Source organism: Platichthys flesus, chromosome 6 (assembly GCF_949316205.1).
Source record: "Platichthys flesus chromosome 6, fPlaFle2.1, whole genome shotgun sequence".
In the NCBI taxonomy this organism is placed as follows: Eukaryota; Metazoa; Chordata; class Actinopteri; order Pleuronectiformes; family Pleuronectidae; genus Platichthys; species Platichthys flesus.
In genome coordinates, this window is record NC_084950.1 from 17,741,862 (window position 1) to 17,876,331 (window position 134,470).

Here is a 134,470-nt window from a genome sequence, read left to right on the forward strand (position 1 = left end):
GGTTGAGTGAATTGATAGATAAAAAAGTAAACACAAATTAAAGCCAAGTAAGGTCATGAACCTGTAAAAGGAAAGTAAAATGTGAAACTGCTATTACGTGAGACACGTGTCATTGTTAATCTTTTTTATTCGGTCTTAAAAGCAAAGTAACAGGAATAACAGCAGTAAAGCAGAAACGATAGTAAAAAACATTATTTATGTTGCCCTTTTCAAAACAAAGTTCTTCACAGGTCAAAATGATAAAAAGCAATACAAGGCAGATTAGATGTCAAGCAATCGTTAATCAAAAGATGCACGATGAGAGAAGTAAAGTAGAACAATATGAAATTGTTATAGGGGTTATGAAGCCATTGTATCAAATTGTTGTTATAAGGTGTCTTTAGAAAATATACTTGTTAAAGCCCATATATACAAACATATGTTTAAGAGTGATTCATCCAGTCTGATCTCCTCGGGGAGTTTGCTCTATAACGTTGGCGCCCTAACAAAAAAAACAACCCCAGAGCCAATAATAAAGGTTACTATCAGTGTCTTGAAGTCAATTCTGAAGTTTAACAGGATGTGATTTTAAAATTGGGATAATGTTCTCACTCTGTTTGTTTCGGTGATGAGTGTTGCCACGGCATGTTGGGGAAGTTCATCAGTTCAAAGTATGAGCCATTTATAAAAAAACATATTTCAAGTTTATTTAAGCAGCCTGCTCACACAGTCAAAAGAAGAAGTAGAAAATAGAACCAAAATAGTACATTAGAATAATAAAAGGTTATAACGCTTTATAGGCCAATTATATGCTGTGCCATATGAGTGATAGAAGCAAACAGTACAAATCATACTAACAAATCTGCACGCTGAAGCATGACTGTTTAATTAGAAAACGTCTAATCATGTGTCTAACAAGTCGTCTGGGCCAATTAATCGGAGTCAAATCTGGGTCTTTATGGCAACTGACAGACAGTCTGGTCGAGGTGGCCACTGGCGCTGCTCTCTATGCCAGGAAATGTGTCACAAGCAGCTGGCCACTGTACGTTGTTGAGCTGCGCTACCATATGGAGTGTTAAAGCCGAATCAGAAAAACCCTCCTGCCAGCGTGGCATGTGAAAAGCTCCCGATTACTCCTTCAAGGCGCAGAACATTTCGTCTGACACTGAACAACCCGTGTGCAATTCAGGAACAATAGGTCAGGGGCATAAGGCTTAGATTTGAGGTTCTTTGGAAAACAAGGAGGGAGGCTTCAACATGCCAGCAGAAAGATTGATCAGCTGTCTTCTGACATGAAAGTTAAGAATCCATGCTAAAGTTTGGACATATAGAGCCCACAGTCTCTCTTTCCTTTAGAGTATTATTCAACAGAGAACTTTCCCTTTTTATGGCATCAGTGGTAATTGCGTTTCATTACTATCAATAAAGTCAAACCTTTAAGTAAAACACTTTTACTTGATAACACTTCAATTAATATTTACATTTGATCTAGTCTAGTGCCATGTGCTTCCTGTCTTATGTGGCATTGATAGATTGTTTGTGTCTCCTTATCTGATTTTGATTTGAACGTTTGGTTTTACTTTGGTTTTTATTCAATTTATTTATGAATTATGTGTCCAGAAAGCCGCGTGAAATAAAAATAAAATAAAATATATTCTATAGTCTTCATTTGTCCATTACAATTTTATTTTATTTTTTAAGCACTTTGTTTTGAGATGTGCCGATCCAATAAAGTTATGATTATATTGTGGATAACACCTACACAGACACAAAACTTGTAAACTAAAGATCAAATGCTTACAACAGTACACTTGACTGTAAAAACCAATGTAACCTTATCTCTGTGCCGTAGATCTCTACCCTCTTATGTGCACATTCAAATCTAAGTATATTATAGAATATGCAGATGGAGATCTCTGTTAGAGACGATAGTGTGATAAAAGCTTATCATGTGCTATTGTGCTGGTCTACTGAAGTGGCTTTGTCTGGGTCTGAGTAGCACCATGAGTGTGTGTGTGTGTGTGTGTGTGTGTGTGTGTGTGTGTGTGTGTAGCCCAGACAGGAAGACATGCCCAACTCGACAGCGGCACTTAGACTGGCTCCTAATTAGAGCAGGTAGACGGAGGGGTGGAGATGTTTTGGGGGGAACGATGTTGTTGGGGTTTAAGGGCCGTTTGAAGGATGAATAGCGAGGCTTTGCTGTGGGTCTAATAAGATCACACCCTCATGCAAAGAAACACGGATTGATAATCTCAACACAAGTTTTGATATAGTCCCGCGGATCGAGGGTGCAACCAAGTGTCTGGGAATTTCCTATTTTTCTCTCGCCTGCAGTTTGTATCTTCCCTCGACAGAGCAGGACTCGTCTACATGTCTCTTGGGTTGAAGAAACCAGATCCTATTATTTAGTCAAGCACAGAGAAAAAGTGGCTTATGAGAGCAGAGGACCTTCAGAGTAGTGATTGATGTTAGTTAACCCTGTCAAAAGCAGGGTTATGGATCAGTGCAAACCGGCACATAAATCACTTCCAAATGCTCTGACCTACCGCTGTTAGATCCCACTGATACACTCTTTGCTCTTTCTGCCATCTCTGTGAATGTCTAGAGTATCACTGTATTCCACCATTACAGCTCTTGTATTAGTAAAACTGCAGGAGTTGGTTACCTCTGCTCGGTCATGTCGCTATCTTCATCTGTTATTGAGCTGAATTATGCAAAAACGACGGGATGGATTTCATTGAGACTTGGTGGAAGGATGTGGTACGGGGTCACGAAAGAACATTTCGTGCAGATCTGGATCAGTGGGCAGATCCAGGAATCCCCCCCCCTCCCCCCACTTTCTTTAACAGTGCCAGAGACTGCGTTTCTCAACATTTTTGTGGATTTCTTACAAAAAAAGTTGGCAATTTAAAGGGACATGTTTCTATGAGTATGTGTAATTTGGTGCAGATCCAAATGAAAATCTGGATTGGTGAATTTGAATGTGGTTTCATGAGGGGAACAGTGGATATGTCATTTTAGCCAGAGGTTCTTTGTCTATTTATCTCTTTGAATGTATTAATATCCTCTAATCACACATTCCATTCTACTATTAAATCCTGAAATGTAGCAAAGTATTGACATGTCAAACCTCCACTTTGCCACAAACTGGATTTGAATATTTCATTTAGGGAGGAAATACAGAAATTACAATAAAGCTTTAATATTACACTAATAAGAAAACATATTCATGTTTTGTATCTTACATAGTTTTTATAACTTACATGAACTTAAGTCCATCAATTCTGTATTCTGTATAGTTCTATACAAAACATTGAGAGTTTTCATAGAAAAAGAGCAGAATGATTTCCTTATAAATGTTCAAATGAATAAACATCAAAAGGAGAATGCAAATAGAAGCATTTTAGATTTAGGAGTACAACTTTGTAAAAAGTATTGTTAACACAAACTACTGACGTGTAACACAACTAGGGTAGCACTCAAAAGAGCACATAGCTTCGCTGAGGCCCAATAGTCCTCTTAAATTCAATCAACCCTCATCATATATCAGTCCCACAAACATTTCTTGATCTGCCCCCTGATCCGGATCCGCACCCTAATTGCTTTGGATATCCGTCCAAGCCAGTACCAAGAATTCTGTATAGTTCTATACAAAACATTGAGAGTTTTTCATGAGGTGGCTTCATGTCTTAAAGGAGGAGCCGCCCCCCCCCCCCCCCAATGTGCATTCATCCTCTGTCGAAAAAACACAGTCCTCCTCGGCAGGACACAATAGACTATGGAAAAATGGACATAATCTATTCTGAGGTACCTTGTCAAGAATTCCCTCATGACAGCTAACGTCTTTTTCATACGCTTTGCAAATGTTTCCACTGAAGACATAACATGTCGCCTCACAGTTTGAAACCCTCGAATACTGAAGCCACAAGAAAAGAAAATGTGGGACTTTATCCTTGTTTTGGAGGAGGAGAATTTGAGTTGCTTGTATGGCCTGTTGTCTGTCTCATCCTATGGCATGGTGTGTGTGTGTGTGTGTGTGTGTGTGGGGGGGGGGGGGACGTTGATGACGTGAAGCAAAACAGTTTGTAAAAATCTGCAGAAGGCTCATTTGAATGGAGTGCTAAGCTGTTAAAAATAATAAGCTTTATACCACCCACCCACCTCCTGTTATCGAGAGTCCTGCCTGCTAAAGTTACACACACACGCTCGCACACACACACACACACACACACACACGCACACACACACAAACACACAAACACACACAAACACAATACTGACCACAGCTCACAGTTGTAGCCGCACTGGCCTTTGCATCATTCATTCTGACTATTCTGACGTGGGGCAGCATTTTCCAGCACTGCTTAATGGTCGCAAGTTTTACAATGGGAAAGTATTTTCTGCAATGAAAACACACCCACTGGTCAAAATGTGTGCATTTCCTTAATGTCAGTCAGGAGGCTTTTATGACTATTATGCTTTGTTCACTGTGAGAACCAAAGTTGGAGCAGTGGTTGGGTAAGTGCATTCACATGCTTCTCTGAAGGTGCCATTTAAGTTGTGAAGTCGTATTTAAACAGCAACCTGACACATATTTCCAATATTTGCATAATAATGAAGAGCGGTTTGTTGACGTTAGAAGCCACCCGCCAATAAACCAAACTAAGAAGAAGAAGAAGAAGAAAGGTCCTTGTGTGACAGGCATATGAATAATTTTAAACAGATGCATGTTAATAATAAATTGACCTATTTGGACCCTGTTCGAATAGCGGCCATTTTTCTCTGATGTCACACTCAGGGTGGGAAGCTCTGTTCTGAACAAAGTAATGTGTCAGTGCTGTGATCCAGGTTTATAAGTCACATAAACACAGCGACTGTGACTAATTGTTTTGGTTTCATAGGCCGATCAGCAACTGAAAGGACAATGGTTGGTTAAAATCTGCTGGGACCTGTGAAAATAGCTTGAAGGGTTAATGAGATATTTGATCTCTCATGAGCTACAATTAGACGGCGGCTCTGTTAGTTGCAAAGTGGCCTTAAGTGCGTGTGAGAGATGGACATACAGTGCATTGCTGTCAAGTTGACATTAGAAGCTACCATTTAGAGCTTATTGTAAATGATGTTTATTGGCTTATAAATAACTAGAACCTGCCTGTTTGGAATGGGCTGTTTGCTTGACCTGTTATGGGAATAATGGAATTTGCTAATGGGAAGGAATTATTCCGAATTATTCCTTGTCATCAGGGCGTCTTCATCCAACCGTTCTACAATAGACTGTCCCTCTTCATTCTTGTTGTGCTGGACATTGGATGCAGAGCTGTTTATAAACTGTCTTTGATGCAGAGTGAAGTTTATCCTACCTGGTTTATCGGCAACAAAGATCTTATTGTGTGTTTTACATTAAATTTAACTGACTTTACCCCAAAAAAATGTTGCTACCAAACAGTTGAGATGATGTTCACACGACAGTCAAGACACGATTGTTTTCCGATTATTCTGACATGCACAATAACAAATAGAACATTCCAAGCTCAGCAATGTCAAACAATGCCTCGCTGTTTTGTGTTCAATCTTAACAAAGATGCTTGAGCAGATATGAAAATCCTCTGGTGATTTGTGAGAACGTTCCGGTCTCCGGTCGCCTTAATGTGCGATTCATGCCAGAGTCTCCTGTTCACAGATCCAACAATGCGAGTCCATTTTTCATCAGACAACATGTGTGTATGGGGTAAGTTGTGCACCCCAGGGGTCCCACACCAACCCCTTACCCCCTTCATACCTCCTCCAGTCGGATCATGCCCGTCCCTGACAGCATACCACCCCAGTCATGTGCAGTGAATAGGTGGTCAGCTTTGGACCAAGGCGCGCACACACACACACACACACACACACACACACACACACACACCAAACGGCACACGCAGCTGTTACAAAATGGACACTCTAGACATGTAACTCAATACCTAAAAATGACCTCATTCAGTCTCAGCCAGTTAAAGTCAAAGCTGACAGTATTTCCTTCAAAAGCGTTGGCAGCCAGGCGCCCAGTACAGTCCGTAACGCCTGTGAGGCAAAGTGCCAACAGCATCTAATCCCCCCCCCCCCCCCCCCCCAAAAAAAGCCTCCTGATAGCCCTGTTGGCAGCGGAGATAACTGTGTAATCGTGTGTGGTTTTCATGGATTTTGAAGCAGACATGCTGCATCAAAAGATGAAACTGATACTGTTCAAGGCCAACTGTTCCACCAGAGGATTTGTGTGAGTGTGAGAGTGTGTGAGTGAGGGGTGGGAGTTATGTGAGTATGTGTGAGGAACCGTATACAAGGATTTGAGCTCGCTTAAACAACCACCTCCTGCTGCAGCGGCTCTCGGTGTGAAAAATCATTTCAAGGACTGCTGAACTGGGAAACTGGATGTTTGTGTCCATGCACATAACCAACACTGTGGGAAAATACAGGAGAGGAGCTGGAGCAGAGTCTGGATCGCAGACCTTGAGAGTGTGGAGGAAATCCACTATTTTATATGTTTTACTAACACACCACCTCAGTCAGGCCATCACCATGCACACACACTTTCTATAGTTGTGACAACACTCATTGACATAGTGTATGCCTTAGCCCCGTACCCTAACCTTACTATCGTAACTAAGGCTAAACCTAACCACTTACCCTAACCCCCAAATATCTTCACAACAATGGTATTCAATCAAAATTGTCTCAAAACTATAGAAAGACAAGGACGCACACATGCACACATACACACACCCGCACACACGCACACGCACACACACCCACACACACACCCCCACACACACACACTCTCTCGCTTCTACTCTGTTGTGACAAGGGACAGAACCTCCAAAATACTGCAAAGGCAGGGCATGTATGACACCGTGTTAATGTAGGGTTAGGGTTAGGGTTTACTGTAGGAATTACTGATGGAACTAAACTCACACGATAATTGATATGCATCCGTGTGTTCACTTTGACTCAGTGTTAACCTGCAGTAATGTAAAGAAACTCTACCGCTGAAGCAAGCAGTGGTTTTTCTAATGTTTTGTCGCCATCTACTGGTCAACAGTATTAGTGCTTTATGTTTTATTTACAGTGCGGTTCATCAGCTCATTTCCTTTGAAAGTGTCAATATAGTGTTGAATCGTACATTTCCTGCTGGTTCTCTTCTACAATCTTTGTGTGTGCTGTGAAAGAAACCTGAAGATGTTGGACTCAACACAGACACTCAGGAGGGATTGCTGAAACTTCTATGGTCCAGGGAGAAAAGAGGTGCTGATGTCATTATCGGTTCTTTCAGGTTTTTCCTGTTCATTGTGTTCAGGAATCTGTAGCATATTGTGAATAAGTTTGCTCGTCTTCTTAAGGACATTTCACATTGTCTCACAGGTTGTCACTGTCTCCGTTTTTAAAGCTATGCCTTATGTTCTTCTTTGTTCAGTATGTAACAGTATTATTGGGTGAGTATGCTTTCACCTTTTTCCACCAACCTCTCCTCTCTCCCCCATTTATCTCATCCCAAACGGTTGAGACAGAGAGTTGCCAAGTGTTTGCTTGTTTTGTGTCGAAGCTGTTGTGTTTCTCTGTAATATTCTAAGGTCTCGGCCTTACTATGCAAAGTGCTTTAAAATAAAAAAAATGTGATGTAATTTGTCGTAAAACTAATATAATCCGATTGAATTGAAATAGCCATAACTCACCAGCATTTCATATTGCTGATGTTTGTACGTTTCTTTTCACTAAGGCTTGTGTGTAGCCACAGCATCTGTCAACAGGGACAGTAGATGTAAAGACTTATTTGGTACACTAGGGGTCACTGTTTGCTCAGTTTAAAAAAATAGAATTTTATTGGGTCACTGTGGATGCTGTTTTGCCTTTTGGTCTAAATTTAAGTCAGTTTTGTTGAAATGTTATTAAAAGTGCTAAATATTGTATTGCAGATAGAGATATTGCTACGAAAACTGAGGGAAACTGGGATTTGATTGGATCCCGTTAAAACACTTCCTTAACTTAACCTTTTGTTGATATTTTACCTAGAAGTGAGATTAATCAAAGGTTGTATATGTGTTGTCTCAGTCAGCATGAATCAGTTATACCAGTCCCTGGATACTAACTCTTCAGAGCAGGTTGCAGCTGCAGATTACACTGAGACGTCTGTGCGGTTACCTCACGGCAGACTGCTCCATGGTGAACGTTGATCATTAATGTCTTTTTATGGGGATCCTCGTGCGTGTTTGTGTTTTTCTCTTCAGTCATTAAAGATGTCTGGTTTATGCTCACAGCGACCAGAGCAGGGAAGAGTTTTCCTAACTTGTCCATAGCCCGGAGAGCCTGAAAGGACCTGAGCACAGCCTGATTTCACTGGATAACTGCTTTGGAGGGGAGTTGTTGTCGTGCTTCAGGTCTCTTCCAAATCCTGAGATTAGATTTTGGGAGCCGAGGCAGACTTCTGGCAAGAAATCAAAGCAACTCTTGAGGGACCGCTGTATCTGTTTTCATTTAATGTTCAAAGCTATCTCAGTGCAATGAAGCCTGGTGAAGTGGCCAGTATATGGACAGTTTGCCTTTTGCTGGAGTACCTGCCCCTTTATTACAGCGTCATTCTGGTGACACAATTCCTTGAAAATGGTACTTTCCAAGTTTTTGAAGCATACGTGGAAATTAGCTCAGCCCTAAATTCGACATTACAATTTGATGACATCACCTCAGCTGTTTCCAGATGCTGAGAAAACGTTTACTTCAGTGAGAATTGGATTTAAAGGTATCACTCTGTTTATGTGTCTCTTAAGTAGAACTGACCTCAAGAGAGTCATTTGAGTCCTTTCAATAATATTAAATTGGCCTCTGTACACTAACATATATCGTTTATACAGAGTTTAACACGGACACATTTTGAACAGATTTTTTTTTTACATCAACTCATTTAGGAATAAAGATGATTCAATCTTGTAGTTTTTGGTAATAGCGATTTTTTGTGAAACAATCATATCAGAGACAATTATTATTATTCCAAGTGGATAATTATTTGATTTATTATATATGTTTACAGGGGATCTTTAATATTGCATAAATGTTTATGTTAGAAATATAAAACTTCAGTCACAGCCCTGTGGATCCTGACATGCTAGCATCAAATTTGAAAACATTTCCCGGAAGACGTTGCTGAGACAAGGCAAAAATGTGTTATGTGACATCAAAGCGACCTTTGACCACAAAAATCTTTATCAGTTCATCCTTGAGTTCATCTAAACTTGTTGTTCCTTCAACTTATTTTGAAGATGTCGTGTTCACAAGAATGACAGACGGACAACTTGAAAACGATACGCCTCTGGCTAATGTCTGTCCACCGACATTAGCATAAATAAATCCAACAGTAAATCAGCTGAAAGCATGTTTTATTAATACTTATGTCTGGACAGTGTTAGTACACGTAGTAGCATGGTATACAGTATTGGTACGATTAGTAACCATAGCACCAGAATCAATCATTCATTTCTTTTATACAGGCTACATACATACTGTAGGTACATATGATTCTTAAAAACATCTTTGGATAAAGCATGGCAAACAAGCACACTATCTCTCTATTCAGTACAATGACCATTCAATACTTAGCACACTGTTTACAATTCAAGTATGAATATTAAAAATACACATATATCATAAGTTACAAATCTTAATGGTTATTACAAAAAACAAACAGGATTACATTTCTACAAAATTCATGGCACATAGTGCGTCAAGTATTCTTTAAATTTCTGATACAGACCTCATAGAACAATTGACCATCAAAGAAATGAATGATAGCCAAAGGTTTTCTAGCTGCTCACTGACGTATTTATCATTTATCAGCCATTCTTTAAATCAAAATAAGCTGCATTGTCTGAGAAGAAGAAAAATGAATCTGCATCTATCTCCTAACTTTGGTTAAAGCTGAACATCGGAGTAGCAGGGTGTTAGGTTGTTTGTGGTGGTGGTCACGGTGAAAGTCGTTTATGATGTGTCTGACATGCTAGTGTTTTCTCCAGCTCCATTAACAAGAGGGGCATGGCGTACATTTATAAGCTGATGCGACATACAGAATGAACTGAAGCTCTGCCACAGCACATCTGATTCCCCAAAGCCAGTGTTTTCCTTCTCAAGTTGTCTCAGAGGTAATTCCAGTAGTTCAAAAGCACCATTCAAAAGATCCTCATTTAAGGTTAGTGGTTATACACTACAAACTGCAGGCTAACTCTCTCTTAGCGAAGCAGACAATGGCTTCTCTGTTGGTAGTAGTCGTTGTACATTAACACAGAACGCATCTAGGATACAGTCAATACAGAATAAATATGGTCAGACATAAATATATTACAACACATATCTCCTAGACAATGGATGTGTGTGAGAGGTAGGGGTTGCAGGGACCCACAGGCCCAGTGGAGAGTGTGTCGTGAGCCATCACACTTGAGACTGTGTCGCGGCGTAACAGATGAGAACTTGTATGAGTAATGCCATCGAAGAGTAACACTAATAAAACTTACAAAATCTAAAAAAACGCACTGGTGTTGATCGGTCAGTGAACAATTGTCAGTGATTCTCTGAAATGACCAGTGTAAGGCAAGTAACTGAAAATGAGGAATTGGTTAAAGTTACTTCTCTCCAAAGTAACTGAGTTACCTTTCCAATAACTGCATTCAAAAAGTAATTAGCAACTAGGGAAAGTAACGTTCACTTACTTTAATAATGTCTACTTCACTGGAGGAAAGGGTACTGCTCCAATGTGGAACAATACAAGTGTCAAATTGGATCTATCACTGTGGACTTCATCGTAATACTGTTGTACAAGTTGGAAATGAACTGTTTCTCAGATATTGACCAGGTGCTTCAGGAGATTGATGGACAAGGGCCTCACACCAGCACATAGGATATCCGCCCCAAAAGATCAGGACACTAGTGAGCAGGGTTCAGTTCACGTGATAACACCCGACATTGAAATGCGTTCTGAATGTGTCTCCTGTGACCCCTTGTTATCAGATCTCCGTTCCCTGCTCTAAATGCAAATAATCACGTGTATACGTAATTTTTGTTCACGAAGAGGTCATTAACAAACCAACGTGTGGTCACAGAGAAGTGTAAACTAACACATTTGATCCATTGGGAAACTGTAGCAGGTCAGAGGATACCAGCAGAGAAGATGGTGCCTCCTATGTTGCCCACGACACATTTGTGTTCACACAGTGAAAAGACTGTGGCATAATGGGTCTCAGACCACCTCCCTATGTGGTTTGAGTGAACAGATCTCAGGACACATTTCGGTTTGTTAAAACCTGTACTTAGCGCTAACTACTTGTGATCTGATCAGTCAGGACGGATTTTAATACCGAGTCCGAACAGGCCTCATAACTCACTAGTATAATTGTATCCTTGTCCTCTAGGACAAAATAAAAAAATATACTTATTTGCGACACAGTTAATCAGGTGAGGTCTGTAACTGACCCAGTCTGCAGCCTTTCATCTCATGTTAGGAATTAGTTACACAACTTGTTTCTGTCCAAAGTAGTGGTGTTACAGAAACACTACTCCCAACTCTGCAAATGACAGGCTACAAATACACTAAAAGTAAATCCTAGTCTTAAATGTGATTTTTTCCTAAAGGCTCTTGGTGATCTGCTACAGTTTGACCCCTGACACGAAGCAGATTATGAATAATTTCACTAGTTACTTGCTACAGAACTGTATGTAGAAGTCCTGCACCCTAAAGGAAGAGTTTACAGTTTTGTAAATACACTGAATACGGTGGTCAGTTGCTAAGGTGCTTTGTGTGCTGAGCTAAGCTAACTGGCAACTTATTTCATATTTACAGAAGAGACATGAGAGGGTTGTTGAACTTGATATCTAAATAAATACCAAAATTGTTGAAATATGCCTTTAAGGCCAAGACGTGAGTTGGCTAAGCTTTTAGCATTTAGTATAGTCGGGAAAAAAAGATTTTGTACGATTGTAAGTTTTGTAAAGCAAAGCCATCAAAGCCAGCCCTCCCATCCTATCCTCAATGTAGCACTTCTTCATCACTGCAGGACTTCAGTTGTTATGAAACACATACGATGTGATATTTTATGCTGTATCGTTGATTGCATTTGTAAGATTCGAAAGGTACATATTTGTTCTAGGTATTTCATAATGAAATCCTGGAATTTTAAGCATAAATGTTCTTTTGTTGTTGTTTTCTTTTTTCACAATACACTTCACTCGAGTACCAGAGACAGATGTTGTTGTTTTTTTGTCAAGATTTGAATTTGTTCCTTGAAGAGAGAGGAGACGTCTGTAAATCCTTTCCCAATGTTTTGAAGCTCTATATCCCTTTGTATGATGCTAAAAAAATTCACAACGGTGTCAGAAAAAGAAAACACTTGAGGTTTCAAAGCACAGATGTGTTGGATCGCCGCTGCTGGCTCCTCCTCAGAGTTAGCAGTTTGGATGAAGGACCCGGCAGTGGCCCTCTGGAGCACGGCACGGCAAGTAGTGTGTTGTATGGTTTAGCTGCCATATGGGAACTGGCGATGTTTCTACAGGATGATTAGTGTTGCATGCACCTCCACCAGACTCGTTCATGTCTATTCCATGTTCCTGGGCCACTGTCTTTAGGGAAAGATTTAGGGGTTTGGTCTCTGCATGGCCCTCATTAGACTTCAAGGAGTAGGCCATTGTGAGCCTGGGGAATGCACTTCCCACAGAATCCACCACAGCGGCCGTAGATTCTTGTCCCGTCCTACGTACAGAGACAAATGAGAGGGGAAGGGTTGGGCAAAGGGCAGCCTGTTACGCAGAGAATGAGAGCTTCATAAATGTCACTGGGGATTCCTCTTCAATGAATCAGCGAGAGATACGACATGACATTTCAGATGACATTTCACAACCACTCCAAGACACGACATGAAGGATAATTATACTGACAACTTTACATTCAGGCCAAAATCCATGACTCAAGAGTCACAGAGTGTGTCGGCCATACGACACAGACAGTTTATGAGTCTACTGTTAGATTCTTACCTCAGATCTATGGACTTTGACGGACACGTAGTTGCCCTGAGATGTCCACTTGGTGGCCTCAGACACTTTCAGGCCGGTGCCGATCAGATTGATGCTGAACTGACCCTGTGAACACACAGCACATCGAGCCTACTTAACCAGGAGAGTTAAGTGTTTAACACACAAACAGTAAATACAGATACATTCTGCTAACGAGCACTCTTAAATAGTCCAAGAGAGTAACACTAAGTAATACTTGAAACAGTGGAGTAAATATTTGTATTAGTATTAAAAGCTAGGGTTGGTAATCCTTGGAAAGTTAGCAAGAGCAGGCTACCCTTTTAAAATATGTTTCGTTGGAAGTACTTCATTTCTTCAAGTGCATTTTCCAAGTAGCTCCAGGGAAATATAGCAGCAAGAAAGGATTTTCTCTAACTCTCAGGCCACTTTAATACAAAGACACATTTATGACACCATGTACTGTGTTTCACTCACCTGTGGACACTTGGCTGCACTGTAACAATCTCCTGCTGTAGCAAAGGGCACAGGTCGGCCGAGAAGAGTCTGAGAAAACTGGAGGTCCGTGACTGGTGAACAGAGCAGACGCAGATCCAGAGTCACATTGAGGTAAACACAGAGTGGAGACAGCTGCTCAGAAGTAAACAACCACTGCACAGATAGCCACAGAGCATCAGCAACTGCACTTTATGTAATTAAACATCCCTGCAGGGTTGATGTCACTTTGCCAGATGTTTGAAAAAAAGGTTTTCCACTAAAAGATTCTTGCAACGAAGTTCTAGCTTGAATCTGAATAAAGCAATAAGAAATAAATCTAAATTAGATTAAATACTTTGTCAAGTTAAAAGTTGCCATGCTGTGGCAGTACTGTTGTTAACAACCTGATTATTTTGTGCAATACAATTTTGATGATAGATTTATTATCCATGGAAGACATTTGAATCTAAGCATTTTACAGGGAGTTGTAAGAATTCAGCAACAACGATAACACCCATACAGTATACATTCTGTTTGTGAGTAGATCAATTATACCCTATTTGTTTATAATAACAGAAACTTAATATAACTCACCAAAGAACACAATAACACAATAAACACAACATAAAAATCACATCAAACAATTCCAGACCAGACTGAAACATCACACAAGCACAACCTTACCAACAGGTGGAACAACCCTGATTAGTTCATCAAGGAATAAATAAATAATGTTTTGATTAAATAAAAGTTTCATTCCAGGGCTCAGCCTCAATGACCTTTCCCCATCTCTCCCGGTCATTTTAAGTCAATCATTTGTCTTTGCCTCAAGACAAAGTAAAATTTTATTAAAACAACAATGAGTAAATATTCAAAGAATCCACATCCTTGGCTTAAAAAATGTACCTTTTCAAAACAAGACTAAACTGTCTATTTTTGATACAACGCCCGAAACCACAGAAATTAAATAAGGGTTTGAACCTGATTTCATTGCACTGCACTTTCCTTAACCCTCCGCTCATAAACAAAATGAAAGTTCCATTGTCTTATCTTATCTTATCTAGGGCTAAATCAAAACCTATGCCTTCCATTTTGAATTCAGTGAGTGGATCTGGATCCCGTCTGCACGAGTCTTTTGTTTTATCATTTTCCGTTTACCCTGCGGTGTCGCACACGACGACGAGGACCTCATCCTAACCTCCTGTCAGTGTGCTTGCATAAAACGATGATAAAGTTCACGAGATGCGCAAGGCCCACTGCAGCAGAGCCTCCTCATAATGATCCCTTCATCTTGAACCCATTACCCCCTCCCCCCTCCCCCCCCAGCTCTCTTCAAGCCGCCTGAAGGCCAAATGAGTACCATGCAGAGGGAGGGAGGGTGGGAACATGTGCTGTCAGGGCCCAGACAAGAGGATGGAGGGATGAATCTGTAAGTTATAATCCAACTTCCCTTATAACACACACACACACGCACACACACACACACTGTATGCTGTATACTAATCCACATACTCTAAGCAAAGGCATATGTGGACACAACAGGGAAGGTGGATCTGACTGTTATAATGAGCGGAGGAATCTGTGGAATATGGCCTGGAGACGCATGTGTGTCTAAATGTTAAATGGTTTTGTATTTATATAGCGCTTTGCTAGTCTTGATGAACACTCTTTACAGTACAGTTTTACATTCACCCATTCACACACACATTCATACAGTGCATCTATTCGCAGCACTTTGTTATTCTATGGGGGGGGGGGGGTCATTCAGGGTTCAGCATCTTGCCCAAGGACACTTGCGCATGCAGATGGAACAGACTGGGGTTCGAACTGCCGACCTTCAGGTTAGAGGACGACCGCTCCAGCCCTCAGCCACAGCCGCCTGTGTGTGATTGCTTGTTTGATTTGAATGCGACTACATGCACTGGTGTGTGCCTGCTTCTTGGACCTTCACATCTCGTTGCGTGTCCTCGAGCAAAGACATGCGAGGCGGCATCACGTAGCGTTGGTGCTCGAGAGCATGCGCGTATGTCTCCATGTGCATGCGTGCATTCCACTATTCCCATGCTCACGTGTTTGCACAGAGTGGCCCGGAGTCAAGTCCTCGCCCGGTGACGCGAACACGGAGCGCTGAAAGGTCATTGTTTGACTTTCGGCGGAGAGAGCGTGTGGAGAGCGCAGACGTTTTGAGGGAGGTCTTATTAGCAGCAGGAGGGGTATGAGGGTTAAAACAACAGCGATGTGTGGTCTCATTACAGCAGACAGTGTAAAGCAATCACACAGTAATTACGCACTCATTATCCTCAGGGAGCTCAGGTCCAGACGGACTTTGTGGAAAAGCGTGTATCCCGCTGCTGAGTAGTCGTTCCTGCAGTCGCAGTCCTGTCTCCGGCTGCCGTTGTACGGGCATTCGAAAGGGTTCAGCAGCCTGTGCATATAAGATAATGAGTTTGAGGGTTGATTCAACACAAACACAGCAATCTCAACACAAATGGTGTCTTTTCATGGTGTGGCAGCAAAACAATCCTGACTTACACGCTACCTGATCCTCATACAAAGACCCACTCAGTCCCATCAGTCATCAGCACATTATAATCACCTGTGACCGTAAACCTCGGAGAAGTTGTCCGTCTGACCGCTCCGCAAGGTCACGTACTCTTTGGGGAACTCAGTCTGCATCTCAGCACAGTAAATCTAAGGGCAGACACGTTCAGACATGATGTGAGAGCCTGCGGGAGAGCTGCCAGGTTGAGTCATGGTGGGTGCAGGCGCAGTTGTGACAGAACAGACGCACCTGTAGGATCCGGGACCTGACTTTGAGATAGTACTCGCCATCTATCCTCAGACCCTGTCTCATCTGGACCTCCAGACAGGACGCCAACATCTGGCCTGGGAGGAGCCAAATGAAGGGAAGAAGGAGAGTGAGGAAACAGGAGACATTGCCTTTAAAGACTAGCACAACTTTTCAAAGTTATCTGAGCACTCATTGACAACGGAGTATTAGGGCCATGCAGAGGAATACAGAATTGGGAGATCTCAAGAATAATGTTGTAATATTACGAGGAAAAATACATTATATTATCAGAATAAAGAAAAAAAGAATTCCGCTCCTTCTGGATCTAGAATCTTGAATCATTCTCCTAGTTTTTTGAGAAACTGCAAAGATCCTTTCAATAAAACACAGATGTTACCTGACAGTCGACCACTACCAAACATTTTCTCCAACTTTTGGCCCTTTCCTTAAAAAATGCAAACGTATTAATGGAAATTTTGAGACTTTTTCTCGTTAAATTACGAGATTACAACCCTGTCATACTCATTAGCTACTTCTGCACATAAGATCTTAAACCATTTCCCGAGTGCCAGAGAGATAAACAAAAAAAGTAATAAACACCACTAACAGAACAATTTGTCTTCTTAAATACGAGCGCTTGTTAATGTCCCATTATTTGTGCGGCCTCCTCTGTGGTCCAACAGTGCTGTAGAGCTCCCATCACGCTGATTAGCTGATTAGCATTAATACTTGACTGCAGAACTGGCTGTCATCCGAGCATATCATTTTAATTTTGCTAGTGCCTGACTTGGCAGAAGCCAAGTAGGGAATGAACAGCCCAGTGCGCCAGTACTGAAACATCTGAAATGTGGGGGAGCGAACCTGCAAGCTTTGGCCCGCTGCCGAGTTTGACAGCGCCTGCAAGTCCACAATGTAGGCAGCTCCCGACACACTGCCCTGCGGCGCGCTGACAAACTCTCCATATCACAACTTTGTAGAAAATGAATGATTGTCTATTTATTGCTCCAGTAAGTAATCACTCCGAGAGGTTTTCAGCGAGGGCCGCCATTCGGCTCAATGTGATAAACAAAGCAGAAGGTCGAGTCTCATAAACACAATCAGATACAGGGTTGGTGGCAATATACAGCACAGTCCAGGAGATGAGAGGAAGAGGAAGAGGAAGAGGAAGAGGAAGAGGAAGAGGAAGACTCACACTCTCTGTCTTGACATGCAGCTTGAGACTCAGGTCTCTCTGATGGACGGCAGTGTTTGGAAGGTTGGCCCTTAGAGTTCACACACTCCACCCTGCGCTCCATCACTCCTGCACCACAAGTCTGCGAGCACTGGTACACACACACACACACACACACACACACACACACACACACACACACACACACACACACACACACGCAAAATTATTTCCCAAACACCGTAACAAAACAATTAACAAATAAGCTGCAACCAAATCTGCAAATGTGATTCATCAGCAGAACTGAAAAAACGCAAAGGTCATCGAAAGGTTTTGTGGAAACAGCGATTGGCTGGAGGAGAAGGCCTCTCACTGCTGAACAAGGTTTTTGTGTTTCACCTTGCTCCACGGGCCAACTTTCCAGTAGGTCGTGTGCGGGCAGTCTCTGAGGAGGCACGGCCGGCTTCCAGGAGGATGAGGCTCGGGGCAGTAGGTGCTGCTGGCAGCGGACGACTGGGCAGCAGTGTACGGGTGAGCAGCCTGGGACGAGGGAACCACGGAGCAGGAGACAATACGCTGCTGGTAGCCAAGACCACAGCTGGCAGAGCACTGAGACACACACAAACAGCAACAGTTACTGGCATGAGTAAATGTTTGTACGAAGAAGTAATATCAAACACAAAAGTGCATGTCTTCATCTGGGCCTCTGTGGCACTAATGCACTAATAAAGTGAATCCATCATCTTCCTCCTTTTTTTTTTTTACACCTATATTTATTGAACATTTTTGACTATATATGTATATACAGTATAAATCTGCTTGTGAAAGTTTTCCCAATGTTTCTGTTGGTCAGGTCTCTTTAAATGTATTGAGATTTATATTCTATTCTATTTCTCAGTTAATAAATAAAAATTGAATTGAATACAAGGGGATTTATCAGGCAAAAATGACATAATCCTTATTGCCCTAGTAAAAACATGTGTCTCCAAGACGTTTACATATTTGTTCAGTTTTTTTAGCTGATATCGTTTGTTTTTTCCTTTAGATTATCTGAAGAGTTAAAAATCACCTACGTTGGAGGATACATTTTGACAAAATGGGTCCACCTTGTTTGAGCATTTGTGGTTTTTGTTTCATATAATTTTTGAATTTGAACTGTTGGATTATCAAAACTCTCATGACTATTGAGAGAGACTATTCGACTTTTTCCCAGATGAAAGAACAAAGCTCATGGTTCATCTCCTCCTTTGTTCCTACCTGGGACCACTCCCCTGTCATCCACATGTAGTTGCAGGGAGCTCTCGTGCACTGTTGGTGTAACGCAGGCCGGGACGGCGGCTCACAGTAATCGTCCTGGACGGGTGTCATCCCTGGGCCCATGCACCCCACCTTCCTCCCCTGCATACCCTCTCCGCAGGTTGCGTTGCACTGCAAGAAAAGAAGGAGGGAAGAACTGAGTAGTAGTGGAGAGGAGCTGGCAGAGGGGGGGCAGTGTTGTACTTCCAGCAGCAGCAGCAGCAGCATCATTGACCTCTCAGACTCCAGCTTGTCTGTGTGGTTCTCCAGATGGTCACAGATGAACAGCCCTTATTGTATAAAGCCTCTCACAAGTAGACACATTTAGTGGTTGTGAGACAGTGGTGCCATTAGCTCACAATCTCAAATGTGTTCTGGTTGGAAATGTCCCCATAAAAGATAAAAGTTCCGCTGGCTGGCCTTGGGCCTGGTGATAGTTTATAGGAGTATTTAAAAGCAAGGATATGGAGCACAATCTGAAAATGTACTCATGTAAAACAAAATAATCTGATGTGTGTGGATGTTAATGACATTTTATTTGCACCTCTTGAGGAAGAGAGACGATCTCAGGGCCGAGCTGTGAATGGAAGGAGTCTGCGAGTTCTCGAGGCAACGCAGACAAGAATCTGAAGAGAGCAAACATTCCTGCAGCAGGAGGACACAGCGCTGCGTCCCTACAAGGTGCCCCTCTTCTCAAGCCTCACGTTTGAGGACAAAGCACCGGGACATTAAAGATAGATGAGCCAAGGAAAAAAACAACAGACTGCTGGCGTGACACAGAGCGGCGAGATTCAGCAGAACCCAAGGGATGATGCCCATCGCTACCTCGAGGTTTGATACAGGAAGATATAGTGACTGATGGTTATCACTTAAGCCCTCACGACTGACGCAAGGCAGCGAGGGTATATACAGGTCGTCTGTTTAATGGTGCAGAGAGAGACGGAGGTAGACAGAGAGAGAGAGAGGGAGAGAGAGAGAGAGAGAGAGAGCTGAGAAGAGACCTCAGCCAATAAAAACCTTAATGAGATGGTTAAACATCTCTACATCTGTCTCACCCTGGGAACGAGGACGAGGGGGAGTTACACGTAGAAAGAGAAGAGGAGAGGAGGTAAAGAGTCTCTTACTTACTTCTTCCCATCCACCGGGGACCCAAGAGTAATGGGTGCATTCTGCGGTTTGGCACGGTTGGGTAACAGCAGGACGCTCGTGAGCGTCGCAGAGATCCTCCCTGACCCGGCCGGTGCCCTTGAGCCGGCAGTAAATGTCTCGCCTCTGAACTCCGACTCCACAGGTGACAGAGCACTGGTAAAAAACACACATCGATGTGAGAGAAAGGCTGGCCTACATGGAAAATCTGTTTGTGACATGTTTGTTCTTGTGTTTCTCATTCTCGAACAGCTGCACGGAAATAATGTAATATAATCATATTTTCCAGGCATTCAAACCTCATTTCTCTCACGGACTGGATGTTACACGTGAAGTTCAATTTACTTGTCAGGAGTTGAATTACTCAGCTTTTTGAGTGCGGTGTGTTTTCTGTGTCTCTGGAGGACGCTTTGCAAAGTCTGATCAAATAACTCTGATTATAATGATCTCACTGGGGTAATACTGGCTAAGGCTTGGGGTATTTTTTTGTAGAAAGTTCGCAGCACAACCTCATGGGTGCCATTGAAAAAACAAGTGGAAAACCTATCTCCGTGGCTAACAATGGTACTGGTAACTTAAAATATAGTGAATTCCAACATTTCTCGACATATGACTTCTCTAATCTCTAAGAACGAAAACTTTGATGGCGTGTTTGTTAGGTGAGCAACTTTAATTGCAATTCATGGGTGGAATCTTAAGGGAGACATATTCTGCTCATATTCTTTATATTGCTTGATAGGTTGACATGCTCTTACGCTCAGAAGAGACATCACTTTCCCCAAACTGTCCATTGCTGCAGCTCCTCTTTCAGCCTCTGTCTGAAACACTTTGTTTTAGCTGTTTTTTCCCGATAAAGCCCTGTCTGCTCTGATTGACTAGCTAGCCCTCTCTGTTGTGATTGGTTAACTGCTTCCAGCATGTGTTGGAAATGTCTGCCTCTGCTCTCGCCTCACCTGGCTTTGTTGGGGGGCAAATGTGCAAATGTGGGGCGTGTGACATCCCAATGATGTGGAGGTATCAGGAGATGTGTTTGCTGTGGGGGGGAGAGGAGCTCCCTTTACCAACGACTGGTCTTTTACATGCAGAAAAAAAAGGATTACACACGAGGAAAGAAAAAAAAAGAAAAACCACAATATATCTCCTTTATTATGCTTATAATACCCAGTTATCCTAATACATGTAGGGGGGTAATTGCAGTTGTATCTGCAGGTAGTGTAGCAACAGAAGTGGTTTATCTGTTGCTAATACAACCAACTTGTTGACATAGGCTCATGGTCTTACCAGACCAAGTAAGCAGCAAAACTGGCCTGAGGGCATTGAATTGATTTGACCACTTATGTTGAGTGAGGTTGTTATTTGCGAGAGGAAGATTGAGATAATTCCTCTTTCAATGATTTAACATGTTTGGTCTGCTGCGTCAGAGTGGCTGCTTTGAAGCTCCAGCCCCATGTCCTCCATTAACCCAGTTTGTCGCTTCCTTGTGAGCGGTATCAGTTGGGTCACACAGAGGTCTATCTCACCCATCTCTTTGATGTGCTTTGAGAAACATACCTGCATACTGAGGAAGCACTCTGTAAGGCTTGAGCTGATTCCATCCCCCCCCCCGACCTCAAAGAACCATGCCAAGCTTCAGCAAATTCACACAGTCAGAAAATCTGCCCATTATAACACCGGGTATCAAATTCCCCCGAAAACTTCCAGATGTATTTGTGTTGTGCGTTTCCCGCTGCTGCAGTTGTGACCGTGTTATCATTGCAGAGCGTGAGGTTAGATGTGAAGGGTCAAGTCCGTGAGGTTGGAAAGAGAACAAACAGCACAACAGGAAATCTGACCTTCAAATCAAAAGCTGTGTTTTTAAAACTCTTACACAGCCTGAAAATAGAACCTGCTCTTGAAGTGACTCGCAGCTCTCTTATCGCAGATGGTGGGGACGCCATGAAACCGTGGAATCGCTGAGTGAGCAGCTCCAGACGTAAAAAGGGTAATCTCACCCAAAATACAAAACATATTTTCTCACTTATCTTATCTTGTGGGTATTGAGCCGTGCAGTTAATTTGAGTTCTTGCCCATGCTGAGATTTCTGCTGCTGCGTTTCTAAGAAGCGTGGGCATATAAAACCCAAACTCAAGCAATATAAACAACTTTGACGGCTTTGGCCCAAAAGTAGAAAATAAAATGTTGTGTAATTCAGATGAAACAACCTTTTAACTGGAATTTAGCATGAGAAAAAGTGGAGAACAGTTCTGGAAAACCAGTAAAATGCTCAAAGCCTATACACTCCTAGGCTTCACTGACTTGCTGCCTATTACACCCCCAGTCAGAGGTGACTGAGAGGACTGGGTAGCTGTGGAATAACTCAAACAGTGGGGCTGAGGTTTCAAAGTTGTCACATGCATGGATATTAAGATATAAAACATGTCTTTATGCTCTAGTTGAGGATTTCATGGTTGCTGGTGGTATGCGGAGGTGGATGATTGCTTCCAGACCGCGGCGGGGGAGAGAGTGAGAGGGGAGGAGGAGGACACCCTCAAAGAGCGGGGAGTGGCAGGGAGTCCTGTGGAGGGAGGTGGATGAAGGTCTGTGTGGATCTTTTGGGATTTTACACTTAAATTCAAAAGAAGAAGAAAGAATTTGTTACTGGAGAAATATCCTTCAGCGGTGGTTTCATAGCGTCAGAGAAGATGTTGACACTTCCCCCATCAATCAACAGATGTCATATTTCTTTAACACAGTGCTCCTCGAGGTACTGAGATAAATGTGGTTTTGAACATTGCCCCCCCCCCCCCCCTCTGTGAGCTCAGCGGGCCTCCCAGCCCAAACCGTGTGGCGGCTGCACACGGAGCCTCTTGGTCGCAGATACCGTGACTGTGAGGTCGGCTCCAAGATGCCTGTGACCTCAACCCCCCCCCCCCCCCCTCCCCAGGGTGACTCCTCTACGCATGGCTTTTACTTTTCCAGTGTCTGGTTGCACTAGTGTACGGTGGTACAGAAAAACCCTGCGGCTCGCAGCGCTTTCATCTGCAAGGGAGGCCGAGCTCCACCGCATCAGCTGCACCTCTGGATGTTCATATTTACTGTGTTTCATTGCGACGGCTTTTTGTGTATTTGAGCTGCAAACACATCCTTAAAAAGATTGAGTGGATGAAATGTGATTTGCATGAACATGCTTTTTTTGCTCTCGGATTGCCTTTGGCCCGCTTCCAAAGGAAAAAAACGAGTTCAACATTTTGTTTGAACATTTGAATGATATATAAATGTCCTGAGCACTACATAAACAGATTTGCACATCCAGCCTGCGGTGTTTAGTGCACACTTAGGGGAAAGGAGAGATCACGTTTGAACAAGAATAAACTGAGTGGTGATTGAACAGGTGCTCTGTGTGTACATGTCCTACATCTGCAGCCTCTGGGAAGCCGTCCGTCGTGTTTGTGCTTGTGTCTCAGCTGCTTGCAGCAGTCGCTGTTATCACAAGTCCCCGAGAGGCTATTTTGCGAGGCAGAAGAGAGCAGACATACCTCCCTCCACTTATTGGCTTTCCAACTGGGGCATCCCCGTGCCCGACAGGCCTTCTGTGTTCGCGGGCGAGGCAGATGGCCGCAGTGCTCCTCCTCTGTTTTGGTCTGGTTCTGGAGAACGCAGGCTATCTCTCGCGTCTTGGTCCCGCGACCGCAAGTCACTGAACACTGGGGAGGGAATAGGAGAGAGAGAGAGGGGGGAAGATGGATGTTGGAGGGGGAAAAAGGGGGAAATATGGGCAGATTAGCAAAGTCCTGTTGAAGTTCAAAACATTATATCTTTACCAATCATGCTCATGATTGCAAAAGTAAAACGCTTTAAAACAAAACTGTAGGGTCATGCTGCATTGAATATTGGGCTTATGTTTTTCCAATTCAGAACTTAAACATTCTAGTCACAAGTCACAAACAAGTCACAATACTTTTTTTATAAAAATGAATGTGGTTTGTTGGGTGTACAATTGTATTTGTATAGATTAAGTATAGTGTGTTGAGACAGAACACTTTATCCAAAAAGACACTTTAATAACCTCCATATTCATTTTTGAATATTTGTGTGCAGAGCCTTTTACCAACAGTCTATGGTGCAGAGTGAAGTTAGAAAAAGTGTGGTTTACATATAAGTTTGAATGATTTACTGAACAGTTTTTCAGGTCTGTTAAGCATCGACACGATCTTCACACCCAAGTTCAAAGCTTTTTCAAAATGAATGCTCTGTAATTTAGCTCGATATATAAAGCATTAAAGCAAGAAATTGAATGTTGTGCTGTGACTTCGAAGGCAATTGCAAATTTAACAATTATGCTGCCATGACGGAGACTAGCCCCCACTACACCCATGAATGTCTGTGTCAGTTCGATATGTTGAAATAAAAGTAATCTGATAATCCAAATGATCTGGCAGGACACATGTTATTGGTTGCAGGCTGCCAGTTGCTTGTAGTGTATCAGAGGACGTAGAAGAAGAGACACGTTCAATTCGGCCTGCAGGCTCGAGGCACCCTGCCCCTCCCCCACTGACTGCCACAGAGCTCCGGTCACTTGTTTATCCAATTTTTATTTATATTGAACGTTTTATGGGTCAATCTCAGAAAAGTACATAAGCTAGGTACTTCAAGCATATCCAGACATCACATACCCTCTAGTTCTTTTTGTTTTACATTTTGAAACACAACACCGACAAACAGCCCTAATGGACAAGAATAATTCCCTCAGCACCGCACACTCAGGATTTCAACACAACTCAACACAAGAAACCCAGCAGCTTCCTTGATTCATTTCATGGCCAACTGAACTCACTGCATACAGATCTCAGCTCGACAAACCCAAATAGATCTCACTGAAAACCTTTTTGTCAAACACACGCACGCCGATGGAATGCAGCCAACTATTTAACCTGTAAACAGAGGAATTACTTTTAGAGCTGCAGCGAGCGGCAGAGGGCCGGGGCAGGAGAGAGAAGCCGCAGAGCCAAACGTGGATGCATGGCGAGACAATCATCTGGTACCAATAAGGAACCTAGAAATTCTGCAGGACAGCTAGAGAGAGACGGCAACGAAGAAGAAGAAGAAGAAGAAGAAGAAGAAGAAGAAGAAGAAGAAGACGAAGAAGAAGAAGAAGAAGAAGAAGAAGAAGAAGAAGAAGAAGAAGAAGAAGAAGAAGAAGAAGAAGAAGAAGAAAAACCCTTAATGAATAAAAACCAGACACCCTGATGAAAGAGAGGCTTTTGCCTGTGATGGCAGATGAAGAATATTCTAGAGTCCACGGTCCCCATGAGGCCAGACAGCAATTAGGGTGCCCGCTATTTCTGCTTGACGAGTGAGCGCCCCTATACAAAGCCACTCCAAAAATGGGGTGCTGCAATCAAATACACAAGATGAGAAGAGTTACATTTTGTCTTATTTTCCAGTCCAGATAATACACATAATATTGCATTGTCCTCTAATTATGATCTCAGAATGTTGCGTAACACCAAACACGCTTTTTTTTTTTTTCTTCCTGTGTGCTCATGGCACCGATCATACTACAGGCGATGATGGGGAATCGGAAAAAATGATCTAGATTCACGAATGTGTCTCGCGGAATTGTGTCTTTTCTTTCCTCACTTTTCAGGAGCTCAAAGACTTTTAGTCCCGTTGCCGTGAAAAGAAAAAAAGAAGTCTACCGATCAAGATTGGAGTACCCATTTGAACCCCTTCAAACAAAGCCACCTCCTGGTCCTGTTCTGTGGTGCGGGCAGTGGTTTGACACTGCACACACATGCATCACACACATTGTAATTACACAGGCATTTTAAACACCGGGCTGGCTCAGCTGACACAGAGCATCAAAGCCGAGGGCCGGACCTGAGCGACTGGTCCCGAGCGTGGCAGATTCACAAACCCGCTGCACACCCCCTCAAAAATGATAACAGAACTCCCTCTACCTCAGACAAAGGCAGAGACAGGCAAACATGTTGGAGGGGGTGGTGGTGGTGGTGATGGAGAGGGGGGTTGGCCCCTCCTTACTGCTGTAAAAAGCATGAGGAGGAGAAAAAAAAGAGAGAGCGAGAGAGAGAAAGAAAAAAAAGGAGAGGAAGAAAGGAAATCGCAGCCATACGGGCTACGCTCCCCCGGCTGAACTGTATCTGCGTTTGGGACGGCACGAGAGAGAGAGAGAGAGAGAGAGAGAGAGAGAGATAGACGCGTCTTTACGGCGACGCGCTCCTCCCTCCACCCTCCACCCTGCACCCTCATCTGTCAGCCATTAGTTAATCAGGGCTTCCAAAGACGAGAGCACGGAGAGCTGGCACGACGCGTGGGACCAGAGGACAGCTTCACCTCTGAGAGCAAGAGGAGGGCAAGGACTCAGGGACCTCTCTTTCACTGAGCCACAGCTGGGCTGCTTCACTCAGCAGCACCCACTCAGGTAGGACTCCTCCACTTATCACAAGTCTCAGCTGCTCCCAGCCTGACACGGTGCTATCTGCCTGCTTCGCTCCCTGCTACTTAGAGAAACAGTTGTGCTGCATTGTTATAGCATGAGGAGCTTTCACTGATAATATTGACATCAAATGTACTTGTTGCTTCTATGTGTGTTATGTTGGATTTAAACATCCTCTTGTCTTTCTGTGATATAAGTGATCTGAATGTTAGTTTAAAAATCCTTCGGGGGCACAAAAAAAAAGACGCCTGAGAAGACCAGCACATAAAACCACAAGCTCACATGATAAATGAAACACTCCTGGAAAGATTTGCCCTCCCACGTTGTCCCAGCCATTCATTTCACATGATTAAGTGGCCTAAATCTACTATAATCCGCTGAGGTTCATCTACACATGATTTCTACGAGTTGCAATGACTCTGTCTCATTGAATTTGGGCATAAAAGTTGAAAACACGCCAGATAAAACAACTTTTGTGAAATCTTGAGATTTGAAATAATATGTTAGCAACAGGCAGATCATAGTAGGGACAACATTCTTGAACCGATTGGGTTTCACAGCTCTGGAACAAATCACATAATTGAGTGTTAAACCAGACACATACTCATGGATTTTCTGGCAAAGTATAAAACCCCATTATTGCCTGAACAGACGTCTGATTTAGTGTAGTATATGGCAGTATATTATAGTAGGCGATATTAAGTATGTAATAACCCAGCATGATTTCTAACAGACATATTTCTTCTATTAAACTGACATCAGAGACTCTTTTTTCAGCACCTTTGTCTTTGTCTGCCAGGCGGCAACCTCAACATGACCCCGCCCACTGCTCCACTGCGAACAGGTAAGCCAATAGGACACATGGAAGCTGTTAGACGTCCCAGAGAGAGACTCCGACATGTGGCAGTCAAACAGTTAATGCTGAATACGGCACCAGTGTGAACGTGCTCCGTGATCAACTCCACTCATCGCTGAGACCTTAAGAAACACAGGTGGGCGATAAAACCTGACGTCGGTGTTTGGGATAAAAAAAGTTTTATGTTGTGGATTGAAAATCACAAAGGAACTGATTAGACATCATAATGTGAACGATGAAAAATGCAGACTTATGTCAAAATCCGTCCCAAAAAGACTATAACTTACTTACTAACTATATAACTGACTGGTTTCAGCTTGTTTGTTTTTTAAGCCACTATAATGATGTACAACAATAATGAATCTGTTTATAGGACTACAGCCAAGTTGTTTTGTGTCTAAATTAAATTTTCTTGATTGTCTCAAAAAAGGCCATTTACTCCATATATATGAGTTTTTGTTATGTATGTTCTTCTTAACATGTGAGAGCCAAGGTCGAATTCCAATCACATTGCAGCACGCTCACGATGCAAGAGGATGGGTAATACCAAGCATATGGTAACCGGAGTTGCATAGACTCTTCAAAAGAGCTCGGCGCTGACCTGGAGCAAGAACAAACTTGCAGAGCGTCGACTGTGTGAAGGGAGTGTAGAATTATACCCTAGGCAACATGTTGTCAAGGTTGTGAGCTGCGGTATCGTCACACAAAAGCTGCTCTGTATGGACAACCTTGTCCTGGGAAACGACGATAAGTGTGGTAAAATGATAAGTATCAAGTGATTGAAGGGAAGTGAATGTGCTTGAAGAGAATGTCATGTCTCTTGTTGCCGCTTCGCCAGCCCCACTGTGTTCTCTGGTTGCACTGATTAAACTTGAATCAGCAGAGACGTGGGGAGACGAGAGGGAGGAAGATAGAGTCATGGAACATTCAGACTACTTTTCCATTCAGGGTTTTTTATTTTGTAAGAAGTCAAAACAACACATGTTGTCAGCATGAGGACAGCTGGTCAGAGCGGCGTCATGGGGCAGAGGAATGTCAAAAGTCATAGATCTTTTTATCCATCAGGCCGCAGCAGCCCCCCAGACTTTTTGAAACCAAGCACACGGCCAGCGTGAAATCCTTGCATTGATATATGCCACTCATCTCGTGCAATTCTGCCCAATAACATCTCAGCATTTTGAGAAAATATCAAAGGATGAATTCATCAATAATGAGGATACGCCAGTGCAATATATTCAAATGGAAAACAGGCTTGTTTTGTTTTAAGAGTAATGTTACAACATCGAGTGATGAATTTCAGATGGGAGACATGATTTTGCCACATAATTCATCTCAAGATGCAGTTGATTAGATGAGAAATAATGGAAATAATTTCCTTCCTGTCTCTGCCAATGCAGCTCCTGACAGCACATCTTCCGATCGGCGGAAGCTATACAGCATGTTCTGCACTCCATGCCAAGTATATATGACTTTGCCACGTCCGAAGAGTTAAATACACACTCGCTTGAGTAGGCATATACAGTTTCTTCAACACAGTTTCCTTTTTAAAGTCAACACCACTCAGAAAGGATACACCGAGCCGCCATAAGTCAAAACGGTATGACAAAACAGGCAAGTTTTTCCGTTTGTATAAACATTCCACTGAGATCTTTTTCCATTACCATGTTATACTAAAACATCCGGCAGTGGTCATGTGAGTACTACGGTGCAGATGGACAAAAAAATGAGGCTTGAGCGCCTTTCAGTTAGTAGAAGAAAAACAAATTCTAATCCCTGACGACAGAAGTTGAAAAATACAAACAGCAGAGCAGCCGTAATGTTATAAAGCGGTGACCTTTGACACAACACATCCCCGTCTAACTCCCTCTTCCTGCTATATGTTGCACAGCTGCTTTTCTAATCTGTCATAGCAACCAGTTTACCACAGCTTGCAAGCAGGGAAGTATGGAAAAGCTCAGAGAAGTGGAAGGTCCTGACCTTGCACTCATGTTTACCCCAAAAAGTTTTAACCTATGTTTACCTAAATTTGCATTACTTTTTAAACCATACCACCCCAATCCGTTTATCTGCAACTGGGACTAGTTTATAGGTGGTGGCGCATCTTGGCAAAGGAAATGTGCCACAATTGGAAAAACACACCCTTAAATACATTGTATGAATGAGAATTCAAATAAAGAAGTGTTTTTTGTAATATTTATAAACAGGTTGTATTTCCAGCTCCTTAGATTCGACATATGGAGGATCTTGTTGCTGATCCCCGTTCACCGTTTTACGTAAATTCCAAACGCCAAAGAGAAAAACATGGCAGGTAACCAGAGACAGAGTTTGAAGAGCCAATGCAAAAGTCAGTTATGGGTAATACAGTTCCTCCCTTTCATTTGAACAAGTTTAACAGTTCTCTTTGACAACGTTTTTTGTGTAATAAAAAACAAGGCAGATTAATTGAAAGTGAAAAGAATTTTTTTTCACTTTTTTTTTATCTCCAGTGCACAAGAACGCTGAATGGATATTTCCTTTGATTGTTCCTTGTTTGGTATGAGGAAGGCTGGTGCCCAGTGGCCCAGATAGCACAGTTATGAAGGAGAAGAAACAGACCTGACAGGTAGCTTACTGAAGTGTTGCATGTGAAGTGTACAACTAAGACAAACAGTTCAATCCGAGTACAGATAAATCGTTTACTCTGCAACACCCCAGAGATTGCTCCAAGACTTTTGGACCACTGTACATTGGAGTTGGGTGGAAGAGTCATTTCCTCCCTGTTCCTTCATATCGGCCAAATCAGCCAATCGATCATCATCTTTCTCATATTTCTGAAAAATACTCTTTGGAAGAGTTGTTGAATCTCCCATTTTCTATTTCACTCCATCAGCCTGATAAGCCTGAATAAGACCAGGCTCCAGTAAAGTATGATATGGTTCAGTAGAGTGTCTCCTGGAGGCCCAAGACCACTTCATAATAACCAACAAGTTGAGGATAAGCAGACGCTGTCCACCTGAGTCAAAGTGAGGCCGTGCACCCTATCGTCCGATGGGGTTGGGGTAGACCATCCTAAATGCTTCCAGACTTTCACGCCCTGTCTCCTCTCATTTCATCTCACTGCATCTCTCCCCGCTCAGATCGCCCACAAAACAGCATCTACCCTCACAAGAAGGAATCCTCCCTTCAAGTTTCCATTATCCAGAACAAATGCATTATGAGTACTTGTTTCTATAGTTTGCTTCTACAGGAACAACATCCATATGATCATTTAAATGCTCTCAAAGATACAACGAATACAATGTCTATGCGAGAGAATCTTTTTAACAGTGTGCAATGTGTTCTCCCTTCATGCTATAAATCTGTTTGGCTTGCAACACAGGGTCATCCCCGATGGGAAAGCCATGCTGTCATCCAAATATTTTGAATTTTCAGATAACATCTCACAGCATCTGTTTGTTTTTGCCTGCAAAAGTCTTAGTGCTTTGCCAAAATCCCTGGGCCATATTGCTTGGCTTCTAACCAACATCAATCATCCATTGTGTGTATATCTCTGGACTCAGATTTAAGTTTAAGCCAAGACATGATCCATACTAAGGAGGACCAGGGAGGGTGGAGGGGCTGGCCCTCCCAGCCACCACTTCAATTGCTCAAACTCAACTGGCATATGGGCAGGATGAGGAAAACGCAAGCTGAATGATGTCAGGACCAGGTGACCCCGGGGGTGACAGGTTTGGAGAATGTTCTACCCTCAGGCCAAAGTCAAGTATGTCAATGTTGCGCATGTGGATTTCATCTGAAGCAGCATGATTAGTCCACAGACGCTCAACTGCGATCCCCCTCCATGGGAAAGCCTCTCCTGACAGGAAACCGAGTGTTTTTGTTCGCAACAAACAGGCATAAATTACTAAAACGGTGCCTTGGCTGCCAATTCATCACACAGAGCCGTATTGTTGTTCCTGCACACATTTGAGATCGACATAGCTTTAAGGGTAATTACCATTACTTAATGATATTTACATTCTGGAGGGTTTATGTTAAACTGTGTCTGCTATTCTAATTGTGTGCAATAAATGTGATAATTGTTTTGTGTCTTTTCTTTTTTACAAATGACAAAATGTGTTTCAATGACCTGTACATACAGCAAAATAACAAATTATCCAGGACGAAAGGAAGGCAACTAATTTGAGAAATCCTGGGCTGTGGTCAATAAAGTGAAGCAACGATTGAAATGCTAAATTTGTAAAACTGTGTAAATGTAAGTGAAATACAAAATAAAATATGACTCAACGTGTTCACATGTATCATCAAGATGGATGCAAACCATCATTAATAAAGCCATTTCATATTTAGGTTTAAGAAATGTTTCATTTCATGTAAGAGTTGGCGTGACTAGGAATGTATGTAGGTATGTGTTGTGTTGACATAAAAAGGATTAATGAGCTACTTCTGTAAACTGATGTGACTGATATTGGTGCAAAAATTATGAAAAATAATTAGCACAAAATAAGATATTGGGGATTCTACCAAGAGAAGAGGCCATTACACGAGGTAAGACACCAACTGAAGCCATGGCAAGTACAAAAGAGCAACAGCTCCTACAAAAAACTGACATTTCCATAGGAGTATGTGTCATAATTTTATGAAATGACTGGAAATATAAAAATAATATTAGACTTTTTCTATAATATATGAACCATCTTGCATGGAGGTAAATTTAGAATTGATGTTTGCCAGTAGATGTTAAATACAATATAGTAAATTGGATAAACTCTATTTCATTGCATTTGGTGTATGAGAGGTTACCGATGGTCACATTTCGTAATATTGTCTATTTTAGGTTTGCCTATGTTCTAATTTAAGAATATTTGAGTATACTTCTTTTTAACTCGTCTTTTTTGTAAGAAAATTTACACTGAAGTATATCCTCTTCTAATATTGTAATACAACAGAATATTATCGTAGAATATGAATGAATATCTATATTCAGGCAGGGCTTTTATATAAACACTGGCAGAGCTTTGCTTTACGATCTCCTCAACTTAACAACCATGCCAGCATGAATTAATACCAATGATTGTTGTAGTAAAAGTGATACTCTGGGTCTTCAGTCTTCTGCCAAATTCATTACAGAGCGCTTCATTATAACAATGGTAAACAGATGTGCCACCCAGTGCCAAAGTTTGATTTGGCCTGTCTATGTTTTCTCCAGGGAGATTGCAAACAAAAAATGTTGAAACACATAAAAGGGAAAAGACCTGCAGTGTTTTTACACTACATTAAACCAAAGTATGTTAAGTACTACAGATGCAACAGAAACAGGTTTAAGTGCAGCCCTCAGAGGTTGAGCTGTTGTGAAGATTACTGAACAAGACGGCCAAACGGAGTGAAGTCAAATGAGGGTCAAATACCAAAATACCACATAATGACCCATGAGTCAAGTCTCTGACGAGTTGTTTACAGTAAATCGCCTACACACCATACACGGCATAAGTATACTGTACACAAATTGCATGCTCATATTGAACTAGTGTAGTGGTGTACTAGTAAACTAAGATAACTGCTGTACCTCGACAAGAACTGCTTCTCTAACAAGGCAATACACTTTATATTTCAACCGTCATTGCATGTTTGTATATTCTGTCGTCTCATCACAATCTTGTTCTCTACTGAAACATTACGTTTTCATAATCTTGAACATAAAATTTGCTCTCTCTTAGCACTCACAGTTACTACAGTGCTGTATTTAGTTTTTCAGCAAAATATTGCATTGACAAACAACACAAATTTCAGTTACGTTTCTTTAATATTCTTTACAGGGGGGGAAAAAGGCTAATTCAACATATTATGTATTTTATCATGAGAATGAAATAAATAGCAAAAAGAACAATAACAAACAGGAATATGCTAAATAAAGTAGCGTTGCCCTCTCGAGTTTGGCAACTTTGCACCACATGCTGAGCAAAAAAAAAGAAGAGTGGGAGTGAAACTGTCATGGCTGAGGAGTCTTGGTTGTGGATCCTGGTTGCGAACGGCACAGTGAGAGAAGCAAAGAGTGCAGACGTCCTCGCTGAAGAGGACGCCAACAAAAACACAGACTCACGTGCAACACTTCACCTGAAATATTTGTCATGATAACTTTATGTTGCGTCACGTTTAAACTGTTGGTAAATTGTTGGCAGGAGCCTGAATCTGCTGAGCTGCACAGGACACTGTAGCACTTGGCCTGACTCAACGTCCAACACACTGCACTGTGGGTGCTGCACTGAATGAGAGCTGCTTAGCTCCAAGGCCCAGTTCACACCTGGTATTAAAATGGGTCCTGAACGTGTCTCCTGTGACCACTTGTGATCGGGTCTCACTTCCGTGCACTTTATGCAAATCATCACGTACGTTGTGTGTTTTTTGTGCAGGTCGAATTCGGTCGGAGTTTACAGATGTGTCCGATTTCCATGTGTTTGTGTCGGCACAAGCGCGAACGGGCTGAAAGAGTTTATATTGTGGTAGAGGCTACAAATGTATTGTCACTGAGAAGCGTAAAAAACAAGTGTGATTCAGGACGTCCGCTGAGCAGGCGGTCCTTTAAATGTGGCGCAGGATGCATTTGCATTCACGCGGCCAACGAATCGGTCCCAGACCACCTTCAACCTCCACATGTGGTTGGGCCGATCGCATTTCATGCCACAATCAGGTCTCACTTGGTTCACAGCTGCACTTAGCGCTGACTACTTGTGATCCAATCCCTCAGGACAGATGTTGATACCAGGTCTGAACAGGGTGTGAACTGGGAGTAATCACAGCAGGAGCGTGAAGCCAGTAAAGGTCAGCAAAGAAAAAAAAAGAAGAAGGATATGCAGCAGGTGTTTATTCCTCTTTCAGGCTGTAATAAGACAATAAGAGCAACTTCTTTTCAACATGTAGAGTTATATAGAGCTAAAATCTGCTCTTCACATTTAGTACTGGCTGATTAACGTTACAGTAGCGGATTTTGCAATGACTGATTTTAGCATAATGCATTATTTTCTAAGTGTGAATGGGGAACAAAGCTGAACATGGGTTATGGAAATGTATGTGACTTGTTTAGACATTTCTGTTAATTCCATATAACTAAGCAACGACTGCTTCCCAGGTGCCAGGTCACATGACTGCAAGAGACCAAAGGATCCATCCAGAACAGTTCAGGTGCCATTTGTGTATCATGACATATAATTCAGGTAAAGTGGTTTCATCAGTCCAAACTGGAAGAACAACATTGGAGCTGAAACAACTAATAATCTCTTTGTAAACAAATAAATAAGTTTCATCTGAAAAAAAAAAATCCTTCAGAAATACAAAAAAAAAAGAAAAGCACTGGCCAAAGGAATAAAGAGACACAGCAACAAATGACTATAACTTTATAAAGAGGAGGTATCTGTGTGCTTATGTTTGTGTTATGGACACTGATCGAAGGTGAGTAGGAACGGCTCAACGATTTTCACTGCACTGACGCTTCCATGTGCAATAAGCTGCACTGCTGCTGCTGCCTGATAGTCTTGAGTTCTTTCTCAGCCTGAAGATATGATGACCCTCCGTCTTCACAATACCAGTAACGCACCATTATTTAATGTAAACTATTACAGTGCCTTATCACAATGACAGTGTGGCTTCCATTCGCAGACAGGATGTTGGGATCCACTGGTTCAGTCGACACATTAAGATGCTTCTTTGTATGTAAAGTAAAAAAGCAGGTGAATTAAAATATCTTTGCATGGAAACTACAGTGTAGATTATCAACAATTATGCCTGTTTTATTGTGACCATAAACCAGACGATATATACTTTACTCAGTTAATGTTTAATGAAATTTATGTCCTATAATGTTTAACTTTTAGATATTTTAAGGCACTAGCTACTGATTTCATTTTGGATAAAGTTTAATCTGAATCTTTTATTGCATAGTTTACTTGGTTACTGTGACAGTGTAGATGTTTTAACATAATTTATACATATCAAATATGTGAAACTGTATTAGGTAAAAATAAAAACATTGTAAAAAATACGCATGAAACATGATCTGAAAATATTTTCCTCTGTACAAACTGTATTATTTCATAAAGTCACGAGAGGTCTGACCAACAGCACCAGCAAAGAAAAAATTAAATATAATATTCAGTACGGCTACGTGAAAAACAAAATCATACTGTACAAAGATACATATACAAATTACACTGACAGTCATCTGTTGCTGTTCAATAAAGGTCATTATATATACTCTTATACACAAATATACACTTGTGTACTTCAGATTCATGGTGAAGACAGCAATAACAACAAAGAACATTTACTTCAAGCCTCATAAATGAAATAAATATTTTCCAGAGTTATGCCTCTACGAATATATGGCAATTTTTAGACAGCACCGTCCACATCTATAGGATTTCATTTGGAGCCTTGGCTCAAATGGGTTCCATGTGTTTTTCATGATCCCCTGAGTGGAGCAGCATTGTGTTTTTGTGTATTTTTTCCTTTTATTTATTTTTTTCTTGATTCTAATCAGCACCACGCCCCTGCAGGGCCCCTCTGGGTGGGCTGGAGCGAGTGAGCCAATGGTAGCGCTCGATACCCATGTCTCACTCCAGAGTCACCTACAGTTTTAGGCAAAGAAATCACACTCGCCACGCAGGCCGTTTTCAGCACACACAATGTCTACTCACAGTGACGCACACTTTGGTGGGGAGGACAAGTGGCAAAGGTGAACGAGTTAGCACTATCATACCGGCTTCCATGGTCGGCGGTGCCAGGAGGCGGAGCCTGGGCAGGGCTGCAGGTTGCATTGCTCCATGTCAGTCGGCTTGTCCAGGATGTCACAGTTGTAGTTGTTGAGGCGCTGACCATTGGGCCTTTGACACACCACCAGACGAGTCCTCCTTCCTCCACCGCAAGTCTGGGTGCACTGAGGTTAGAAAATAAAATCATTCTTAATAATCTGAAATCATTATATTATATAATAATGATTCTTATAAATTACCCTGGCTTGGCATTTCCTGACTATTTTAGCATAGACTTTATAAGACTAATGTCCCTTGACCTAACTAACCTGACAAACACACTGACTTTTAGTTTGAAATGAATCAATGCTGCTACGTTTACGCTTGTCATCCACAACACTCCATAATTGTAGTGCATAAAGAGTGCCTACATTGAAAAGCTGCTTTTCCCGTTCAGTTCGGAAGCATTGGGGTTGCGTTGTAGTCTGAACAAGCAGAAATTAAACCATTTGGAGATGATGATGCAGTCACTTGCATTCACATCCTGATTGGTTCCTATCACCAAACACTCAATTGCCCGTGGTGAGGGTTTCTAACCTTTGCTAGTTTTTTTAATTTACTTTAAAGTTCCAGCATGCACAAGATAACGATAAAAAGCTGTGTCTGGGCTCTAAACGTGACCTCACCTCTCCCCAGACACCGTAGTTCCACAGAGGGCAGGGCCCGGAGTCACAGCTCTTGGACTCGGCAGGTTTTACTCTCTCGTCACAGTAGCTGTTGCTGCGTCCATCAGCGTCCTGACAGACAACCACTCGTCTGTGGAAGCCTCCTGCACACGTACTGGAACACTGCAGAGCACACACATGTGTGTCAATGAGGGCTACGACACATGAACACACAAAGAAGCCTGAAAAATAGAAAACCACTGGGAAACACCTGGGTACACCTAATATAGTATATGACCGAAGTCGCCACACGACCAAAGTTCCCTACAAGCTCCAGAAAGCATTACTATATGTTTGTTAGAACTAACATAGACATTATACAAGCTGACATGCTGAGTTGACCTCACTAAGACGACCTCCAGCTGCACAGTTCAAAACTGTTTTCCTAAGGAGGAAAAACATCAGCCAATGAGGGATGTCTGAGTCGCTGAAGGACACAGCCTTGAGCGGAGCAGTGGGCGCACACTGCATCCAATTAAAATGACTAATCTCCACTGTCAATAGGAGTGAGTACATTCAGAGCTCTGTATGTGTGAGGGAGGACAGCACGGAGTGAGCTGCAGCTTCCACTCAGCTTCATTATGTGAGAATGTGAGAACGAACAGTGTGCCGAGATGAACGCCTCTTCTGGGGGGATTTTAGAAAACAGAAGAATTTTTCTTCTCATGGCTTTCGGAGAAAAGGAAACACACACAAAACATCGATCATCCTCTGAAATCCTTAGTGTGATCGCTAGAGTTTCACAGAAATAAACACATCTGTTGATGGAGCAATGGCCATCTCATTAAGTGATTTATTAGGTATCAAATTAAAAACAGCAAAATTAGGGGCAAAACATTGTGATTTTACCCAGAACTGAGAAGTTTTTCCAATTATTGATGAGTGGGGAGCAGATTCCTCATTTGGGTTTTACTTTGATGTAACTGGACAGCTACTAATTCTAAATCTCTGTATTTATGTGGCTCTCGAGAAGTGTTCATCTTTGTAGCTTCACACTTGGCAGGTGTTTGTTCGGGGTCCAAGGAAGTACAGTGTGGAATTTGGTGCGATTAAGGTCACGTGATTCGCTCAATATCACAATCACACAATCCAACCATTACTTCCGGATTCCTGTTAAATGCTGTTCAGGTCTCTTTTGCACCTCAACCCCTGAAGGACGGACATAGCTCTTGTGTTAATGTTAATGTTGGCCTGGGTACACTGGGGGAATTTCATGGCAAAATGGACTCCAAAATAAAACTTCATGCATTAGACACAACTTCATCTGCACCGATCTTGGCATAAACCAACCAAGCTACCACACACGGGTAAACACAGCAAAGATGAACTTGAGCCCGATGAAAATAGCATCCTGCCTGCATCAGAGCCAACACGACTCAAAGCCAAGAGCATGAAAAGCCTGAATGGCTCTGATCCGTTTGGGTTGGTTCATGCCCAATCGATTCCAGCCGAAGAATTAAGGTCGTACCTTCAAGGGATGATTCTTTGGATACATATTGCTAAAGCATATTAAACTGATGTCTATACTTGCACTGACAAAATATGTATCCACATTACATACACTCTTCAGTGTATGTATTGCAGTTTGTCCCTTTGGTGCTGTTTGTAAAGTCCTTCACCATGTACTGTATGGCCCTCTGCCATGGGAACTGAAAACATCCGCTGCCTCACCCTCCCAGTGGTCACAAGGTTGTGTTTACTCACAGACAAACACAGGATTTCATAGACTTATGTTATATATACTATATACCAAACATCAAATAATCCCGTTCATCATTGGCTTTTTTCAGATATAAAAGTTAATCAGGCTCTAAGAGAAGATCTGGTTTCCAGAAAATTCTCCCACAACACAAAATACTACACACTGCTTTTTATCCAAAGATCATTGCTGAACAAACATACTGCGCCCCAGGGTCCAGTCCTCCACTGGTTGTCTGTGGAGGGCACGTTCCAGCTGCTGTGCCCTGGATGGCGTCCTGGGTCCTGTGGATATCCGTAGGGCTGGTTGTTGATGCGCTGGCGGTGGCTGGTAGAGGAGCAGGGCGCTGCGGTACACTCCTGTTCTGTCGCGGGCTTCTCATCCGGGTCACAGAAGGACTGGTCCACTGGCTGGTGGTAGTTAGAGCAGACCACCTGTCTGGTGGTTTGTCCCGCGCCACATGTAACTGAACACTGTTGGGGGGGGAGATACACAGACGTGAGGGAGGGGGACAGGACATATCACAAGCTTCGAAGAGTTTACACAATGAAATCTAATTTATTATTGAAACAGAATGAATGTGTTCCTGTGATTCTGAAAGTTCACTTAGAGAAATAAACAAAGTAGAAATCTGATTTAGGTTATAGTCTTGACTACCCAGTCTGCATTGCTGTAAGAACCATGTAGTAAAGTAATGCTATGTGCTGCATCGGCATAGTGGTGAGTAGATAATGAGTGCATTTTCATTAATCTGTGAACTATCCCTTTAAGCGACAAAATGAGTTGATTCTCTACTTTCTAAATGTCAGAATCCTGGTTCCTCATCTTTGAGATCACATTCCTGAATGACCCTGTCTGATCCTTTACCCTGCGACTTCTTCTCCAAAGATTTCTCAAAATCTATGTCTCAAATAAATTGTGTGTGGGCAAGTTTCCAGGTTCTAAATCAGCCTTAAGCCCAGGGAGTGTTGTTTTCATCTAGTGTTTCATGATGTGAAGCCTTGTTATGTGAAGCCCCATGAGTCTGTAACTGTGGATACAACAGGAGTAGAAATCAACTTAATAAGACATGAATTTGATGAATTTAAGACTTTGTCCCCTCAGAGAAATTTAATCTGGGCTTTTATATTATTTTCGTTTCACATGAAGATGTGATTAAAAAGATCAGAACAGAATCACTGTAAATCATCCCTGGCTCCTTCACTGCCAGTTAGACGACACCACCTCTGGTCGTTTGGTGACAACATGCAGAGTTTGTCTCTCCCTGTGTGTTGACGCACACAAATCAAGACTAAACTGTCCAAGATCACAGCAGTACTCAAAGTGCGTTATTGCCCCGGGGCGATTTTAACGTTTCAGAATGAACTGACTGATCACTGCCAGTCACTGTAGTGGAAAACAGCTGTATTGATTAGACATAGTGTTAACTCACTGGAGACCACTCCCCGGCACGCCATTGGCCACAGGGGCTGAAGCAGGCGGAGGTCTCGGGGGGGCGTGGCAGGTGGGCGCAGTGTGATTCGCCGGCCACTCCTCCCTGGGCATCTCTGCAGCTGACATAGCGCTCTCGCTTCCCCTTGCCACAAGACACGGAGCACTGCAGGACATGCATATACAGGCAGAGATGACATGAGTGTTTGTCCTGCGGAATTTCAGTTTTTTAAAATTTAAATTAAATTTTTTAAAGTGCCGTGTGAAGTGTGTGATACTCTTCCTGACTTACCAGGAGGTGCCATGCTGTTTAGATAAGGAACCAAAGAGCTGAGTGGTTTGAAGTGATATGTAAGCTGTGTTATACAAGTTTTATAGCACTTTTAGGCAGCCCCAAATGTCAATGAGGGCGTTGAATATGTACAGTATACTTCATGTTTCTATAGGTTTACAGTATATGATATATTTATATATTAAAAGATAAATCAGCTTTTATAATCTTAATTATGTAATAAGTTTCAAGGTTAATGCTTTTAAACCTTCTTGACTTTTGAAACTTTTCAGCCAGCGCTTACAATAAATAATCATAGTGTTTGTGCATTAGACCTTCAGCTTCAGGTTTGTTTGTCTGATAGGACTAACAAATATTCCTTCTCTACTATCCCTGGTGTCCTGAGATGACTCTCTGATCCCCTTTCACCTGCTCGTAGTCAAGCTACACCGTGTCATCTCAACACGACATCATAGCAAACATTTCTGAAGGGATGAATACCTAATGCAATCAAATGGCTCCAGCTCAAACAGGCCCGGTAATATCCTTCTCATATCAATGACACTTTAAAGACAATGGCAGTTCCGCTGCTCGGGGGAATGTATGCATGTGTATATGTTCATGTGGTGTGTGTATTTTGTGCGTGTGAGTGTGTGTGTGTAAGACCACACTGCTGGCCTCTTTGACATGTGAGCTCACAACGACTTTCAGATTGACAGACGGGGTTCAATCTACGAAACCGTAGACTTGTGTTTAGATGAAATCTGGTTTTCATTTGCAACGAGTAACAATGCAGAAGTATCAGGGAGACAGAGGGGCCTCTCAGCCCAGACAGTGGAGTCTGTGTGTGTGTGTGGGGGGGTGCGTGTGGGTGGGTGTGTAACAGCAGGGGGTTAAAGAGACAATGCCAAAGAGGATCATGAATACAGTATTTAACATCTGAAGGAATGTAGGGATATACAATAAATTGTTGAATATGTCAACCATATATTTGTAAACATACAACCAGGATCATTATATGAGTGTGGTTTCTATTTCTATTAAAAACACACACACGCACAAACACAAACACACAAACAGCGCTATCAAAATTCTCACATTTCATTCTTTGTCAAGACAGAGGTCTTAGACAAAGAATGAAAACTTAATGAGAGATAAGTTTCCCTCTAGGGCTCAACAGATCATATACCCTCGAGCTACACACACACAGAAAGATGAACGCAATGGTACAATATGTTAACAAATTTCATTGTACATATATATAATTCTCTGGACTGCAGAGGGTAAACCTACGGACTGTAATTTGCTAAGAAAATCCTGTGTGTGTTTCCTTACCGCAGTCCAGGAGCCGTATCTCCACTGAGTCAGGAGCTGAGCTGTGTTGTCAGGTCGAGGTGTGCTTTGTGCCGAAGAGGTCCAAGGACATCCTGGCATCTCACAGTCCTACAAACACAAACATGCAAACACAGTATAATGAGCTTTAAGTCCTGTGTGAACTATTCACCAATAGACTGAAGCAGTGGAAGAAACTGTGCCACAAAAACATGGGTGTTATTTTATCCTATCTTTATTCCAAAGCGCGTCCAGCAGGACTTGTTGATTTCAAGTTCAGATTTTGTAATGCCCACAAATGTGCCTAACATCTGTCAATATGGTTGGTGACCTCAATTCCAGCAGCCAAACGAATCACTTATCTGGAGTCTGAAAGGTCATCAGTTCAACACTGTCTGCCTTCAGTGCCCATCAGTGTCTCAAAACCCTTCAGCAACACACTTAAACCACTCAGGCAAAGTGCACTGCAGCCGTATGGTCTTTGTCCTCCCTGACACGAACTTGGACTTTGGGTCAAAGTGAAGCAGAGCAGGTAAACATATAAAGAGGCTGCTGATGATGCTAAGCAGGTCACCACCTTTGCTTCATTGAAGTTTGATTTAGGGGTGTTGTCACAGAGCAGATGACGGATAAGAGCCATCCCGCAATTAAACGTCAACAACTGGAATAACCTTAGGCTGTTTCTCCGAAACAAAGATTTGAGTGATCCTTGCTGAATCATGCTTGATTGTAGAAGTGCGATGCCAGGTTCAAGTCATGCTTACAATGAATGGGAGGTGAGAGACAATGAGATGGCTCTGCTTGACATCCTCATCATCTAAACCGCATCATTTCCTGCAGCTGTCTGGCCCACCAAACTCTCACTAGAGGGTTTCAAGCTCAAATCTCACAGAAACTAGAAGATATACTTTCACTAAGGCTAACGCCCTATCCAAGCCCTATTACATGTGAAAGAAAAAGATAAATTAATTCCTGGATCTGCCAGTTAATCAAGATCCATGCCAAAGTGTAATTATTTCTTCCTTTGGTCTTGCAACACTCCTCTAATAAGTTTCATGGAAATCGGTTCGGTAATTTTTGAGTAATGCTGCTGACAAACAGACTAACAAACAGCACTGAAACATAACCTCCTTGGAAGAGGGAATAATTTAACAAGTGAGGTTCAAAGCTGTACCAGCCAATATCTTTTTACATTAAAAAGGCATCAAACATGTTATATGAAAGCGGATACTCATAGTGAGGAGCCCACTGAGAATTAGTGCGTGACTTTATAGTTCCCCTAAGATCCATGAAACATTTGAGCTTTTCATTATTTTGGGTTTCTGGCCGACAACTTCACCGTTCATTCTTGCAGCTCTAATTATTCCAATAGGTAGGTAGCTGCTGTCACCGCGTTGGTCTCTTCCATCAGTGTGAATAAAGCTAGGTGTGTCAAGTGTGAGGTTGCATGGAGGTGATTGGTTCCCCAGCTGAAGACCTGCAGTAATTGGCTCATATCAAGATGATGCAGTTAGTTTAAAGAGAGAAGACGGCTCCACGCAGCACGGGAGGCAAAACCTCTGTTTCGTCCAGTCTTCGTGTGCTGATGGTAACTAAATCTTTAGAGTCATTAGACATGGGCTTCCTCTTGAGTTAAACATGTGTTTATTATATCAAGGAGGGTAAGTTAAGGTCCGTTGCGTTTGTTATTTTTGCCCTAATGGCACAGCCAGCTCCGTCTTTCTCTTTTTCTATATTATATCGTACATAAACACGACAATCATCAGCTAAGAATCTGACTTCCGAGCTTGCCTGGACCTTGAGCAGCATGAGGCTCCTGCATGTTGTGTCTCAGCCAGCCCTAAATAGGACATGACGCTCAAAGCAAAGGTTCTCATAAACACAGTTAGCAACCAGCCAGTGATCATATTGGAGTATTTATCACTGCTCTGGGATTCCCTCAGCAGTTGGTCGAGATCGAACACAGAACTTAAAGAAGTGTGTGGGGGGGGGGGGGGGGGGGGGGTATTGGACTTAAAGCCAATATATTAACATGTATTTTGAGTCACAACTACAAATAAATGCCAACATTGCTTTGTTGCTCCTGAGTATGAAACCGGAAACCCTCAGTCCCTTGACTGATCACTGATCTGTAGCTGGTCTGTACAGTTGAAGGAGTCACAATAATAATCAGCATATTTTCAAGTTGGTCCTGTTATTTGTAAAATGCAGTTCACTTTAAACCAATGTTCTCCATATCTCAGAAACATATCCATCTCATATATAAGAATAGTTGGCCATTTCTAAAAACAACATTGATGAGGCACCTTATCAATGCACAACTCTTGACCTTAGATAATCCCCTCTGTATTTAAGGCAGTTTTGTTTTGTCAACTTAAAAGAAACTGCTTATGCTTTCATGAACGATGTCATTGTTCCATGATTTGTAGGATTTCTTGTCTTTTCCTTATTTCCTTTTTTTATTTATAGATTTACACTGTCTTCTGATAGTGTCTAGTTTAAGTAAGACGCTTTTGTCTCACTTACCTGACTGTCTCTGGGCCTCGCCGCAGCGTTGCACTCTCTGTCATCCACTGTGTTGCCGTAGTTCCCCGACACACACCTCACCGCCCTCATCTGGTAGCCATGGCCACAGGTCACCGCACACTGAAAGGCAAAATCACACAAATACATTCACACACACACACATGAAACACAAAGAGAGAGGCCCAGTCAAGCGCAAGATATCTCAAACTCTATCTAAGTATGTCAAGGTTGATATCTTAGACGGGGCCTCTGTCAAGGTCCAGCTCAGCAGAGCCTGAGTAAGACGCCGACATGCACACACACACACATGCACGCACAAATACGTTCACACACACACCCATACTCTCAACTCGACCCTTAACCTAGTTCTTAACTCACATATGAGTTGATCTAAGCACGTTTAGTTACAACACGAGAGCAGAGGAAGCGCCACAGGATAGGTTTATTTGAGCAGCAAATTATAATTACACAGGCATTAACCAGCCGATTCATCCCAGCTCTGTAAATACTACTATCTGACTTCATACAAACACGTGTGGGAGGGCATTAGATCTACGTGTGTAAAGTATGAACAGCCCGGGACACCTTTACACACATGGTTCATTCAAGTTCGTGCTCTATCTTAACAGTGCTTCATCTATTAATAAACAGCTGAAAACCTATGTGCTGTTGAAAGTATGAGAAGTGTGTGTGTGTGTGTGTGTGTGTGTGTGTTTGTGTGTGTGTGGGTGTGTGGTTGTGTGTGTGGTTGTGTGTGTGTGTGTGGGGGGGGGGGGTTGTGTGTGTGTGTGTGTGCACACTGTGGATCAGGTTTAGTATGACAGGATATGAGGGCAAAGTGAAAGCACCGTGGAGGAAATGGCAGCTGGAGTCAGGGCACACTCCTCTGTAACCCGCTGCTGTATCAGGTTCCACGCACAGACACACACTTGAAATATACGATGTCTCTCCTACACATCGCATTCTCTCTAGGAGCCAACACACACTCACACACACACCCACACCCATCCACACACACACTCAATGTAAAAGATACGAGTCAAACAGTCCAAGACAGCCAGCCACACATGAAACCCATTTCCTTGGTCAAACACAGCACCAAGTCACCTTGCGTCTATGTCTTATCTGTGTGTGTGTCTGCGTGTTTGTGCATGTGTGTGTTTGTGTGTGTGTGCGTGTCTGCAGGACTCACCGCTCCCCAGACGCCGACCTGCCAGGACGCACACTCGGGCAGCTCGCAGCTCCCCACAGCTTGCGGCTTGGTGGACGGGTCACAGAAGTGCTCGCTCAGCTTCTCGTCCCCGGCGCCTGTGGTGCAGGACACTTGCCTGTGTCTCATCCCTTTCCCACAGGTCACCAGGCACTGGGAGAGGGAGGAGGGTGTGGGGGTGATGGTGGGAGAAGGAGAGAGAAAAATAAATTATAGCTGCGAAAGTAAAAAATGGCTTCCATGCTCACATTTAAAACCAGAAAAACCCAATCTAACAAAGAGAGCTAACGGGAGACCCTCATATGTGTATATCCATGTAAACATATGTAGGATACACTTGTCACTATGGATGTAATACTGTAGCTGTTTTTCTGATTCGTTTTTTGTCTTGTCTCTCTTTTTCTCACTTCAAGCATGCAACGTCGCTGAGCTGACCTGTCCTCTTGTCCAACATTTGGACCATTGACCTTGAGTAAACATTTGATTCTCCATTCTCATAATATGATAAAGTGACCAGGCCCACCTCGCTCCACTCGCTGACGCTCCACTTCGGACAGGGCTGCTCGCTGCACGTCTCAGTTACCACCCTCTGGTATTCATTGCACTCGCGGTCTATCAGCCGTCTGCCCAGGTTGTTCATGCAGTAAGACTCTCTGCTCCGGCTCCCACGTCCACATGTCTTGGAGCACTGTTCAAAAGAATAAATCAGCCTTTCTTTGCCCATGCAGTCATGTGTTTTCATCTATTCCTTATAGAACCCCAGAAAATGATATTTATATACATCAAAGCCACGTTTGACTACATTGAGTACTCCAAATGATGTTGCGTCAGTAAGGGATACACTTACTTCTCATGTTTTGCTTACTTTGTTTTGCACAAGATAAAAACAAATAGCGCAACAGGCCAACCTTTACCATTTCACATAAGGTATTAACATAAAGTATTTATTAAATACATAGATATACAAGGACTTATTATGTGGTACTGATTTGCCTTGTGGAAGGTTATCTTTGCTCTGCATCAAAAGTATCTCTCTAAAAATATTAAAAGCTTAAGTGCGATATATTTCAATCCAAGAAGGAAATTCGAATTGTGTGAATTGAGGGACCGTTAAAAACAAATTGTTTTCTAATAACTTTCAGTCAGCAGTGTTGGCTTTTTGTATATATATATACATGTTTCACCTGTGCACAAATGTATCAAAACATGGAAACAAATCATCAAACGAATGAATGAAAATGTGGAAAGGACTTCTATCTTGTGAGATGGCAATAGGATATTTAATATAGTTTCTTCATATGGCCACTGTGCTCTGTCTTTATCCCTTTAAACATGATATAATAATGTGAATGAATTTCTAATGTAAATCAGAAATAATGGTTGCATAAAGTTCCATAATTCACTCCCAGAGTCTCATATTTGCATCTTTCCCGTGTTTCCTTTCAAATGGTTCTTTTGGTGTGAATCCTCCATTGACTGTACCTGTGACCAGGCGCTGTACTGCCAGTTCTTCAGCTGACAGTCCCCGTGGCAGGTCTCTCGGGTCTGAGGTTTTGCAGCAGCTCCACACATGCTGGCCTCCATCCTCTCACTCTGTCTCTTTATCAGGCTGTACTTCATGCACTGGACATCCAGGCTGCGGTAGCCTGGACCACATTTAGCAGAACACTCGCTCTTTCCAGCAAGATGCCAACTGTGTGAGGGGAGATGCAGGACAAATGTTTAGCTCATTGTGCTGTGCAGGAATTGATACTGTGTGTGTGTGTGTTTGTGTGTGTGTGTGTGTGTGTGTGTGTGCGTGTGTGTGTGTGTGTGCGTGTGTGTGTGTGTGCGTGTGTGTGTGTGTGTGTGGAGTAATGCGCACCTGACTTCACAGTCAGTGTTGCAGGGCTCAGCAGCAGCAACGGGACGAGGTAAATGCTCACAGCGTTGGTCTGATACCTCAAGGTGATCGCTCTTACGCACACATACTGACTTTCTCCTCCGTTCACCTACAGAAACACACGCACACACACACACACACAGACACACACACACACAGAAGAAGAAGACAAGGCTCACATCAGAAAACATCTGGCAGACAGTCCACTTGCCAAAATATCACATTTCTCCACCACCAACTACACCGTGCAGCTCTCTGACATGTTGGTCTCGGACCCCACAGACTCATCTCTTTACTGGATCCCACTGTGACCCACTGGGAGTCTGACTAGCTCACTTCTAAAAGAGACATTTAAAGGGCTTAGTCGGGTTAAGGGCCAGGCCAAGGGGAAGGAGTTGGTGAGGTCACACTGGGGTTGCCAGGAGGGGGATTTATGGAAAAGGAGGGGGACGGGTAAGTGATTAAGGTTTTAAATCCAGAGGTGTGTGTAAGCGATGCAAGAGAAATGCTGATTCTAATGTGCACTGACACTTAAATCTGTGCCCTTGAAATAAGATTCCCTTGTAATGAGAGCTGTGAGACGCATCACGGCTCCTATAAACTTCACACTTTTTACAGATTTTCGGTTGTGAATTTTTATGCGTTGTATTAAGAGTCATGTCGAAGTTGGCTCTCAGCTAGGCCACATGATTCTCAAAGTCAACTATTATAATATGTGAAAAAACAATGACCCCCCCAAATAACTTTTTGCAAGTATCACACCCGCAAAAGACAAACTCTTCTACTGGCAAGGGGAAAGGAGTTTATTTTGCTTTTTATAGTGGGTTTACCTGCGTATACCCCTACGTTTTGGTTTGAAACAAGTAGAAGACAGATCATCATATTCTTCCGAAGTGGAGAGTTTGAAACCGCACTGAGACCTTACCCTGACAGATGCGGTTGCATTCAAGCCAGGAGCCCGAGGGGTCCCACACAAACTGCTCCCTGTGCTCCTCGATTGGTATGTTGAAGGAGTAACGGACATCTGGGTTATAAAGGTTTCCAACACACAAGACCTGTGGAGAGAAAAATGGTAAGAAAGGTAAAGTCAAAAGTCCACACGGAGATACCGATCTATTAGACACACATCCGGCTCCGTATGTCAGGAGTTCGGAAGGGAACATCAAGACGATTTGTTGCAGATTGCAGAATTTGACTGCACAACAGCTGTTAGCAAGGACAGCAGGGTCAGCACTGCTTGTTCTCGAGGGCCATGTGATTGGAGCCTGACAAATCAGCAAAGGTTACGTCCTGACATTGTTTCCAAACATCTCAGTTTCAGCTCATTCAGACAAAAAACTCAAATAGGACCAGCAGCTTTTCCAAACTTGTTAGTTTTAACAGCACCAAAATTCAGGAGTCGTGTGGACAGCATCTGCTGCAGAATTGATGCATTTTCGATTTGATAATGTAGGATGGATAAAGCCCTAATACACAGAACATGGAAAGGAGGAATAAAATTGATAAAATAAACTTTAAATGAAGAACTTAAAGACCATGAGAAGCGTCCTCTTCCTACCTGTAGAATAAGCTCCTCCTCGATGCGCTCGGTGCAGTTGATGCGCTCCACTTTTGTGTCCGAGCCACTGTACTCTATGACAATTCCCTTGAAGGTGATTTCCCTTTTGAACATGGCCACCACAAAGTTGCCGTTCAGGAGGGCGTTGGACTGGCTATCGGCTAATGCTGCAATAAGAAAATGGATTGGATGAGAACAACCACAAAAAAAAACTCAACAGCACAAAACTCCAGCTATGAAAGAATTAGCGCAAGTGAAGCAATGTTTGCTTCCTGGAATTGGGTCCTGTCTCCTGTGGAATTGAGGTTTTTGGGAATGTTTAGGCAATGTGGCAGTCATCAGTTCAGGCTGTATGTTAAAGTAAACAGTCTTTGACTGGCCCGTCTTATTGTTCTGCAAAAACCATTGTTGCAGAGGAGGTATGCTGAAACACTGCCGGCTCTAAATTGCAGTTGTTTGGAGTTACACTGCATGACTCTTTTTAATGACTGGCACTGCAATGCAAACAAAGGATCTCCACTCACTGCTAATACAAACAAGCATAAACATACAAACACAAACAACACGCACATTCAAATGAATAAACACTCACACATACACACACAAGAAAAACACCCACCACCTGTTTTGCTACCACAGATGATGTACTTCTAGGAAACAAGCACTTCGCTAAACTCTGAAAGAGCCCACTGAAACCGTGCATCTGATGAAGACTCTCGATGCAACTGTGTGCACATAGTCCGATGCCAGACGTCATCTTTAGCAACAGGCCCTGTGGGGTTTGACAATCATCTACAGACTCTGGCTGCCGTCAGTGATGCTTTCCAGCAACGAAAAGAAAAAAGTTAAATGTGCGTACACTCAGCCACACACACATTTGAATATATCTATAAACATATTTAAGTCTCTGCCCTAATGCTCAGAGATGCTTCTGCTGAAGCTGTTTTTTTTTCTCCAGAAAGATGTACAGCTAAAGGTTGGAACAGCAAAGACAATAACGTGGTAGAACAACAAAACCTGAAGTACGTTCACACGCTCTGAACACTGAATGACTGCTGACTTTATCAACCACTCTAGATCCATTAGTAAATTGCCCAATCATTTTCTGAGTTGACGTTTCAGAAGTTTTAAGTCCAGAACTAGGTCCATCCGCTACGAAATTAAATGTGACCATAAAACATTTGATTCAGAGTGTTCCCCTGTGTTTAAATATTTATATTATTAAGTATAGGTCATTGACCGGTTGTGAAAAAATTGGCGGGGCGTGGCAAATATCAACCGTGTTTAATATAGTCGGCACTCGCTCACAGCAGGGTCGCGCTCAGTGACGGGGGGGTCGACCCTCTAACAGCAGTGTGTCGACGAACCTTTGCCAGATGTGTTTTCAGACTATTTGACTTAAAACATCTTGAACCTCACTTGAACCAACATTACAACACAGGCAAACTCCCTTTTTCCTGTTTCTCTCTGTCTGTCTCTCACATGCAGGTACACACACACACACACACACACACACACACACACACACACTCAAACTAAGCCTGGTGGGCCCATCTAACCCCATACCCCTATATCTACTTTCATGCAGCCTGGGCTCCACATGCCTCTAATTAGCACCTATTGCTGCCTCATTTATCTTTCTCAGGGGTTGACACTCCATTTGCTTTCCCAACCAACCTTCTCCGCCATGACCAGATGGACCAACGCCCCTACACATTTCCTCCATAACACGCTCAGTACAAATGACAGTTTCTTTTCCTCTAAGAAAATGGTTTGACAACCGTTTGGCCCATGTCTCCTTGCCCTCCATTTAAAAATCCTAAAAGCCTGCCTCAGCAGCTCGGGGTCAGCAAGTCTGGGTGGTTTATAGTCGTGTTAAGGGAATAATGGCATTGACCTGCCAGATGAGAACTGAAGGGGTGTTATAAATATATATACGTCTTATTGGCCTGGACTGCTTCCATTTTGCATTGATTCTTTCGAGGAAACCTACAAGGTTAAACTCACAAACACACTCACCGAGGTAGTTGTCGTCTTCTGGCTTTCCAGAGTAGCTGACCTGCTTGATGTCAATGTTGGTGGCTCCGGCCGGGATCCGCACCACTGTGTTGTAACCTGAAGACGGAGAAAAGACATTGGGACCTGGAGAGTTAACACAATTTTAAAGAAGTCTCCTATGGGAGCAAAGTCATCACAACAACAGCGGTGAGTCAGGTCCCACCTTGAATTTCATAATAGCTTCACTATGCTAAACCGAAACCCCCAGTCAGGGAAGTCCGGTTCCAGCCACTGGGGATTTAAATGTCATACTTGGAAAAATACCCCCAAAAAAGGTGTAGTCCTCTCAAATAACCTGCAGGAGACCTTGTTTTAGTCTCAGAGGCCCGACCGTGAAATGATATGTAATTATTCCCTGGACCTTTACCTTTGGCCTGTAATTACCACACCGAGCCTGTTGTCCCATGATAAACTAACACCGAAAATTAGTGAACACGAGAGACTGAGCATGTGCGTCAAGAGGTGACAACACACATGTAGATATGAAGACTGAAATAGGCTAGATGCAAATGGGACAGTAAGAGGAGAGGACACAGAAGTCTTCTTTACTTCATACGATCATCCAGTTATTTTATTGTGGATGCTTGTGTAAAAGCAGCTGCTTTTGTTTTGTTTCATTAAGTAAGAATAAGGGTTTACAAAGTACCAATTTCAAACCACTTGTGTGAGCAGTTGCTACAGCTTATAGTGAACCCAGTATGAAATAGAATGGCACTCAGTAGGGCACATACCTCCACCCAGGCCGAGCAGTCCCCTTAAATTCAATCAAGCTGCACAAAAAAAATCCCTTTTTATGATTTTTATTGATTTTCATCAAAAAAAATCGGGAAATCAGGGAAAAACTTGTTATTTTTCATAACAAGATGTTAAAGGAAAAGATGATAAAAAACACTGATCCTGATCAACACCTAAATTTAGGCTGAAAGTTCTTTGTTTAATGATGAATCTTAGTTTTTGTGTAATCTTGCTCACTAACAAGCAAACACCAACAAAAGAGGTAAATGTATCCTTTAGCGTTTAAAACACAGAGAGAGAAGAAGAGAGACGACAGCGTAGTGGGAACATGCAGCGAACGGCCATAACATTCAAAGCAGTGACTGGGTTTAATGTAACGTCTAAACGGTGGATTCTTGTTTATAGCAACACTTATGAGAATTATGAGGGGGAAGCGTTTATCCACACTGAACTCATGATGCGCAGCTGTTTGGTGCAATAAAAATGTTATGTCTCTGGTCACCAGGTAAGTCTAGTTAAATCACTGCAGGTTCACAGTGATTGCCGTGGGTGTAGTTATGACTAAGAATGGCTGTTTCTGTCCCATTCAGACAGACACAGTGATTCATTTATTTCATCATCAGCTTGAGGATTTTGAACCAACAAACATTTGGCGAGGCGTCGACTCACCCTCCCACGACTCGTTCAAAATGAAAGAAAAACAGAAAGTAATGAAAGGAAGGAAGCGTGTGAGCTGGTGTGACATGATGATTAACCTGACACCCTGAGCCACTCGGGGGCAGCACTTGGTTCACATATCTTCCTGTCATCTGCCATGAAGTGTTTTTTTTCCACACTCACACACACACGCACACGCACGCACACACACACACACACACACACACACACACACACACACACACACATACACACACACACACACTGGAATGTCAGGCCAACCATGACAGAAAAATAGCACAGGAAGCTACTTTTCACTCATAAACATCACTATGAAACAAAAGCACTTTACATATTCCCTCACAAGCGTTTGCAGGGTTTCCCTCGGAGCTCCCTCGATGTTGCTTTTTGAGTGTCATGTCTAATTCCCTGCCAAGCCACTCGGGACAGGATAAGCTCTTAAAAATACAGGGGAGCACAAACTTTAGAAACCGCCAACACAGTCGCCCTCCGAGGACACACGGCATCCACAAGCCACCGGGGGCCTCCGAGATCCCCCCCGGCTTAGCTACTGACCATACACACAATCCTCCGCCACCACAGAGTGACCCAGAAATGAACAGTAAACACACAGCGGCGGGGGAAAGAAAACACAGACCGTCCTACGCCGGGGAATGCTGGGGTTAACCTCAAACATGCCTCCCCCTGCCACTAGCAAGGAAGAAGATGATGTAGTATTAATAGCATAGATTAGTAGCCTGAAGAAGAAAATTAGAGGGCGTCACAAGCTCGGCCTGCTGGAATCTGCGAGAGGGTACGGGCTGAGTGGACGGCAAACATTTGCTTGTTGTGTCCTTACAGCCATGGATAATCCCATTCTAAGACCTAATGCGTTTAACCTTTAACTCTGGTGTTGCTAGTTTATTTTGTAATTGCTTTAATTTCAAATGAAGAAACAAGATGAAAGGGGAAACATAAACCTGCAACAGGGCCACTCGTGAATCTCCAGTACAGTGTTTAGGTATTCACTGGGTCTTGTGCAGCTGTCAGGAGACATTAACTGCCTGTGTTAATACAGAGTTGCAGACTTGGACTCAAGTGACAATTCAGACTTAAAGGTATGGTTGGTAATTGATGATGTCAGATCATAAATTCGGATCGTTCCGGTCACTTTAACCCTGATGTCCTGGCTTTGCGCCTCTCACGTTGTGTGTAGCAGATGAACTACGTGCACACGTTTAAATACGTGCCTCCTAAAAGTCAGTACTGGTCAGGTCCTAATAACTTCAGATTAGCGTTGGTGTTTATTGTTAAAGTGTAAGAGAGCGAAGGGAACACCTGCAGACAGCGACTCTGACACGGTGACAGACGCCCAGACCTTTAATCTGAGTCTGTTAATATTTATACAGCGGAGTGATTTCGCTTTAAAAAAGCAAAGTAGCCGAAAACATGAATCAATATGTTCCGTCTCTGCATCGGTGCAGAGTCTTCCTCGACTGACATCAATAAATAAAGTTGCCCGTAAAAACAAAAAGACAAAAGAAAGAAAGCAGCTGTCTGTGTCCCCTGCCAGACTGTGAATAAAAACGACAAATCAAATGATTCCCTGGAATACTCGCTAACCGACCTGCCTGCCTTCATCTTTTATCAGTTGTGAATCAGTCAGTGCACGTTCATGTTTTTTGGGGGCGTAGCTTTGAAGAGAGGGACAATGTTTTCAAGTGTAGCCTTCTCTTGAGAGCTTTCCCAGGATTATCAACCCGGGCTTTAAGTTAGAACATGAGACTTGCTTCATGCTGAAATGACATTACTGAACAACTGTTATCAGTTCAGCCACTTGGCTGACATGGTGACGGTCACCGGCTGCATTTAGCTGTTTTTAATACAGGGTATCATTGTCCAGACAGGCTCAAAGACCAACCAACTTCAATGTTCCACAGAAACAAACGCTGCGTAAGCTGTTTTAGGGCATGAAGTCCAGAAAATGTTTGGGTCAGACATGTTCACAACATCAGGAATATTCAGGTGCCAGATGGTGCCTGAGTAGAGCTGCAGAAGGCAGGGCTTTATATAAATTCCTCCGATAGAGCCCAGTGTTTTTGTTTACAGCACAATTAACATTGACATATGCAGTTATTATTGTAGTTAAATGATTTAAGGACATCTTCATAAGGTATTTCAGATGCTGTGGTTGCCTCCCGCTATATGAGTTGTGTACATTTTCTTTTTCAATGCACCTGATTAGAACTCACATGCCAATGTACCATCCAAAGACTTATATACAGATAGATATAAAGCAACACTTTTTAGCTGTTATGAATTTAAAGTACTCAGTCTTCATGTAAAAAAGACAAAACATTAGCAAGTCTAAATATCTTCAAATGCTTTCTCATTTGAATGGTCAACAGTAAGAGACTTGCAAGACATCTATGCTTGTCTTTGCATTCCCCAAAGGATAATAAGAATTCTACGGTATTATCTCAGAGTTCAGTTTGTCTGTTCTGTTGAAGAACAGAAAGAAAGGATGTGATAAATGCAAATATTAACACAAAGGAAAAAAAAGGAAATGAGACAAGGATAGAGACTAACAAATAAAGAAAAACAAACAGAAAAGGACAAAGAGGTGAAAGACAGAAAGACGCCCTTGGAATAGAGGGATATCCTGCCTGGGCTGCACTCCCACTCGTGTTCTCTTTCTTCAGGTTAAGCCAGAAAGTTCAGTGTCTGGTTCAGTTCAATACACTCCTCAAACCCCCCCCCCCCCTCAAATGGCCAACAGGCGGGAGAAAGAAAGCAGATTGAAAGAGACGCAAAAGCTCAGCGCCAAACTAAGGTGAAGTTAACATGACTGAAGCCTCACCCAGGGCTTTTATGCTAATGTTTCTGCTGTTTCTGCTCGCACTTAAAAAAAGGGGGGGGTCGGATGCAATCAGCAGTTGGCTGCAGTGCAAAAAGCTCGGTATTAGCAGGACAGCTCAAAGGGCTGATGTCAGGTTTGTGTTTGCTCGACCTGAAAGAGTGAGATCTCTGTATTAATCAGTTTCCAAGGCTTCAGAGAAGATCGGTGGTCTGAGTTTTTCCTAAATTTGTCCGAGACACGTACCAACGCTGAAATACGTTTAAACAAAAACCAGACATGACATCAGTGCCTAATGTGAGTAAACGGCACGTCAGCGCTGCAGCCGCGTGGAACTGAAGTCTCGCCCGGCTCGTCTGTGTTTACCGTGGATCACATAATTCATAGCTCATCTGCAGAAGCAGCTGATGTACAGTTTGTTAAATAGCAACACCTTTTTTTGTGAACCCTCAGCTATTAGGTGCACTGTACATGTAATGTGAGCATCGGGGGTGGGGGGGGTGGGGCTTACCATACTGTGCATCGTTGAAGGTCCCAGCCAGGGTTTTACACGATGAGTTGTCCCCGCCGCACACTCCACACTTGTCATTCCTTGCCTTGGAGTTGAGGACGTGGTCGCAGCCCGCTTGCTAGAGAGCCACACAGAATGACAATGTATGATTTGCGATTACTTAATTCAAAGTTTTCAAAGTGTAGATTTGCCTGGCTTGGCAAAAGCAGGTGTTCTTAAAATGTGACCTCAGTGGCGGATCTAGGATTTTTCTAAATAGGGGCAATAAAGGGGCCTCAATTCACAATGACTGAATTATATGTCCAATTTCCATGCACAATTCCTGATTCCTGAGGTCTGTACCTGTGTGACATACAAATATTTTGTAGCTGTTAATGTTGTGTTATAATACTAGAAGGGCTGAGACTAGGTTTGTATTTCTGTGTCGGTATCATCCTTAATTCCTCTTCAGCCAAGATATAACTTTAACCAAAACATATCTGACGCTACACACCATGATAACATTAGTGGAATCTATTGTGTGTGTGTGTGTGTGTGTGTGTGTGTGTGTGTGTGTGTGCGCGCGTGTAATTTCATTAGAAAAGAAGAAAGAAACAAACATACCCTGCAGAGGCCTTGAACACAGATGTCGTACGTGTCTGGGCCACACGGCGTGCCGTCGGTGACGCGGTCCTTCAGCTGATAATACGCCATCGTCCCAGCCACCCGGCAGAAGAGCTTACAGCGATCCTTCATCAGTACTGCATGGAGGGGGGGGAGAGAGAAAGGACCGCAGCTCTCTCAGTTAATAAGATGATTAAAACAAAAATCCTGAACAGTAAAAAGATGGAAGTCATCTCAAGACATGCCCGTACTGATTAAAATAAAACAAAACATAACTTCACATTTTTGATCTTGAGCCTATTTACAGAATTTTTTTCAGAGTTCTGCAGACTCTTTGTTAGAATTGCCAAAATTGTCCAAGCTTCATGGAAAATCTCTTGACAATGTACTGGCTCTGGGGTTTTGGCATGTTGGCTTGTACAGAATCAATTAAAGGAATGAGTCACTTGCAGTAACTTAGACATGGTGGTCTTTGCCAGATGGTAATCTCCCATAGCGGGGCAGGGCATCTCCACAAGGAATGAGATACGGCTGCGAGGGGGATCGCTGCCAGATGGCTTCATATGGACGGGCTGCGTACTGCGTCAATGTTGCTGATGTACACACGCACACACACACACATCAGCCACCCACCTATCAACAAAGGATTTTTTATCCTTTCACCTCACAGACTTACTAATGTGTAGCATTTGTTTCTTAAGTGGCCTACGGAGGAGCTTTTTTGAATTTTGGTGCATTTTGGACATCCGATAGGTTCAATTAGGTCAGGGTTAATAAAAGAATTATAATCCTAGCAATTCATTCTGTGGAGCTAGTTGAACATGTCTTCTTCTAGGTCCTTGGATAAATGACAGATGTGTCTGGCAACTGGCGGCCTGTGACCAATTACATCTGGCCCACCAGATCATTTGAAAATGTTATTGTCTTTATTTCAAAATATTGGAATGACGCATTCATTCACAGGAGTCACGGTTGCTGATGTCCGTCATGCAGGTTTCATAGAACCACTTGTCTAGTTATTTGTCTACAAAGTAAGAGTACACCATGTGCTTTGTTGGTTGCCATACTTTATATTGAGTTTAATCACAGATCTATTATTTGGAAAAGATTTGAACTTGGGTCTGAAGATTGTTGTGTCGAGCATTCACACAGAGATCAGCCCCATTCCAAAAGGACAGGTTGAGAATGGACAGTGCACTAGTGTGTTAAAATATCAATGGATTACATTGCAAATGCTGCAGACACACAGCCAACACAATGCTGTGTGTCTTGGCCTCAACAAACCTCCTACACACAATGGGGACGGAGCGGTTTACACAAGCCCAAGTGCTGGTAATCAAACATAAAATGAATAACTGGGGGATTTTCAAAATGGAAAAATGGAGCATTTAATGCATCAATCACACTGAAACACCGGCCTCAAACTACACTGTACAGTTGGATTTAAATACAAACTCACAAACTTTGATGTTGTGGCTCAAGTTACCACAAGACATTCAAATTACACGCTTCAGGATCACATTGGTGTACTCACTGCCACTGTACTTGGGGACCCAGCGGACGGTGGGAGGTAGACCGTTGATGTTGAAGTGCTTGCCGTCAAACGTGGAGCACTGCTCCTCGCGGAAGTCTTTCTGTCCTCGTGGACACGGCTCGGTGTTGCAGGAGCGGAACTTCATCCTGCGACCCACGCAGAACTTACCGCCATTTCTGGGCCTGGCGGGAGAAACGATGAAATGACAGAGATGGATCACAGAAGGGCTGCACTTCCATTTCCATGTTTGCCCTCGTTTGACTAGAGCTTCACGACTTCAGAGCAACATTGTTTACTTTGGAATTCACACTAAGGAAACAGGCTTGCTACGCCTGTTGTTTGAAATCAAGTTGAGACTCAGTGGATCCGACACACGGGCTTGTTAGTCACTTAAGCTTGTTTACAACTCTTGATCATGCCTGACTGCTACTGCTCTTACTAGTTCAGAGTAACAACCATATTTACAATCTGTGAAGGCTTTAGCTGTGTGATTCTTCCTTACTCAGGCTTGTTGCAGTCTCTGATGTTGCTCCGGGTTCCTCCGCCACAGGACCTGGAGCAAACGCTGTAGGGGCCCCAGGCACCCCACTCCCCGTGAACAGGTCGCAGGTCCAACTCCTTGTTTACACACATTCCGTGTCTGCAATACTGCACCAGAACACACACACACACACACACACATATCCAGTTAAAAAACGATGACTCCAACACCTGCAGTCCTGACGTCAAACGTGGACTCCGTGAGGCTCTAGTGTAGATTAAGTGCATGCACAGCTGGGAGCGGTGTTCCTCTTTGCCTTCTTAATCCTCTGTTTATATCTTTAGCTTTATTTGAAAAGAAATCCAGATTCAGCCATTGTTTACCCCCAGGGACCGTGTTCAACTACCACAGCTGTCAAAAGAGAAATGGGAGTGTGAGGGAGAGACATGGATACAGACAGAAACAAAGAAAGAGGAAGACAGAAAGGAAACCTGATGCCGCTGCACAAAATATATTTTTTCAAATGCATTAGGGGTGTGGGGTAATAAACTATAGTGGTGATGATTGCATGTCACCGCTACAATATGGACTTCCAAAGGGAATAGAAGAAAAAAAGAAAAGCTGTAGATCCATATTCAAAAAGAATTTGAAATTAGATTAGCAACATAGAAGAACAAAGTGGAGGCAAATTTGAAGCGTATCCAGACTAAATGGATCTTAAATCATCTTGGTCTTTCCGACAGTAGACCAGATGTGAAGAATATGGTGCCTAGAATCAAACGGTGTGTACCCACTAACTAACCTTTGCCAAGAAGTGCTAACACTGCTTTCATAAGCAAAGCATGGCAGGCCCACTTCCCTTTGTGTGTAACCAAATCCCCTTCCCAGCGACTAAGATATCGGAGGGTCCTGTTCACTGAAAGAATGCAGGACAAGACGGCGTCTGTCTGGGTACGTAACCTGCCATCCGGGCACACCGGCACGAGGAGGCAGTGGCACCGCGATAAGGAAACTCTAGAGTTGCGATAACAAAAGAAACAAAGTTCATTGCTTGCCTGACATAGGATCACCACTTTAGAAGGTGCAACTTCCAGAGGAGGATCACTTTGTTTTGTAATATTGTTGATGTGCACATTGTTATTTCAACAACCAGCTTCATCCAGATGAGAAGTACATCTGGCTACACACCCATTGTGTTCAATCCCCTAAGACCGACTGAACTTTGCATGATCCAGTGCACCTTCCTAATTTCACCGATAAACCAGAGAGGACATCAATCAAAGTCATCACTTGGACATTCTCTGGCCCATTTCCGCTTTAAGATAAATTTACAACTTGCAGCCATCATCTTTGGTGAACATCTGCAAAAAGTTCAAAGTCATACACACAAACACATGTAAACACACACACGGCTTTGCACCGTGGCCTCTTCTATACTGGCCTAGGTTGCATGTGTGTTTTTTACACCCTTGCAGGTCTAATGATGGAGTGTAAAGTCTTTGCACAATGACAGACAGGTGTTAACAGCTGCAGGGTACGGACCAAGCAGGCCACAAACATTTCCATAATCCAGACATGGTTTGAATCATGGCCACGGCCTTTCTACCTGTCTGACTCCACTGTAAATGCAAACATGAAGGTGCTGCTAATTCTCTCAGAGGACTAACAATGGATTCAGACAACAATTCAAATAGAAGGCACCAACAAAATGTGATAAAACATCCACAAGCAGAAATGGCTTCCACACCACGAAAAGGCAAACAGGTGTTGATCCTCCTAACCCTGGATGAGAAACATCCTCTAGCTAAAAAAAAAAAAACGAGTTTAAGAATCAGAGATCTTCAAACAAACTCATTTAAAAAAGCAAAGCAAACATTTCCCCTCCTCTAACAGCTCTCACATCCCCTTCCCCCACCTCTGTTTAGTGACTGACAACCCGGACGTGAGCATCCCTCTATACACCCCCCCCCCCCCCCCCCCCCCCTCCATGCCCTTATGGGAAATTGCAAAGGGCCACGCAGGGACCACCGCAGTGCAACCAGGGGGCGGGACCTGAGGAGCTGTCAAACACAAGGCGGACTGTCTGTCAGAGAGGACCAAAGTCCGTGTAAGCCTCTGAGACATTCCACTCCCCCCGCTGGCACCCTGTGTTTACAACCGTTTTGTTTGGCTTGAAAAGGTGATGTGGGTGAAAAGAAGAAAGGAGGACAAGGGGGGAGTGGAAGGAAAAAAACATCTGTGCGAGATGATGTATGTGCGTGTGGGTGTGTTTATGTGTGTGTGTGTGTGTGTGTGTGTGTGAGCGAATGTCAGCCTGCTTACGACTGTGTGTGTGTGTGTGTGTGTGCACGTCTGCGCGCACATGTGTGAGTGTGTGCGTTAAGTAGGAGAATGATTGCCCAGAGTCTGGAGGCATCTGGAGGCCACGCTCATTTCCAATTAGCCTCTCTTTCATAAGTGCTGGAACACACTCTTTGAAAGACGCTGTGGTGACAGGCGGCTTCGGCAAAGCTCAAACAGGCATTAGGGACATCGGCCGACACTTTCCAAGTAAGATCGCCAAAATTGGCCCGCAATTGGGAATGTGGTGAGACATTTGACGCGCTTGTGAGAGAAACCTGTCCAGCTGGGACCAGCATGTGTTTCAAATTAGGAATCTCTCAAAGACACACGCTGACTCACCGACACGTACAGAGACATATGCAGGTATCGCCTTCATGCATTTTGCACTCACTGCACGTAGATGCACATGTAATGCACCCAAACACACACAATCCCCTAAAAATCCCGAATCACACAACAACACGCTGAGTACGGTCTCACTAACTCAGCTGTAGAAAGTGGCCAGCAGCGAGCAAACCCTGACGGTGGTTAGCTGAGGACAGCAGCATCTGCTCCGAGCTGTTCGGCCGGCTGGGATGGAAGTGAGCGCCCTGTAATTGCCAGGAAACGGTTGCAGGGAGCACCTCATTTCTGAACCCAAGCCATACATCAGGGCAGGAATGAGAAGGCAGGAGGCCGATTTAAAAAGCCCTTCCACTCTTTCATTTTAACACGGCCGTTTCCAAATGGCATCATCTTTCATGTCGTGGTCTTTCTCATGGTTCTGGGTTTCGGAGTTCACTTTGGCCTCTTGCCTGGTCCGATTTGTCTTTGCCTCCGTTGCTTTGCAGCCAGTCCAGCAACAATAAAACAGACTGGAGTAAAAACAAACTGGTCAATGTTACGAAGTGGACCACTGCTGCTGATTTTCAAAAAGTCTTCTTTACGTGTCTGTCGACTCGTGCCGCAGGCGAGGGCCGGTGGAAAGAAGCTATACAGGTGAGTAGACGATATGCAGATATCTGTGAACAGGGAAACGGTTATAAGTCAAATGACAGCTGACGGATTGAATCTACACAGATTTTTGGCCTTGAGTAGACCTTTCACCTGTTGGTTTCATATATCCTCTTTCCCCTGTGTTGAAAGTGTGTGAAGACAGACAGAGGAGAAATGATGAGAGGGTTGGGATACGGTGAGAAAGAGAGACAACATGAAGCGACCGTGACCGCAATCAACCTCTCTGCTTTACTACATCACCCTTCCCTTGTTTCCTAACCTGTTTGTCCTCTCTCTGATCCCTCCTCTCCTCACATGTTTCCGAGAACTGTGAGGGTTATCATTAAAGTGAATGAGTAGTTTCTTCCCTTCAGCTGTTCCGACACTTTTACTGTGGGTTTTCTCACTTATCATCATCTCTGGACTACTGACACATATATGGTAAATGGTATGTATTTATAATGCGCTTTTCTAGCTTCTTCTTGATGACCACTCCAACATATATATACATATATTCCTCTTGTGATATTTTAAAGCTGCACTTACTGATATTGTGTTCATTAAAGTATTGTCGACTGTATTTTTGCTAAATTGTTTAGTATTAAGATCTGCATTAATGCAAAAAAATTATTCATATAACAAATAATGAAAAAAAATCAGAATCAGAATTTTTTGGCCACCTGGGGGCAGCCCATCACACTGTAAAAGCATTGACATTTGATGATTATATACGATTATGCACTGCAAATTGTGGCTTATCATCACCTTAAAAAAACACATAAACATTGGTTATTAATCTTGTTCACGTTCACTTGTTGAATTATTATGCGATATTCAAGTCTCCTTTTTATCAGACAATATCAAAACAGTAACTGAGACAAGAAAGAGATAGAACATTGAGACCGAAATGCAGATTCCAGGGCCTGAGGCGGCTCCATTTGATGGACGGCTGCATAAGAGCGGCACAAGAAGGCTCCTTTCAAACTTGCCCAATAAATGTGTCCATCCTTGCCTGATCAACGAAGGCTCCAACGGGTGGATCCTCTTTAGACCAAATTCTATTTTAATAGAAAATGGGAAAACAAAATGCAAAAATCAAGACCAAATTGTTTTAAGAGCATTCTTTTTAGATCAAATATCAGGCTTCAACTCAATTAAATCCTCTGTAGAATGGGTTGTTTAATTTCAGTTTGGCCGTCACGGTCTTGGCAGACTCTTTGTGGGGCTATGGTTAAACATGCACTCCAAAGGAGGTGACCCTAAATTGGTCTAAAGACTTCTGTAGTTGTTTTATTTAAGGCTTGGAAATTCTGCTCTCACTATCCTCGATTTAAACAGCAGAAGGAAGTTGTCTCAGACAAAAAGGTTCTGGTTAACTCATGGTATCTAAAAGGCAGACAGACAAAGTTAGCAACATGCTGATAGCTTAGAAACAGAAGCAGGAAACACTCCTCCTGATTATTGCTAATGTTGCTCTGAGTCTGGTATTGTTTAATCTCACCTTTGTAATAACAACATTACAAAGCACTGTATGTCCGCCGCGGCCTCTTCAGCTTCCCGTTTCTGTAATACTGTCAATATTTACAGATACAATTTTACTTGCACATAATAATTTGACTTAAATAACGAGTATTAGGGCATTAATAGTAGCTTCATTTTGGAACCACTCTATAATCATACAAATACATCTTTCTCCTTCTACGCAGCCAGCAATCAGAGCTCCACTCAGGGCTACCGGACGCAGTAATTCCATCGGCAAACTATGTGAATGCTAAAACAACAATCCTCTTGTTAGCCCAAATCCACAGATATGTCTGTGATGGTGGTAAATCAAAGTGGCAACATCCTGCAAATATCAAGAGATTAGCTGAGAGTGACACTGATACCAGTCTCACAATCCCAAGCTCCAGCGCAGACAGATGCACACCCAAATACACACGTACACGCATATACACAAACACACACACCCCATCCCAGCATCATACGACAAGTCTGTCAGGCTGCCAGCGAGCTCCAGCCAACACTCACCGCCTCAGCCAGCAGACTCCATTCTGCCGCCGCTCCACTTTTCAAGACCTCACTATCTCACTCTAAATTGGCTGAAACCATGGCGGGCCGTTATTCTTTTCGGAGGACTGTTCTGGAAATCGAACACAACTTCCCGTTTATTTACTTAAACTAACCACTCAATTAAGTCCTTATTATCTGGGAAAGCTTTTGGGGGCTTTACACTTGTTCAGGGAGAAGCTGAGCAAGCCGCTGCTGTATTGAAATCGTAATTTTGCAACAAAGTCCCCAAGGAAAAAAAGGGCTTTCAGAGGAGCTTTCAGTCAAGACCACACTCAAGTTGACACTTTTTTCTCTCCGCCACCCACTGAGTGATGATGTGGTGAGAAGCCGCAAAGGGATCTACAAAGGGTGGGGTTGTGGATCCAGGGCCAAGTGCTCGGCTGTAGTTTGACAGGCACGTATTGATCAAGTTGGCTGGCCCCTAATCTAGACGCACACATCTGCATATGTGTGTGTGGTTAGAATTAAAGGTTAGATAATCCCACAACCGTTTATGAATACAACGGACACCAGAACATTCACATGTACATACTTGCACACACAGTCAAAACATACACACAAATACACACACACACACAGACACACAGAGACGCACACAGGCAGGATCCCTTTGAAGAGTGAGAGGGACAGAGAGGGGGTGTAGGCGGGTAAGCGAGTGAGACCAGGGGGAAGAGAGGATAGAGGGGAGGGAGGATGGTGGCAGTATTTATAGACAGCAAGTGATGGGATGCCCTCATTAGTGCATGGCCCACTGAGCTAGATGACATACGCCGCCAAGGGGTCATGTGACCGCATTACTCACTCCGGCGGCCTGTGAGAGGGCCCGTCGAGTAACAGAGAGGGAGCGAGCGAGTGAGGGAAGGAGGGAGGGAGAGAGGGAGGGAAGGAGGGCGAGGAAGAGGCAGAAGTGGAGAAGCGGAGATAGTCAGAGAAGAAAGGAACACAGGAGGAGAAATCTAACCGTGAACCCTGCCGTGCCTGTGCCCTATTTTAGCTAAGCTGTATAAAAACAAAAACTCTTAATTTAGGGGACGTGCCGCTCTCCCAACTTTCTGAGCACTGACCTCAATTACCCGACGAGCCCGCAGCTTTGTTTCATAACCCTAATAGAAGCACACACATAAAAAGCCTCTGACAATGCCGGCTCAAGAGGTGACAGCCGTTCAGAAAACACGTACTTTTTTTTACGAGAGATCATGTTTCCAGTGTCAAAGTTTAGAATGACATGACAGGCTTTGGGCTAATGATAGGCCAGGAAAGTTGTCTTTAAAGGGGAGGTGGTGTGGTGGTTGCAAAGATAATGTGTGCCACTGGTCTTTACCCGTAGAGGCCATGAATGTAATCCCCTATACATCTGACCCCCCCCCCCCCCCCCCACACACACACACACACACACAAACTCACACACACATACACACACACTCCCTGTCAGAGCTGTGCAGACACCTCAGAGCGAGGATCTTGACCAGAGTTGCCGTAAAGCCTCAGATCTGGACCTCATGACTTCTGTTTGAGAATGGGAAGGGGTCAGGAGGAGTGCTGCGGAGGTGTGATAGAGGCGTTGCCTTAAAGGTAAGGTTGGTCATTGTTTCCAGACATTTTTTTTTTATCTTACTTGTTCTCTTACCAGCCATCGATAAATAAAGTCGTCTGACAAAAAAGGCAAATTCAAAGAGCTGTTGTGTGGGACCTTGCAGGACTGTAATAATTACGACTAATCATTTAATTGCAGCCAGATTAATTGATAGTGGATCCATCACTTACTGACCTGCCCCCCTGCACGCACCCTGTCCATGTTCTCAGTGCACGTGACTGGAGTCTTTAACCCACAGATGGCTTACACCACTGAAGCAGAGACGGTAGTCAGAAGTTGGAGAGTATGTCACGGAGAAGTCGGCTTCTAGCAGTGCACGTTCATGTGTCTTGTAGCTTTGGCAAGAGAACTTATGGGTGGGATGTATCGGTTGCATGTGTAGCCTACTCTTGCTAGCTTTTCCAGGATCCCCAACCCCAGCTTTAAAAGTGTGTGTATGTTTTATTATTGGCAATTTTGCTACAGGATTACTCACCAATCAGGCAGAACAATAAAAGTTCAGTATCAAACCAGGCGCTGGGTGTGCTAGGGCAAGTCACATCAGTCACAGTTTCATTCTTTTAGAACACTACATAATAAGCTCATCAGCAAATGAAAAAAACATTTTACTAGGTGCATTTTCTCTACGCCTGTAATTACATAATTGTCGCAGAAATATGAAGTACAACAACGATGTTGGCCAATGTAAAAATCTGACAGTATTTTCAAAATATTCATTCTATATTCAGTATCAATAGGTTTCCGTGACAAACGCAGCGAATGATCACCAATAAAAGTAGAAAATAAACTTGATTGCAACAGGTTTGTACTGTCTCCAGTGTTGGAAAGTAACGCCAGAGTCATCTGTTGTTTACTTCCTTTTCTCTGACATCCAGTTTCTCAGGGGACGTATTATAACCCCTTGTCTTGTAAACAAAACAATGAAGCTCTTGATAAGACATCAAAACCATCAGTCCGCAGCAAAGACACAAGTAGACATTCAAAGAACATTACAGTGCTGACACAAGAGAATCAAAAAGAGTCATCTGGGTTTACAGATAACCAGACATTTGAGGGTGGCATGATGAGGAACACGCACATACTTGCACGCACGTATGTATGCACTCACACACACAGACACACACAGACACACACACACACACACACACACTCACACACACAGAAGTACCACATAAAAGCGCTCTTGTATAGGCAGGTGAGTGTTGGTGCAGGGTCCCCCTGTCTTTCAACTCACACTACTTCAAACAGACCCCTGCATGTTGATGAAACCTGGGCCCCATCACCACAAACAAAGCTGGTGCCACTACTCACACACACAAGAAGTGAAAGAAAACTGTTTGTGTATTTTTGTGTAGACAGAAATCAACCACCACTAAAGGATCAGATTTGTATTTTTTTCAGCTATTGTTATAGATTTAGGGATCACAATGGTGAACAGAATTAATCCCAATGTCTTTGGAGATCCTCAGACTTTTCATCTCATACCACCAGGAAATTGATATTGGAATTTGTGAAACAGATTGGTGCATATTAAATATTAAGTATTTGGTGGAGAAGCTAAAACTTCATTATGTGTTTTGGCATCAAGAGACAGTTTAGCTGAATATGGTTTGAAGGTAACACATGTTACTTTACTCAAATGATTTCACTGTGAAACAGACCTTATTAGGATTGAATGGTTATACGTCTATAAAGGATTTCAAACAAATGGAACCTGGCTTTAATCAAAATGTCTGACCGCATTGGATCTGGATATTCTCAAAAGTGTTTACAGGATTCCAATGAAGATCTGTCAAGCATGGTGATATAGCTCAGTCACCTTAAGTTGGGTTAAGGTTTGTAGCTTATTCAACGAACCACTTGCTGTTATTAAACTCACACCATGTCTCCTCAACTGGTTCTCCCACATACAGGCTGAGAACAGTGTGGGAGCAACAATCCCTGGACCATTACTGTTTAGTACGGTTGTTGTAGTTGGATTAAGACGTTAGCTATCCCCTGTTAACCTCTCCTCACTGGACGGCGCTGATCCAGGGCCTAACATGGTGATCAGGGAGATGGAGCCACATGAAAGGATATCAAAGATATAAGACTTGCATGGGCCCACATTGAAAAGGACTCCTGGAGGGCAGGGGGCTGAGGAGAAAAGAGACCCTCCTTCTCTCGTTCCCTCTCTTTCGCCCTCTCATGCATGTTCCGAATGTTAAACACCACCACATCCTCGTCCCCCTGTACCTCCTCCTCACTCGCCTCCTCCCGCCTCTCCTCCCGCCTCCTGCACTTCAGAATCACTGATGTGAGATCTTTTGTGAGAGCGCTGGCTGGCCTCAGCCTGGGCTCTCTTACGGCCTGACCACTGACCCACTCACCCGCCTTTTAAAGAGGTTTTAGGGTCACGGGTTCACAACAAGGTGACTCAACTGTGAACGGCGGGCGGCATCCTCTTTCAAAGAGCCTCCGTCTTCACCTTTTCCCTCTCAAGAATCTCTCTCCCTCTTTTTTTGCTCCCTCTATCTGTCTTTTCTTTCTTCTTTCCCTCTTTCTCTTTCCGCCCCCTCCTGTGCAGCCCTTCTCTCCATGTATCCTCAGAGACTGACCCGCCGTCTCAGCCCTAATTAGCATAGCATCCCAGAGCGAGGAGAACACGAAGGCTAATGGGGGTTGGGGCCCCGTAACAACACCAAGGGTAAAGCTTCAAGTTTCTAACTAAGGCCATCACCTGACCACATTTACATGGGTTTCTGCAACCAGGATGCAGGCAGCAGAGTAATGCATGATAAGTTATTCCTTACTATTTGTGGAGGAAGTGAACTAGAGGGGAAAGGCATCAGTATTCAGCAGTGCCACATGGAAGGTATTTTGAATTTTAACTACACTGTAAAGAGGTGAGCTTTCATAACTACGGTGATTGTGGAACAGGAGGAAACATATTCAGATGAGTGGGCTTTGCTGCATCAGGATAATTCATTTTGTTATCCAATTAAACACTAACTCAAAAAAGAGGATGAGGAGTTTCTTATGCAAGATGCATTTTTACACATGTATATAAGCAAATTGGACTCAAATACAAAGCTCCCTCTGATTGGTATAATCCCTTTTTTGACATCCATTACCTCTTTCAATGGCCTCAGTTCATTTTAATTTGCTCATCTCAATACAGTCGCCTGCCAACAATCAGGTTCCCAGTTTGAATCCCTGCTTGTTATGTCGTCAATGTATTCATTAGGTACTCTGACTTCTTCCCACAGCCCAAAAACATGCTGATTGTTTGAGTGATTGGAGACTAGTTTGGTGATAGGTGTGGACGGCGATACACATGTTGTAACCCGCCTCTCGCCCACTGTCAGATGGGATTGGGTCCAGCTACCCTCGGGACCCTCAGAGGATAGGTGGTATATACAATGGATGCACTTTTTCTTTGATACATGTGTATGTAAAACTTTTGCGGGTTATGGTTAGGCTGTGTTCTCAATTTTGCATTTAAAGGATATCATTGAAAATGAGATAAAGGCACAAACATATCTCGTTATGCAAGAGTTGAAAGAGTTTTGCACATTATTCCGTGATTGGCTTTTATACAGTATAGAGGTCAGACAGGTCAACAACTGTTAGTCTCTCGGTTTTCCCTTTACTCACAAAGGCATTTATTATCATTTACCAAACTGTCTAATCCTAATTACAGGAGCCAACAACATTAATGTTGCTGCTTTGAGACTTTCAGCAAACAACAGGTCTGGAGCATGCACAGTTAGTGTCATTCTAAGCAAAATATGTGCCTCATTAAAAAAGAGCACACTGTTATAGTGTAGGGAATCAAGTTCCTATGATCTGTTCATTAAGCAGCACAGATCCACATGTAGATCAACTTACCATTCCATTTCCACAGTCGGTCCCATCAGCCAGTGGCATGTGCTGCGTACGGCATCCTTTGTGGTCCCCCTCTGCGCTCGTACACCACAGCCTCTTGCACTGTTTCTGCAGATGGGAAAAAAAGCATGCACTTGCAATTAATCATTTTTGTGGCTGAATAGGAAACAAGCTTGTCTATTATGTGAGAACATTGTACAGACAAAATGTTTTAATTTAATCTGTGACTTTTATTGGATCCACCGCAGAATCTAAGTGTAAACATATTGCTTTGTTTCTTGTGGAAGGAAGTGTGCGTGATATCAGCTCCAAAATATGTTTACTGGTTTCATCAAACTCTTAATATGTTATGGTTAATAAATATTTTTGTCCGAGTAGCCAGGAACTGACACTTTGTTTTGTGCCTCACTGGTTCCCACACATGTGCGAGATGCATTTGAATGCCTCTGCACCGGGTTGTAATTAACGGCTGTGCAGTCAACAACAGGCTGAGTTAATCTGCCTGTTTGTATTTACATTAGGCATGGGAATTTACTGATGAAACCAATCCACACTATTTTATAATAAACTACACACAATTAACTGATTTAAGTTACATTTTTTGTGATATTTTCTGACCTACAAGAAACTGCTTTGAATGACTCTCGGACAGTTCATGAAGGTTCTCTACTTCCACTTGAAGTCTTACATCCTCACTTTTTCAGTGTGGTTCTGCTTTGATAGCAAGCCAACTTACCATGTAGGGGCAAATTTGGGAACCGGGTCCAAACATCAGTTCACACTGTCTGTTGGCATTGTATATTTGACCAGGGAGGAGGGTGGGCAGCTCGTACGTTCTGCCTACTGGCTCATCGAGGAGGCACTCTCCGTAGCCGGTGCTAGAAAAATCAATTTTGTAGAACGTGTGTAGTGTAAATGAAAAGAGAATATAAAAACCACACAAGTCTGTTTACAAACACACATATGCACCATGCACACACACACATCATCATCATGGTATGAAAATTCCCAGGATAATCCAGCATTTTCTGACCCCAAAAAGTATCAACATGTGTCATCTCTTTCATAAGTAACAAAGTAAACATCTCTGTGTAATTGTGTGATCATCCTAAGATGTGTTTCCCCCTGTGGGTGGTCTGTGGGGTTACCTAACAGGGAGACTGATACCACTTGCCCTTGATGAGCCTGTCAGGAAATGCTGTGCTTGCTTCATGCTGTGAAACTGGTGACAGTTGCCTCAGACAGAATAAAACAGCATTTTGATACAGTCTGTAAAGGATCTTCGTGCTGACCACATTTTATTCGAGGTGGAATCATAAAGCCCCTTGATTAAGTTACACTTCAGTGCAATGAATAAAGACAGACAGTGCGTTAAGTCAGCCACACCCTGACTCATGAAACAATAACCGAGACAATAAAAGCACAGCTGGACTAAATGTAAGTGCAGACACTCCAAATACAAACTCCTCGGCCTTCACGGACCTGAAAAGGCACTAGACAAACACGCTAGCAGAGCGTGCTGAGCCTCAAAGGATCTCCTCCTTGTTTACTTTTGGAAAAAAAGGAAACTGGAAGTTGAGGCATGAATAGATGTGTCATTACACAACGTATCTGCGCTGCACTGACAAATTTCATCCTGGGCCGGGCTGCTACGGCACCTGCTCCATACACCACCAGCTGATGTGGAAGGACACATAATTACACGGGATTATCCTGAGTTCTCGTCACTTTGTTTCTTTCCCCTTTCATTTGCAGCCGTGATGTAAGAGACTGTGGCAAACAGTGCTGGGTTTGCGAGGGGATGACTGCATGACAAGAATGAATCAGCAGCAGAAAATACTATGAATGAGGACTGTGGAGGAACCTTTCAGGGAATCTCACAGAAACTCCCATATTACAGCATCTGCCAGCAGTTGGTCATCTGTCAAATCAGTGTCCTGGAAACTAATGGAATTATTAATAAGACAGACAGAGGATTGAGAGATGGTCTCTGTGGTCCTGTTTTAAAAAGTAATGTCTAACATTTACGAAAAAAACAATGACATGATAGAGACTTGACTTATAAGATGTCTTATACTTGGCTGTAGTGTGCTTACCATAAAATAAGATTAAATGATTGTTTCCATGTTTAATATACTGGGCTATGGTTGTTGAGTGATACATAGCATTGCTGGCTGAACAGTGTTTAATCAAACAGCAGTAGAGAGACTGCAGTATGCTGTCAGGCAAGAGTCTGATGCCCTGTAACAAGATAATGACGGAGGTTTATTTGAATTTTAAGTAACATGTTACGGAAAAAGACCCTTGATTTTAAAAATAAATAATAGATTTAAAAATTTCAATAACGATTTCACATTAGTGTTTTCAAGAATGGTTAGGCCAATTTCTGAGGTGGGGAATGGAAGATGACAGGGCGTGTCCCCTTCTAATGATCATGCGGTTTCAGACAGAAGGGGCAAACACAACAATTAGTGGTTGGCAACAGTCAGAAATTTGCATTTTACTTTTAGATTTGGATTTTGTGGCTTAAATCAAACGGCACAGAGCCAGGGAGAGAATGAATAGCTGCTTTATGTAGCGGGCTGACGCATAACAACACTGCACAACAGGGGGACGCTTTTCATCAGTCCTCAGGTGCGGGAGTTCAGTGTTCACATTATTACAGCAACAGTGAGATAATGGGTGGGTTGGGGGGAGGGGGGTCCTCAGCCTTTCTTTTTTTCAAACTAGTAGGTGAGTGGTGGAGATTGAGTTTGCTCTTCAGGGGAAAATGGGCAGTCAAAACATTGACGCACTTGACCAGGTCAGCCCACTGAGCAGGAGTGCTACTGTAGAAGTGCGAGATTGAATCAATGCTTCTCATTGTCGACTGGAGACGGACTTCAAAAGCACTTAGACTTTGGTCTTGAGGGGATTTCCCACCACTGTGGCTCACACACTGGAGCCAAGTGCTACTTCACTTTCACTATACCTGCATTGTTTTTTTTTAAATATCATGCATGTCAAAGTTTATCACAGAGACATTTGACGTTCAGTTCTCTTGGCTTTTGAGCGGTAAACACAGAAACCCAACACTGCTGATATGGACCAGTCCTGATAATAAATAGATTCATGAAGAGTGTCCTCAAATTCAGTCAAATGTTCCGACCGCTGAACCTTGAGCTCGTCACTGGAAACTATGCAGAGCGCAGCCTTAAAACTCCATATGAGGCGTCACCAAATGCTGAGCCTTCAAGATGCATCTGGACCACAAGGCTGTCCTTTGTGAAGGCCTCCACAATTAACAGAGGAAAGGAGGCAAAGATTAAAGGGTCATGTCCAGGGAAGATCTAATTATAAATGACATTTCCCATCTTGAAGGAAACCCTTCACCAGGATCAGTGACCATGGTGCTGGGCAATGAGTAGGCGAATAGGCCATGGCCCCAAGTTACGAGTTCTGGTGTGAAAAGCAAGCTAAAGTGACTAGAGTACTATTTGCGCAGCATCTTTGGAGCAGGGCTCAGCCTCTGCAAGGAGACAGCTGAGGGGCTGCTGGAGATGTATCGCTCAGGTCAGCCAAGGAAGACCCCAGGATTCAAACAGGAAATACTCTTTCAACACCAGGCAATAACAACTCCGCATAGTTTACATAGTGCTGACCTGTCTACAGAGCACTGCGAGAGATGTGGAATAACGTTGTTTAGATGGCCATGTCACAACAAGTAAAGTAAGTTAATGACAATCTTAAACTGTGAAAAGGGATTGTGTGAGAGTTAAAAAGAAATTGAGTGGCATCCCTTTCATTTTCCTGAGAAGAGCCATCATGCTTTTAGAGTGTTTTGGTGTACAATGGGGCAACACAGATTGAATCACGGTTCGGCCAGGGTCTTCCTTTGTGGCATTCTCCCTGAGTTGGCATGGGCTTTCTCCAGGTAGTTCAGCTTCCCACCACAGTCCAAAGACAAGGAGATTGGGGTGAGGTTAATTGGAGACAAAATTGACAGTGAGTGTGAATGTTGTTCGTCTCTATGCGTTGGCCCTGCTGTTTGCTAGCAACCTGTCCAGTGAGCACCCCACCTCTGATCAGATATCAGCTGGGAGTGGCTCCAACTCCCCTCAAAACCCTCAAAGGACGGATCGCTTTACAATTGGCAAGAAGAGGTGACAGTACTCACTCCAAAAACTCTGTAATGTACTTGCGACTGCACTTCGACCATGACCAGGGATTGGTGTCGTAGTTGAGGGTGGGAGCCATGACGTGGTACTGGTGCTTCATGCCTGCCTCTTTACATTTTGGGTTGTCATCGTGGGGCATGTTGAACCTGAGAGGGCGAAAAAGTAAAAGGGGGGTTAGAAGTGGAGAAAGGGATATTAGATTAGATTATCAGCTGCTTAATGGCTCAGCCATTGAAAGAGGGATAAATGTCACAAGATTTACGTTCAGCCATTTGGGGATCACCCTGCCTGATCTTGGCTGCCACACACTTTTTACCTACAACCCCCCCTTTGCCCTATCTCCCAAACATTTATACAGTAAAATCCTCAAAAAGGTTTCAATTAACCCCCTAATGGCAGGTGGGCTGTGCAACTTTTTTTGTAAAACATCACTCTCCATCGATCAGCATCTATCTTCTCCACCATCATGGCCAACAAGTTAGCGAGAATCACCTTTAGCTCACCACTTGGAGGTGAGAGGTCACCATCGCACATTCTCAAAGGGCTTAATGCTGAGGGAAGGGCAGGGACACCACAGACATCACTAAACACATGAGTATACAGCCCACACATCACATAAGAACACAGAGGTTTTGAGATTTGCAACTCATGATTATTTTGATTATCATCTGTCATGGTGACTTATTCAAAGTATTTGGATTCCCTGCAAGTCAAATATAAAACCTGCACGGCTTTAAAACAGCACATATTTTGCATTTTTTCCACATGAATGACTTAATAATCTTAAATGATTATCAAAATTTATTTTCGGTTGCTTCCGCAAACAATTAATCAACTAATTGTTTTGACATCAGGCATTATAAACTCACAGGAAGAACCACTGTATAAAGTGGAGAACACAGCTCAGCATTTGCTAATTAATGAGTTACTCCAGGAAGTCTGCTGTCAGCACTTTTCTTGAGTATGTCCAGAAGAAGAGTGCGGTGTTGATGTTTTGTGCTACGGTTTGGCGTATGTTCATGGATACATGCAGTGCCTGCGCCAACGCGAGCATGTGTATTTATACACGCAACAACCCACCCAGCTGCATGATGTCTGAGGTGTTTACAACAGGATGTGGGCCAGTGCTGAGCTCTGGGCCTGTGGCTTAGGGTCAATCCATACCACCACACAAACAAGACCTAGCATGGCTGGCATGAGGCCCACCCTACAGGGGCCAAGGGCCTGAAGGAAAACACCCCGGCCATAATAAAGCCTCAGGCACAGTAATGAGCTCTGAACACACAAACCCAGGCTGCTGCCTCATGCTGACAAAAGCTAATCTGGCTCAAATGGTCTTTGCAAACTATTTTCCATCGCTTATGATGGCGGACAGGTGCATCAAGGTGATGCAGAGAGTCCCAGGCAGATAAATAAAAACAAAAGGCTCAATAATCTGCTGCAACATAAAATGGTTTTTTGACAAGCTCAAAAAAACGTTATCTTACCACATTACGCTGATTTAGGCTTCAGCCATACTACTACGATTTAGTTTTAAAACACTGTTTTCAAGCAACTCCACGTCACTGTATTGACTTCATATCAGTTTTATCCACGTCCATACATACAGTATATCAAACACACCTATGAACATATATCACGTGACCACTCATATATACTGGGCATGTGCATGCTGGAAGTAGCAACGGCTACACATGTAATCAGTTGTATAATTTCAAAAGGCTAAATTTCAATGCACCACCGCTGTTAGCAAAGACAAGATGGGGTCAGCAGGACTTGTAATAGATTATCCAAGTTGCGTGTTACACTGTTATCCAAGGCTTGGGCTGGTTGAAAGTGATAGGAGCATGACGAAGTGAAGTGAAGGCTACGTCATGACAAAAAAGACCCCAATCAGTAAAAAAGTTGTGAGTGTCTACCTCATCATATCCTAACATCTCTGTTTCGGGACATCCAGACTAAAATGAAGCTACGGAGTTTTCAAGCTAAGATGAGGCCAGCATTTTAAACATCCAAACATTTGAGTGGCTTTTAAACTCCAGAGAACTGCTGACGCCAGATGTATCCATATCAGAGCTGATTAATTTTTAAAGCCTAGAATTATGGCTGTAGCCTTAGTTTGTAAGGTCTGAGGATAACTAATGGAGATACTGGCTTGAAATCCTGAGAACCTTTTAGTGTAATAAGCTTATTAATCAGGCGGTTTTGTGGCCCTCCTCCTGACAACCTCAGGGGACAGATCGATAAAGGAGTCAATGACAAAGGGGCTGTACCGCCTCTGGCAAAAACGTATTGGCATCCAGAATGTCATCCTTTTAAAGTTCACTCGCTTTTATTAAAAGCTCTTAACAAAATTAAGTGCTTTGCTCTTTCCACATGGCAACCTTAATGCCATGCTGTAATCCCAAAGAGGTGACTTACAGAAGGACATAAAAAGATTTCTGCTGAAAGGCTCATAAATAACATTAAGAGATATACTTGTTGGAACGATGACAACCTGAGTTTCTGCAGATTGGCGATAAAAATTCAAATGATTACTGCATCGTCAGTGGATTTCACCAGTTTGCTGCTCCAGGTGGATTTACCAAATAATGAAATCCTCTTTGACAGCCCAGTCATTTAATCCGCCTCGCTTGCTGATAAAATATGCGCGGTCAGAACAATGCCAGTGATGTTCTGTGGTGTAGCCTGTCATATCCGCAGTCTTTTGGTAGCTCTCCTCATTCTCTAATGACGGATCAAAATGTCAGAAAGATTAGGTTTTCATCTAAGTCACTTGAAGTCTTGGCGTCATCAGATGACAAACTTGATGAATCCTTGTATGTGTCACCTTTGAATGGCTGTTAAGTTTCACTGCCTCGCCTGAAAATCCCCATGATTGCTATTTGTACTCACACGTCCTTGCGGCCATCCGAGAAAGGCCTCCTATCCTTTAGTCTAAATCTTTCTTTAATCTGCAACACTCTAGAGTGGCTCCCACTACCTGACACCGGCTTTCCCAGAGCGCTAAACACCCGGGAGAGCTCGTGCCTGTGAATGCAGCGATTAACCACGCCAGGAGGCAGCGCCAACTGGGCCTCCAGCTGCTTGAACTTTAGCATAAACAGATATACACGAGACGCAAGCGGAAGAGGGCCCCGTCCTTCTGGCTGCTGCTCAGTCTGCACTGGAAGAATGTGTGAGCGTGGACAGAGGAGGCAGAAGAATATCTTTCATTCTTACCCCGAACGGCTCAAAAGCTCACACTGACACTGCTCCTTTTTATCATCCACAAAAACAGAGAGGCAGACCGGAAAGAAAATCTGTCACTCACTTTCACAGCTACGCTCTGCGAGGGACGTGGGCATTTGTCTGGCTTTAAGAAATTGCCCACAATTGAGCTGGCAGAGACGGTAGAAAAGGTGTTCAAAGAAAAAAATACTTTAGATCTGAAGCTAGTCGAGGTTCTAAAATTACATTTTCATTTAATCCACTGAACTACAAGACAAGAAAGAGGCCGCAGTGACTGGTTTATGACAGCTTTACCTCAGATAGATGTTTGGAATAAACAGAGCCTCATATGACAGATAAAGTCATGTGTCTATGATTACGTGTTTAAGATTACTCATGCAAGGATTTTTTTCTTCACATCATGCATGTGGCAGTATTAGCTTGTTGTGAAAACACTGTCTGGCAGAGTAGCATGTTGTGATAACACTTCTTTACTAACTAACGGGTGAAGAAGTAGAATATGACGAGGCTGTCACATCTTCAGCTTCTTTTATCAGTCGTTGGCAGCTGATATTTCAAAGCAGGAGAAGATCAAGTCTTTTCTGAAAAAGTGAATATCTCCCTTATGCTTGAGAGTACATTTTGTCTTGTTCTCTCTGATGAAGCTCTCTGCATATTTGTCTTTGTAAAAAAAAAACAAAGACTGCGATAAAGGGAGCCCCTTCTGCTCTTAAAGCTTGGAGTGTGATGAATATTTGCATTATACACACCAAGCAGCTCCTCCACTAGCCCCTAACTAGGCCAGGTAAAGCAAGAGCAAGGTCCGGTATACAGTATCCTACATGCTGTGAAAGCGGTTGACAAATCACCAGTGGAAACCAAGTGTTTCAGACAGAGGCTGAGAAGAGGAGCGGCAGCAATTGACAGTATGAAGAAAGTAATGATTTTCTGAACTTTGGCGCGTATAAAAACAAAAATGTAAATAATAACCTAAATCAAAATGATCACAGCACAATATGTTTTCTTTTAAATTGTCTGGATTTTTCCATCTCTCAAGACACAGCTCTGACACACAAGGGGTTAACTTCTTTTGCTGTAAAGCAAAGTAATAGAGGCTGGCATGTTAATAGAAATCCAAGTTCTTACGTTATTATGTTTTGCACCTGTGTCTGCTGCGCCCTACGGCCCGTGATAAGAGGGCTTTTGTTGGTCAAGTTTGGCTACGAGTGGTGAGATAGGGTTTGTGTGTACACTGTGTGTACGTGTGTGTACGTGTGTGTGAAGGGTGGGGGGGGGGGCAGAGTTGCTACAAGATGTGTGCAACAACTTACACATGGCCAAGCTCATGAGCGATGGTGAAGGAGGCACTAATTCCATTTTCTTCACTGATGGAGCAGCTCCGGTACTGGTCGCACATGGTCCCCAGCTCCGCAAGCCCTAAGAGGTCACGTACACACATCGAGTGAAACACACAGATGCACATAAATATGTACAACGCAGTGCTACTTGAAAAAGAAAAATGCTGCTCGGGTGTTAAAGGCGATTAAACCATCCGAATTTCTGTTTTGTAAGAGAGATTAGCCCCGACATCGACTCCCTCCCTTCTCCCCACTCTACCACTCTGTTCTGTCACTCTAATATTATTAGCTGACAGCTTGCCATAAACTCATTACTGCACAGTTTATTGTAAAGCTAAATTGAAAGAGAACTGAGGTAAAGATATTTTTGCAATAGTTTACCTAACGTGTCACATTTGTCTTTCGCACGGCAGATGTCTTCCCTAAAAAAAAGAACACACAATATATACAATGATGTTAACAGTTGCTGAAGAGGAACATTTCCTTGAGAAATTTGGTTTTGCATTAAAAATGCGGACAGCGAGAGGTTGAACCTGGTGATGAGAAGTGCTGTGTCATGGTGAGAGGGATGGCTGTCGTCCTGGACATTTTGGGTCTGCTGCCAAACACAGAAGTTGTGGAGAGTCGTCGCAGCGTTGAAGCTCACTGTTGGCCCTTCCTGTATGGGTTGAAACACCAATGGGAATGTAACCAAGAAACTGGGTATACACATAATAATAACTGTTTTAAGTGAGTACATCCTAACAATCTCCTATTTAGAAAGATACTATACCACTATTTATTTATACCGATATTTGTCCGCTATGACTTTGGCAGGAATTACATAAGTTAAGGGTTAAGTTTTGTAAACAACTTTCAAACAATTTTGGATTAACAATGTCAGCCTCTTGTTTTTAAATTAGACTACAAGTAAATATTGTATTCCCATATAAATCTAAGGGTATATCAGGGCATACCTCTTGCACAAAGACCCCATATGAACAGCTGGAGATTTCAGATAACCCAGTGGTTATATCTACTATGACATGTTTGCCTATGAAATAGTCTACACGATGGTGTTTCTTGATGAACGCATCCATCTATCATCTCTAGCGGTTATCCTTTGAGGGTTGTCGGGTGGCTGGAGCCGAACCCAGCTGACACTGGGCAAGAGGTGTGATACACCTTGGACAGGTCGCCTGGTTATCGCAGGTTCAACATATAGTTACAAACAACCATTCACGCTTACATTCAGAACTATGGTCAATTTATCATCTCAAATAAACTTAATCAACCAGAAAAACCAATGCCCAACCATACCACCCCCTTTGATAAATCAAGCTTTTTACCCCCATTATCTTTTTTAATACCAAGGTGTTGAGTAACATGTTAAATATATCAGGTTGGAAAATACTGTTTAGGATTCAGTCACACAACTACAGTGAGTCTCATCAAGCGCATCTACAGGTAGAATCCTGCCTCTCTATAGTACAGTTTGTTTTCCAAGGAGACCTCTCTTGAGACTTGAGACTGACAAGGTTGATAGTGTCCTTTCATACAGGCCCCACAGAGAGAAGGCCAGGCCAGGGACACCTGTACTGACGTCACACATCTTTGAGACCTGGATACAGGCAGCATTCAATGTGCTGCACTCACCTGTTCATTGTGAACGAGGACGAGCTTGACAATCATGATGTTGATTAGGTTTCCTACGCTGGGATCCCTGTACACTGCTGCTACCTGTAACAAAGACAAAACACAGACAAAAAATGCAAACCTGCACCAACCTCAACCAGAGCAGAGAAACAGCGATGGCTTTTATGGTTAAGCTCCATGGGGTTTGATCAAAACAGCAACCGTGCATTGAAGTCGAAAGGAGAAAAAGTCTGCTTCAGGGGTAAGTTTAATCAACAGGGTATTAAAACCAATTACAATCCCTCCACAGACCTTAGCAAAGGAACTATAAACTAAAATCTGGACCCAGCAACAAATGTGAAACTTCAGCAATACTGAGGTTCAGAGGCTTCTGTGAGGACAGCAAAACATTCCCTCTGCAGTGGCTCTGCTCCTCCTGCTGCTTTTCTCGTGCACCCCTGTCACGGTCAGCCAGCAGTCTCCTGAGGCCGTGTGCGGCCCCCTGACAGGAACTCATTAGTCCATTATAAACATTAAGCTTGTCTTAGCCTGGGGGGAGGCAAACGTGGCCCAGGCCTGTCCAGAGTGGGCAAAGGGATCTGTCTTTGCTTGCTCTTAGTCCAACTGTGACGCAGGACTGTCCTTTGTATGCTGACTCCCAGTGTGTGTTGTTGTATGATCAGAGCAAAAGACTGACGTGAGGAGAGACTGCAGCCTGCAATAGGCCATCACCTCAGTATCCCACACAGCCAGTTAGCCAAAAGCTAAAGGTTTTCTTTAACTTCAGGGACTGGTTTTAATGGTGCAGCTGATCAGTCTCTAACTTCCCTTCATCTGCGCAACAACTTACTTTAGATCAAACCCAATGGATCAAACTTTGTACATTTCTCTATTATGCTTAAAATTATCATAATATGTTTGATACGGTTAAAATTAAGTGATTGACAGTCAATGTTAACTGGATGGGAAAAATGTGGTCCACCGGCACCACTGGTCTGCAGACATGTGCATGACAGACCTAATGTTCTGACTTAGCAGCCTAGCAATAGAACTGAACTGCACATTGGTTTTTTAACACCGACTGTTCACTCTCAGCCTCCCCTTAAGGATAACAGTCCACTGACAATCATTACTCCTTTATAAGTTAATGAGCTTTGTACAGGGTTCAGGCAGAGAGTACACACAGTTCAGTTAATCTAATAACCTGTTCAGCCTCGGCACACTCATCCACCAACACAGCTCATGTAATACATACAGAGAAAGTCAACCATAGTCAATTACTGGATTGATTGACAGTCAGCACTCCCAGACAGAGCTGGGACTCATAAAGAGCTCTAACTGCTGAGTCAGGATTTTACAATTGACTGGGCCACTTAGGCTGATGACATGGTACTCTAAGGTCATACCAGGGTTTCAAAACTAATTGTCCAGCACTAAAATCCACTGCTATTAACACAGTGACTTGGACTACAGGATTATGTTTGTGGCTGTGTTAAATGACACTATTCCTACCTCCCTAGTTTCCACAAATAAAGTTTCGGTTCATTTGGTCTAAGTTTTGAGGTATCGTCTTTTAGATAATGTTAAAACCAATATAATAAAGCTACATATAACTTTTTATGCATTGAGATCTGTATTTAAAATGATAGACTCAGGGACTATTTCTTCCATCAAGAGAAGGTCCAATTAAAGTTACCAGTCTGTTGACTATTCACAGCAGCTGGGACCATGGACCAAAGACAAAATAATAATTTTTATTTTACTTACTACTGACATGATTGTTAGGATGTAGTGCTCTAGGTTGCGCCCATGATGACGGACCATTTTGGCATCTGCTGTCACCATCAGCTCGACGTAGCGGGGATAGGAGAGGAAACGCTTGTGTCTTCGTGGGGATGTGGGGTGTGCGCCGGTGGAGTGGTTTTCATTCAAGTGCTGCTCTTCTATTGTCACTCTGAGAGAGTCCAGCTCCTGTCCCATATTCCCTCTGCTCTCAAACGAGACTGGCCCCTGCGTGTTCTCTGTTTTAGGAAAAGAAGAAAAAAAAGATCAGTGTGGAGTTGGATTGAAAACTGCAACTGATTCACCGCGCTTTTAAAATGCAGGACCATGCCTGAATTGGACGATCCATCCATCAATTCAGTCACTGGGGGCTGGAGCCAAACCCAGCTGCGAGAGGCTGGATGTATCCAGGATAGGTTGCCAGCCCATCACAGATCTGACATATCCTCACTTACCTTGTCGCTTGACCGTGGGAAAAGTAAGCAGAAAATAAAATCCACAACCAAACGAAGAATGTCAGCTGACACACACCAGGTTCACGTCTGTTCGACTTCTGCAATATCCGCACTACACAAACATGATGGACCCGCAATGCAGTTTGAGAACACAATGATGACTCCAATGTATGTACACATGTGAGTCCAGCCATAAAGAGACAACCAACTCTCACATTCACAGTCTATATCTAACCTCACTGTAACGTGCTTGTCTTTTGACGGGTAACCTAGGTACCTGTGACGCTGTACGGCGACATTCCTAACCACTGCACCAGCATGCCTGAATTGACCAATAAAACACTAACATTTCACCACATTGGATTCCACTTTATATTATAAATCATGAGAGGGGACATTGCATCTGCAGTTAAGGGTCGAAGGTTTTAGCATGGCAGGTTTCCAATTGGCACAAGAGAGGCAGGCTGGAAAGAGGCATGTCAGGATATCTGTACTCCCTGCCGCCTGAGTGCAATCCATACAAACGGAGAAACTCAATGAACCCACTTTGTGACCCGGGTCATTACGTTTACTGAAAATTAACCCGAAATGTAGAAAGCTACACCGAAATATAAATAGATCTAAAGTATTGACAAACAGATTGAAATAACACCTTTTACAGACTCAAGGTGAATGCCTTAAGCAACAGCCTTAGAGAGAAAAAAGAAATCCCAGCCATAAAATGTTCATACTCAACTGGAATTCCCTCAGCTGAACGGCACGTGTCGAGCTGGCTATCATTATAAATTCTTTCGCCATGAATGAGTGCAGTTGAAAGAGGGAGACAGAAGCAGAAGCACCGACTAGACAACTGTGAAGAGCATGTTTTATTGGGGGGAAAAAAGGAATCTGCAAAGTTGAAGTCTGACGCAAGCTAAATTACACGAACATGATGTTAGTCCACGTGGATGTTTCATCTGACAGAGTTTGGAAAAAGAGACAGAACTTGAGCAGGAGAGGGTGAATAGAACCTAATGATTAAATGGCCATGGTGTTTAGGGGGGTGGGGGGGTTACAGACGTCTGCAAGGTATGTCTGCATTTGACCAGCAAGTATGGTCTTAATATTAAATTAATAATAATATGGCACTTGGATGATATCCACAGCTTTTTGTGGTTAAACTGGACATTTGAGGATTAAGTACAGCCAGATGTGCACTGATGCAGCCATATGTAAGAAGGGGTTGCTTGGAGAAGTTAAGTAAAGTGATGGAGAACAGACAACTGATATTTATGAGTGTGTTGGGCTTGTTGGAGGCATAAGGTCTACTGAGCGCCATTCTAGTTCACATATACCTGTTGTCTACTCTGTTACCTTACAAAAATTTGCAATCAAGAGAAAATAGTAATATAAATTAAACATCAAATAACTTTCAGTAATTAAATGACTGAGAGCGTTTATATGCTAAGCATTGTTTGGAGTTCGTCATCCTAAACAACCTCCTCAGCTTTGGATAACCCGATTATAGAGAAGAGTTCCTTTGTCTTCTAAACACTCAATCTTTCCAGACAGCCAGACAGAGAGAGATTGTGTGGAAGTGTTAGGTCAGAGCGAAGCAAAAAAAAGAAGGACAACCCGTTGAGCACTCCCGAGATTATTCAAGCGATGCCCCCAGTGGGGACACAAGGCGGAGCGTGACTCCCTGGCACAATGGCACACAACTCTTGACGCCATGAGGCCCAGCCCCATGCCAGCGCCAACATCCAAGCCAGCGCAAAGCCTGTCTGTGCCCGTGCACACTGCCCAGGCGGCTGGGCCAGAACGGAGCTTTGTATTTTCCAGGAAAAATCTCTGCAAAGCCAATCCCAATCTGCTAAACCCCTTTAAACAGACTCATCACTGCAGACAGTCCGACATCAAAGGGATTATCAAAGCACAGTAGAGTATGTACGTACATCCCCAGAAATTGCTGTTCAATTTTAGAGCAAGTGAGTGTGAGATGAAAAAAGAAATGGAAATGAGGAGGAGGTTAAAATGTGGTCTCTGTTATAATAGCCTTTGAATCAGTGCAGATTAGCCACACACAACCTTTCCCAAATCGCCTTAGGTTCAAATCCCCTTCTCACTAGGTAGTGAGCTGCTACTTACACCATGAGAAGACAGGGGTGACTGCCCTGAACCGCCCGACACACAGAGACATGACATCATTCCTCTTGGCACCAAATCAGCATCACTGACACATCTAAATCTCTGGGACCAATATTACCCAAGCATCAAAATGTGACACGTGTATTTTTACACCCACAAAAAAATGTCATCAGCACAAGTCCATAAAACTAAACTTCAACAGTTCTTCATTAAGGCAGCCCCGCACGGCATCAGTGTTAGAAGTTGGCTGCAGAATTCACATAGCTAAAACAGACCAACCCACCACATTCACTTTTCTGCTCCAGCGCCTATTTGATTTGTGAACTCCCAAAAGCCTTTTTATCATTGTGCCAAAGAATTATCACACACAATGAATATTATAAACAGTGTTAATCTAGTCATTCAACAAGATGTTTGATCGCACATCTCAGGCGGTGCATCAGGCAATCAAGACTGAAATTTAGTTTGAATGCGCATACATGTTTACACTTGAGCATTTATCCAAATTCATTCATAAACATTAAAGTATGTAAGCATTTTGATGTTTGCATATGCACTTCATGTTCGAGGCCATTCATGCTCACGAAGACTGTCCAGCCTAGATGAAAGAGCTGCTCTTTAACTCTCATTCAGTTCTCTGTCAGAAGTATCAATGCCAAGAGCTCAACAGTGGGGAACACACATTTCATTGTTGAACTAATTAACATTCTTTTACAGTGGCCTGCTGAGAGTTAAAGCATCCCATTTCCCCGGGTGCCAGTTAAATAGACAGTATACCTTAGGGTGAGTATAGGTAGGTTCTTGGTTCTACATGAGGTCAGACATGGCTTGCTGCAGTTTTACTGACAGTACAACTCGAGTGGGATGATGTTGACACTCCAGCAGACAGAGGCACAATTAAGTGCAATTCTGTGGCTAGACAGAGAGAAGCCCAGGCAGCTAATTGTTGCTGCTGAAGAAGGCTTTTAAAAGTGAAGTGGCATGGCTTTTGACCTCATTGGAAGACGAAGGGCTTTGTACACTTACAGTGCTCACAGAGTTCAGTTGTTATTTTCAGTTCAGAGACATGCTAAAGACAGCATGGCCGTCAGCTGAAGAATGTGTTTGGAGTAGCAGACCCCCTTCGAGGAGACAAACACGGCTAATGGATCTGGACTCATGACGATGGTCAGCGGCCTGGAGTGTTTTCTTCAGTCAGGATCAAACTAAGAAGCCTCTCACTTTCTGCTTTTGAGAAAGTTGTCCCTTCACCAAACTTGATCAAGGCTGCACAAACCTTTAAGATTGCTGTTTGAAAAGCAGCAATTGTTTCAAAATCTGTGCATGATATTGGACAATCATCCTGAAGACCAACTGTAAATAGATGTTAGACACATTTAGATGGAGAACAATATTTTAATATTAAACCAAAAAGACAACAATCTGAATAGGAAATGTAAACAGCATTTCCTGATGATCTTAATCTGAATAGGGACATTCTCAGAATAAGGAATTGTTCAATGAGGAGTATTTGTCACACTATGTAGACAGGTATGCTCAGGTAAATTATAATCTCATTATATAGTCCGATTGGAGTTCTCACAGGATTTTGCAGTGTTGACATCGGACATTTTTGCACGCTCATCTCAATATGTCTAGCACCTTATTCTGTGAAGTCTAAATATCACAGCAAGCTTGGTAAATTCAAAAGAATAGTTAGTATTGCTCATCCATCTCCTGTATTTTCAATCATACCAAAAACCAAGTTGAGCCCCCGACACAGTGGTTTCAACAATACCTTTGCCTTGACGAACCCAAAGCAGGTCTCCAGTTTTGAGTGACGTCTGGCCTCTTAGATGATTAACAGCCAGAGCTGCAGGCGATGACACCGATGCTTAACTGGCCACTGCCTCTCCCTAGTACATCTCGATGGGAAACTGTTGCTCACCTGTCACCCACTCTCACCTCTGACTGTCAGCCATGGCACCACGCAGTCAGTCAGCTGTCAATCAAGTTGCTCTAACCATTCCAATCAGCCGCCACCTGTTAAGAATGCCCAGACAGTGGCAGAAAATAGCCCCAGCTGGAATTTGTGACGGGAACTCCTGAGACAACACATAGAGTTCAATGGGGCTGAAGCCTCGGGCAGGGCAGACACATGGCGGTTACTAAAGTTATAGACTGTCTATAGCTGCCCAGCCCTGTTCAGCCCTGTCCAGAATATCCGTTATCTTAAAATAAGATGACAACGAGTGCAATGGACCATGTTATTAGCCGCTTGCTCTATCTGTCATGCAGTGTTATGAAATATGAGGCGATGATGAGACAAAGAACCATGCTTGTAGGGAACACTTAAAAACATGTTGACTGAAGAGTCTGCAGTCAGTGCATGCTAAATCCCATTCCAACTCACTGACAGGTATATTAATATCATCGTCCTGGTGTTCCAACAAAAATGCAGAGACCATTCAGGAGGGCAATCAAAAGACATAAGAAATCCTGGTTCTTTTTGTATCCAGGCCAATAGCAAGGCAGTGGGGGATAAACCCACTTTAGAGAAGCAGGTGTAAAAGCAGAAAGGCGGGCAGTGGGAGCTCAAGAAAAGGCTGGGGCCACTGCCAAGCTCTGGAGAAAGATCGACAGGCACATGCAGCGCAGGCCAGGATTGCTTAAACACACAAAGAAAGAAACCCCTTTCTCCATTCCTCTACATTGCTCAGTCAGCAATTCCCAATACTCTGTGGGACACTTGGTCAACTGACGTGGTGCCCTGATGGATCCAAACAAACCCTCACAATCACACAACCTCTGTGCATGCACACAAAAGCCCAAAACAAACTTTTTTGACAAGTGACAATAGGTGCTTCCTGTTGGAGGAGGGCTAAGTCCGTCCAGGGGGTATGAGGGCACAGAAGAGGCCTAAGCCTTTTGGAAGATCTACAACATGTAAAGCCAGAGCCTAAAGGTGAGAAAGGTTGTCTGACTGATCAGTTCATCTCACCCTGGCTGGCCACCTTTCCTGACCCCCAGTCAAGAGTCAGAGTTAAGACGGGAACAAAGAGCTTATTGTGCACATACTCATAGTTCCAACTGAGTCCCAGCAAACAAGTCAGCAAACCCAACAACCACGCACCTCTAGGAGGGGAAAAACTCAAGGTCACATCCACCCGTCCAGTGAGTGAATCCAAACAAAGAGGGAAGTGAGGTCACAATCAACAAGTGCTTCCATTCACATACATGAAAGCGCAAAGGGAGAGCGGGCAGTGATTCAAGTCGGCTAGTTCAAACCCCAGGCGGGGGAGGGCATTTTTCCATGTAAATGAACCCATTGACCAAAAACCTGATGCTAGCATTTGAACTACCATGTATACACACTGGGCACCAAGGGGGGAATCCTATACAATGATTGTGTTGAGGGTCAGGGGGCACAGATGCCATGTGTGCCAAGTATTGCCACATCAAAGGAAGTCACTTCGCTGTCCGAGCTGCCCTCAGTTAGCCACCAAGGAATCGTGTGAAACGCTCTGGAGCCGACAGAGGAACATTGATGTTTGGATTCTCAGCTGGTAATGTTTGCTGTCAAACGGTCTGTAATCAACAAACTGTTACTAATTCAGACAAAATATGACACCCCGCAGCTTGAGACTTGTAGCCAACAACTGTGAGAAAAAGATACCGTGCAGCTTCCCCCCCGTCTTTAGGAGGGGGATTTTTAGAAAGCTAAGGGAAGAGAATTAGAGAAGAATCAGCCCCTATCTGCAGCCACCCTCATCGTTGTGGTTATCTCTATTGAAGGACGGCACATAGATTCACATGCAAGCTTGGAGACAGATACCATGCAGAATGTGCCATTAAGGGTCGGAGCTGTGCTGTGAATAGAGCTCGCTGAGCTTCTTCCCCCAGAGGCTCTTAAAAGCCAAAACCAGGCAAAACAAGCCATTCTGCGACTTTAAAACATTAATCACCCACTCAACAGTTATCAACTCCAGAGGTATTCTAAACAGCAGGGAAGCCACCCAGGTTGGCTGACAGAGGAGATAGACTTGTACGGTTGCTCACAATGTCAGTCAGTGAGGCCTAATAAAGATATCCAGATTATTTGATGCAGTTCTGTATCTCTGATTAGCAGTCTTAGTCTGACACTTGTGCATTTAAACAAAAAAAAAACTCTTATCTATTTAACTGCACATAGAGTGATAGTGCAGTGCTTTGTCGACAGCGCATGAAAACACACACACAGTGAAGAAAAGCAGCTGAAGACAGGTACATGGCCTTTTCATGACTGCTGAAATAACAAAACATAATTTTCCATCAAGGTCACACTTTAAAAGCCCTCATCATTGCACTTCTGCCTCTGACACTTCATAGCCATGACGGCAAATGTGCAAAAAAGTCAAGTATTTGTACATGTCAGGAAAGACAAGTGCAACATTTGAAACAAATTCTCTGCTAAATTGTTTCGTGTGGAAACATGGTCTTCCTCTCCTTTCAACACATCTTTCCATGGTCTGCAGACACTGTACAAACTTTGGAAACTCTTACTGCATTGGGACACAGAAGTTCCAGTTGTTTTGGCACCGACTGTAGTGAACTCGGGCATTACTACACAACATCATATCTGAGGGAAAGGCTTATCCCAATAGAGGCACTGTATCTTTCTGCCGACGCACATCTTGTTTCCTCGAGATATGGTTGATAAAACACAGCTTGTTTCATGTATCTACAGAGGGTTTCTTTTGGGGCAGAGCAAAGAAAATAGGGGATTTCTCAAAAATGACTGCAGCATGACTTAGTCCTGCAAAACAAAGTCTTTACAGATGGGAGAGACTGACCAGCTAGCAGAAGCATTGGTGCCTATTCAGTATTTTCAGATGTGTAGACCCACAGGGCCTCTTAACCTGTGAACCTCTTCAAATTCTCAAAACTGCCAAACCCCTCAGCACTCAAAGTCCAGCTCCCCATTTTGATTTAAGACAAGTCCTCTTCAGACCATAATGAAAATAAAGCAGTGAAAAAAAATAAAGAAAGCTGGAGTACCATAAGATAACTAACTCTGCCAAATAATGTTTTATAGATCTTCAAAAAGAGGAGTTACTGGAAGGGACACTTCATAAGCTGCCATTGAGAAATGTTAATCAGTTGGATTGCCACTTTGAGTTGGCACACAATATAAAATGCCCTTCACCTTTACTGAGATGTGCAGTCCAAATATGATGCTCATAAAAGATTCAGGTCTTAATTCCTAGATTAACAATGATTCTACTTGGTGGTCCTGAGATCCTCCACACTAAGGACGTCCTGTGGGGATACACAGAGCTACTAAGTTTCCCAAGGAATTTAACCCATAAGTCGTTAGAGGCAAGTGTCCAAATACATTACCAGGAGCAGCAACTGTTTTGCAAGTAGACATATACGCACCATGCCAGTGTTTATAACATGCTAGTAGCAGCGTGTACTGCACTTCTTCCCATAAAAAGACAAGACAGGGTTGTTAGTCTTGGCTCGGTGAGGCCTTCAAAGAGCCAATTTATCATTGCATCTGGAGAGGGGCCTATCTGATAGGGCTGAAGAGCAACAGCCTGGGACACCTCATAGTCCTAAAGCAAACCCCCCTTGGATCTTTTAATCCTTTTGCTCAATGTTTAGCTGCGGCCCGTCCTACAGATGTCACGTCCACATACGAGTTGGGGGAATTACTATGTTTTTCTATGCTTCGTGATGGGGACATGAACGACTCTGCATCGATGCAGAGACAGAACATAATCCATACTTCATTGTTGCAAAAGAAGCGACGCTGCGCTTATCCAGGAACATAAATATGAATTCAGCAGTTTTTCATAAAGATCAGATCTAAGCGTGAGTCACTAGAAAAAGAGCAGAGAAGCAGAATACACTTATTGTTGTCGTCTTATTTTTAAATTGAAAAGCTTATTTTGTAAATTACGGCAAACTTGTAAAAAAAGCAACAGTCTAAAATACTTTTGTAAAGTCTAGTAGTCACACAGTGATAAAAAATGTATCATGTACAGAAATAAAATTCTTTGATGAATCCACACGCATCGATAATTGTTTTATAATCGAATAGTAGCCCAGTGTACATCTACTGTTTGTAGATGTACAGTAGACATCTACAAACAGTAGATGTACACTTCTCTGAAACAGTAGATTCAGAGAATCTACTGTTTGTAGATGTATACTGACTAATAATAAGTTCTAATAATAAGTTCTGCATCGTTTATTGGTTCATGCTTAGGGGAACAAGTCTAGATCTATCTCAAGAAGTAATAAGTCGAAATTCAACAATAACTGGCAAAAGCATAAAGATAATTCAATGGCAGTGGATATCCCTGGCGCCTAAGAAGTCAGGAGTCACTCAGCAAGCATACACTCATCCGTTTCTTAAGGGAGAGTATATTTAAAAGTGCCTCAGAGTGGGGGGCTGAGAGACCCTCGAGATTTCTCAGCCTCTGTCTGCCACACACAGACTGAGTGAGTGAAAGGACACATCGTATTAAGGGGGTATTGGCCTGGCCCATCAGGTCAGTCCAAGTTCTTTAAACCGCCGCCGCACACAATGGTTACCACCAGGCGACAATGGCCGGGTTCAGACAACAAGCAAATCAAGCAGCCTGTACATAAAAGATTTATTGCATCCAACAACAAAGGCCGCCCACGGAGCTCCCTGCAAGGACAACTCTAAGGCCCCTCTGTCGCTGTGAACTCCACTCGGTCACCCGGCTTTCTTTTGAGGGCCTCTCCACCGCCCAAAGGCCTCCACCATAAAAATTCAAATGATATTGGGGGAACTTTCGAGCAGCCTCCCAAGCAGAAAACCTCTCCACTTCTTTTCATCACAACTGCGACCTAAGAGGTGACTGTTCCTTCTCTATGAGTTCTCAGCCTTAGGATTGAATGTTCAAGCATAAGTGGAGTAATAACATCAGGCAGTGCTGGAGTTTAATTAAGCTGAGGAGTTTTGAGCAACACCCCTCTATCAAGGCTGAAGTCTTTTGGGAATCCTTCAAGCCAAAGATCGTGACTGAGTGTAATTTACATTTTATGCAGTGTTTATTGCTCCGGCTGAGAGAGTGAACACAGGTCATCAGGAGTGAGGTGTTTGCGGGTGAAAGTCAGACAGACAGCGGTTACAGGCAGCATAGTTAGTCAGTCGTAGTCTGTTACCTGAGGCAGCACAGGGCTCTGTGTTGTTGCCGGTATTCGAGATGTTCCTCTTCCTCTCGTGTCGATAGACCAGATGAGGTTTGTTGTTCTCCTCGACATATTCCTCCCCGTCAGCATTTAAAAGAGGTTCCAGGAAATATTCACCATGTTGTGTTGTAAAAGTTCCAATCTAGAGCAAAAACAGAGGCGTCATTTATTAGATATGTGAGAAAGGCATGCACGTGTGTGTGTGTGCAGACTGTACGGTATATGTGCAGGTTTAGTTTACAGATGGAGGCATAGTTTCATTTAAATAGCTTGTGGTGTAATTGCAGTCATTCTGTTTTGCCCTTGAGCACCACTGAGCACATTATTTCCATGCCTTTGAACGAGCTCTGTCTTTTGACGTCTGCACATAAAAAGAACATGCTGACTCAGACAAAGGTCAGAGAATACCTGTAACAGTTCACTGTCAGTCATTGTTGAAACTGGACCCCAGAAGACAATTGTGGAACATTTGAAGCCTTTTTACACATTTATTGACAAACAGGTGAGCCATCAAATGTGCAGTAAGCCTTTTCATACTTTTATGAAGTAGTTCTTATTTCAGAGCGCTTTTTATAACTGTGAAAAATCCCATTTCCCATTACAGCCTGACACTGGGAGGAGTGACATCATCATACATGGACAGAGCTGCTGACAGAGGAATGCTAATATTGATTTGGCAGCTCAGTCCCTCACAAAGCTTCTTAGCTCACTTGGCCATGAGGAACATGGGTGTTTGTATGGTAATTTCATGTGCACAGTTAAACAGGATATTGAACGCTGGAATGTTATCTTTACGGCAGCATTATTCCACAACCCTCCGCGCAAGTGATGGACATTTGGCAATGGAAAACATACAAATCGAATAAGGGAAACATGTACAAACTGCACCTTGAGTCTTCCCCCCTTTCAAAGAGTGAAGGATTAGTGTGCTTGCACATATATCTCATGCTTCCTCGAAAGTGCTACAGGCCTTGAGTGTTCCATGTGTTCATTGCTGCTTATTTTAGAGAAAGATGTGCCAATGTATTGGATATACACTTAAGTTAAAAGAAAAGAAATAGAATAAAAAACTAAATAATTAAAACTGCTTTAAAATAAAAGAGGATGTTTTTAAAGATTGCCCCTTGAACACAAATCTATTTTCTTAATCTTATCTGAGGACATAATGTGATAATTTAGGGAAGCAGTTCACATATATTACTATTAGCAACCTGCAGATTCCACACGTCCGTCTGTGTGTGCCGCACATATCTCGAGAATTCATCAGCTTCACAGTTCGTAAATGTGTTATTAAGGGAATGTTGAACGTTGAATTTGGGTAAACTTTGATTAAACAGACAACCAGCAGCAGCAATGGCGTTGATCAGAACAACTGTCCGTTCACAACAACGGCAACAATTATGTATTCTCAGTTCTCCAGGGTTCTGCGTACTAAGTCAAGCTTTACTGAACTTTGAATAAGCAGGTTCATATCTTTGGAATAAATGAGGAAAATGGTTCACGAAAAGAACACTAGTATAAAAAAAGAATACATTTTGTGGCTCAAATTTCACAGATATTTTCAACTTGTTTTAGGTCACACAACATTATTATTATGAATCACTTACAATAACACATTTTCTCTTGCCGTATGAACTGTATTATATATGTAGACACAGCGAGATACTGTGTTGAGCTTCAAAGTTAATCACTGATCTTAGAAACACCAGTCGATGGATGGGATTGCCCAACTGTCATGGAATTTAAGAAGTTCAAATTCCCTTTTTGGGGCCATTTAAGGACTGTTAAACGATATTGGGTCTGAAAACATTCTGTTTTGCTTTAATGGATTGTGTAATTGTAAACATTTGTCAAATAATTTCTGCATAAAGACACTTTTTTCACCCAACATGAGAATGTTGCAGCCTTGTTGTTGAACTAATCTAAACATGATGGATGATTAATACAGACTAACAACTGGTAGATGTTTACCTGTATCTTGTAAATCACTATCTATGGTCAGTTAGCTTTAATTGGATAATTACGGCTGAGTCTTTCTGAGGTTTTCATGTGGTGTTGACTGAAGGCTGAACAGACAGCTGCTCTGTTTGGAGGAGAGCAGAGTTTCAGGGTTTCCCAGCATTAGCTCAGCAGCAAATCTGGCAAACATCTGAACAGACACAAATGCTGCTGTTCAGTCGTGGGTTCTGAAATGGACTTTACAAGTCAAGAACTTCTATTTGAGGCAAGGACACACTTAATGATATGGATGAAATGACCGCTGGCCCACATCTGTTTTATAAAATCCCACACACTCAAATCCGGCAGTGGCTGCTGAGTCATGCGGACGTATAACATTCAGCTGCAGTCAATCTCTAAAGTTAAATAGGACATAAAGGCGTCATGAGCCTGATCTTTGCACAGAGGTACTGTACATCACTAGGTGCTGGAACGAAAGCAGCCTCATTTCAGACAGAGTGACTCAACACACATCCTCTATTATGTGAGTGGATTGAGAGAATGAGCTTGTTCAGGAACTAACATTTCCCACACTGTGAGCAATCCTTAAGTCCCCCAGTAGCTTCATTGGCAGCTGTTCTCTTAACACAGCATTTCTCCCCTTCTCTGCCCATCACAGCTCACTTTGAAAAGGCCAAAAGCCCCTCAACACTACCCCCTCCAGATTCCCCCCCAGGGATGGCTTTGAGCGACTCTTGACGAAGGGGGAACCTGCTTTTTTCCAGAATGACCCCTTTGTTTTAGGACTTAATTATTCCTAAATGACCTCATCCCAACAAAATGTGCCTGGCCATTAAGGCCCAATGATCAGACACCGACACATTTATGACCCAATAGCCTCTGGGCTGTCTCTTTTGTCCTGTCATTCTCAATGAGTGATGAGCAAAGATTGCTTGAGAAAGGATGCAAACATGTTTGGATAAGCGAGTCATACATCAAAGATGAGCAGTGTGACAATTAAAAGCTTATTACCCTGATAATTCCAGCATACCTTGTGTCTTCGATTGTTACACAAGCGCGACTAAACACTTGTGGAGGTATCTTTTCTCAAATGTCAGAATAAATAGGCGTTTATCCCCACTAAGAGATAAATCCCGATAATTTTTAATCATTACGTCATGTCAAAAGGAGTGCAATCACCACATGCAGTGTGAATGTTCTAGTTCTAAAAGCTTCAAAGTGCAGCTGACGCCTATTCTGTGACATGCTATCCTGGTACTGTACCCAGTGCACCTATCTAAAATAAGGATTATGTCACTGATAGATGTCATGACAGGGAGGGAGACTCCAGGGCCTCCTGTCTGTGTTGCAGTGGCCAGCCAGATCCCCCCCCCCCCCCCCCCCCCATCACCACCACCACCACCACAACCACCACCACACAGACACCACCACAATCCAGCTGGCGCGACTGTGGTCAAACCCCTGCCCCTGGACCAGTAACCTTCTGTGACCCAGGAAGTCATTGCCTTCAACACTTATTAGATTGTCTCGCACAGGAATCACCCAATTAAATGACACGGACATCAGGATCCTCGTAATATAACAGGACTGTAAACTCATTATTACCCAATAACTCCATTAAAGCCCCATAAGATCTAAAAGATGTGCTAAAGAGCAATCCAGAGGCAAACAGCTGCTTTAGACTGATGACCACGTCTGGAAGCTGCAAATGATGATTACTTGTTGTGTTGACAACTGATGTGATGATTTTAAGTCAAAAACTAACAACTCCCATCACAAGTGGTCAGGGCCTGACAGAGGTGACATCTTCAGACAGAAACCCAAACCCCAAAATAGGATAAGTACAATGATACATAAAAGCCGTGTGTGATTGGAGGAGCAAATGTTTGGAATTTGCCAATACAACAATATTAAAAAACATGCCAGTGATATATTCATCAATAGCAAAATAATAACAGTTAAATATGTATTGATATATTGCTTATGCATTGTGCAAATAGATCAATTAACACAAATTGATACTCCTACACTACCTCATACTGGTAAAACGTTTTGCTGCTATTTATAAAACCACAACCTTCAATCAGAAGCAAAAAACACTGTCTCTGAAGCCCAACGTTTTATTAATGTAAACATTTTTTTTCATCATATCATTTTTAGCCAAATTGACTTAACTGATTACTCCACAAACAAAACTCTCCCCAGTGATCCAGCACAGAACCACAACCCCGCTGGCAGCTGATCACTGGCCCTTGCTCAAGAGCACTTGGGCAGAGTGGATGTCACACTCACTTAACACTGCAGCACCCTGATGCCCAGGCTGCACCGAGCAACAGCAGCATCAGCCCAACAGGTAGCAGGACGCAGAGTCCACTCTCCTCCTCGCGAGTGAGACATGAGAGCACAGGGAAGGGGGGGGGGGGGGGGTCGCATGCTCAGATGCACACCGTGTAGAACCACAAGTTTGAGACGAGGTTTGATACTCACAAGGCCAGTGCACAGGCTGAACACCGCGGGGTACTCGCTCTTGGCGTTGACGTGTCCGCTGAAAAAGCAGTGGCGCATATCGCTCGGGTCGCGGGCGTCCGTGTCGTTGCCCTGTCGCGCGCCCAAGTGGGTGACCGCGTACGAGGGCGCGATGAAGCCGGAGTCCGCGGTCAGGTTGAGATGGAAGCGCTCCCCGAACGCGTCCACCCGGTAGAGAACCCGCGGAGCCGACAGGTCGTCGCCGGGAGCCAAACTCCTGCGTCTCCTCCGGTAGTGCAGCGCGTGGGGGAACGACTCCCCGAAGTCGTTCAGCCGCAGCGGGGTGATGATTTCATACGATGACAGCCGCTTGACGAAGCTTTCTGCAGAACACAAGAACGCTCATTTAACACCAGGCTGCAGACTGACAGCCCCGCCGCGCACATCTCCCCCCCGGGAACCGGTGTCGTGCGCCTCCGACACGAACCGAGGCAGAACTCTTACCTTGTTTCGGATGCAGTCGGTACTGCAGAGTGTCGCGGACCAGTGCTGACAGATGACACGTTAGTCCAAGCAGCCACATTGCAAACTGCATGATTCCCCCCGCGACGAAACCCCTCCAAGGCAAAGTACCCTCCGTCCCTGCCGAGCGAGCTCCCCGTGCTCCCGCTCCCTTTCCCCCGGCTTGTCAGCGGCAACAGGTCGCTGGCTCCGCGGAGGAGGCTCTGTGCAGCGCAAGTCTCGCAAAGTGCACTGGCCTCATCGCATTGCTAAACCTGCATCCACTACCCCCTCTCTAGACTACGGCTAATTCTTATGACACGTTCATCCCCCTGACCACAACACACACAAAAAAAAAATGTGCTGCCTAATGTAAACTGCAGTCTATACTGAAGGGAGGGATCTGTGCCAAGTACGCTTTCCCTCAGCCATCCCTGGAACACCCCGTGCGCCCGAAGCACTCACGGAGTCCGAAGCAACGCCCCCGTGTGCGCTCCCGAGCCAATGGAGAGTGCGCCTCCACCACCACACATGGGGCAGGCTCCACTGCTGCAGAGCTGGGAAGACTGGGATTACACTGTAGAAGCAATACGACCATCAGGACCTCAGGGTTTAAGGTTTGTCCTCTGCAGTGGTGAGGCTATATTGTAAAATATGACTGACACACCTGATGAAAATTCTCTACCACGCAGACATTGTTCTATTGTTAGTTGTTCTGTGATAAACACAACAAAAGTGCCTTACATGATATTATACCTGGGGCTTGTGATGCTTCTGAGGGGGCAAACACAGAGTTTATATATTTGGTTAAGGTTAAAGAAAGTAGAACTCTGGATATATTGGACTATATCAGCTGCATGGATCAGTATGTCAGCTGATACGTCTGCATCTCAGGTGATCGAGCCCATCACCCACTGACCAGAAGGTCGGGGTTGGATCCCAGTCCCCCAGCATATTTTCCAGTCCACATGCTGAAGTGTCCATGGGCAAGACAGTGAACTCCAACTGGCCCCTGATGGCTGCACGTGCCATCATTGTGAGAGAGAGGTGCGTTGTGCAAATGGCGGAACGTGACTGTACAGTAAAGAGCCGAGAATGCTCAATAAGATGAGGACAGCTGTATTTAAGTATCTGTTTAGCATTTGCATGTTTGAGACACATTAATTCGTCCATCTATATAAATAAATCCTTTTAAAATCCCACTCACATTTGCAACAACTTTAATAACTAATAATCCAATCTTATTATCTTTCTCTACAGCATGCCATGTGACTTGATTGACACATGTTTACAGAATAAGTGGCAGTTCATTTTAACTACAGTCTAATATTGCTTATTCAGCAGCCTTTAATGAACACCATTTATAGGCCGGATGTTCACCGGCTAAACAGAGGTCATGGGGTTGGCGATTAGCTCAGATATTAGCAGCAGGACAGAGAGGATTGGATGCTGTAGGAGTTTTGGACAGCAGAGATTACGATAAGAATCTTCAGAGTACAACATTGGGTACGTGTTGTTTACTTCCTTCCCTAAAGTCAGGGAGGTCTCAACATGCTACAGCGACGTGTGTAGTGGATCCAGATTTGTGTTGGACAATAGAAAATAAACCGTACGCACACGCTTCATTTAGTTCATAGAAAGAAATGATGTAACTCAAGAACTCGTGGAACACATGCTCACCCAGATGTGTCACTACTTCAGCACTCCACATGTGATTAGTGTTTGTGAGGGGATCGGAATTTCAGATTCAGTCATTGCATCACATTTGCCATTTCCAGCAGCAGTCTGTTTGGAGGTTTGTTTTTCTTTTTGTTTAATGGGATAATCAGAAATCAGATGGTTTCGCTCAGAGGTGATGACAGTGTGTGAACCCTGTGACTGTTAATTCACTAATGATTAATTTTCTGCTTCTACATCTCCAGAATATGTGATGTGTGTGTAGGTGTGGAGAATGTGAAGTTGTGTTTAAGGCAGTCCTGACTGTGTTGTGTAACCAAAGCAGAGACTAATGTAACAAATTACTGTATAGAAATTACATATAATAATGAGAATTTATTAAAATGTTTTAGTAACTTCCGCGACACTGTTGCTAGCAGGTTTGTTTAATATCAGCTGGGATATCAGATTTATTTAGCTCTCGGTACTGAGCTGAATAAATCTATTATCACTAGTGGTAAATAGTTGCTTTTTACATCAACACTTGAATCTATCAAGGTTTTATTTCAGGTCAGTGTGTCATTATGTCAATCTTGAGATATAGTAAAATAAATAAAGACATAAAGGAAATGTTAAGTGTACATAATAAACAGGGAACTCAGTGATGAGTTCGTAGAAGCCTCTCAGTGCTGGTGACCTGAAGGACTTTGATATGACATTAATGCTTGTCAGTCTGAATTTAATATTGCATGTTTAACTGATTCAACCGAGAAACTAATTGTGTCACATTTATCGTTATCTTTAGGCCTGTACTACGCATTTCAATCTATAAATTCAAACAAAAGGAGCCACTGTAGGAAGTGATTATAATTCGTGGGAAAGTAATAGGCACTCACAGCAAAAAATAATCAGCAGTGAGGGCATTATGAGCCATCCCTCACTGTCATCTGGAGGAGGAAGTAGACTTCCTTGGCCATGATGTGGTCAGCTTCTCGTTAATCATTCGGGCACGTTAGGTCTTACACAAAGTTGATGGACGTGTGAAAGGAGCTTTGTTTTTCATGTCCTTTGAAGACTAATGTCACAGCATTGGGGGTAATTCCACTCGGTGGGCTCACCGGAAACACTTTTGGATCCAGTCAGCTCTTTCTTTGACGGAGAGCATCTCGCCTCCAAGTCAGGGCTTTTACTTTTTAAAAGTCTCTCTCGCTCCTTGCGCTCTTTCTCTTCCCCTCCGTCCGTCTCCCTCTTGATGCTTTCTTTCTGAAAGTAGTGGTTTCAGATAAAAGGAGGGAAGGCAGGAAGGAAGGATGGAGAGATGGAGAGATGGAGAGATGGAGAGATGGAGAGATGGAGAGATGATAGATGGATGAATGGATAGATGAATGAATGGATGGATGAATACTCGGCTAGATGGATGATGGCTAGATGGCTGGATGGATAGATGATAGATGATAGATGATAGATGGCTAGATAGATAGGTTCCTTGATCTACAGTAAATATGTGAACATCTGTTATGACATCCCTTGTGATGTGAACAAAGAAATATGAAAAAATGTAAAGCACATCTTGAAACAGTAAAAACCAATAAAACAACAAGATTCACATATTCCCTTTGCTTATAGTTGACAACATCTACAAAAGAAAGGACAAAACCAATTCCAATGCACTGTGGGCTCAGCGCTCAAGTCAGGCTGCCGGAGCTGCATCTGCATTTCATAGCTCCTGTGATGAAGTTATTGTTATTTTGAGGAAAAAGTCTCTGCACTGTAAGTTGTCTGATGCCTCCCTGATGTGTTATTCATTCAGTCTCCGAGCCTCCTGTGAGGCTATTCATTCCACTAAACCCCTGTCGCCGTCCTTTCATCATTAAGATCCGAAAGGGGGCATATTGAAAAAGAACTGAATTTGACATGCAAAAAAAAATCTGTTATGAAATGGTCTTTTTTTAACAGATTTTCTTAAAGAAAACAGTTTCAGTAAAGCCGCATGTAAATAAAGAATGTAAATAAATGTTAGAAACACCTTAGAATAATTAAAGAACTAAAGATACATTTTTTATTCAAATAAAAGTCGGGGTTATGGCAAAAGGACTGCGAGACGCTTAAGGTAAACTATTTAGGGGGAAAAAAACGATGAGACCCAGATGTTCAGCTCTCTCAGACCAACAACCACTGCAGGGACAATTCTGGATCACGTGCTGGTTTCCATGCAGGCCTCTAGCTATCACTGTAACTTCACCTCAGCCACTCAGCCACTAACTAGCTTTTATCACCTACAGCACATTTCAGAGTTAGCAAAATGATCGCACTGGATAGCTCATTTAGGGGTGAGCGGCGCTACCCACATGCTCATTAATGCTCCGCAGATGCCACAGTTAATGGACGAAACATCCTCAATTTCTGCCAGATGTACAGAGGGAGGTCTCCGCACATGAGTCAGCGTCTGCCTCGGGCCTCTATACATGGAGGAGTCGTCAAACTCGTAGCGTGCTCCCACTGCAAAAGTCCCGATTCAACAGTTACAAAGAGCGCCATTATTCATTAATTTCCCATAACGTCAGTCACGCTTTCATCTCTTACGGGTCTCAAACTAAATACGGCAGAAAGATGTGCCCTCAGCTGCCCCTGGTTGGGCACATTCTGAGGTCATTGCTTCACAGATCAAATGACAGTGTTTCAGTGTTTTTTGGTTTCCACATGTTAACTGTTTCATTGTCTTAAACAAGCGATGATATACGCTGGGTTTGGCCCGCTTCCTTGCATGGCCTTTGCCCACAGTTGACACTGCAGGTTCAGTGTGAGGAGAGGTTGAGGATTTTTACAGAAAGGACGACTAATGACTGAGAGCTCTTTCCCAGTGTAAGCAGCAAAACATAAAATTCTAATTAACATGTATCATAATATGATTTAAAGATGAATTTACATCTCTTCTCTCAAGAGTCTAGTTAATAGTATGACCTATGTATAGGTATAAATGCATGTGAGATTTTCCTTTTCACATATGTTTTTAGATTAACAACCAGTTTGGAAAGAGTCTTGCTTTGAGACTTCTCCAGCTACATGTATGTGCATGTGGAAAATATGGCAGAGGGTTTCTCCCCTTATGGGAACAATCAATTGTGGTGAACCAGACATCAGTGGAAAACACGCATCGAGCATGGGGGCATTTGATTTTATGTTTTTTGATGGTTCTCGGTGCTCACCATAACATATATAATTAAATATCTATCCTCATCCTCCGTATTGATATTTTTTACTATACACAATGTGTCTTATATTTCTCAATTCTTTCTGTGGAAGCCATATACCATAAAACATCTGCTTTTTTCTTTATCTCCCTTCAAGGTTTAATGGTTTGATCTTTCTGTACTCTGTCAATCACTGGTGGCCTACTTGCTCTATTCCATATGTGGTGCTGTTACTCCATTTTGCTTAAAATGATCTTTGCCACTGAATTCAGGGAAATAAATGGAAAAGAAGAACACAATGTGACTTGGCTGAAGAATTAAAGATGGCTGACTTATTGAATACAGCTGAAACTAAAATATGATGTCATAACACGTACATATTATATAACACTGTATTAATAACATTGGAGAAATCTGATTAGTTGTTTATACTGTACACTCTAACTAAAGGCAGCAGTAGAAGCTCTTCCTCCGACATGTCAGGTGATTTATCATCCAGGGTATGACCCCCCGACCCCTTTCTGTTTTACCCTAAACTTGAGCAAAGCCCAGGCCTGAGAGTCAAACAGCTCCAGAGCCACTCTTCCTTTCATGGTTGAATGGGTTTGAACTCCCCAGTCATAACAGTGATCTATACCTCCTGATATACATCAGGGCCTTGTCTACCAGACCCTCCCTGCAGTGTTGCAACCTCGCATTTCTGTTGACGTATTTCTGCATGCGTAAGAGGGTCTCCTGAGCACAGATTGTAACATGACCACAAAGAGGGGTTCCTCTCAGGAGGGGTTCCCGAAAACTGCAATGCTTCACCGCATATTATTTTAGTTGTATTTGACAACAAGTTCATCTTGACAATCAGCAGAGCTGAGGCAAATACTTTGTAGCATCACATAGCACGCTTTGTGCTGCTACAATGATAAGATAAATACTTTGTATATGACTCTGAATAGCTGCTTCTGGTACGTCCAATTTTCACAATATTTCCTAGAGGGGCTGTTTGTGACACCTCAAGTGTTCGAGGCAGTTGCTCCAGAACTTTTCCTGCCAGCCACCCTGGGAAAATATCCATAAAATGTTGGATTCAGCCCATGTGAGAAATCAGAAGGATTTCCAGAAGATTCACAGAAAGCAAGTGGGTGTGTGAACGGTGCTTTCAGAAAAAAGCAAAGAAAAGTTTTGGTCGGAGAAACCAGAACAGTTGTGTATGAGTCCACAAGATCATCCAGGGGCAAAGACAGCTCTGGGAAGTCCATAGTCACCTCCAGCAGCTGGTTTGATGAACTGCTAACTCCATTTGCATTATTCGTGTTGCCTTGTGCGAAGGACATGAAATTTGCATTGACTTGGTGTGTAATGTTATCACAAAACAAATTTGCTAGGCGTTCAGTTGGACCACAGTATAACTGGCATTGGACATGGCGACTGGAAGAATAAATGACTTGTGCTGAAAAAGAGGTGCAATCACATAGAAGATGCTGACGAAGGCGGCACCTTGAACAGAGTAAACATTACGGCTAAGTAAGCAGCTGCTCCTCCCACCATCTTTGTCGAGCTGTAAGCAAAAACACTGTGCTCTATCCATGCTCTGGAAATGTTCCTATTGTTGTGAGCGTTCCTGATCTCTTCTTATGTGAACGCAAACTCTGGAAAATGTAACCACCAAATCAGGCATTTTATGAAGTTCATGTCTGAAAGCAGTAAATGTTGTACCACTACAATCTACATGGGGCTTTGAATCATGTGAGGATAAATGAAAAAGTCAGTGGTGTGTAGACGGCAGGTTACTGTGTCACTAAATGAGTTACCATAACATAGTGGTCACACCTCCCCTCTCCTGTCCTCCCACCTCTGCTCCCAGCCTCCCCCCTCTCTGACCGTTCAGGTGGTTCTCATGGTGCAGTGATCAAGGAGCTCGGCCACCTGAGACTTGTGTTGGCTTGCACTGCAGATTAAGCCCCCCCACCTTCCTCAAGAGAGGCTTCCGCCCCCCCCATTGCCCCAACGGAGCTTCATAAGCCGCTGAATTCCAAGTGCCCTTTAAACACAGTGGTCTGTCAACCTCTTTCCTGCTCCCATTGAGTGAGGCATTGTCTGTCTTAGCGCCGCAGACAGCAGTAAAACAATGTGGAAGCGGCGCTCTCTCACCACTCTCCTGAGTACCGTCTCATTGACGAATCATCATATTATGGTAAAATAACATCAGAGTAGGACTGGAAACAAAAGATGCCTGTTTGCTGAAATGAAACAATGAGGTTTTCAATTTTTTACTCTGTGAAGTGTGTTGTATAAATAAATGGTGAGATCTTGCTGCTTTCACAAATCCAGATCCTGTATTTTGACAACCTCCTTTCATGGAAAGGCCAGTGCTTGTTTTCGTACCCCTGCAGGAAAGAGCAAGGAAGCTTTGTACGTGTCAATTATCTGTTACTCTTTCCAATACAGAACACGGGATAAATGATTCAAGCAACTCTAGATTCCCAAATAACAGTGAGCTCCACGACTGTACAACTGATAAAGTTGTTTTAAGGCATAGTTGTTGAAACAGTATGTTAATGAATCAGAATGTTGTAGGTAGATACTAGAAATCGATTAATTTACACACTTAACACTTTCTTAAGCTGTTTGCAGACACAAACTGCGGAAAATATCCAGAAAAGAGATATTCTGGGTCAGACGCATTCACAAAAGGCCATTATCACTAACACATCCTGAATCTTGTCCTAAATTCTTCATATGCATTTTCTTTTTTTGCCTCACACTTCTTTTCCATCCTGAGATATTTCTATTGTTCCAGTTTTGTGTCCATCGCGATTTAGAAATCTCAGTAGCACGCCCACTCAGTTGTTATTAACTTTCTGGACATGTTCCTGCTGCTATGCATGGGTTCACTCACGGACACTTTTGGAGGACTTCAGGAAATGTCCGGACTTCAGTTCATAGAGCAGCTTCAGAATTCCCTTTGAGGTAATTATTTTCGTTTAATCACTCTTGTTTGTCTCAGAACACCTGACTGTTTTAACCTCTAACAAAAGACACAATCCTGTCAGTTTTCAAGCAAAGTCACTTCACCATCAATGCTTCCACTTATGCTTTGCTTGCCGTCCTCGTTCTAATTTTGCAGTAATAACCTGGTATCACAGCTGCAACACAGAGGCAACACGATGAGAGACGCAATCCGTCATGGACCTTATCATGCTTAATAGAGATTCAGCAGTGTTTTATGAGAACTTTATGCTGAGTGTTGAAATGTGGGGGGGGCAGCCAAGATGGATGTCAGGCGATCAGAACAGAATTTTGAGTTTTTACAGTAGCCAGAGCTGCTGCATGGCTGAAACTCATCTTTACCAAAATGTTATAGAGAGAGTTAACACACTTTAGAAAACAGATGTGTGAAACTGGTTTGAGATAAAGTGCTCGATTTCCTGTGCATCTGCAAAAATGTGAGCAATTGAAATGCTTGATATAAATGACTTTTGTGTCAGTCAGTAACATACGGTGCATGTTTTACTGCCTCAGTAAAACATGCACCGTATGTAGATTTATATATCTTGGAACATATTATAAACTATTTTAATAACCTGGTACATCGAATTAACGTAACTTTAACTAGTCCCTAGCCCCCCAAATGTACAAGTTCTTATTGGTAGTGATTCAGTATTTTGTGACTCATTTTGTTCATCTCAGCTGTTCAGTGTGTTTTCTACCATTTGTAAACAATGACTCACAACCACAGAGGGTTAGGGTCAGGGTGTTCAATGGCATCCTTTTTGTTTTTGGAGCCCATTTTCTCACCATATGTGCAGTCTGTCTGTCAAAAGTCAGGAGGTAGAGCGGTTTGTCCACTAACCAGAGGCTCTGCAGTTCAATCCCCAACTCCCCCATTCTGTGTGCTGAAGCGTCCTATCACACCTCAGATTACCAGAGTGTATGCCTGTGTGATAGAGAAAGTGCTGTACATTGATGGACTGTATGAATGTGTGTGAAAATTTGGTGAATGGCAAAACTACATGTAATCAAGACCAGAGAAGGTCTATATGAATACAAATCATCCACCATTTTACCATTTACAGTCACTACATAGGTCTAACCTTGGGAGCAACAGCTAGTTTCCAAATATTCAGAGCATTACAAACTCCCTCATCTGCACTTACTCGCCAGACTAGCAACTGTCAACATCTCCACTTCTAATAATAACATCTTTAAGGAATGGTGCAGCGTGTCCAAGGAAAGGGACTGGTGTCATAAAGACCAAATTTAAGGCGTCACATGATGGTGTGAGTTACTCTAAAATGGGGAGACAAATCAGACAGTCGAGCAAAGTGAGCTCGTGTTTAATTGACTCAAAAAAAGATCCGGCTCCAAGAGGAGAAGGGGTCATAGACTGTAATAAGACATCCCACTCATAAACCCTACACAGACTGAATGATCTAAACAGCAGCTTCTCACCCAGGACGTATCCACCGGGACTCTGCCAACAACGTGATGCCGTCTGCACAAGTCAGGTGACTGTCTCTGAGCGAGTAGGTTTCACTGAGAAGTGTATTACCTCCCCGCAGTTGTCTGCAGGCGATCGTGCATCCTTCCTTCCTAAGAATTAGTGGTTGCTGATTCCTACTGACATTTTTTTCTCACATTGCTCAGTGGCAAGTGTACATTTTTCCTGAGAAATGCTTTTGACTTCTCCAGCAAGTGAAAATATGTTTTTATCTTCTGAGCACAGGATTCCACTTCATCAGTCGCTGGCACTAACTGCATGATAGACATCACCCTGCAACCAGATATGTCTCACACAATGACTGAACGCCCCACACAACTCACCAGATGCACATCGCGTCGCCGACCGCTTCACTCTGCAAAGCTGTGCGTTTTCTGGTGTCACATTGTCGACTAATCCAGTAGTGATAAGTGGCGAAGGCCGAGCCAGAGACAGCTGCCCAGTATTTGTGATATTAACAGCTGTGAACTTTAAGCGGCCAGTGACTCAGAAGATTTGATGACAGTCCAGCCGGGAGTCTTTGGATCTTTCTTCTTTTAGTGTACACATAATATCCTGCAGACAGAGACATGTGTGTGTGAGGTCATGGGTAAGGATGGCTCTGGTTCGAGCTCTTTTTTTTCCTGCTCACTTATTAAGGATTATTACTGAACACTGCTGGACATGAGCACAGTACTTAAAAGTGCATGGCATGTGTGACTTGTTCATTTGGGAGTTTGATGGAGGGACGGTATCAGTTTTGACTGTGTTCAGCAGAAAGACAGATTGAGACGTGTTAGCTTGGGGCAGTGGCTACAGGTGTGAGCGGCCAATTAGCTTCAGAACAAATTCCTCTGGTTTATTTTGATGTCTTCTTCATTGGCTTTCTAAAATTAGCCACAGGTGAGTGGGGTTCTAGATTCATGAGTTGCTGGCTGGAGAGTTTGTGAACCCAACTCCACTGGGTGAGAAATGGACGGCAGGAGTGCTGCTCCAATCGGCCCAACACTAGCCTGACGATGTCATACTCATAATTCTAGTCAGAATATGAGTCTGATACCGCTCCATTGGGCTGTGATTAAGGGGCGTGTATTAACCGAACCAGGAAAAAAAATGACCCTTCGCTCAATTGGATAGATCTACAACCAATCAGAGCACAAGTATGTGACGTATGTTAAGCGACGCATAGTTGTTGTCAACAGAACTCAACTGCACGCACGCTGGAAGAAGTAGTAGAAGAAGATCAGTAAAAACGATTTTTGCCAGTGTTGTAAAAATAATTTAAGGATACACGGAGAACTTACCAACACGATCAGCATTTTTGAGAGAAACAGTAACGCCGCGTTCACACCAGACGCGGAGGCGACGCCAAACCGTCAGGATAATCCCTAGCGCACTGGTGCTTGGCTGTTCAAACCGGACGCAGAAGCGCCGGGCAGCACTAATAATATCACCTGTTGATCCAATAGTATAAAAGTATATACTTACTTGTTGCTCCAAAATTAGGCCACAGCGTCCCAACATTTATGTAATGTCGGGGGTCGAGGGTAAATTACGTATTCTCCACTCAAGCCTATGTGGAGAATACATAGCCCCCACCTCTCTTTTTATCTTTATGACTGCTTGTTTGGCTGTAGTGGACGGGCAGAGGGGGACACATTTAATCCTGTGTCACCCGCACAAAGGTTTAACATGGGAGTGGATGGGAGCCAGCTGTTGTTTGAGGCGCTGCGCTTACGCATCGCTTCGGCGTCGCTTCAGCGTCCGGTGTGAACCCTGAGTAAAGGTGAATGCATGTACGAACAAGTTCTCCATTTAGGATTACAGCTCCACAACACATCAAACAAATCGTATCGCATTTGTCGGTCCTGTAAGAACTTAATAACACGGTTGGAACGCGACATTCCCGTGTTTAAAAAATGGACAGACGATGAAGGAGACCAGGCTGAAGAAGTGTGTTCATCTGAGGCATCAGAGAAAAGAGACCGGGGGCCCAAGCCCTCCTTGGTGACGTGGTTAATTACGTTACTGTTGATCATCTCTCCATCATCGTACAAAGCACACCCTGAAAATTTGATTGTACTGAACAGCTTCTGTTCGGGCATAGTTTCTCCCCAATGGAGTGACGCCAGACCAAACTTCCCGACCTCAAATGTTGTGGGCGGGGCTAAATTCCTCTGGCATCCAGGCTAGCCCAACACTGGTGATGGCCCGTAAATCTCTCTGAATTGTAGGCCTCCTTCTTATTTGTACGTGTGTTAAATATGTAAAGGGGATGTTTCTTTTTTTTATAGAAATCTTTGCCATTACATCTCTTAATGCGAAATGTGTAATTAATTCAGTGCATTTTCTCCTAACTTACCAAACAATGTTGCTGAAATCTAATTCAGCTGCCAAAACTTGCATCTGCAATTGCCAATTTTCAACTTAATGGAAACTATATGATAATCTTATCAAATGTTTTTTTGGCATAAATCCATGGTCATGAAATGAGCTAGCGGGTTTTTGTTGTGTGTGCTTGTTTTATTGTGAAAAAGATTTTTATTCACTGGGACAAACAAACATCTCTCATCGATTTAACACAAAGCTGAGATCTAACTGCAACTGTTGCTGTAAAATCTATATCTGTTATGATAATAAAATAACTTGTTTGATCTTAAATGTATACAGAAGAACTGGGGTATTGTAGTTTGGTGGTCCATGCCGGTTGGTGAAGAAGGTTTAGGGTCAAGATTTTCATCTGACTGTATACATCCATGTTAGGGATGATAGTTACATTGAGTCATCCTTCTAGGACAACATCTGCTCATTGCTATTTAACATAAACCCAGGCACAGGCTTTTAGGAATGGTTCAACATTTAAGGTAAACAAGCCTTTTCACTGTCTGTCCAAGCTATAGCTACTCTCCTCCAGTTCTGTACTCACTGCACAGAAAGTGACAGGGTTTTGATCTTATTTTAGTAAAACAGCAAATACTGTACCTGTGTTTCACATAACACATATCTAACACTTTGTCTTTCCCCTTTTCTCCCCTTTTTGTCTCAAACGCTAAATACAGATATTCAAATAACATACATCATAACTGCACATTTCATTTTCTACATTTCAGCATGAACAGGTGATGTTTGGATATAAGAGAACTCAGGGGAATATAACTTTACTCCAGTTGCACACACACACAGCTGTCCTATTCGCACTCATGAGGTTTGCTGTCAGCTGTGGTGAGGGTCAGTTTCACAGCAGCACTGAATTTTCCATAAACCGTAATCGCCTCATTTTTATATATGATGATATGATGGACATTGTCTATACATGTTCAGATGTTTAATGCAAATGACTAATGAACCGCTGATTTCCATGCTTCTGAAAAGAAGAGGAGAAATTGGATTAAATCCCCAAGGACCAGAGGCAGAACAACTGCTGTACTATTTGTGACCCAACCACCAAAATAACACTGAGGTCACATGGGTGTGAAATGCTGTAGCTAACTCGACCCAATGAAAGTTCTTCTTGAGTCTGTTTCTGCCTCAATCACAGAGGCCAAGAGGTTTTACTAGAGAAAAACTGTGACTAGTTTCTACGCAGTCACATTAATGAATCTTTCCTAAACATGGAACATTGTAGTTCATATGAAAAGCTGCATCACACTGTATTGTATATGAGTTTCTATATTTGAAAGACCCTTCACTCTGGTAGCCCTTTCTCTACATGATGTTACACTACAACACCTCCGTAGAATTCTGCCTCAGTGTAGAATGACCACATCATTTCATTTGTGATATGTTTCAGTGTTGTACTGATTATTTCAGTATTGTGGCAATAGAGTACAACTCTTACATTGGCCCAGGTTATTTTGTGTAGACAAGCAGGTTACTGGGTTCAGTTAATGGTAAGAAAAAGTACTGCTGTCAGCCAAACTAAAACCACTACAGCCTTTAAATGATACATGTCCCTGAAGAGACATAATCCCACCTCCACCCCTTGGTACACTGCCTTCTTTTAATGATGACAAGTTGCAGTGTTTTTACTACTTATCCTTCAAATGGAACAAAAAACACTGGTGACTCTGACATGAGAGGAAAAACAACTGAGACAGTGGGGTGAGTTCATAAACAAAGATTTTATAAAAGTGACTGAACAAATTGTAGTGGGATCCTTTAATTCTGTTTGGATTTAACTTTCAAAAAAAAAGTTCACAGTTCAAGTTTAAAGTTACAGTTGTCAACAATATTCAATCTGAGACAAAAGACTCTTTCATTGTACATGCCTTATGTGGAGAGAGCTCCGAATGTTGTATATCCCATCAACCCCCACTGGCTCAAAACCAGGGATGGTACCTGTACTAAGCACAGCCACACCACCTCTCAACCATGTTGACATCACAAGTGGTCTTAGTGCCAAACAGACTTGTTTAAGCCCTTTTATTTTCATTTGTTGCATTTGTATCTAGCGGCCTGCAGAGTTATCCTGGCCCACCAGCAGTCGTGTCTGGGCCTCCATTTGATTTCAACAATTTGATCATTTTTATTTCACCATATTGGAGTGACAGACATTTGTGTTGCAGGTGCGGATCTTTATCACAGAAGAGACATTCTTTGAATCCCTTCCTCTTAGGCACTCTATCCACAGAGTAAAAGCACATTCTCGTTATGTTGCTGCAATGGTTTATACGGAGGTGACTTACAGAGATTTCATTTTGAATAGTTGTGAATTTCGCTGTGAAGATTGTGATTGATTGATTGCGATCGGCCAATTGCTTAACACACCTCTGAAATTGCCAACATGGAATGACAAAACAATCCGCGTTGTGTGGACAAGCTCATGTCTGCCCTTGACTTGGATCTCACAACTTCAGGCATGAAGACGCTAAAACCTTTAAGGTGCTATAGCACCTGTAGCACATTTGGTTTGCTGTGCTAATAGATTATGGTCCACTGCCTTTCTTCAGTTCTAAATGTGAATGATGCATTACTGAAGGTAAAGCTGCCGGTGATCAGAACCATCACTCTGCCTGCTGCTGTCGAAACATAATACCTCTGCCAAACTCATCAGCATCAGGGAACTGAGTCAGGCTCCAAAACTACATAGAAAAACATAAAGGCTGAACTTTGAGTAAACTGTGACATCTGCTCTGTGCCTGCTGAAATTTGATCTCCTAACAAATCAGAGAATTTGATTCTGAATAGTTTGAAAAAAAACAATTTCAAATGGTAATAAATATAGATTGGTTGGATTGGAGACAGATGCTTGATGCAGCCACATCTGTGTCACTGCAGCCTGAACCTCCTCCTGAACCAGCCCTAATAATCAGCCTTTAATGGTATTAATGGCAATGGATCATGAATGTGAACCCTAAATGCCAAACAAATCGTAAGAAGTTTGTAACCTGGGGAAGCCTCGATATAAATCTGTTGAGTTACCTGTAATTACACCTCTTAAAACCCATCGGAGGTCTCTGATGCATGATGTGTCGCAGATGCTCTTATAATACAAACCATTATGAAGAGAGATTTGTGCTTCAGTCATTTCCCGCATGTTCTCTGTGTAATACGCTTGTCATATAAGTTTTTTTTTTCACATTGATCTGAAACTTTTGAAACATAAAAAGAAATGAAAATATAGATGAAAGGACTCTAACTTCAAGAGGATATAGAATACAGGAACTTAATTTCAAAAGTATATTACAAGTAGAAAGATATTCTATATTTTAATAATGTTGAATAATATTTTGCTCTCACGATGACAAATTTAAAAGAAATATGAAAATATAAACTCAATGCATACACGTCCCCATCATGGTCGAGGAGTAGGGAGTGTAACATAATACCAGATTAAAAGATGTCAGGAGTCAAGTTGTTCATTTAACATTGTTTATTGCCTCTTTAAGACTGGACACTTTCTGTTCATTCCAAGTAAGAAATTAAGCTGAATAAAATTAAAAGACATTTGTTGCCTTGAAATCTTGAATTTCTTTCATCCATCCATCCTTCGCTCTTGATGAAAGTCACCTGGTGTGAACAACATAAAGGTACGCCTCTACTTCACTTTGACATTGACCAGACACTGCAGTCATGTCAGCAGTGTACATAGGGCTGACTTTGAACTTTAGTGATAAATAAAGCGCGACAAAATGACGACTCTAGAAAAATACCCATTGTTCAATGATGACTAACTTGATCACATAGCAGCTGGGATGTGCAACCAAAAAAACTATATTCACTGAAGAAACAAATATCTGATCGACATGTGTTACCCTAAATAAAAGACCAGCTGACTTTCCTTTTTTTTTTACTTGTTTACTTGCTTACTTGCATGAGAAATCAACCTTTTAGAAATCAAGCTTTTTTTAGAAGCTCTACAAAAGGATCAGGATTAATGGAGTTCAGAAGTTGTACATGAGGCGCTGCAGATCATTTGTAGGCTTTAACAGTGTCAGTCTGTCTAAAGCAGGGCTCATCCTTTTACACACCCACTGAGCTCACCGCTATTCTACAATCTCACAAAGAAGCCCTGTGCTTTTCGCCTCATTTCATTCCCTTACAGTGGGATTAAGGCTTTGTAGCACAAAGGTGTGGTACACACACACACACTGTAAGGGAAGATGAAACATGTATTTTTAAAAAGTTATTTATTCTACAGTCAAATACTGTCTGTAAACTGAAGCCTAAAAGTATTTTGGGGTTAGGGTTAGGTAGGTAATTAAAATAAAATAAGTCTGCATACACAAACACACACTGTGTTCACTCTCTGCTCGAGCTGACTGTTAAAGGAGGGTTTCAGTGTGTGGAGGTGTCCGTTGATGAAGACCTGGTTCCCTCACAGTGAAGGATGAAAGCTCTCAGAGGACCCAGAGAACTTCGACCACAGATAACCTGGCTTCAGAAATACTAGGATGTCTAAAATTAGTGTTGCCAGAATGTTCCACGATAAGAAAGCTTGAGATTTCACACTGCACACTGGTAGTCACTTTGCTCCAAGTCCCACTCCTGCTCCAGAGAGTTCAAAGTTTGCGTGTCCGAGTGTGCAACACAAGAAGAGAGGAAAGAAATACGAAGCATGAGGGTGATTATAATACAGAAACCAGGGCATAGTAAGTGTGCACATGGGTCACATGCAGGGTTCTGTTTTAGGGAATAGATGCCAATCCATCCATTATTTAAGCATATATTAAAAGAAACAATTAAAGAACCATATAATTTCAAAGAAGAAATGTCAAAACCATATGATAATTGAAAAAGAAGTGTGTCTGTGTGTGTTGTTAAGCTGAGGTCTGCCTGCTAGGAACTGTATGCCTGTTACATGAAGATGTACAGTAAAAGAGGTTTGTCTACAGCTTATGCTGAATCATGCCTGCTTGCCAATAATGGTAAACATTTTACGGGGTGTTTTAATAGGCTTGAAACAGTGGCTGGATTTATCCTGGTTCAGTCGTGGTGAGAGATATGGTCACTGTGTTTCAGAGAGAGAGAGAGACAACAGCACCACACACAGCTCTACAAGCAACAGTCGAAAATACTTAGCTAGAGGTCATTTATGTTGTGTGAAAAATTGTATCATTAAATATAAATTGGATTTAATGATACAATTTTGGTAAAATGACCATGGTCTAATTAACTTTCACGGATAGAGAGCAGTACTTGTGACAAGCAGAAATATTACAGTAGAAAATATTTTTGCAGCATCTTTGTGTTTGACGTAACTAAAATGAGAGATTAGTGTGTTTATTAGATTAGCACAATTGTGGCTGTTCTAAGTACCTGTGGCACAATAAAAGGTTTTCTACAACCTTTCGAATCAGAGGCTCAAAGATTGGATCTGGATCTTTTCTGCTTTTTGTGTCTTTAAAACTGAGATTACTTGGAGCCAGACAGAAATTGACCTAACATTTGGTACTCGGCTGTCCACTTTTACCGTATCTCGAGACACATGTAGACAAGCAGTCTCCTTAGCGTATTTAATCATGTTATCTCTGTGTGTTTGTGTGCTTGTTTGTATTTCCATCTGTGTCGGTGTGTGTGCTGTCCCTGTGTGGTACAGATGTATGTGATTTATGCTCTGTGCAACAAAGTCTTGCTGAGACGACTATCTAACACACAACTTAAAACTATCCAGTATCCACTAATCTAATCTTGATTCAATACCACCACGATGAAGGCCTCAATTCTCTACGCATTCTGTAGAGGTACAATTTATCAAGTGGTTAATTGATTTGATAACAGATATGATTTGCCAAAAAACAAAGATATGAACATAAACACCTGTTCTAATGTTCTAAAGGAAGTAGATGCACGGTTTGGTAATAAATACGAATTGTCCCTTTTATCAAACATACCTTTCAGACCGTAAATACTTAATCCAAAACAGACACTCGGAATCGCAAGATTGAAAATGAAAACATTTTATGATGACACATATGTCACGCATAGCAACCAGAAAGAGGACACACTGTCCTGTAGTGTGACCTTTGGCTGTTCATGACATCAGACACTCCCGAGAAAAAGGTTCAGTACCACCCTGTTCTCCCCCACCTACATCCAAAGAAGATGAAGAAGAAAAAAAAAACGCACGGGTCTGTTTCAAATCCAAAACTGTGTAAATCCTGTGGCGTAAGTCCATGAAGCAGTCCTGGGAGGAGGATAGTGTTTGGAGGATTAGCCCCATTCCAGGTGGTCTTCATTTAGCCCCCTGCCCCCACCAAGGGACTGTGAGCTGCTGCAAGAGCACTGCACATGGTCATCACAGCTCCCGTCCGGTTCGGATCGGCCATCCATCCATCTTGGCAGTTTTTTTTTAATACGCACACATTTCAACGGTATCCATAAAGTTCTCATAAAACACTGCTGAATCTCTATTAAGCATGATAAGGTCCATGACGGATTGCGTCTCTCATCATGTTGCCTCTGTGCTGCAGCTGTGAAATCAGGTTATTGCTGCAAAATTAGAATGAGGACGTCAAGCAAAGCATATGTGGAAGCATTGATGGTGAAGTGACTTTGCTTGAAAACAGAGAGGCTTGTGTCTTTTTGATGGAGTTTAATGCAATCAGGTGTTCTAAGACTAACAAAAGTATGATACAAAGCTGCTTTCAGACATGCAATGAACTCTGGATATTTTACTGAAATCTTGAATTTTCACTTCCAGCCGCATAGTAGGTATGATCCCACATGGGAATACAGCAGGGAAATATCTGGAATATTCACAGCATGCAAGTGGACGTGTGGATGAGGTTTCTAACACGCGAGGGAAGGATGTGACCACATTGATGATGACAGTTATCGCACTCTTCTCACTGAGAAGTGAAGAAAAGGATAAACTTAGGTCAAACTTACTCAAATATATACTCCACTATATACGTGTCCCGCTGGTCCTCAAATGGGTGTTTCAGGTATTGTCCCTGTGCTAGTTAGAGTTTGAAGTTGTGTAAACAGCATTAAATGGGAGGGAAGCTGCTGAAGATCTGAGAAAAACTGTGATCAAAGGCCCCTTTACATGAAGCCGGTGTCAGTGGTGTGTGTCTGTGTGTGTGTGTGTGTATGTGCACCACAATGAGATGACAGACATAGATCTGTCTGGTGTGGTTCCTTCATAAAGGCTCTATTGCATTTCGACAGCCTCTGTTTGCACAACACGAGCTATGGAAAGCGTGCTCACCTGCACTCAGCCTCAAACAACACCTCATGTGGACCCCTTCTGCTGGACTCAAATGAGTTTTAAAAAGCTGATCCTTTGCAGAAGTTTTAAAGAATAACTGGAAACAAATCAATAGGGATTGTTGAATGTACAAATTACTCCGCCTCAGCTAAACGGACACGTTTTCATGTGAGTGACAAGAGCTCAGGTAAAATCTTTGGGAGTTAAAGACACCTTTATCCTTGACACCTCTTGAGCAAACAATGAAAGGGAGAGAGAAGAAAGAGGAAGGGTAACAGAGAGAAAAGCTGAGGGGGTTGAGTCCAAGACAGCTTCCCTGCTCAGCATGGGCTGCCTTTGAAAATCCCTTGAACAAAAAGAAACGGGGCAAAGTAAATGTCTTTCCAGGAAGTCCAAACTCTGGAGCATTTTTGCAGATTATTGTTCGAGGTGACATTGCATGAGAGCTCCTTTGGCTGGGCTGCTTCCATGCAGTCCAATCCTGAGGTAAAGAGACCACCCATTAGCCTTGTCTGAAGAAATGCCCATTCAGTCTCGGCGCCTATTCACAGACCTGCCTGTCTCCCTGGGTTTGCTCCTGGCCAGGAATTGTAGCTGGGGAGCGGGGGGAGTGTCAGGGTTCCTAAAAGCAGAGATGTGGGGAATAAAGTCTGGTAGCCTTGGGTAGACGAAGGGGCAGAAGCAAGCCAGAGTCGGGGGGGTCTCCTGCTGAGGGAGAGCAGGGCTTTGATTCACCACTCAACTCCACAGTCATGTCCCGGAACAATCGACATCTAAAACCCCAGGGGCCAGGCTTGGTGAGAGGAAGGTTAGCAGTAAGGTGGGCCTATGTTGTGCATGGTGGTGACAGTGACATTGACAATGATGGGGGGACAATATGGCAGCAAGCAGCTGTGTGGGAGGTGACAGTGAGGTGAGAAAAGAGGTTGATTTTTCGAGGGACTCTGCTAACAGACTTCTTATACTGGAGTGTTGGAGTGAAAGGAGCAGTTTTAATCTGTCTGCCAGCCTACGTTTGTTTTGTTTATACAATTCTAGGGCAGTCATGGTTTAAGTTTGTCTTATTCTTGTACACTGGCATACTGTGTGTGATGGCCAGATGGTGTTTGGAGGGAAAAATGTATAGCTCTATGTCTACAACTTGGGTATTGGTCTATTAGAAAGGAACATCCATGTCTGAGTTTGTCAAAGTCTGCTGTATAAGTACTGTGGGGTTGAAGGGCAGCCTTGACGCAGCCTTCATGGTTTCAACAGATGGGATTGGGCCCACCTGAGTTCAGCCTCATGTGTCTGCTTCATATTACTGTTCCCAGCATCTGACAATGTGGCGCACATTATGGGAAGCTGCACAGCACTGCGGTGAGATCGGAAATTGATTCAGATAGTGTGCATTGAAGGGAATGACCTAATTACTCTGCAATTCATCAGATGCAGCAACCTCCCCGAGAGCTGCTCACAAATAGACCCCCTCAACTGTTTTAGTGCGTTTTATCGGGTGTCCGCAAAAATTGAATTTCCTTTGACAGATTAGAGAGCTTTGTGTGGTTTCTTTCCCTTCGTTACCTTGCATGAAGCCGATTCTCCCTGTGGGTTTGTGTTACAGCCCATGCAGCTGAGAGTGCAGAGGGCCAGACCCTCAATCAATCTGAACTCACTTTCCTGATCAAAACACCGGGAACAAGTCCTGAGGTAGGAAAACAAATTTCAAAAGACATGTAGCGGCAGATTGTGGTTTTATACTAACTTACACCTGCAGCAATTGTTTGGCTTCAAGGACCTTGTAAGCAAACAGTGCTCATAGCTTTGAACTACTTCAATATGGACCATTATTATGCCTGTCAGAGATAATTAAACAATTTTCTTTTCCTTTTTGGTGTATTTTCACTCTACAGGAGAGAACATTGCATATCCTGCCATATGTTGCACTTTAAAGACCTAGATAAAGTCAGAGTAAGTTTTCTCCTAGACTAAACGTCTTGGGTGGAGTGGATGGTGGAGGTGCTTCCCAGAACAGCTACTCTTGTTGCATTTACGATACAAGAAGTTATAATATTCAGTCTAAGCAACGCTAAACTACATAAAAGTTAACATTGATGTTTCTTTTCATAGCTGGAGACAGCTCTCGTGAGTAAAGGAATTAAGATGAAGCTGTGATAGATTGGTAAATACAGCTGTTAATGCTATCCTAAGCAAAAACATCTTTATTGAAGCTCATATTGATAAGACGGTTAATTAGATTGAGATTTACAATAGATACACAGCCTACACAACACATGCAAAGTATACATCCATAAAGTTCAGTTCAACAATTTGTGGAAGTTGTAGGAGCAAAGTGTGCAACAAGTCAGAGATTTAAGAATGACTTCATTGAGCCAGAGGGTCAGCAAGTGCATGTGAAATCAGATTCAGTGTTGTGTCTTTAATGCTACATGCCAACACAGCAGAAATACAGAGTCTCATCCCAAAAGAGACTCCCGACTCAGAACACCTCCCTCCTCCTTGAGTTAGATGGGGCCCGGAGAAGGAGTCACCAGAATGCTGATAACTCACCCCACCATTCACCAGCACTCTGGTTCATATTTTTGTGGAGGTCCATTGACTTTCTCCTTTTCAGTCTCCCTTTAATCCCTGGGTCTGTGTCCTCAGTGGCTCTCTACAGAGGGGCTATTATTCAGAGCCTTATTACTGCGCCCCTCGCGGCTTATCTCCTTCCTGGTGACAGTCTTTTCAAGCCTCTCCCTAATGACCTGGGGAAACTCACATGCTCAACTTCCCAGGGCTGCGGGGCCCCGCTGATGTCAGAGGGGGTGGCCCCCATGCAGGGGCTCCTGGTCCTTCCAAAGAAAAAGAGAGAGGCACGGAAAGGTCCCGCCACCGCCACCAACGCATCACACATTCAAACGTTGCGCACGTCCCCTACCTCCTTCTTCTCCTCATGCAGGTGACAAACCCAAGCCAAGCACGCAGAAGGACTACAGAGAAGAACTTGGTCACTCTAAAATGAGCTTATAAGATCTTCTCCTCAAATATGCTGTCAGCATATATTTTGGACCCTGACATTGCCACACTGAAGTGACAACAGCAAAAATCAAGTAAAAATTATTTTATATTCTTAGGCATTGATTTAAGTCTGCTTTGCCCAAATACTCATCTTTGTCAACACAAGCCGGAGTTCGAATTGCATTTGTATGAGTGAAAGCTTTTCATTCAACTAACATGAATGTTTTTTTCCCCAGTAAATCAAGAGAATGGATCCCAGGATGGGACCTGTGTTTCCATTCAATTCCTCTAGATTGTCCAAAACACTGCATTACAATGTACAGCAATATGATGCATAGAGGCCGCTGAAGCATAGCAGCCTCCAGCTGTTTGCAACCCAGCTTGCTCATTCACATGCAATTTCAAATCACATGAATGCTGCTGGAATCAGTGAGGAGGAATGAACTCTCTTTTCGGTAATTGTGAGTGAACACGATGTCCTACTGCTGCAACTTCTAATTATCATCTCCATCTCCCTGCTAAACCCTGTGGTGTCTTTGGAGAGGTTCGAAAAGGACATGGCTGTCCATTATTCTTTTATCATCTGGGGTTGGACCCCTAGGAAACAGTAAGCAGACTACAATTCGTTCATCAGAGCAGACAACAGCGTGTCTGCTCTTAATGGAGATCACAGGAAATGTGACACAGGTGTCTTCCTGCCTCCTCACATGGTATACAGGCCTGACGGCCCCCAGGCCTGGAGGAAACGACAGTCCTTGGTGTTTGTGTTTATGTCTCTGAATCATAAACTACTTAAGAGTTTGGGAAAACATGCACAACTGGTCCAATTAAGAAAGTAATGACTTTAGTGAAGCTATTCACAGCACAAAGGGGCAGGAGACATGCAGGGTAAGCCCTGGAGGGGATTAGGTAAACTTCTGCTTGGTTTGCCTGCGTCCCTCTCCTGTTTCTCTCCCTTCCTACATCCACATCTGGTCCATCTCTGCAGCTGTGAAAAATTGCATAGCAGTGCTGGACTGTTCAGTGAGTAATGAATACAAAAAAACTTCCCTTTTTGTTGGCCATCATTTAAGTCCAACAGGGTAAAATATAAGCAGCAGACAATTGTTTTACATAAATTCTAAGTTTTATTTGGTGGAGAAGATGAACCAAAATGTCCTTCATAAACATCAGTTACAGTTGCAATACTCAGAATACCTGCAGATTATTTGCAACATTTTAGGTTCACCAACTGTCTATTTTTACACCAAATAAAGTGCTTCAGGTAATCAGACTAACTAAACCAACTATACTCTTAGCTAGTTAACAACCTTGTCATCAGATTGCTCCTGTTTCTTTTTCCACTGGACCTCAACTTTAGTGAATGAGCCACATAGTCAAATAACCTGCAATTACTTTGGAGATAACAGCATTATCATAAAATATACAAATGACACTCAAATCTATGAAATGACGCTGCCAGTTGTAGTTCATCATTATCTCTAATACCAGGAATAATAAATCTTGCCACTAAAGCCTTGCCCCGCTGGGGCAGCAGTTCTACCAGGTGAGCTATACGCTGCCCCCACCAATGGCCTTTTAACCCTGTGCTTTAAGTATTCCTTGGTGCTCTTAGCCTTAAGTAAACACACTTTTAATTACCCTAACACACTGATCCTCCCCGTCTCCATTAACACCGTTACTGAGGGGACAAGAGAATGAGTGGGCGTGGGGGTGAAGTGTAACACAAACAACTGCACCGAGCAGTGGAAATCAGCAATTCACAGGTTGAAAGCTCATCAGCAAAGTATCTCTGCACTGATCAAAGAGAAAGATAATACTCACATTGCCAAAAGAGCCATTCGATTAAGTAGAAATCAATTTAGCTTCATTGTAGTATCTGATCTTAGCCACATGCATCAGAGATGGAATTAGAAGACACACAGGACATGTTCATTAGTGAGAGAAGATTCTACAAATAATGGAGAAGCAACATCATGCTTTGTTTAAGCAAGAATGTATATAGAACATGCTTTTACTTGTATATTATTGTATTTTCATAGATTCTGTGATACTTCAATTTATATCAACCTTTACAATATATTCTTCATCATCCTGATCTCACTTTATTTATAACATGACAATCCTGCCCTGTTTTCTGTAGGCAGTGCAACATATTGAGACTGGGTATGAATGAAAGTTAGATACACTATTGTGTTGTCTTAATCCTGACAAGTCAGCAGCGTATCCTGAGATCAGGCACAGAGACTTAACTATTGTTGTTACAGATCCTGACAACAAAGATGAGCTAAAAAAAAGTCCCAGGAACTGTGTTTCTTCGCAGTAACAACTGGCATCAAAGGGAAAAGGGGGGAAGAGGGCTATGATGATAATGGAAAGTGTTTTGACATACAGAGTTTAAGTAATTATTGGATTTAGATAAGAGGGGAATTCCATCCGACAAGACGTAAAAAAAAAAAAAAACAGGAGATTGCAAACCAGTCCACCAACAGCAGAAGTCCTACTGTAGCCTCGGGGCGGGTGCAGCACACTCACATTACATCATGGATGTAACAACACATGGAACAATGGAGAATGCATGTTGGTGCAATGTGTTCGAGCCTTGAAGCCTCCCTGAAGGGTCATCATCAGGGCACAAAAACCTTACTGCACAAAATAAACATATATTTATGTTAACATCTATTTATGTTAATTGAGGCATTGTTTTCCAAAGTTAAAATGATAGCACGTAAACTGATTTATTACAATTAAATGAATACGTAGCATAACGTTCTCTGTTCCAAACTGTGCAACAAACTGTGACTCAACTTGTTCCACATCCTCTGTGTCTGTGTGTTCTCTAATTAGAAATGTTCCAGCAAAATGGAACATGTAATCATGGCTTGGAAGGCACTGGTCTTTTTTCCAGATACAGGTGGAGGCAAATAAAAATTCTTTTGGAACAAACTCCGGGTTTAAACTTTGCAGATGCACAAACTGAATACATGTATCTTGGCAAAATAAATACAGCAAATTGTGTGAATTAGTGTCCTACGGCTCCAAACAGTTTTTGGCTTTGCCTTTAACCTTATCAAATTTTGCCAGTCTTCAGTTTCCGAATGAGCAGTTTACTTAAATGTATAACTTTACCTTTTTGTGTAGAATCTATGGCCACTACCAATGTAAGTAAGAAAAAAGAGCATTGGTTAAGGTCATAGACTGTATTAGACCGACGATTTTCCTATTGTTTCATATTCCCCCTGTTTTTATAGCATCAAATGACTGATTTAAACCAAACTTTACGGAGAAATTAACCCTTGGATTAACATTTGTGTAATAAGAACTAATTAAACATTTTTTGATGTGTACAAAAGTTCCAAGTATATTGTCCCTTTCAGTGAAATTGATTTGCAGCAAGGCTCGTACATACAGACAAACCACAAACTGTAAAAACACACACACAAAACAAATACACACTGGTGGACAAACGACGAAACATCAGGACATGAGGTTTACAGCGCTTCAAAGATTCCATAGCATACAGTCATAGCACCAATAGAATGAATATCTCAACAATCTGTGCTAATGAGCAATTTGTGCAATAAACGATCCACAGCCTAACTTTCTGCCGTTTACCATGTGAATGGCAACCAAGACCAAGGACACATCTCTTGGTTCTCTAACAGGCAGCTTGAGACGGCGACCTGAGGGTAACAGTTCAAACTGTGACCTAAGAGGCTGATCTTGGCTCTGCATGACTGAAGTAGCCTTCCTAAACACATAAATGTTGTGTAGCTCTGTGAGCTGGGCTTGACTCCTCCTGAAATCTTACTTGCTACTTAGTTTGGTCAACGTCCCGTTCACTAACTTGGAGAAGGTGGGATTTAGGGTGACCTTTAATGCAGTCAGCCACCAGGGGGTGATTGAGATGCTTAGACTTCACTTTTAGGAGCGGTCATGTCGTCCATCTTTAAATACAGTCTATTGTTGAGATAATTGATGGGTGTGCAGCGGTTTGGTCTTTAATGTTAAAGTCCAGAGATTCCATCATGTTTCAGACGAAAGGTTTCTAAACATACCTATCACCCTGTAAAGTCAAGATGGGAATCATCATAGCAGTTGCTGATTTATGAATAAAAGAGAACTGTTTAGATGAGAACCATTGAACCATTGCTTTTGTCCAAACTACTGTAATATGTCTCATTACTTATCATTCCGTACATTTCTTGTGTTAAACTAAAACATTGAGTTGTAAGCTTCTTAAAAAATTGTAGCATAGCTGCAGGGAAATATAGATTTTTATTAAAGCTTTTTATTAAATGTAATGCTAGGTTTTGTTTGGTCTAGTGATGGGGCTACCCAGAGACAAACATGTCGGTCACATGATCTCCTTTGGTTGAGGTCAGGATGTCCTGAGTACAGACCAATATGTGTTGTATATGTGAAGCTGATAGAGGAATCTAAAACATTTCAAGGCCAGTCATTCCTTCGACTTTATCTTTTTCTGTATGACATCATTTTCTGACCTTTTCTGTTTATTTTGTCCAGACTGTTCCTGTCTTGTCCCAGTCACAAATCTATCTTTCTTCTCCTCCAGCAATAGATCAGCATGTACCTTGAGCCTGACGCAGAGGAAGACAAAGTGCACGGCCTGCCCTTTGACCCACTGCTACTATTTGAAAGGACAAAGAGAGGTAATAACACCCTTTAAGACATCACAAGAAATCCCTGCTCTGTTACTCACAGACATTATTCCTTAACAGCCCTCAAACTCATTCCTCTCCATCTCACTTAAGCCGTTTCAGACATGACCTCCAGGTAAAATCTGGAGAATTGGCAACTGACTTTACCCGCAGTTTGCCTTTCACACATGCACAACACAGTGGGAGGTTCTTTGCATAGACGCGTTCAAAACAATCTCAAATCCTCCTCGATATTGAGGCGAGAGGTGGAGCAGCCGGGTGCAGCAGACAGACAGGAAGTGACGTTTTAACTCTGCTGCGTAGATCACATGTTCATGTTTACAGCACCCTGACACCATTGGTGGAATGGAACATGTAGTCATGGCTTGGAAGGCACTGGTCTTTTTTCCAGATACAGGTGGAGGCAAATACAAATTCTTTTGGAACAAACTCCGGGTTTAAACTTGGCAGATGCACACACTGAATACATGTATCTTGGCAAAATAAATACAGCAAATTGTGTGAATTAGTGTCCTACGGCTCCAAACAGTTTTTTGCTTTGTCTTTAACCTTATCAAATTTTGCCAGTCGTCAGTTTCCGAATGAGCAGTTTACTTAAATGTATAACTTTACCTTTTTGTGTATAATCTATGTCCACTACCAATGTAAGTAAGAAAAAAGAGCATTGGTTAAGGTTATAGACTGTATAAGACCGACGATTTTCCTATTCTTTCATATTCCCCCTGTTCCCCCGGGAGATATTTATTTTCTTTTGGGTTTTTTTATTTCATATTTGTGTTTGATGCGTGTTAGAAGCGTCAACCCCAGAAACTTCTCTCTCAGACATCTGAGTTGTCAAATGCACCTCCTTCAGGAAAACTGCAGAGTTCAGTGTGAAATCAGCTTTACTGAAACCTGGTGTAAGCAAATGTCCTAATCCACTCCTTCATTCACACTTAAAGTATATGACCCATTAAAGGCCCTGTGAGTATAAAGTGGTACTTGGCAGGTGGGGGAACTGTGGAATTTTCTGGGTTGTTCCAGCCCCCTGTACCTCCACCAGTAATGTGAATGCATTGATGCTTCCAAAGCCAAGGAGAAAACCATTAGATAACAAGACTTTATGTCTGGGGTTGCAGGTTTTGCTCGAAAAGTCCATGCTCAGGTCTGGAACAGATACTTTATAGGAGCCGGTCCTGAATGCTATTGGTTGTAGCTACTGTGGCTAATGGGGACAAAACTTAGCAAACGGTTAATGGTCCTTGTCGTCAACGAGGTGAACCCTAAAAACAGACTTAAACGGTTAATGGTCCTTGTCGTCAACGAGGTGAACCCTAAAAACAGACTTATCTGTGGTCAGATCTGACACACAACCCTCCCCTCTTGTTCCTCTTCTAGCTGTTAGAGTCACAGAGAAAACTGGGAGACCGGAGCACAACGGAGAGCAAACAGTCTCCTTCAGACGTGGCGGCATGCGTCCCTGATAGCATCTGTACTCCATCACTGACAGACAGACAGGGGCGTGGTACGCTGGATTCAAGAGTTTGGGATGTATGCACGTCTGTTTTTATGGTTCAGAGGCAGGTGATGGTGAGATACACGGGGCCTGCTGGACAGACACTCAAGGTGATTTGTCAGGAATGGTATGGAAATTACTGGCCATAACCTTTTTGTATTGGGACCAGTGACTGTTCTCAGGAGTCTAAGAGTAAGTGTTGAAGAAACATCTGCATCAACTGCAAAACCCTGTCCTGTAACAATGCTTTAAAGAAACGTCAAAGTATTACAAGTATTTAGAATACGTTTATAGGCATTCTCATTTGCATAAAGGCCTTATTTACAGCAATGTGAGGGGGTATTTTTGTATATATCTATATATTGATATAGAATACAGCAAATGCACACAAATCCACACATGCAAATGGAAAGTGGGCGCAGGACTTAAAGGCAGAAAACTCTTTCTTATTTCGACATATTGATGTAATTCGGACATTATAAGAAAGATTATAAAAGGTTTTCTAAACAACTTTCAGTGGCAATGTCAATGTTAACGCTATATTATTATCAACACATTCCACAAAACCAAGACTGTCCCATGCATTATTGTCCAATCTTTTTATATTGTTACAGCAATAATCTCAGGCCTGTAATCTATTGGACGCAGTTTCCCAACAGAGTTCCACAGTCTGTACACGCAGGTATCTCCTCGGACTCAGCTCCACTCATCTCCAGGGAGCACTTCTGCCTTTGCTTTTGATCTACTCTTCAATTACACCATGTAGCAATCATCTCCACATCCCAAAGATGGTGATCGAACTTAAAAGGATTGACACTGATCATTTTCCGTCACACTCTGCAGCTGCATTTCAGAAAGTTTGAGTTTCAGGGTTGACAGCTTTGTTATTTTTGATCCTTCAATCGATAATTGTAGATATTTACAGTATTTTCTTTATATTTCCGATGCCCTAAAGTGGGAACTGTACAGGGCTACATACAAGCAGCACTGTGTTTTACCTTATGATGACACCCTCAGGTTTACATGACAGCTAAGTACTCGGAAGTGGGGCCCCTCTTCTGAACATCCACAAGCCTTCCTTTAGGTGACAGGTTTATCTACTGGTGTAAAGGTGAAGCATGAATGACTTGAAGCCTATTGAAAACCAAATTCTGTTGAGCATACACTAGAGGAACACATAAGGATTGCCTAAGGAATATAAAATATGTGGTTTTAGCAATGGTTTCCATGTCAACTTAAAAGGAAGGTTTAGCTTTTATTTATTTGACCTTTTCAACCTTGTCAATCATGTTAGTTTATGCAATCAGTTCATTTAGAGTACAGCATTACTTTTTACAGTCAAACGAAATTGGCTGTGCCACTTTTCTGAAAGTAGGTTAAACATAGGTTTGCATGCTGCAAAGTCGGTATTTCAAGAATACATCATGAAAATCTGCCTGGGGCCTTTCAAAAGTCTTGTCACACAAGTCTGTCTTTAGGTCAACTTGCCTGTCCATTCATTTTCAATTTCCAAGGGTTGTGGTTATCAACGGTCACAGAGCAGACCTACAACCTGTCAGAGCAATAATGTGGGTTACGTAGCACAGAGTGAAAAAAAAATGTAACGACAGTGCAGAGGTTTTTTATAAAATGACCGGATTCAAAAGACCTGGCCACAACAGCGGCAGCCATATTGGTTGTAGATGAAAATGCCTCAGGGCACTGAAGTTGCTTACACCTGGGCCAGTTCTGCTATGTGTCGCGGTGTTTTTTCTTGACCTTGGGAAAGATCACCTGTGATCAATTGTTCTAAATTTAAAGTTCATTTCAGACATGTTTCTGATCCTGTTTTAAGTAAATGTAATGAGGGAACACTCATATATACAACCACCTGTTATCAAATGAATTGATTCATTATTTAGGTCATACGATAAAAAAAAAAAAATTTAATGAACCTGAGTTTCATATATTTTATTACGGGTTTGACTTAGTGCCTACCTTAATTAAATGTTTCTAGTACTTGTGTTTTCATTATTTGAATATCAGGAAGACTTGATCTGCAGATATGTCATGATGGCGAAATGCACTACCATTAACAATTGGCCATTTATTCTTCTACCTCTCATAATCATCTTGTCCACCCCTGTTGTGCCATTTAATCCACAGACTAAGACTGTGGTGGATGTGCTCAATCCTCCATATCATCCGTTGCCACCATTATTCTGAGCTGTTCTTATTTATAGTCCACTAAACATTACCACCAACAGTTTCCACTTTGGATAAAGGAAAAACCCATGAGATTAGGATGACTAAGCATTTTAGAGCCTTCTACAAACTCACTGGGTATTACCCTCCCGGGGATAAATGTTTGAGACAACTGGAATGGTACTCAGGAGAGCACACACATCCACCAAGGCCCAACAGTCCCCTTAAATTCAATCAAACTGCACCAAACTGTTAATATAATATATCATATATCAGTCTTCCAAGTCTTTTAGTTCACCAAGATCTCGGCATCGTTTCAAGACAAATTAACTAAAGATTTTGTAACATTTAAGAAATTGAAAATACCCCAACCGCACCGAGCCCTTCCAGCACGTTTTAAGAAAATTGGTTGAATAGCCATTTGGAATCCGGCTACAGACAAACAGATAGACAAGAGGAAACACTCCTAAAAGGATGTGGTTAAGGGAAATGCAGATGAGTTGCATTATAAAAACTCTCAATTTTCAATAAGTTGAATAGAAACTCAATACTTAAGCTACTGGGGAGTAATTACAATATTTCTTTAACAAAGTATTACAGTTTATTAAACAAGTTTTAAGGGAGCATACAGGGTGATTCCATGAACACAACCTGATATGAGTAGTTAGTATAAATCTAAAGATAAAAAAAGAGATTCGTACATTTTCTGTTCATTCTATAAGTATATGCTGATGGAAAGGGGACTGGATACCTGATCATTTCCATATAAATCATTAGGTATATTCCACACTGTATTTATGTCATATATTATTTTAGCCACTAAAGATGCATAAGGCAAATCGTACAAAGAAGAAGTTACAGTGTATGTCAGTGTTTCATCCCCTTTGTCTATTCGCCCTTAACCTCATCCTTCAACGTGTCCTGACAGGTTTCCCAAGAAAAGTGAGGAGCAGAATAATATGGAGAATTTTTTAATAGTTTGAAGAATAAACCACCTGTGGCGGTCTTTTGTCATTTGTGTGTTAAGCATATTCTCAAGGCCTCAAAGCTGAGGTCTAGACCTGCTTTGAAGTCTCAGAGAAGCTTATTGTAAGGGATCGTACCACTCTAATCTGCCCTGGGTTATTTATCCAACTAAAGACAGGTATTTTCAAGAGTAATACAGAATGACAATACCAGGGGGGGGGGAACGAGAAAAGAGAGATCAGAAAACCTTAAACAAATCGGGATTTTGTAAACCATTACAAAAATCTGCTTTTGTATGTAGAGACTTCAGCAGATTAGTGTCCCAGCCCACCTGAGGTTACAACCCATTCTCCCTTTTGAGACAAATCAAAGAAAGTGTCTTGTTTTGGCAATCCCGAATGGGCGGAGGCCTACTCAGATGTCGGTGATTTGACCCTTGACTCCCCCATAACCAAGGGCAGCCCACCAGAGTCTCCATCTCAGAATTTTACGACAGGAACTATCCTGCTTCTTCTTTTTTTTTTGTTACTTGCACTTATCTTTTTATTTACACTGCTACTTGCTGGTTAATGTCAGGGGAACATTAGCAATCACAACACATGTGCTGCTGATCTCTTTGTGGCTCTGAAGCTATGGATTAGCACTGACGAGCGTTGGATTACAGGTTCTGGGATGTCAAAGGGCTACGCTGCCTCCTTTCACCTCCGCCCTCAGCGGAGCAAAGCATCAGTGGCAGGGGTTACCTACCATCAATGATTTGCTTTATGAAGATCAGAAGGCCTTTTCAGCATTCAGAGTCACTATTGACCTGCAGCAGCCCCCCCATTCCCCATGAATTACGCCCCAGTTATATCTTGGGGAGCCCACACAAAAGGATCCCCCGTAGAAATCTGGATCCCAACAATGGAGGTTATAGGCTCAACGAGAGCCAGTGTGCACTCTGGAACTCTGACCACAGGGAAGTGAGGCATTGTGTACATATAATGCAAAGCGGCAGCTCCTATTAAAACACAGATAGAAGTCTGTAGAAGAAAGACAAAAATTTCTGGAGGATAGAAACATAAAAAAAAGTAACATAAAACTATTGTCGATATAAGTTGAAACAGTTATATATCATTCATACATATCATCCATTACCAATTCCTTTGTTACTAATTAGTTGGGTTCTCAGGAAGCCAGGTAATCCAGGCGGGTGCTGGATTTGATGCAATCCAGAGATATTTATCTCAACCTTAAAACAAGACGATTGATGAAAAAGAAACAACAAGCTAATACTAGTCACTTTTGCCCAAGCCCCCAGATGTAGCTGGACACATCAAAGAGAAGGTCATTTTCTTAACCATGATGGATCCACATGAGTGCAAATGTCACTTAACAATATGCAAATCTGACTAATTTGACAAGAGTCTGCATTAACTACACCCATAGACAAGTAAGGGCTTGAAGTAAAAAGGAACAATTTAGAAAGCAGCTTGAAATAACCTTATTTTAAGGTCTATCTGAAAAAGCTTAACATGTATGCTGCCATGTTTGTACAAACATGATTATAGCTTTTCAGTGGTGGGATGTAACAGATTAACAGACTCTACTTTCTACTGCACTGCGTTTTTACAATGCACTGTTACATGTTTACATCGTTTTTATATCTTGAAAAGTATGAAATAACGTTAAAGCAGGGGATTTGCAGTCTGTTGTGATTCATGAATGTAGGCTATATAAATGAAATCTGATTGACTGATTGAACGAAAGGGGCATTGGCCAACTCATCCAATCAGAGTGAACAGATACAAGATGACATACATCAAGTTATGCAATAACCAATTAACAACCTGGCAACACAGAGAGGCATTTAGCCAAACTTCTTAGCCGGGTGTGCCGCCTGCTTTGAGCCTTCAACCGCTCTCCACAGACCTATGGGTGACGTCATAGAGGCTACATCCATCTTTACATACAGTGTAACAGCCCTGCCTCCTTCAACAAGAGCAACAAGAGCAGCAGCTGGTGAAGAAACATCTAAAATGGATTCAGAAGACAGTACCACCAAGAAAAAGTTTTTCTTTTGAATTAGGGAATAGGCAACACTCTGCAAGTACTTCTACTTTATATACTCTAAGTTTATTTTAAGTCATTACTTTCTTTTATGCAGCTAAAAAAGTTAATGTGGTACTTTTACTTTAACTAGAGAACATTTCGGTCTATTCATTTATACTTTTACCTCCTCCACCACTGAAGAGTTTCTGGACTAGATATCTTTCCCATGCCCCATATTATCTTTCATCACAACTTTGCTCAACTCTGTTTGATGAATACTCTGGTCTGTGAACTGTGCTCATCACAATTAAATGTAAATATTATTAACATTAAAACATACAGAATATTAGTAATAGAAATGTAAAAAAAAATAGAAAAAAAAACTTATAAAGACAAATTTAAACTTTAAATACATGTAAGGATTTAACCATATGATTTAAATTATTTTCTAATCCACTCTTTCAATATTCAATTCTGAATGAATGAAAGAAAGAAAGAATGAATGAAAGTGTGCTCATTCTAAAACACAAAAGGCCTAAATGTGCCTGCAGGTTCGGGCCCATGTCTTGCTATGTTAAACTCAGGTGTTTGCATGCATGGCTCTACATTGCATGACCCGTGGCTTTTTGCCAGATATCCCAGAATACACCTGGGTAGGCAAGTAGCCTTCAAGCAGCGGAGATGCCAGGGAAGCCTGCTCTCGTTCCGTTGCCGGTGCGCTCGGCTGGACAGATCATTTTGGGATTGTGGCCAGAGATTTTTGAGGAAATATGAGAGGGCAACCTCCCGCAATCAGCCAGTGTCGGTGACCACTCGAGTGCAACCTAACAGCGAGCCGCCACTCAAGATGCCGCCAGATCATTCCTTAGAAGCAGACTGCTGATGAGCTGTTGGTTTTGTGTGTGCATGTGTGCGTGTGTGTTTCCTTGGCCCAAAAACAAAAGAAAGAATAACCAAACATCTGCTAAAAACATTTCCCTGGATGTGCTACAAGCCACATAAAAGAAAGGAGACAAACAGAACTATCTCTTCATAAGCATTTAAAAACGATGACATTAATTTCTGGATCACTGGACTCACATTGGTTTGCATTTTGTGAACTCCAGGCATTTGTAAGATCTTAAAAATAATGACATTTGTTTTCTAGGAATGTCACCATTCCATGTGTATGTGACTTCATCCATATCCAGTTTTCTGCATGTTTAACCTTGAGTTAAGATTAACCACATTATTCACTCACAAGTAGCTGTGGGCCACTACTGCCCTCTATGTGTTACACATGCAGCTACAGTGCCCTCATGTACTGTGCAAAATTAGCATTATTAAACCGTGCTGCAGTGTGGTGGGGCTCTTAAATGCAGCCACAAGGTTGTGAAATCGTGGCAATAAAACACATTCCAATACAAATGCTAATAAAACATTGTACACTCCAAGGGGTAGTTTCCTTTAAAAACAACATGAAACCAGCTCAATGGTGTTTCAGTGTGAGAGGAGACACCCTGCAGGGAACTCTTCACGTCCATCAGTGGCGCATTGATAAAGCCCACTGTGCACAGGCAGTGGGCAAGCAGACATAAATTGAAGCTTCTCTATTTGACCCACGATGCTTTGCCCGCACCCCCCGTGGCTCCTCTCTGTTCACCCCGAGCAGGTCCTCCCATTCATTTGGCTCATTTGAATTCCAGCATGGGAGACCTCTGATGAGCCGGGTGAACTGTTACGCGTCACGACAAGACTGCTAATTAATCACTGCAACTGTACACGCTGTATCTGTGCTGTTGACCCACAAGCCTATAAATCTGACATCTATTTTATCTGTGCACCTAGTAGTAAGGTAGTCACTCAAAGCAAAGCCTGCAGAAACATATCAGAGGTGGTTTTTACAGTGTCCTCTTATTATTATATTATAGATTACATTAACTTTAATTGTTCACCCTGAAAAGCATTAAGCACAGAGTAGAGACTAGAATGAAAACAAATGCAGTTTATGCACGACAAATCCTGGTCCCCAGTTCTCATTCAAATAATATTATCATCTTTCAAGTCAATTAAAAATATATGAAATACTTTATCATACGCTGCTTCTCAAGGATCAGTGTGTATAATTTAATGTAGAATTTGCATGTTGCAGCTGAACACCCCTCACCTCTGCCTTTAGTTGTTTAAAACTCAAAAGGTGTTTAGTTTGTCCAGGATGGGCTTCTGTAGAAAACATGGCGGCCTCCATAGAGACGACCCTCTCCAGCTGTAAACACATAGTATTTAAATATAAAAGGATCCATTCTAGGGGAAATAAAACAACAATTTGTACAATTTAGATGAAACACATTAGTGAAAACATCACTAGGACTTTTTATTTATTTAAAATTTTGCCAATAGATCCCTTTCACCTAAATCTAACACAATGGACCCTTAATACAAATCTTATTCTCTTGTTTTATTTGTCTTCAGTATCCTTCATAGATTTAAACTATACTCAGGTCTCCTTTAAATATATCATCTCAATGCTACTACACCAGAAAATTGGGTAAAGACATTTTCTTGGGTTTGCCTTTCACACATGACGGACACAGCAGGAGATCTGTGTCAAGCATGTTCACAACGAGAGGGACATGTCTGGAACATTGAGGAGAGCTTGTGGTGAGGGTCTGAACGGAGATCTGCCAGTTAATCTAAAGCTTTGTCTTGCGACTCAACTCTTTCTTTACCACTCCAGTACAACACCTGCATTACCCGCTTGTCCATCTTGCACTCCATCGTCGTGAACAAGACCCCAAGATCCTAAAACACCATCACTTGGGACAGCAACTCCCTCCCAACATGGAGAGAGCAGTACACCGTTTTCCGGGCAGAGAACCATGGCCTCAAACTTGGTGGTGTTGACTGCAACCCCCGGTGCGCACTGGAGGTCATGGCCTGATGAAGCCAAGAGAACCACATCATCTACACCAACGCTCTCCTCACCACACTTGTGCCTTCAAATCCCGTCCATGAAATCACTGACAAGTCTAATTTGGCATTTCTTTAATGAAGATTTGAATTGGCCTCTTCTGACCTCCAGTAGAGCGAAGGCCATGGTGAATCTGGCCAGTGAGCGGCCTGCGAGGCCCTCACGTTGCATTAATCTGAGCACTCTGCATCTTGTGTTTGCAGGTCCAAGTCAAATGTGGAGCGCCCTTGAACGTACCTCAGGCACCAGGCAACATCTTTGCACAACAAATATAACACCTTAATGCTCATCGCCTCGGGCAGCACAGACAGCAACACACACGTGAAGAACAGAGGTGAAGCTACGCTCCACCGCAAACCAAGCACCATAACAAATCACACAGATACACACAAATGCACTCACACCTGCAATTACACAAATCATTTTACACACCTGTACTCAGATGCACCCACGTAAACACACACATAAAAAAAACGCGCTCCAAACAACCGCTGACGGGTAACCATTGAGGCTATAAACTCAGGATTATGTGTTTGCGAGAGCCAGTATCAAACATCGGGAATAAAGAAAACACACACTCTTGGGGCGCCACAATTGCAGTAATGGATCTCATTATGCTGTTCCATACAAAATAACTTAATTGCAGTTTGTTTACGCATGCGGCAGAGTCTCCTTTTCATGTACTTCAGACCATGTGCATGCATTGTCAGAAGATATAAAAAGTCCACTAAAGATTAAAAAAATGTAGCCATTCTTGGTTTATGACTCACCAGAGCATTAGAAAATTAGCCTTTGTTACGAAGGGTGTCCTGCTTCCTGTCCTCCACCTAAAATACATAATAAACAAGCCTGCGTGGGACACACATGGTCTCACGGGAACAGTTTTCACGAGCGATTGAGTTGATGCTCGTGAAAAATAAAAATACAAAAGTCGCTTGTCATCATCAGGACTCTTCCAAAATCCAATGTGACTTTATAGGATGGTTTTGGTGTGTGCTGGGGCTGGTGTCGGCTGCGTTTGTAAAGTCCATATGCTTCAAATCAGTGTTTCCCCTAATTCCATTCAATCTTATGAAAAAATGTAAAACTTAAACATGCCAATATTATTCTAGTAAATCTTGAAGTTTTTAACAAAATTTGGAAATGTTTATATGGACAAATTCAGCTGACATTGAGCAGCAACTACACTGGCGAGAGCCTTTGGAGTTCTGGTCTCGTTTTATGTGCCTGTTTGATTTCGGTGGGGATTTGCCTGAGATAAAATGTTTTCTCATGCTGAGCTTTTTACACAGACACGCACACACCTCGCAAATCATCACTCCACCCATCCACATGGAGACAGCCGGGCCCTGCAGACCACATGGAACTGATCACAGCTCAACAAACACGGCGTAAATAGCAACTAACACGCCATAAACAGATCAAATATTTCTAGTACACATATAAACGAATGCTGCTTTGGAGCACTTTAGAGCAAATGCCTCCATTTACTTGTCAGTGTGCCAGTGGTGTTTTTGTCAGGATAGTGTTGGCTCCATGAGGTTGTTTGTCTGATGCAGTTTTCAAGCTTAAAAGAGCAGAACAAGTTGGAGGTGGCTCTTTCCCTCTCAGCGTGGCCGGTGGATTTAACCGAACAAAGTGGCCGACACAGAGAGTGAATGTCCAGTTCTTACCGGCTTCTATTCAGCTGCTCCTAAATCCAAATACCCATGTTCGGTAGAAACACATGAGGTGCTGCCAACAGTTAAAAAGAGTGAAATGCTGAGAGAATCAGATAAATCACACATGGCTGAGCAACTCAGATCCACACCAAATGGTCCACATCCATCAATTCACACCAGCCAACTAAATATGCATGATTTTGTAAATTGGGAAAAACGAGTTAAATGCCCTGTGTCAAGGAAAGTGAAAAAGAAAATCTGGGGTCTGCACCTTAACCTGCACCCAAATTGAATGGGTTCCTCCCAGGCCAAACCCCAGGCCCAGGTCTCATCCCTTAACCAATTGTGGTGCAAATTTGGTGTGATGTTTATTGTGTGATCCTTCTGACAAATTAACCAACAAATATGGGGATAACAAGCACAGAAAAGGCAGATGTCTCCAAACAAGGCCGATATCAGCTGTTGTTGCTGTTTAACACAACACTAACACTGGGTCTCTGAAGAGTTTCATTCAACCAGGTAATCACATTTGTTCATTGCAGACATCAGTTATTGTTATGTACGAATAAGTCTGACGAGTAGCAGTCTTCAATAACTTCACAAAGAAATGAACTACAGCCAGGTTCATCACTCTTTCGGGTCCCCTGGAAACATTTCCCCAGTTGTTTTCACTATTTGCTGTGCGTTCCTATATTTGCATGTGTGGTGACTTTTTGCAGCGTATGTGTTTTCACATTGATGCAGTTTTTTTTTTAATATGTTTTTCTTGATTCAGTGCGTTAAGCTCTCCTACCCATGGCATTAAAAGCTAAAATTCAGATTATAAATATTCATCCACCACATCGTATCCTCAGAATTACAAGTTACTGCGAACGTAGT

At 42.7% G+C, this 134,470-nt stretch overlaps 1 protein-coding gene across 3 annotated transcripts; it reads right to left on the bottom strand.

The window, feature by feature from the left end:
- Nucleotides 1–9,373: 9,373 nt before the first annotated feature.
- Nucleotides 9,374–95,910, bottom strand: LOC133955766 (A disintegrin and metalloproteinase with thrombospondin motifs 20-like). Of its 3 annotated transcripts, none has more exons than XM_062390782.1 (40): nt 95,653–95,910; nt 95,170–95,531; nt 90,697–90,865; nt 84,613–84,626; nt 80,939–81,181; nt 79,193–79,276; nt 78,091–78,215; nt 77,939–77,979; nt 77,531–77,636; nt 72,989–73,135; nt 69,569–69,710; nt 68,836–68,940; nt 58,005–58,150; nt 57,503–57,684; nt 55,969–56,105; nt 55,366–55,483; nt 50,567–50,662; nt 48,548–48,714; nt 47,915–48,044; nt 46,972–47,098; nt 46,590–46,800; nt 45,631–45,795; nt 45,090–45,260; nt 43,898–44,017; nt 41,375–41,482; nt 39,770–39,934; nt 38,541–38,810; nt 36,600–36,761; nt 35,922–36,098; nt 23,414–23,581; nt 19,881–20,054; nt 18,714–18,884; nt 17,856–18,065; nt 17,478–17,607; nt 16,286–16,380; nt 16,091–16,185; nt 15,786–15,919; nt 13,495–13,586; nt 13,021–13,125; nt 9,374–12,739 (listed from the first exon to the last, which is right to left on the bottom strand). In XM_062390782.1, exons 1-40 carry the CDS (start codon nt 95,741–95,743, stop codon nt 12,653–12,655), a joined length of 5,742 nt encoding a protein of 1,913 aa, XP_062246766.1. In that variant the 5' UTR covers nt 95,744–95,910; the 3' UTR covers nt 9,374–12,652. The 3 variants fall into 3 exon arrangements, with proteins under 3 accessions (XP_062246766.1, XP_062246765.1, XP_062246764.1); XM_062390781.1 differs by lacking the exon at nt 84,613–84,626 and adding an exon at nt 85,404–85,430 and having other exon boundaries at nt 80,939–81,174; XM_062390780.1 differs by lacking the exon at nt 84,613–84,626 and having other exon boundaries at nt 80,939–81,192.
- Between the last annotated feature and the right edge of the window lie 38,560 nt (nt 95,911–134,470).

What these genes read in the sequence shown, in the direction of transcription:
- LOC133955766 (XM_062390781.1), bottom strand. Translation starts at nt 95,743, where the DNA reads ATGCAGTTTGCAATGTGGCTGCTTGGACTAACGTGTCATCTGTCAGCA. An exon ending in AGAGACTGCAACAAGCCTGA is followed by an intron (nt 57,685 to 58,004) that starts GTAAGGAAGAAT and finishes TTCTCCCGCCAG; the next exon opens with GCCCAGAAATGGCGGTAAGT. An exon ending in GTGCCGGGGAGTGGTCTCCA is followed by an intron (nt 38,811 to 39,769) that starts GTGAGTTAACAC and finishes CCCCCCCAACAG; the next exon opens with TGTTCAGTTACATGTGGCGC.